At 43.8% G+C, this 144179-nt stretch overlaps 2 protein-coding genes across 9 annotated transcripts; both read left to right on the forward strand.

Moving 5' to 3' along the window:
- Positions 1-5384: 5384 nt before the first annotated feature.
- Positions 5385-77588, forward strand: LOC147608634 (histidinol dehydrogenase, chloroplastic-like). Of its 4 annotated transcripts, none has more exons than XM_086788907.1 (14): positions 5385-5733; positions 5830-5942; positions 40727-40779; positions 40975-41047; positions 41140-41244; positions 41338-41439; positions 41531-41602; positions 41726-41792; positions 41894-41931; positions 42020-42079; positions 76259-76369; positions 76442-76609; positions 76692-76782; positions 76866-77588. In XM_086788907.1, exons 1-14 carry the CDS (start codon positions 5505-5507, stop codon positions 77132-77134), a joined length of 1551 nt encoding a protein of 516 aa, XP_086645033.1. In that variant the 5' UTR covers positions 5385-5504; the 3' UTR covers positions 77135-77588. The 4 variants fall into 4 exon arrangements, with proteins under 4 accessions (XP_086645033.1, XP_086645030.1, XP_086645031.1 ...); XM_086788904.1 differs by having other exon boundaries at positions 5388-5733; positions 5818-5942; XM_086788905.1 differs by having other exon boundaries at positions 5388-5733; positions 5821-5942.
- Positions 77589-131986: 54398 nt separating this feature from the next.
- On the forward strand, positions 131987-136348 carry LOC147608635 (protein NARROW LEAF 1-like). 5 transcript variants are annotated; one of them, XM_086788909.1, is made up of 6 exons: positions 131987-132127; positions 133390-133957; positions 134392-134535; positions 134636-134876; positions 134972-135472; positions 135714-136348. In XM_086788909.1, the coding sequence occupies exons 2-6, from the start codon at positions 133415-133417 to the stop codon at positions 136115-136117; spliced, it is 1833 nt and encodes a 610-aa protein (XP_086645035.1). In that variant the 5' UTR covers positions 131987-132127; positions 133390-133414; the 3' UTR covers positions 136118-136348. The 5 variants fall into 5 exon arrangements, with proteins under 5 accessions (XP_086645035.1, XP_086645039.1, XP_086645038.1 ...); XM_086788913.1 differs by having other exon boundaries at positions 135720-136348; XM_086788912.1 differs by lacking the exon at positions 131987-132127 and adding an exon at positions 132168-133186 and having other exon boundaries at positions 135720-136348.
- The last annotated feature ends 7831 nt before the right edge of the window (positions 136349-144179 follow it).

Here is a 144179-nt window from a genome sequence, read left to right on the forward strand (position 1 = left end):
CAATTTTAGCGTAAAATATTATGAAACGGTGATAGTACCCAACATGGCCCATAAACTTGTGTACACTTGTGTAATTGGTGAGTGGGGAAATTCTAAGATTAGTTTGACCTTGCTCTCGTCCGTGGAAATACCATTCTTAGAGATAATGTGTCCCAAGATCACACCATGTTTGACCCAAAATTGGCATTTTAAAGGGTTTAAGGATATACGATACAATCGAGATCGCTCAAACACCTTCCTTTAAGGATATACAAGGATATACGATACAATCGAGATCGCTTAAACACCTTCCTTAAACAAGCAATATGGTTTGACCATCGTGAGTGTGCACATAGATCATCAATGAATACCTCCAACCACTTTTGCAAGTAGTCTTTGAAAGCTGTGCACATCAACCGTTGAAAAGTTACAGGGGAATTAGTGAGGCCAAAATGCATAACCTTGTAAGCGTATGTTCCCCCACATTGTATTGAAGGCCTTTTTATGTTGGTCTTCTGGTGCTATGGACACCTGATTGTAGCCTGAAAATCCATCTAAGAAGTTGTAGGCTTCTTCACCAGCTACCTATTCCAATACATGTTCAGTATATGGTAGTGGTAATGGTCCTTCCTAGTGGCTGCATTGACCTTTTTGAGATCGACGCAGACCCTTAGTTTCCCATTTTTCTTTGGCACTATCACAATTGGTGATAGCCAATCAATGTGCTCTATCTCGTAGATGAAATCTACAGCAATGAGTTTGTCAATTTCCTCCTTTACAATTGTTGCATATTTCATGATAGTCCAAGTGTGTGAGCTTGCATTTCTCGAGCGTTTGTGGGAAACATTCTCATCACATCTTTCAGAGGATATGTTCCATGATTTACAAGGTACAATGAAAATTATTAATGAAGGCTTTGTTACAAGTAGAATGCATTCTTCAACAGCATCATGGGTGAAGGTTTTCTGAGTTCTAAGGAATGCCTTTGATTGATAGATCAGGTAGGGCAAGAGTTGTGAATGGGTTGTTGCAAGAAGAGATAATGTTTGATCCTATGCGACAAGCAGAATGGCCAATTAGATGCAAATGACTCTCAACAATTATTACCAGGCTGCCTTTAATTAGATTCTTGATGCAATTGAGAGGAATGTTGGTGATGTATTCTTTCTTGATGGTCCTAGAGGATCTGGAAAGACCTTTCTCTACAATTTCTTGCTTTGTCAAGTACATGGAGATGGCCATGTTGCTCTTGTGTGTGCTTCATCTGGTATAGCTACCTTACTGTTAGCTAATGGGCGTACAAATCACTCTCGATTCAAGATACCATTATACCTAATTGCCTCTAGCAGTTGCAATATAAAGGTCAACAACCAACTTGCAAGGGTCTTAAGATTGGCTAGTCCAAGTGCAGGTCATCTTGGAATTAGGAAGGCCTATGCCTTAGTGAGAAGGCAATTCTATTGGCTTGGGCTTCACAGGGACGTCCAAGAATATGTTTTGCATTGTAAAAAATGCCAAGTCAATAAGGCTGAGTATCTTAAGATAGGCGGGCTATTACAACCATTAGAGATCCCTGTTGATGGTAAGTGGAAAAGCATCTCTATGGATTTTATTGTAGGTCTACCTACAACTAGAGCAGAGGTCATGATGCCATCTGGGTTGTAGTGGACAGGTTGACCAAGATGTCTTGGTTTATTCCGACTAAAACAATGGTGAAAATGCCAAAGTTAGTTCGGCTTTTCATTGAGAATATTTATCGACTTTATGGGCTGCCAGCCAATATAGTCAGTGATAGAGACCAAAAGTTTAATACTCACTTCTAGCGAGCAATGTTCAAAAGGTTGGACATAATGCTTAGTATCAACACAATTGACCACCCCCAAAGTAATGGTCAGACAGAAATGGTCAACCAAGTACTCGAAGATATGCTAAGAGCATATGTGAGGAAACGACAAACTAATTGGAAAGATTACCCAATTTTAGAATTTGCCTACAACAGTGCCAAGCATGTAGCTATAGGCTTTAGTCCTTTCATGCTTATGTATGGGTTTCAACCCCGATCTCCAGTAGATGTGGGGTTAGCTACTGAAAGAATTCAAAAGGTTAAAGATTTTATGCAAGATTATAACGATATGTTGAAAATCGCTAAGGAAAATGTTAAACGAGCCCAAGATCGTTACAAGCATTATGCGGACGAAGGCGGTAGAGTGGTCACATTTGAAGAAGGTGACCAAGTATTTCTCAAAGTTCCCTCGAGTGAACGACTAGGCGAAGATGCCAACGTGGTGGAAACAGGTGTTCTTGTAGATTTAATTGAGCCTCCGGTGTTACCACACGAACCAGAGCGCATCTTGGATTTTCAAGAGAAGCGAACTCTTCATAGAATTAGACAATAGTGTCTAGTTAAGTGGAAGGACAGACCAGAAGAAGGTTCAACTTGGGAGGACATTATTCCTCTTAAGACCCGATATCCTACCTTTGTTTTCGAGGACAAAAACTCTTCCAAAAGGGGGGAGTAGTGTTAGAACACTAGTAGGACTAGGCAGGGTGGTTCAGGGGAGTCCGAACATGTGTGGATGGCTAGGGCTATTTTAGTCGGCTAGGGTTCCTATACCCGGTGATTGGGTGGAGAGTTGTCCTATTCTCTTCTAGCAAGTTCATGGAGGTCCCATGGAAGCCTTTCACTTTGACATTAAATTGTGGGCCAATTTTGAAGTAAATACTTAGTTAGTTATCACTTGAGTACCGTGGCTCCAAGGTTGGCTACTCACAACCTTTGGAGACATGTTCAAGACTGCCTTCTAGGCATCCTCCTATAAAGCCTTCCATTTGATGCTCCACTACTCGAAGTTTCATTATGACTTTTGTTGCCACTTCTCAATCTACTATCATTGACTCCCCACTATACCTCACTATTTATGAAGAGGGTTTATATTAACCACATCAGTTTAACAGTGCTCCTAACATGTGGCCGTTCCTTTTTGCAACTTCTTTTTGTAACTGTGTAATGTGCCTCATGTTAACAATTTTGGGATATCACTGAGCGTACGACTTATATAATGTGGATTCATCACACTGATATACCAAGCTTATGATTGTGTGTAACACTTGGACATTATCTTTAATCGACTTATATAATGTCTATTGATCACTAATTTACTAAGCTTATAATTGTGTGTAACACTTGGACATTATCTTTATTAGCTTTTGCCCCTCCCCCAAGACATTCCATGGTGGTGGACGGTCGGGCATTGTGCTTTGTATATTAGAAAACATATAATCCCAATTGAGTCTAAGTTCTCTTGTGCTCTTGTCGTAATAGCTTGGTTGGAGCCTTACACAAGGGGAAGAAGTGAAGGAATGCAAGGGTCTATGCTAGTTTTCACCTTAGTCGTCCTTAGTTATCGAAGACTAGACAACCCTCGCTTGTGGAGACGCTAGGGTCCAATGGTGTCACCCCAATGAGGATAATGCAAATGTGTATGGACTAAAGAGGGAAAGAGCTATGGAAAGCTTAATCTTAGCCTCTATGCTTATGTTCATGCAAAGAGTGGGTGAGAGATGGAGATTGTGAAGGAGAAGGAGAGGAAGATGGAGAAGAAGAGAAGAAAGTAAACATTGCTCCAAGCATAAGCATGCAAAAATAAAAGAAGAAGCAAGCAAGTATGCAAGCTATTGCCACAAGAGCATAAGAGAACTTAGACTCGGTTGGGATTATATGTTTTCTAATATAGAAAGCATAAGAGAACTTGGACTCAGTTGGGATTATATGTTTTCTAATATAGAAAGCATAATGCCCATCCGTCCCAATGTTCACTATTTGGTGAACACAAAGCTTCTATTACGAAAAGGTGGCATAGTGCCTTACAAAATAGGATGAGACAAGGTCATGCTAACTAGAGTGGTTATAATAACTTCTTAATGTGATGAAGTCACAATTACAGAATTCATCGTTAACAATGTATGTATAAGGTTTGGGTGCCCTTATCAAATCAAGGTACACGTTTAACTAGAATTATGGAAAAGGAGTTGTTGAAGAACTTCAATGAAGCACATAGAAGGAGCCTCAAGCTAATAGACATATTGAAACTACCTTAAATTTGAGGACCACCTCAACTATATTCATTTTTCTCCCTATGATAAATTGTGCATTATAAGTAAAATATCCAATTTTTTATCCTCACAATAAAGGAAAGTAAAGTTGTAATCCATTTTTTGTAAGTGAACTTTTCACTTACGGATTCTTTTTAGCACTACAAGGGAATGCCACATATTATGGCGAGTATGAATGTTGCCATTAGGAAACAAGATGCATTGGCGAGTATGAATGTTGCCATTAGGAAACAAGATGCATTGGACACAAAGTCCACAAAATTTATTAAAGGACACATTTTCTTACCTTGCTATGGTCTTTATTGAATAACTTACTTTCAATTTTGTAAGGATAGAATATAGGTAGGGAGAATGTGGTGCGATAAACAATCTTACATATCTAAAAATTCTAGCCTCTCTCTTTATCTTGTTTATAATATTCTCAGAGTTCCTAGAACTCTCTCTCTCTCTCTCTCTCTCTCTCTCTCTGTGGTGCAATGGTTTACAAATTGGGCTCCTAATTGAGGCTGACTAAGGGTTCTAGTCCCATCCCTTACACTATGGTGTTGTCATATGTTGGCTTTGCTATGATGTTAAAGTCTCATCTCAATCTCAATCTTGGTTTTATTATGATGTTAAAGTCTCATCTCATCTTAATCTCGATTTTGTTACGATGTTAAAGTCTCATCTCATCTCAATCTTGGTGTCCTCATATGATCATCACATATCAATCTTTTTCTCCTCTTAAAAACTTTTCTTAGAAAGTAATGAGAACTTAGATTCCAAGGTTCTCTCTCAAACTTCCATCACAAACTTTTTGGCGCTCACCATGCATAATAGTTGAGAGGAGAGGGAAGATAGATGCACCACAACAACTAAGCCCACAACCCTTTGGCACCACACACCCAGGGAGCCAACAGAGAGAGGGCACAATCTTTCCAGAGAGCCGACGTCACGGCCCCCAGAGATCTAGATCCCCCACCCGAGATAGAAGCCATCCTTAGACGCTATAGAGATGTACGAGCATAGGAGGGGAGATTGTTGTGAGTATAGACTCTCTTTTTTGGTGTACTGGCTCAGCTCATGTAGTATGTGGTCCCATTTTATTTGGTACATCTTTGGTTTTTTCATGTTCTTGACATTATTCATGGACTACGGGTTTGCCTTTGTTTTCTACACACTTGCACACACAAGTAAATACAAATTTATACCAACAAATAATTAAGGAGGTTGTTTTTTTGTTAATTGAGTGCAAAAATGTAGTTTGATCAATGGAACATTCCTCTCTACCCAGCCAAGGTAGGGGAAACTCTACATTTGTTAGTTGAGTGCAAAAATGTAGTTTGATCAATGGAACATTCCTCTCTACCCAGCCAAGGTAGGGGAAACTCTACAAAGATCTCTTTCTATCCAGCCCAGGGAGCATTTAAGCTATGGTTTCTTTGCTGATGCTCTCAAATTACAGTACTGCTTGGTCGTCTTCTTCTTCTTCATCAGCATCTTTGTTTTGTACTCCATTACCTTCGGCGCAACCTCATTCATGCCATTCTTCAACGCCCTTCTCTCTTACCGACAAAAGCCCCCTCTTGTGGCATCTTCGTTCGAGCTTCTCTGCAGCCGAGCGGCGCCCAAATCGTCATTTCTTCTTCAACAGAACCATGGGTCTTTATCTCCACCCAAGTTCATTGAGAAATCAAAGAAATTAATCACTTTTTTTTCATAAAATTTACTCTTCCCCTGTTACAGCAGCCTGTGCAGGTAGCCTTCTCGACCCTGGCTTGAAGACCTACAAGCTTTCCGAACTTAGCGATGGCGAATTGAAGAGCCTCAGAGATCGTCCCCGGATCGACTTCTCTTCGATTTTTAAAATAGTAACCTCTTTTTTCCATTTATTTTCAAAGCTGTGAGAAATTGGAGAGAGAGAATGGACACACGCTCAAATTTCACGTCAAGAACGGGCACACCGATAAGGCGTATTATGCCATGGTCCCATCCGCTGCTTGCAGCCAGACTTATTTTGGAGGATGCAAACGCCAGCCGGTTTCTACAGAAGGTAGGACTCCTCAACTTTTGTAGATTGCCACCATGGGGCATGGACTACTTGAGGTGTTTCCAGGACACCACACCACCAAAGCTTTCCAAGTGGATCCCATTCAGGGCTAGGGAGTTATCCTTAGATTAACCATGGAGGCAGTGCAGAACTCCTTGAGATTGCCAAGAGTTGGTCCCATGGTACAACACAGAGAGGATGCACATGGTCATTTGGAAACCTTTGAGCAAGTATGTGAGACTTTGGAAGTGAATGACGACTCCACCAAGATCAAACTAGAGCACAAGGCTGCCAAATGGTTCAGAACTTTGGAACCACAAGGAAAAACAAAAGCAACTTATGAAGATTTGTAACAATCCTTTTTGATTGTGTATTCCAAGACTGGGGCCAAATGGAGTTCCGTTAATCAACTGAACACTCTTAAGCAAAAAGAAACTGAGACGATTAGGGAATACATTAACAGGGTCAAGTATCTCTGTAGTAAGTGGAACTTTTTTTTCCCGGGAAAAAGATCTTTCTATTAGTTAATGAAAAACAGCCACAAGGGGCTAAATACAACCACGAAGGGCTAGATACAAACCTGTATCATGTATAGGGCGGGGATCAAATAATCAAAAGGAGAAAGATGCACTTTCCCTTCGGCTGGCTGCTCTATGAGGAGAAGGCTATCTCATATGGGGGGGGGGGGGGGGGGGGGGGGGAATAACCAAACAGGTGGTCTGTAACGCCAAGTGGGATCACTACCTCTATCGGTGAGAAAAGGGCTAGGCCGCTAGAGCCTCAAGAAAGCTTCCCGCCGCTTTCGCATGCGGTTAGAGTCTCCCTGCAACTTCCTCCACTGACCGCGGAGGGTATGGATGATGTCAAGCCAAATGCTCCTGATGGATTCTGCAGGCGGAGTGTGGGTACCCTCGATGCCTTCATTGCATCTAGCTCGCCATGAGTGCCAGGCTGCGGTGCTACTGCAAATCTCCCATCCCTGACATTAGCCCGGTCGCCAGTGGTCCATAGATGTGGCTGTGACTAGTATTGCCGAAATGCGGAGGTGGGAGATTTGAAGGGCTAGCCGCCCACCATCCTCCTCGTATGCCTTGACCACCTCAGCCTCTGTGGCCCAAGCGACAGTGCCCCATGTAATGATCCAGGTTGAGGCCTTGTCCATTGTGAAGATGTGGAGAATCCTCAGCCAAATCTACTAAGCCTTCGAGCAATCCCAAAGACAATGTTGTTAGACTCCTGAGGGTGGCTGCACCTTTGGCAAGCTGCTGGCCGACCTCCAACTGCCAACCATGTGCCAACTGCCAAGCTTCTATGCGCCATCAACCAAAGAAAGAGGGTGATCCTTTGAGGCTGAAAACTGTCGTCCAAAAATCTGAGAGGAAACGCGGGGAGAGGCCTTGTGACTGCCAATGTGTTGTTGCTGCCGGGGTGCCATTGATCTCTGGCATCTGAATCCTGTGACCTAGCCGCGCTGTATATGCAAAAAAAGGGGGGCATCTAGATTCTCCTCCCGATCAACGGGATCATGCCAAGTTCACTCTCCTAGGTCCCACTGTAGGTGCATGAGAGGTTGGCTCTCCCATATCCATAGCCTCCAGAATCTCTCCCTAGCCACCTTGGCCGGCGGGGGGTCTATGTGCCACTCACGTGACTGAAATCCAATCACTCACCCTCTGTAAGATGCATCCACTGAGATCCTCCAAGGGGGGCTCGGATCTCTCTAATCTGCCTCGGGGACCAATAGAAAAAGTGTGCAAATCACTGTCCTCATTTGCCTTGTGGAGTGCGAGAAGAATATCATGCCGAGTAAACACTCCTAGCCAGAGTGGGGGGGGGGGGGGTCGGGTCTGGAATAGGTGTAAGCCACTCCTGAGGAATAGCAGAGTCGATATCGATGCTAAGCCTGTCTCGACCCTGGATCCTTGCTAGACCTCTCTCCTGAACCTCCGGGGGTAACTGCCTATGTGCAAGCCAATCTCCAAGGGACCTGGCAGGTCCTAAGCTCAATACTAAAAAATATACCTACTTCCCTCCCTCTTGGTGTGAGCTTTTGATCATCACCAAGTCTCTGAGGTTGGCCCCCCAACATATGGCCACTGGGTAAATGGATCAAGGGGTTCCAGATCAATGGTTGTCAAAGACGCTCCTCTCAAGCAATCGGAGCTAGCTGCCTAAGGGCCGGCCTGAGGTGATCCCAAGCTCGGAGTAAGTTGGCTGCAAATCTGTCCTCAAATTCAGGGGTAAATCCATAGGCCCACATCTTTGTGAAGATCCATCTAGTACTCTATGGCCAAGAGCCCCCTAGACTCGGGGTGCAGGCTGAAATCTGGGCCATGAGGAAGTCATTCCAAGGCTCACCACCGGGAAGGAATCCTCTAACAATCAACTTGCCCAACAGGGCGTGGATCTGAATAGCAGGGTCAATGATGCCTAGGTCCCCTCTATGTCGTGGCTGGATGATCACTCTCCAAGCCACGTTTGGCCTGGTAGGCCTCCCATCACATTGCCAGCCCATAAGAAGTTCCGGATCAACCGTTGCACCTGACCAATACATGCTTGGGAGAAAGCCCAATGTACCACATGGTGGCAAGAAGGACCTAGTTTGCCACCACCTCTCTATCAGCTGGGGAGAGCCTTGTGGAACTCCAGTACAAAAGCGTCTTCCGAATGCTTAGAAGAAGAGGGGCGAGTTGCTGCTCCGGAGAGATATTGATGCCCACCTGACATCCAAGATAGTGAACTGGAGTGCCCCTTGGGATCCACTGGAAAGCCTTAACTGGGCACCAAGTTGGGGCGGGTGCAGAGCCTACCCAGAAGTCACACGACTTGTGCTAGTTGATATGCGCTCTTGATGCGCGATAGAAGATCTCAATCGCCTTAGCGAATCTTTGAGATTCCCCACATCTCCAGACATGTAAGCTACTGTATCATTTGCAAACTCTGAGACTAGCAGCTCCTCTTGAGTACGGAGGGGGAGATGCAATCCCTGGAGCCTGGTCTCTTCAGCTGGGAGCAAAATGCTCATGGCCTCGACGACAAATAAGAAAAGATAAGGTGCCAGAGGATAGCCTTGGCGGACCGAACGGGAGGGGAAATTTGTCTCCGCGGATGAGAACCTGACTGTGAGAGGTTGAGTAAAGTCCTGAAACACCACAGATCCACTCCACAAGGAACCCCACCGGCTCATCTTGCCCTCCAAAAAGCTCCAATCTACCCTATCATAAGATTTCTCAAAGTCTAGGAGTAGCACTATGAGGTCCTGCTGCCGCATCCTAGTCGAAGCTGTTGCCTCCAAGAAAGTGAAGATGTTGTCTTGAATGCTTCGATCCTGAACAAAACCTGTCTGAGTGTCATGGATCAAGTCAGGGAGGAAAGGTTGAAGTCTCATGCTGATGGCCTTGGCCAAAATCTTGTAGGCGGTCCCAAGAAGGGTGATGGGTCTCCACTGCCGAATTTCCAATCTGTCACCACCCTCCTTAGGAATCAAGTGTATCAAATCCTCTGAAAGCCTCTCTGGCATGGCACCTGTGATCATAATCTCATTGAAGGTAGCCTAGAGGCCGCCCTCTATGAGGTCCGAGTGTCGAAGAAAGAAAGAGACTGGAAGCCCGTTTGCCTGCCCGCCCGCCCTCGGGCATTCTCCCCTAGGAAGAGCCGTCAATGCCTCCACCAGCTCCTTTGCAGTGAATGGAGTCAATAAGAAGGACCGAAGAGCGGGGCAGACCACTTCTCGTGTGCCACTAGACCCTCTCGCGCCGCGTCCATCACCTGTGGGGATAATGGGGCACTAGTGAGAGGAGATCGAAAAAAATATGTGGCGATGGCTCTTACATGGGGGGGATTAGAAACAATAGCTCCATCTTGGCCGCCATGCAACCTGCGAACGCCATTTCTCCTCCTGTGGGGGCTGGCTATCTCAAAGAAATCTCCTGTGACTCTATCGTCCGCTTGGGTCCAAAAGGCAGCTGTGGCATGGTACTTGTACTCCACCCTCCTCTTCTCGATGGATTTGATCTTCGTATGGGTGGCTGCAAACTGACTCTCAATCCAAGGGCTATTTGGGAACTCTCCTGAAGCCACTGAAGAGAAGCCAGACCCCTCCTCCAACTCCTCTCCTCATGAAATCCCTCCAATTTGCACTGGGCTGCCTCCTGCAGAAAGTTGTTGATCTCACCTAGGTCCGCATTCAAGGTGGAGCGGCAGAGCTTGAAATAAAATCTAGTCCCACCATATCTGCTCTATCCTGCTGTAGATCTCGGGGTCTTGTATGAGGCTGTCCAAAATCCTAGAGCTTGCGTGCTTGTCTTGCCTCCAGGGGTCCTCTAAGGACATAATAATCGGAGCGTGATCTGAAAAAGTTGTGCTGCCCACCAAGATACCGATCATGCCCCTACTGCTGCAAGCCCACTCATCCACATAGAACCTGTCAAGTCTAGAGAGGTTGGCGTTGGTGCTCCTCCTATCAGACCGCGAGAAGCACAGGCTCTCATGGCTGTGCCCAAACTCGGGAAGATGCCAAGAATCCTATCCCCTAAGTGCCAGTATTAACTCCTCCCATGCAAAGTACTCTGCGCCTGAGACTGTGGCCATGCCGTTGAGTCCGTCCTCTGCCACCTCAATCATGTTAAAGTCTCCACCCATGCACCAAAAGTCAGATTGAGGAAGGGTTTGCCGGACTGGGCTCCATAATATGGCTCTGCCTGTTGTGGTGTTTGGGGCATAAACATTAAGGAAGCCCACGTAATCCTCTCCAATCATAATGGTAACCCACTGTGCTCGCCTAGAGACTGACTCTTGAGCCTATCACTGTTGGTAAAAGCTGCTCACTGTCAGAAATACAGACTCCTTGCATCCCTGAGGGGCCGAAGGACGGAGACCAAAAAGTGTGACTCCTGCCTGGTAGAATCTTCCCGCAGCAGCGGGTATGCCCCTCGGAAAGAATGTCGCTGGGTCCCCCAATTGTAGCTCTGTGAATCTCTCCTCTGAGGATGCCTCCTCTTTGAAAGCACTGAGGCCCCCCTAAACCCTGAATGTTCCATGAGGCTATCCGCATATCAATATTTGTGGGAGGCGGAACTATTGGAACTGCCCTTCACTCGAAGAGTCTTGGGCGTGGGTTTAGATGGGGAATAATCACAATCCATCCTGGGGCGAAGGTGCGCCAAGTGGGTGCGGATCTTGTCCTCCGTGTGATGCCACTCTGTGCGAGTGCGAGAGTATTCATACTCCGAACTCCGTTGATCACAATGGAGATATCTATAAGAAGGGGGGAGAAGTACTGCGATTGAGATATGTAGGAACACAAAAAGCAGCACCTCTAGGCTGGAGGCCACCATCTCCCCGTCTTGGTCTCTATGGCGTGAGCCTCCAAGCTCCATCCTAGCCAAGGGCCATAGGTGGGTGAGTACATCGGTGATGCGAAGATCGTGAAGATGGTGTGAGACCTCAATTGCTTGTCCGTGGAAGGCGGTAGCCACCGACTCCGAGTCCCACTCCGTCCTCGGGGCTACACTCAAAGGAAAAGAGAAGATCATCGCCCCACTCTTTGGCGTAGAAGGTTTGGGAGCTAACTAAGCTTTTCATACAGTGTGCCTTGTCTTTCAACATACTACGCACTCATCGTTGGAATTGAGCCATGTGTGCAATCAGCCGAATTGGATACGAGTGGGAGGGGCCCAGCTATGAAACTATGCGCACAAAAGAGCTCCGTAGAGAGCGTGCACAAGTGCATCATGAAATTCAGCCATTGAGTCGTCAGAATATGCAGCGGAGATGAAGACAAAATCTGAAAACACAAGAGCAAGTTGCACTGCAGAAAAACACAGCAATAAAGCGGGAGAGAGAGGGGCGTGTAACTCTGCTATATACACAAGAAATCCTGAAATCTGGAATACAAACAGTGTGGGGGCTAGGGGCCATTATGGCCCCTAAGAGCCAGTCGGCGAGCCCAAAAGGCAGCCGACAGCAGCCTGGGGGTACCCGACCTGCTCAATCTCCAGTCGGCCAGCTATGTGCAGTCGGCCAGCTCTCAGGGTGAGTCGTGGAGAAGCAGGAGTAGTCGGCTATGACAACTAGGCCATCCAAGAGCCACATGACAGCCTCCCACACCAGAAAAAATAGGGAAAAATATGGAGAGTGGGAAAAAATGAGAGAACACCTAAATCGGGCGGGCACACCCACAACAGAGGCCCTGGTGTAAACACACAGACAGGAGATGACTGCTAACACCCCCTCTCAGCTCCTGGATGTGAAACCAACCGCAGGGAGCTGGAGTGCCGCTGGAGCAAAGCCTGAGATAGAGACTTCGTGAAGTGGTCCACCGCACTGTCCTCCGTCGAACAGAACTCTAGCAAGATGTTATCAGCCAACGATCTTTTCACGAACAAAATGCCTTTGGATGACCGTGGGTTCCACCAGTGGAAACCCAATCTTGCCAAGCAACCTCCGCAACCTCACCACCTCGCAAGCAACACCACAAGCAGCCCGGTACTGTGCCTCTGTCGATGACAAGGCAATAGATGGCTGCCTCTTACTGCTCCATAAAACTGCTCCTGAGCCAAGGGAAAAACTGTAGCCTGATGTCAAGGTCCTCGTGTTTGGCTCTCCTCCCCAATCTGAGTCACTCCGACCGTGGAGTCTGACTCCATCCATCAACCCCCCTCCTGTGTAAAAGAGTTCGAGATCCTTCGCATGCTGCAAAAACCACAAGATACGCAATCCTGCCTCCCAAAGAGTCCTCTGCAAACATGAGCTCAACAGCCGCATCAGGAAGCTCCTGTCCAATCTGGTATGCATCAACTAAATCAATGAACCATTCTGCTTCTGAGTCAAGGAGGCATCATCCTACTGTAACATGCGGAAGCTTCGGGGGAGATCGGTAACTTCAATGCTCAAAAATCAGCACACTTTTTGCGACGGAATTAACGCACAAACTGAATGAAGATGTGCAGAAAATAGAGAGAAAGAAAGAAAGAAAGCTGTATTAACGTCTACTAGATGCCGAACTCGACCTATGAGACAAATCAATGTACAACTGTCAATGTCTTCTGGATGTCCATTAAAAAAAAAGGACAATGAACATGAAATAAACTATGAAAGTATTGAGCTAGTGGGGGGGTGTGATGGATGGAGCACTACTACTAGAGGCTTAGTATGCAACCTATATGCGCAGGGTATACAAGAATGCAATGCAGATCTGTCTAGCTCCAACCAGTACCATAATGGGGGTGTAATATGTGATACATGGGCGATGGCGAGGCAAAAATACCTCGCATGATCTCCGGGTGTGAGTGTAAGTGAGCTAGCCGCTCTTGGATATGGTGCTGATGTCGAGCCCGTATCTCTGTGATCTCCCTTTGATGTAGTCTGGGAGTTTGGTAGCCTGGTGCTCTCGGTCTCCGTCTGGCTCGGAGGTCCGCAGCGCGCTGAAGTGTAACCCCCTCTTGTGTCAGGATAGGCACTGGGATAGATCTCTGGAAGAAATCAGTGAGCTGGAGCTGTCGCCCATCTCTCCCTGTGGTATGAGTCCGTAGCAGTCTCTTTGTGGCGCCGTGTCTCTAGCAAGAACTGGCCAAATTTGCGCTGGTCTGCGGACTCCATGATCTGGCGGAGTGAGGGATGTCCATTGAAGATGGTGGTGTATCTCTCTCTAATGACACTATATGCTTTGCATCTACATACATAATGTTCCTCACTCTCAACCTCCTCCTGGCATAGTCTGCATATCCTCTCTGCTCTGGGGATCCGTGCTGTCCTACCTACCTCAATCTCAAGCTGGTGTGATGACACTCTGAGCTGGCCAATCACCACTCGGGCACTGTGAGGCATGTACACATCCATGTATCCAGGTCTCTGTATGAATCCATCTGCTGAGATACGCATAAACTGATCTCTGTAGTATAGCATCTTTGGCGGTAGAGGCTGACTGGGTGTAATCCAAGTCTCTTGAGTGTATCGCTGCCATAAATCCTACCGAAGGACTCTGTTCCTCTCACTGTGAGAGAGCTGGATGTGTGGTGCATGTATACCATACTGGAAAGGTGGCAGGTGATCTATGTCAAGACCATGCTGAGTGAGCCACTGTATCATCTGTGAATACCATGATCTCCTATCTCCACTCTCTGTGAGCTGATTGGACGCCTCAAAAGCTCTATGTGAGAGTCGATCTGATGGCATATCTCTGATCCTCTGTATGAAGCAGATCGTCTGGAAGAGGGCCTATACTAGCATAGGCGGTGCAGCAAACTCCGTCCGGACAATGTCATGTGGGACGGAGGGTTTGCTGCGGATCATCCGTGAGAGCATGAGAATCTGAGGCCTCTCTATCTGAGACCATGTGGAGGTGGCGAGCCCAGGTGCCCATACTGCTGCAGCATACATCAAAGCAGGGGTGACTAGTGTGTCAAACAACCACCCCTTCGTGCGGGGCTCCTGGAAGTGTGCCTGGTGACACTGTCTCTCTAGCATGGCGAGAGCTGCATACCCTCGTGTGAGTCTATCCCTGGCTGCCTGTGCCATAGTAAATCTTCCTGGCGGAGTCGTAAATGTAATCCCTAGGAACACATTTGAGTCTACCACCTCTACCTGTCCTCCTGCTAGTGTGAAGATGGCCTGTCGTCAAACCGGCCCTGAGGTGTGGAAAATCATGGCCTTGGTTTTCCCAAGGTTCACTGTAAGCCCCCTCTGTGTGGAGAAGCCATCGAGTGCATGGCGATGGTGCTGTAGTCCCATCTGCGACTCAGAGACCAGAATAATGTCATCTGCATATAGCATAATGTGGACTGTGGTACCTGAGATGTCTACCCCGTCCCCACCACTGTGACCAATGAAGTCAGCCACCTCCTCGATGTATAGCCCAAATAGTGTAGGAGAGAGAGGGCATCCTTGCTTCACACCCATGGTGCTAGCAAAAAAATAAGACAGCCCCCCGGGGCATCGTATGCGCCCGAAGACCTGCTCATATAAAGCATAGATGCCCCAAGCCATCTCTGATGGGATCCCCAATGACTGTAGGCGCTGGAAGAGTCTCTCTTGTGGCACCGTGTCAAATGCTTTGCAGAAATCCACAAAGCAGCAGTATAATCTCTTCTCCCGCGCCCTAGCCTGGTCAATCAGACATCTCAGAGTGAATATATGGTCAATAGTGGAGAAAGCTTGTCGGAATCCAGCCTGCCCTGGTGCTCGCAATCCTTCCTTCTCTGCATATGAGCTCAACTCTGCCTCGAGCACTGCGCTATAAAGTTTGGCCAATGTATGACCAATCATGATAGTCCTGTAGTTGCTGGGGTCTAGCATGTCTCCCGCTTTGTGGAGAGGCACGATGGTGTGCATAGTCCACTCAGCTGGTAGGCCCTCCACTAGTGCCCTATTAAAGAGGTGAGCAACAAAGGGTCCCAGTGTGTCAGCTGCATAAATAAGATGCTCACTCTATATACCTGTGTGGTCAGCTGATCTCCCATGCTGTAACCGGCGGATAGCTCTCTCTACCATCGAGGCGGTAAAGAAAGTAGAGGTGGTAGGGCGGGATTCCTGTGGCTGTGGTATGGGCGGCTGCTGAGGGATATGGTAGAGGCTCTTTGCATATGTGTGCCATGTGTGTGGATCCTCAATCGGGGTACGAGGGCGAAGTTTTCTCATCCTGCGCCATGCAGTGGCTGCATCTCTGCTCATCAGTAGGTGGTATATATCCCAGTACTGTGCCTCCTCATATGCACGCCTCTTACGGCATGTGAGGATCCTCATCTGTCGGCTCGCTTGTCTCTATGTAATGGTCCCTAGTGCTCTCTGGGCACGGAGGTGTCTATATAGCTCTCTGCACTCATCATCATACCACCGATTCTGGGGCATGCTCCCAGATCTATCCGTGTGTGCAATGTGTGTATGATGGGGGAAGCTGCGGGTGGCGGTCGTATGTAGTAGAGATGACAGCTGGGTGGTGAGTGTGTCTAGAGGTGACGGGATCCATCTGGAATAACCCGTCATATACATGATGCTCATATATGGCTGCTAAGTCATGGGTGAAGTAGAAAGGAGAGGACACAGTATTGGGTCCTGAATACCCTTTGTAGGGCCCCCACCACGAATGGTGTATTTGCTTTATTAGAATGATGTAAATCTGAAAAGAAAATACAGAAATCTTGACCTTTCTTGGCTGAGAAATCTCTGCCCTTGACCTGCAGTCCTTCACCCCTTTGCGTTAGCAACTTCTTGGCTATCCTAGCCTTGTTTTGCTCGAGCACTTGGTGAATTGTGAGATCACACAATGGGTTGGGGCCTCGACTATTTATACTACCCATAAAGGGTAGTCGGCCAGCTATAAATCCAGGCGGCTGTCATAAATCAGCCCATGACCTATTATTCAGCATTAAATGCTAGATAAATTCCATAAATTGCTGCGCATCTCTTCCTTGATGGCTGGGCACTAGGCGCTTGATTCCTAACAGATCTGGGCACTGTCTGAATGCTGTTTGGAGCCTGGGCAGCCTGTATGGGCTGCCCCATACTTGCCCTTACAATCTCCTAGGGCTGGATAACCAGTTGGTTATCCTTGCAAGAGCGCTGGGGCTGTCCTAAAGCACTCCAATGGCCTTCCCATGGCTGGTGGGTACAGCCAGGGCCTTCCTGGCCCTCATGGGGGTGGTTTACCCTGTCCCCATGCCCACACAAGGACTTGGGGTAGCCCTATGGGCTGGCCCCTTTTCCTAAATGCAAACCCTAATTGTCTACTCAATGATATGGCATCTAGTACCATACCAGATACACAGAATCACTGACCATTCCAGAGGGAGACTCACAGCGCGGACTGGTACTGTTTCATGTGCAAGACAGTGCACACCTGACCTTGGACTCATGTGCAGGACAATGCACACCTGACCTCGGGATGGATCCCTGGCTGACTCGTTCCGGACTGGGCTCACATGGGACCAATTTACCATCCCAGGTCTTGCACCTTCTGTACAGATATGTCTATGTGGCATCCAAGTGCGGGATGCACGTGACATCCCCTTCTGCTTAACTTGACGGAAGCTACATAGCCTCCAAATAATCCGTCAATAACGTCGGATAGTCCTCAAAAAACTCTTTGTCAAGCCATACCGCTTCGTGGGTCCCTCGGTCCTGAGACTTCGTGAGGAACTGTCTTTGCCTTCGGTCGGAGCCATGCTTGAAACGGTGCAGAAGGATTTGTTTTGGAACCATAACTTCTGCTTCATCAATAATATCTGGTTCCGTCTCGTCTTTAACTTCTGAAGGGATCGGACCTGCATATGGCTTTAACCAACTGACGTCACAAACTCGGAGGTAGCTTTAACTGCATAGACACCTCATTAATCTTCTTTTGGATGGGAACAGGTTTGAAGCTCCTGAAAGACAACTTTGGGCATCGCTAGCCCACCTGCTTCAACCTTTGCTTCATAATCCGAAGATAAACCCAATTCCCTCCCGAAAACTTTATATCCCTTCTGTCTTTATTGGCCTGTCGAGTGTAGGCCTCCTGCGCTTTAGCCAATCTGTCTTTTAACTGATTCTAAAATCTCCTGGTAAGACTCCGTCACTCTGTTCGCTTTAGGTACTGAAGACGAGGTCCTGGTAAACAATGACTAGAAAGGTCTTCCAAACGTTGCCTCATATGGAGTCCTGCCAATAGCTGACGAAAAAGAATCATTCAAAACAGCTTGAACTAAAGGCAAATAAGATTCCCACTTACCTTGCTGATCGTGGACATAACACTTCAGCACATCAAAGGCCAACTGGTTGTATATCTCTGTCTGGCCGTCCGTCTGTGGGTGGAATGCACTGGAAAAATATAATTTAGTACCAAAGTTATCAAACAATGCCCTCCAAAAATGATTGGTAAACTTGGCATCTCGGTCTGACACTATTGTCCTAGGAATCCCGCCAATCGGGTACCAATGCCGAATGAACAACTGGGCAACATTCTCGGCGGTCACATTGGCCCTGCAAGGAATAAGCATAACAAATCTGCTAAATCTATCAACAATAGTTAAGCACTGCGTATTACGCTTACTCGGACTCGGAGGCAGATTCGACAAAGTCCATTGAAATATCTTGGAAAGGACCCTCAGGAATTAGCAAGGACTGTAACAACCCTATCTTCTTTCCACGAGGAGCTTTCACCTTTTGACAAATATCACAGCGTTGTACATATGTAAACACATCTCGCCTCATCTTTGGCCAATAATATTGCCGTTCCAATTTCTCTCGAGTCGAATTCATGTCCCTATGACCACCAGTAATGGCGTCATGGGCATCATGGAGAAGAGCTGCCCTGAACGACTTCATGACACACAGTCGGCCTTTGTAGAAAAGCCAACCATCACGTATCAAAAAGTGGCATGGTCCTGTGGCATCCAATGCCTGTTCCCACTGTGTACCGAATTCCTCGGAATCCGCGTACGTGTGCTTTATGTCATCTAGTCCTGTACCAACAAGATCAAGTCTAGTGGTTTGAATTGAAGTCACTTGTCCCTTCCTGTTCAAAGCATCGGCCACTGGATTGGTCTTTCCTGGAAGGTACTCAATCATACCACTGAATTGCTAGAATATCTGGCTCCAGCGGTGTTGTTGGTCACTCCACTGTGCACTTGGCATAGTCTGAATCCAGCATAATGCCTGATGGTCAGTGCGAACCTCAAAGTCACGGCCATAAAGAAAATGTGTCTAATGTTTCAAGGCCTGTATAACTGCTAGGAGTTCACGATCATAGACTGAGTAATTTTTCTTTGCGGGCAGTAACTTACGAGACATGTAAGCTACTGGATGACCATTCTGTTGTAACACACCTCCAATTGCGATGTTACTCGCATCGGTGATCACCTGAAATGGCTCGTCCCACGAAGCAAGTGCTAAACAAGGCGCTTCTGATAAAGCCACCTTGAGGTTCTTGAATGCCTCCAACGCTCGTGGAGTCATTCGAATCCGTTGCCTTCTTGTCTTCACACCCTTTAGTAGATCGGTGAGATCCGCCGAGAGGTCAGATGTCTATGTGGGTGGAGTATGCCTGGCATATACCCACAAAGGATCTGATGTCATATGCTGTCTGAGGTACTTCCCAATTGACAATCTCGGTCACTTTAGCCGGATCAAGTCGAATGCCTTCTGCACTAATTATGTATCCCAAGTAATGCACCTGGAACAAATAAAATTCCGACTTCTTTTCATTGACGTAGAGCTCGTTGCTTTCCAGCAATCTAAGGACTTTCTCCACATCAATGTCATGCTGCTCAACCGTAGCTGAAAATACCAGTATGTCGTCCAGAAATATGAACACACACTTTCCAATCAAATCCCGGAAAACACGCATCATCATGCGGTTAAATGTAGTTGGGGCGTTCGTCAAGCCAAATGGCATGACCACAAATCCATAGTGGGCTCGTTCCGTACGGAAGGCTGTCTTGGGGATGCCCCCCTCCACAATCCTCACTTGGTGGTACCCACTTTTTAAATCAAGTTTTGAGAATACCTTTACTCCATTCAGCCTCTCAAGAATATAATCTATTCGAGGCATCGGGAATCTACTCTTGATAGTCAGCTTATTGAGTGTACGATAATCGACATACAATCGAGAAGACCCATCTTTCTTCTTGACAAATAAGACCGGTGCTGCAAATGGCGACACGCTGGGGCGGATGAAGCCAGATTGCAACAATTCTTGGAGTTGGCGGTCCAACTCTGATTCCATTGCCTTGGAAAGGCGATATGGAAACTTGCTCGGGGTTCCGAGCCTGGGAGGAGGTTAATCTTGTGGTCCTCCGGTCTGGACGGGGGGAGTTGGGGAGGGAGACTGTCTCGAGAAGTATGTCCTTTTGTATGACAAAAGAAACATCTACCCTCCTCCTTGTATTGAGAAAGCTCCTCAGCACTCAACTTGCCACAAGTCTTGCGTGCCTCCGCTTTCTGGTCTGGAGTAAGCTTAGACGCTTTGTTCGAGATCTTGGAGCCAGAGGCTCCCGTGCTTTGTCCTGGGGAAGACCCCGTTTGGTTCTGGCCTTTTCCTCCCGAGGCGGTAGCCTTGGGAGTAACCGGCTGGGAAGTCTTGGGCTTGCCACCATTATGCTTCATTTTTGCACTCTGCGCAAGCGAGAGTGCGTCTTCAAAGGTGGCTGGCCTAAACATATGCACCTCTCACTGGATTTGCGTGTCAAGGCCATACAAAAATTGCCCTTTCTTGTCCGAATCAGATAAGCCTAATTGCAAACATAAAGTCAAAATTCTATTGGCAAACTGAAGGACTGGTTGCGCGTTCTGACGTGCTTCCCTGAACTCGTCTTCGAGTCGCTCAAGGTAGTTCGGCGGTAGAAACCGCTGCTTAAGGTCGCGGACAAACTCGTCCCACACATAAGCTGCCATACCTAATCTGGTGTGGGCATGAGCCCACTGAGTCCACCAAGGAATGGCCTCACCTTCCAAGTACCAACTGGCTAAGATCACTTTGTCAGTATCTGTCTTTCTAACTGCGGCAAAGTAAGCTTCAAACTGATGCAACCATGAATAAAGAGTTGTGGGGTCGAGTTTACCATTATACTTAATGAAGTTCATTTTCTCGGGAAAATGATTCGAGGGCACCACTGGTGTCAATCTGGCATCCAAAGTTTTACGATAACGCTCATGTTCCACGTGTCGCATGGCTTCGTCTTCTCGTTGTCGGATCTCCAATGCACGCATCTGCAACTCAAGCAAAGAGCTCGGCTGCGGTCGTGACCCCGCGAGAGGGTCCTTGTGTCCAGGATCTGGAATGTGGGATACGGAAGGAGAGGGAGGAGGAGATGGAAAACGGGACACTGGAGAACGAGTATGCCCTCCCAGAGCCAAAATCTGTGCCTTCTGCTCTTCCAACTTGGTTGTCTGGTCTGCGAATTGATCGCATCATTTGTTGGAACATTACTACCCATAAAGGGCAGTCGGCCAGCTATAAATGCAGGCGGCTGTCATAAATCAGCCCATGACCTATTATTCAGCATTAAATGCTAGATAAATTCCATAAATTGCTGCGCATCTCTTCCTTGATGGCTGGGCACTAGTCGCTTGATTCCTAACAGATCTGGGCACTGTCTGAATGCTGTTTGGAGCCTGGGCAGCCTGTATGGGCTGCCCCATACTTGCGCTTACAGTCTCCTAGGGCTGGATTACCAGTTGGTTATCCTTGCAAGAGCCCTGGGACTGTCCTAAAGCACTCCAATGGCCTTCCCATGGCTGGTGGGTACAGCCAGGGCCTTCTTGGCCCTCATGGGGGTGGTTTACCCTGTCCCCATGCCCACACAGGGACTTGGGGTAGCCCTATGGGCTGGCCCCTTTTCCTAAATGCCAACCCTAATTGTCTACTCAATGATCTGGCATCTAGTACCATACCAGATACACAGAATCACTGACATCATTCCAGAGGGAGACTCAGTGCGGACTGGCACTGTTTTATGTCTAGGGCAGTGCACACTTGACCTTGGACTCATGTGCAGGACAATGCACACATGACCTCGGACGACTGGGATGGATCCCTAGCTGACTCGTCCCGGACTGGGCTCACATGGGACCAGTTTACCATCCCAGGTCCTGCACCTTCTGTACAGATATGTCTACGTGGCATCCAAGTGCGGGATGCACGTGACAACTGCTCACAAGGATCATCACCTTTTACGGTGGGATGCCAAGTCCTGGAAACTTGCTGAAGACCACTCAAGGCCTTCGGAAACCTGTAACCAACCCCCTCTGAATCCGGAACCACAAAGCCGGGAGAATGTGCAACATCCACCTCCACCTGCAAGTAATCAACTGCCACCTGCCTGGCCTTCCAATAGGTCCTCGTGGAAAGAACTTCCTCATCTACAGGAGTTTCTTTGTCTTCCGAATGCTACAGACATCAGAGCATAGGTTACCTGTAAAGTTTCCTCTGATTGACGAACATAAGAACTACCAACATCTATATATATATAAGAGAATCAAAGTGCAGCTCGCTGAAGCTCCCGCCTTCACCCCTGCTCGCGCCGCTTGCTCGCCCCTCGCCTTCCCTCCCTCGCGCCCTTTCCCCTTATGCGCCCCCCCCCCTTCATCTCGCCATTGCGCCCCCCCCCTTCATCTCGCCTTCTCGCCCTCTCTCGCGCTGAAGCGCCCGCCCCCCTTTAGCTCGCCATCGCGTCCCCCTCACCTCTTCAGCGCCCCGTCCCCCCCGTCCCCCCCTCCGCCAGCCCTCTCTCTCCCCCCGCCTCTCCTTTCGTGCTGCTCCCCCCCCCCCCCCTTCTTGCTGGTTTTTCCGCCCCCTGGGGGTTCTTCCTTTTTTTTAAAAACCCTTCCGTCTTCCCTCTCTGCCCTTCGTGTGCAGCTCGGTTCTTGCAGGTATCGCATTTGCTCCTCCTTCGCCACAGCTTTTGACTCTGATGGAGGCTCCTCCCGCCCCACCTCAGAGGGACTCTTTTGCAGCCCCCTCGACCGCCCTTGAGGATACCCCCATCAGGCTTTCTCTTTCGCCAGAAGAGGAAGCGAGCCTCGCCGCAGAGGTGGAACGCCTCCAGGCACATTCCACCATCTGCCGTATAGTCGGCACTCACCCCAGCAGAGGGGAGATCTGGGATCTTCTTCAGGCCCGCCTTCTTGCAGACGTGGGCAAGATCCTGGACGTTCAGCTTTTGGGCCGTGGACACTACTAGATCGAGTTCGAGACTGCCCAGAGCGTGGCCCAGGTCCTTGCCATGAGTCCCCTTGACATTTGGGGCGCTTGGGCATTCTTCAAACCTTGGCAGCATGGCTTTGACGGTTGACCCCGCAGCGGCCGGCGCCTTTTCCATGTTACTGTTTGCTTCCCTGGACTCCGCCGCGAGTACCTTCCGCTCCTTTCGAGGCTAGGAGCACTGGTGGGCTCGGTGCTCGAGACTGGCCCCACTGCAGCCTCAGTGGTGGCTAGAGCAACTAGGCTACCTTCGGTCAGAGTCTTGGTTCCTGACATCTCTTCCCTTCCGAAGGTCATTCAGCTACCTAGGATAGGGGGGGGATGGATTGATCAGAGAGTGAAGTTTTCGGGGCTCTCGAACCAGTGCTTTATTTGCAGACAGGTCGGCCACCTGGCCAAGGCCTGCCCTCGCAGGAGACCCCGACCTGCACCACAGCAGCAGGCCCCTGATGGCCCGCCCACAGGCGGCTCGGCAGGCAGCCTCCGGGACACCTGCTCAACCCACAGAGACCTCGGAGTGGCAGCCTGGACAGGGGCGCCGTCGAGGGAGACAGCCCCAGCAGCATGCCCAGAGACCGATGCAGTAGCAGCCACAGACTCAGCATCACTGGGTTCCCGTGAGGAATAGCTTTGCTCCCCTCCAGGAGGAGACCCCAGCGCCGACTGAGGACCAGGAGTTGCCAGCACCCCCTCCTTCGCCCCCACCCCCCCCTCCCCCCTCCCCCGTTCCCCCCTCCCGCCTCGCTTCCTCCTTCGTCTCCCCCCGTCCCCGTTCCGGTTTCGGCCGCGGCTCCTTCCCCACCCCCTCCTCCCCCCCCTCCTCCCCCCCCCGCTCGCCTCAGCTCCTCGGGAGGCCCTGGCAGTCCCCTGGCATTCACCTGTAGTCCGCCGGAGGGCTCTGAGCACCGACCTTGCTCGAGCACCGCAGAGGAGACTTACCATGCCGATTCGGGCTTCACGGATATCCTCTATCCGCAGTCGGCTGAGTCGTCTCGACACTAGACAGCGCTCGGAGGCTTTTGATTACTCCTTCACACGGCTTTTTGGAGCAGAGGGCCCCCATGAGCCAGCACCCATCCGAGTTCATGTAGTGATACCTCCGGCCTGCGGGGAGGAGGCACTTGATTCAGCGGTGGCCTTCTCATTCCCTCTCTGTGGCCCTTGCGACCGGGAGTGGACCCTGGAGCTCGCTCTTAGCACTTTGAAGACTCAGGCAGTTGAGTTTTCTCACCATGTGAGCGATCTGGAGGTGACAGATGTGATAGGCCGACTATGGGAGTTGGTTCATTTTTTCATTGATCTCGGGAGTGTGGATGCCTCAGGGATTCGACATTTGGTCGTTCGCATTGTGGCAGACTTAGCACGCGACCCTGGATATGTATGCATACACGAGGGTGCTCTGTTTGAGCGGGAGGCAGTCGCCATGGGACACAGCCACTAGCGCCTGATCCGAGATTCTTGCAGTACACCGGGTGGGCAGATTCGTAGCCGCTCGGATGGGGACTATTCTCCATCCAAGCCGCTTGCGAAGGCCCGCCGTACGGCTGAGACAGCATTCACCTCAGCAGGTCATCCATGAGGATCATCTCATGGAATGTACAGTGCCTTGGCGGCGCACATTATAAACGTTATCATGGTTGCTTGAGGCAGGAGCTTCAGAGATGCCTGGTTGGGGACAGTATTGATATTCTGTTGATGCAGGAGCACCATTTGGGTGAGAGCAGGATCCGGAGATATGGTTCGGTGATGCCTGGTAGATGGGACACCTTTTGGTCTGCAGGACTTGGCCCTTTGGGTGGGTAGGGAGGAGTATGTATGGTCATTGCGGATGTATGGCGGCAGGCCATTGTGGATCGCGGGATCATTGTGCCTGGTAGAGCACAGTATGTCATTCTGAGGATGCATGATGAGCTCTTTGGCGTGCTCAATGTCTATGCGTCCAACCATGCTAGTGCCAGAGCAGAGTTCTGGACCCAGGTTACGGATGCATTGCCAGAGGCCGCACATTGGTGTGTCGGGGGAGACTTCAACATGCTTGAGGACCCGACCGATAGGGTGGGAGCAGTCATGTTACAGTGCACGGTACGGAGCTTGCAGCTTGGGAGCGATTTTGCATGGCACTGAGGATCACTGATGCATGGCAGCATGAGGCCTTCTCCTGCTCTCAGGACAGTCTTAGTTTCTCTCGGTCGGATCGCCGGCAGGGAGGGACTAATCTATCACGGATTGATTGCTTTTATGTGGGCGATAGGTTAGGGGAGCGAGGAGGCTCTGTTGGCATTCTCGCTGGCATCTCTTTCTCAGACCATGCGCCAGTTATTTTGACTCTAGAGGAGAGGACACGGGAGACCAGCTTGCAGTTGAGGATCCCAGAGAGGGTACTTACAGATCCTAGTCTCGCTAAGGACATTGAGAGGATATGGCATGATAGTCAGAGCTCTGACCAGGATGCAGCAGGCCAGTGTGCCCAGGGACTCATCGAGCTCAGCTCTTTTTTGCACGCTGCAGCCTTGACACGGCTGGGAGAGGCCCGCGAGAGGGAGCGTCGGTTGAGACGTAGCCTTGCTTTGCTTCAGCGCCTTCAGGAGCAGCAGCCTACATGTGAGCGGGTGGCGTCCCAGTTGAGCCAGGCACGCCAGGAGGTTAGAGAGGCAGAGGAGCAGAGACATGAGTTTTACTATCGTCGCCAGGCCTCTCAATGGACGCAGCTTGGTGATAGAGTGACTGGGGAGTTTTTTGAGATTACTGGGCCCCGCCATGCTCGAGCAGGAGTCCGCCAGCTTGGGAGGCCGGACGGATCGGTAGCTACTGAGCCCGAGGAGATCAGAGCCATAGCCACTGGGTTCTATAGAGACCTGCTTTCAGCGGAGCCAGCCATTGAGGCTCGGGATGCTTGCAGACAGACTGCGTGGGCCCATGTGCAGAGGAGGGTCACAGATCGTATGCGTACAGTTTTGGGTGAGCCTCTCTCAGAGGTTGAGCTTGCTGAGGCCTTGAGGGTCCTTCCGCGCCATAGTTGCCCAGGGGAGGACGGATTGACGCCTGCCTTTTTTATGCGCTATTGGGACCTTTTGGGGCCAGGCCTCCGCAGGGGCTTTCAGTATGTTTTGGACACTGGGGTGATGCCACAGAGGTTTACAGAGGGCTTGATCTTTCTTATCCCCAAGGGGGAGGGAGTATCAGATGATATTCGGCATTGGAGACCTATTACGATCCTCAATACTGTCTACAAGGTCTTGGCAAAGGCCTTGAGTTTGAGGATCCAGCCCTTCCTGGGGGAGTTGATTCATGCTACCCAGACAGGATTCGTCAAGGAGCGTAGCATCCTTGACAACATTTTCACCTTCTGGGAGGCGACGGCCCGAGCTAGATTTCTTGGTGAGGACTTGGTCGTGATGCTTCTCGATTTTGAGAAGGCATACGATAGAGTCGATTGGGATTTCTTAGAGGGCACTATGCTTCGCCTAGGCTTTGAGCCAGGTTGGATTCGAGGGGTGGCGGCTCTATATTCCACAGCTCGTAGCCAGGTGTTGATTGCAGGAGGAAGGGGGCCGAGTTTTGAGTTGACGAGATCAGTCCGTCAGGGGTGTCCTCTCGCCCCGTTTCTTTTTCTCTTCTTTGCGGAGGCTATGAGCATGTATCTGACGGCAGAGGAGGTTGGTTTGAGAGGACTCCAGTTCCCAGTCAGGGGGGAGGACCTGCTCGATGCTGAGTTTGCTGATGACACGGGTTTATTTTTGCATGGCCAGGAGGCCAATCTTTAGCGGGCAGAGCAGTCGCTCCAGGCTTTTAGTGCAGCTTCGGGAGCATTGATCAATTGGCGCAAGACAGTGGCCTTTTGGATCAGTAGCGCTCCCACTCCGGCATGGAGCCCAGACCCGGGTTTTAGATGCATTCCTCCTCGCACAGCAGTGTGATATTTGGGATGCCAGATTGGACTAGATTTGTCACCTGAGCAGCAGATTGCCCCGCTTCTTTTGAGCATTCGGAAGAAGCTTTTGTATTGGAGTACAGCTCGGCTATCCTTGGCTGGGAGGGTGGTGCATGTGCTTTTAGCAACCATGTGGTACATTACGTCTTGCTGGATCTTCTCAAGCTCTTGTATCAGCCAGGTACAGAGGCTGATGAGGAACTTTCTTTGGTGTGGGCGGGATGGTCAGCCAGCCAGGGCAAAGGTTGCTTGGGCAGTTATTACACTTCCGTTGGCCCAGGGAGGCTTGGGCATTATAGATCCAGTTGATCAGAGTAGAGCCTTATTGGGGAAGCTTATTGTTCGGGGGCTGCTTCCAGGTGCAGAGCCTTGGAAAGAGCTTCTTTTGCAGCGGCTGCAGGCTCGAGCTCCCCCAGCAGGGGGCACTTGGGCACCAGAGATACGATGGATCTTCATAGAGATGAGGAGGACAGGCCTTAGTAGAGGATGGGAGGACAGATTTGCCTTGAGCATCCTGAGAGCTTGGGAGTTGCTGAGACCGGGGCTCTCTCAGAGACCTCCTTCTTGTGATGAGGAGCGGGCCAGACAGCCGCTCATCTGGAGCCCAGCGGTTCGCACAGAGCAGGGTCATATGCTGGGTTCTCGGCCTCGTCTAGCCTGGGGACCATTGGCGGCAGGCCCAGCACGCAGTTTTGGAGACTGGCAGGCCTTCTGCAGTCTCCCAGAGGAGATCCAGGTGGAGAGGCTGGGTCACTTCAGAGGGGGGTTGATTATGAGGGATGACATTCAGGAGGCACTCACAGAGGAGTGGTTCACGCCTCTCGAGCCCGTGGCCCCACGTTGGATGGGAGCCTTTATTCAGTTGGAGATCCTGATTGCTGTCAGAGCTTGCACTGAGGATGGCAGATGCCTCTACTATGAGATCCAGGATGAGGGCAGACTTCAGAGAGTGGAGGTGGAGTCGCCTTTGGTTGCAGAGTGCATCTTTCAAAGGATACGGGTGGTGGCCGTCGCTTCTCGGAAGTGGCATATTGACCCAGACCCTGCAGATGTGGACTCTGATTGGCGTATATGGGCATATGCAGGGCGCCCCTTGGCCCGGCTTTAGTGGGACCCTGGCGAGTACGAGTGGCATGATCCTTATGCATCTTTCTAATGATTCATAATGTTTATTTAGATTAATGTTAATTTTTATGCTTAATTATATTTTTTTTCTTTAATTATGATTATAATTATGCTTTGTATGCATAAATATACTTTTATTTTAAAAGAGGAGTTCCTATCACATTTTCAATTATAAGTATTCATTGAAACTCTCCAGCTGCATCGGGGCACTGGCGGCTTCAGGGACTCTCACTGGAGTTCCTGGAGGACTTTTGGACCAGGCTCTGGGCTAGTCGACAGGCACGCAAGATCTGGACTTTCCAGTGGCTGGTCGCCCACAGGGGATCTCGGCATTGGAGACCTATTACGATCCTCAGTACTGTCTACAAGGTCTTGGCAAAGGCCTTGAGTTTGAGGATCCAGCCCTTCCTGGGGGAGTTGATTCATGCTACCCAGACAGGATTCGTCAAGGAGCGTAGTATCCTTGACAACATTTTCACCTTCTGGGAGGCGACGGCCCGTGTCACTATTTGGGCATTCTCTGCGCTTCAGGCCTATGGACGAGTTCTGTAGGATGGACTGGCATCTTATGGTTGGGGACTTATGTCTACACCGAGAGCCAGTAGGCTGGATATATGGGTTGGGATTGTGTATCTGCGCCCAAATCCAGAGTGTGGTACCACGGACTACAAGCTAAATGAATAGGGAGACTGTTCAATGCATCCTTGCATAACATGTTTGCAAGTTAAAAATCCTGTCTTTGCATGAACTATTTGATTGCATGCAAGATTTGTTTGTGTAGTTCACATGTAGGGGACGCCCTCTTGTGAACCGTGCGAGTGAAACTGTATTCTGACCTCGTTTGTGGGCTGTAGACAGGTGGTAAGTACACCACTTTACTCTTTTATGAGTTAAAGCAATGTATTCTTTGTTTTGCAGGTCCACACTTTAATAAGTGTGTCCGCCCAAGTTATAAGTGAGATTGGGCGTCCACACTTCATTAAAGCTCGGGCGGACAAACTATAAGTAAGAATAGACTAGAATTCCCTTCCGGTCGGCTAGGCGAGTGTCCAGGCACCCTTCCCACTAAATTTGTGTGGAAAAGGGATGGTTATGGACTGGGTGGCAGTATGAGGACCTGCCACCATGCTATTACTCATTTTGAAAATTACCTCTCTCTACACTCTCTCTCTAGAAATAGGCGCCCCCCTTCAAGAGAGCCTATTTTTGTTATTCTCTCTAACTTTTTGCTTGGTGAGAGTGCTGATTTTCATTCCCTCTTGCTCCCAACTCCAATGGAAAGCTTGAGGATTCTTCCTTTCACAGTTAAGCCTCCAGTTGCTCACCTTTTCACTCTATCTCTCTTTTCTAAATGAATATGGAGTCTCCTAACCATTCTACCGCCCCCAAATTCTGCTGAAACCCTAATTTTCAGAAACCCTAATTCTGCAGAAACCCTAATTTCAGAAACCCTAATTTTGGAGGAAACCATACCAAGCTGTGCCCCTTACTCATAGGCATCTAAAGAGCCCAAAATGCCCAATTTTGGACTCATATAACCTGCTTAAAACCCTAAAAATCAGAAACCCTAATTTCAGCCGGAAGTGGAAAACGGTCACATTCAAGCTGTAGTTCGTCCGCACGGAGGTGGAGCTCGACATTGATCGTCCAATACTTGGTAAGAGCATTTTGCAAGCAATTTTCAATTTGAGATTCGAATGCTTTGTCAATATGGTCTCCTATGTCTCGGTCCTGGCACACACATGTGTATGTGTATGGATGCCAGTGGAGCATAGCTGCGTTTGACAAGCTTCAAGGAATCAAGGAACGAAGCTACTCTCAAGTGAAGCTATGGATTCCATCGTCTACGACAAATTTGTTTGCAATGCTGTTTTCATGATCATGGATGCACTTGAACAGTTTGGCATGTGAATGCCCGTGAGGCTTGTAACAGTTTTCCTTGATAATAAAACCTATTACAAGGGGGGTCGGCCCTTTCCGGCCCTAGTGCAGTGTGCAAAATAAAAATTCAGCTTCTTACTCTATTGTGTTGCGCCATTTAAAATTGTTTAATTATGTTAATAGCTTAAGTGTTTGCCAAGATTGTGCTCAACCCCGACCGGGGGAATCTCATTGGTATCAGAGCCTAGGATCTTCCTCCTTTCTGTGTGGAAGGCGGTCCTAATCTAGCTTACACTAGCTGTTAGCATTCTTAAGCATTATGGCGAGCCAAACAGGTACTTCACGGGATGTAAATCCAAGGAAGAGTACATATGTGAAGCCAAGAGGAGACAATGTGCATGATGATACTCAAATGCATGAACAATACACTGCTGAAAATGTTTTTCTTGGGTCACATGATGGTATTGCACATGCCGGACAGCCATCTTATGTTAGAAGGGAAGGAAATGCAACTCATGTATATATGGGACAGCCATCCCGTGGTAAGGAGAAGGCTATACAGAGTGATGCACATGATGCTATGCAGGCTGAAATTGCAGACCTCAAAAGGCAATTATGTATGATGCAAAAACAACTCAAGGATATGCATGAAGACTCACAGTCAAGGCATGTATCTCGTGTGTCAAAGCATTCTCCTTTTGTGAATGATGCATTGGAAAATGTTGCCATGGAATTGGGGGTTCAACCAAGAGATATGGCTGCCTCTTACCTCATGGGACAAGGTGATGTAGTTACTCGAAAGGAAGGAGGGCTTAGGTTTAAAAAGCCTCCTCTTATGAATCAACATGCAGCTGAAACATCAAAGCTTAAATCTATTGTGCGACAGGAAAGAGAAGAGGCGTCTGCTACCTCTCATCATGCCTCTACCGCACATGTTTCTCCTCCCCACAGGTCATCTATTAAAGCTCATGAAAGCCTTCTCAAGGAACCGACTCATAAATCAGCCCCTCCTCATAATGGAATTGAGCGATATGTTCCTACTAATGAAGCAAATAAGCAACCACTCGAGAGAGATGAAGAGGAAACGCATCAACATAAGAAGAAGAAGACTAAAGAGTTTACTGCAGGTGACAAAACAGTTAAGTTTGAGTATTTTCATGGAGAATATGATTCTACCAAAGCTCTATCTTTTATCTCCCAATTTGAAATTGCTTTTCATGAGGGAGAATTTTCAGAATCATCAAAACTCAGACATGTGGGCATGTACATGAAAGGCACTGCTGCTCATTGGTGGTTGGCCGAGAAGCTTTCCGGCAACACCATTTCTACATGGGCTGAATTCAAACAAAAGTTTTATGATCAATTTTTGCCTCCAAATTTTACTCAGGATATATGCAGGAAGTGGGACAGGTTGGAGCAAAAAGAAGGGCAGTCCATTACCTCTTACGTCTCCAAATTTTGGGAGGTATTAATGGAAGTGTTACCCTTCATGACCGTTACTGAAGAAGAAAAGAAGAGGAAATTTGAGTCAGGATTGCAACCCATCTTCCAAAGAGGACTACAAATCTATCCAAACCAAACTCTTCGTCAACTCATAAACTCGGTCTTGGCTTCCGAAGAGCTTAATGTCAAATGGGTGCAATCTAGAATTGACCAAAGCTTGGGCAAGGGTAAGGAGAAAGCTGGTTTTAATGTGCAAAAGGGTGGACAGCCCTTTAGAAGAGATTTCAAAGCCATGCACAAAGCTGAAAATTCAGATTTGAAGGATGTAAAGCCCCCTCAAAGAGCTGAAAATGCAAAAGAAAAGAAACCGTGGCAGAAAAAGGGTGTTTATGGCTTGACTCCTCAACAAAGGGTACAATACATTCGTGAAGGCAAATGCTTTAGATGTGGTAGTAAAGATCACATCTCTCCACAATGCCCTAACAAGAATAAGAAGCCAGAAGAGCCTAAAGTGCATGTCAACATGGTATATGATGTACAGGGCAACACGGGACATGCAAACATGCATAGAATGGTATGCAAAGCATGGGGACAACTAAAAGACCAGCCAGCTTTATTCATGTTTGATGACTGCTCCACTGACAACTTCATCTCCACTGATATGGCTGCTGCCTTGGGGATTGAAGTAGGTGACATGGGACCCGAAATTCATGCATGTTCAGCTTTTCTGGAAAAAGATGTGAAGGTTACACCCCTTATTGGAAAGCTGCGAATGCATATCCAAGGATACCTCGACCACGAGAACTTTCTCGTTGCCCCTCTTAGTGGATGTGATGTATTACTGGGAAAACCTTGGCATGCACGCCTTGAGCCTACCAAGAATTACAAGACCAACAAAATCACTTTTATGTATAAAGGTAGAGAGCATCATTTAGATGCAGGTGTGTCGGGTGATACTATCCCCGTTGTATCTCATATACAAATCAATAAAGCAATGAAAAAGAGTGTTTCTTCGTACTTGGTTTTTGTACGTGATAATGTGGAACACAGTAATGTACATGTGGACACTCTTACTAAAGAGAGGCTGAAATTTTTAAGCGAATTCGGGGATTGTTTTGCTGACTCTTTACCTAATGTAATGCCTCCTTCACGGCCAGAAGATCACCGCATTGAATTAGTTCCAGGGAATTCACCTCCAAATAGGCCAGCATATCGTGTTAGTGCTTGCCAACAAGAAGAGATTATGAAACAAGTGGGTGAACTACTTGAGAAAGGCTTGGTGCGGCCTAGTTCTTCGCCATTTTGTTCACCCGTTCTTCTTGTACAAAAGAAAGACGGTTCATTCCGTATGTGTGTGGATTACAGGGCATTAAATAAGATTACCATCAAGAATCGGTTTCCCATACCGAGGATTGATGATATCTTGGACAAGCTGGATGGATCATCTTGTTTTAGTCGCATTGATCTTAAAAGCGGCTATCATCAAGTGCGAGTGATGCCACAGGATGTACATAAGACAGCATTTCGCACTTCTTTTGGTCTCTATGAGTATTTGGTCATGCCATTCGGTCTTACAAATGCCCCGGCTACTTTCAATCGCATGATGGACCGAATTTTCAGAAATCATAGAACTTTTACAGGTGTGTTCTTTGATGACATTCTTGTATTCTCCAAGAATGAGGAGGATCACAAAAAGCACTTAAGAGTGGTCTTTGAAGAACTAAGGCAGCATAAGCTTATGATCAACGCCAAAAAGAGTGAATTTTTCCTTTCAGAGATTCACTACTTGGGACACATAGTATCAAAGGATGGTGTACGAATGGATCCTGCAAAGATCCAAACCATCAAAGATTGGCCAGAACTTAAATCTATTCATGAAGTCCGAAGCTTTCTTGGTCTATGTTCATATTACAGGAGATTTATCTTTCACTTTGCAATGATTGCTTCGCCATTGCATGAACTCACCAAGAAACGTCCTATGTTTAAATGGACAGAGGTTGAGATTAATGCTTTCAATAAGCTCAAGAATGCCATTATCACAGGGCCAGTCTTAATCATTCCAGACTTGCAAAAGCCATTTGTGGTAGAATGTGATGCTTGTGGCAATTGCATTGGAGCCGTCTTAAATCAAGAAGGACATGCCATTGCATTTGAAAGCAGGAGATTGCAAAATGCTGAACTTACTCTTGATGTTTATCAGAAGGAATTATTGGCCGTCATTCATGCTCTCACAGTATGGAAACATTACTTATTGGGAGCTGAATTTGTTGTCAAAACTGATCACCAAAGTTTGCGGTACTTTCTTACGCAAACTAAACTCTCTGAGAAACAAATGAGAATGGCCAATTTTCTCTCAATGTTTCATTTTCAGATTTTGCATACTCCTGGCAAGAAAAATGTGGTAGCAGATGCATTGTCCAGAAAACCATATGTGGCTGCAATTTCGGTTGCTTCTCATCAAGACTTGTCTACTATGCGAGAAATGTACCATTTGGATGCTGATTTTTCAGATTTATGGGCTGATTTAATGACTGGTCATACACATGCTTCTTATGTGGTCAAAGATGGTTATATCATGAAGGATAACTGCTTATGTGTGGTTTCAAACATGAGACAAAAAGTTTTGGATGAATGTCATGCACCACCTTATGCAGGGCATAGAGGGATACTCCCTACTACTCAAATGATTGAGAGATACTTCTTTTGGCCAGGTATGAGGAAAGATATAGAAGCCTATGTACGTGCATGTGTCACCTGCCAAAAGGTAAAATTTGATAGGCAAAAGACTCCTGGTTTGCTTCAGCCTTTGCCTATTCCGGACCAGCCATGGGAAAGCATTGCAATGGATTTTATTATGGATTTGCCCCGCACCCCAAATGGCAATGATGCAATATGGACAATTGTGGACAGGTTTAGTAAACAAGCACATTTTCTACCTGTCAAAAAGACCATAAAACCAGAACATATGGTCAAAATTTTTGTGTCACAGGTATTTAAACACCATGGTATGCCCAAATCAATTGTGGGAGACAGGGATCCCCGAACAACAAGCCTCTTTTGGAGAGCTCTTTTTGATAACATGGGCACAAAGCTGAATTTTTCTTCAGCTTATCATCCTCAAACGGATGGACAAAGTGAAGCTGCAAATTCAGCTGTGTTGGATTTGCTTAAATGCTATGTGACAGATCAGAAATCTTCTTGGGAAAAGTATCTACCGCTTGTAGAATTTGCATACAATAATACGGTACATGCTTCTACAGGCAAGGCCCCATTTGAGATCATTTATGGCAAAGTGGTATTACCACCTATCTTACGCACAAAAGATGAGATATTTGCTGCTGATGACTTTGTCAGGGACCTTGATATTGCCTTTTCACAAGTTCGGACAGCCATTGCACGCTCTCAAGCAAAGCATAAGAAAGCTGCCGACAAGCATAGAAGGCAATTGGACATTAAAGAGAATGACTTGGTATTGCTAAAATTTGAGAAAGCTAGACTCAGGAAGAGGTCTGGCAAGGAGAGAGCATGCCCAAAACACTCTACCAGGTATTATGGACCCTTCAAGGTGATCAAGAAGATCAATGATGTGGCTTTTCGACTTGCTTTACCGGATCATTGGAAGATTCATAATGCATTCCATGTGAGCCTCTTGCGCAAATATGTGGGACCGGAACCTTTGGAACCGGTTATGGAAGATCCACCAGAGGTGGAAGAGCTGGAAGAGGTATTGCAGCCAGAGCAAATTGTGTTTCATAAGGAGCGAAAGTTTGCAGGTGGCAAACTCCAGAGGCGCTACCTGGTGAAATTCAAGAACTATTCTCCTATGGATGCAAAATGGATGGATGAAACATACTTCCAGGAGTATCCGCAGCTCCTCCAAGTATATTTGGAAGCATTTCAGTTGCGGTCAACTGTTTAGAAGCAGGGGAGGATGTCACTATTTGGGCATTCTCTGCGCTTCAGGCCTATGGACGAGTTCTGTAGGATGGACTGGCATCTTATGGTTGGGGACTTATGTCTACACCGAGAGCCAGTAGGCTGGATATATGGGTTGGGATTGTGTATCTGCGCCCAAATCCAGAGTGTGGTACCACGGACTACAAGCTAAATGAATAGGGAGACTGTTCAATGCATCCTTGCATAACATGTTTGCAAGTTAAAAATCCTGTCTTTGCATGAACTATTTGATTGCATGCAAGATTTGTTTGTGTAGTTCACATGTAGGGGACGCCCTCTTGTGAACCGTGCGAGTGAAACTGTATTCTGACCTCGTTTGTGGGCTGTAGACAGGTGGTAAGTACACCACTTTACTCTTTTATGAGTTAAAGCAATGTATTCTTTGTTTTGCAGGTCCACACTTTAATAAGTGTGTCCGCCCAAGTTATAAGTGAGATTGGGCGTCCACACTTCATTAAAGCTCGGGCGGACAAACTATAAGTAAGAATAGACTAGAATTCCCTTCCGGTCGGCTAGGCGAGTGTCCAGGCACCCTTCCCACTAAATTTGTGTGGAAAAGGGATGGTTATGGACTGGGTGGCAGTATGAGGACCTGCCACCATGCTATTACTCATTTTGAAAATTACCTCTCTCTACACTCTCTCTCTAGAAATAGGCGCCCCCCTTCAAGAGAGCCTATTTTTGTTATTCTCTCTAACTTTTTGCTTGGTGAGAGTGCTGATTTTCATTCCCTCTTGCTCCCAACTCCAATGGAAAGCTTGAGGATTCTTCCTTTCACAGTTAAGCCTCCAGTTGCTCACCTTTTCACTCTATCTCTCTTTTCTAAATGAATATGGAGTCTCCTAACCATTCTACCGCCCCCAAATTCTGCTGAAACCCTAATTTTCAGAAACCCTAATTCTGCAGAAACCCTAATTTCAGAAACCCTAATTTTGGAGGAAACCATACCAAGCTGTGCCCCTTACTCATAGGCATCTAAAGAGCCCAAAATGCCCAATTTTGGACTCATATAACCTGCTTAAAACCCTAAAAATCAGAAACCCTAATTTCAGCCGGAAGTGGAAAACGGTCACATTCAAGCTGTAGTTCGTCCGCACGGAGGTGGAGCTCGACATTGATCGTCCAATACTTGGTAAGAGCATTTTGCAAGCAATTTTCAATTTGAGATTCGAATGCTTTGTCAATATGGTCTCCTATGTCTCGGTCCTGGCACACACATGTGTATGTGTATGGATGCCAGTGGAGCATAGCTGCGTTTGACAAGCTTCAAGGAATCAAGGAACGAAGCTACTCTCAAGTGAAGCTATGGATTCCATCGTCTACGACAAATTTGTTTGCAATGCTGTTTTCATGATCATGGATGCACTTGAACAGTTTGGCATGTGAATGCCCGTGAGGCTTGTAACAGTTTTCCTTGATAATAAAACCTATTACAAGGGGGGTCGGCCCTTTCCGGCCCTAGTGCAGTGTGCAAAATAAAAATTCAGCTTCTTACTCTATTGTGTTGCGCCATTTAAAATTGTTTAATTATGTTAATAGCTTAAGTGTTTGCCAAGATTGTGCTCAACCCCGACCGGGGGAATCTCAGCCCGAGCTAGATTTCTTGGTGAGGACTTGGTCGTGATGCTTCTCGATTTTGAGAAGACATACGATAGAGTCGATTGGGGTTTCTTAGAGGGCACTATGCTTCGCCTGGGCTTTGAGCTAGGTTGGATTTGAGGGGTGGCGGCTCTATATTCCACAGCTCGTAGCCAGGTGTTGATTGCAGGAGGAAGGGGGCCGAGTTTTGAGTTGACGAGATCAGTCCGTCAGGGGTGTCCTCTCGCCCCGTTTCTTTTTCTCTTCTTTGCGGAGGCTATGAGCATGTATCTGACGGCAGAGGAGGTTGGTTTGAGAGGACTCCAGTTCCCAGTCAGGGGGGAGGACCTGCTCGATGCTGAGTTTGCTGATGACACGGGTTTATTTTTGCATGGCCAAGAGGCCAATCTTCAGCGGGCAGAGCAGTCGCTCCAGGTTTTTAGTGCAGCTTCGGGAGCATTGATCAATTGGCGCAAGACAGTGGCCTTTTGGATCAGTAGCGCTCCCACTCCGGCATGGAGCCCAGACCCGGGTTTTAGATGGATTCCTCCTGGCACAGCAGTGTGATATTTGGGATGCCAGATTGGACTAGATTTGTCACCTGAGCAGCAGATTGCCCCGCTTCTTCTGAGCATTCGGAAGAAGCTTTTGTATTGGAGTACAGCTCGGCTATCCTTGGCTGGGAGGGTGGTGCAGGTGCTTTTAGCAACCATGTGGTACATTACGTCTTGCTGGATCTTCTCGAGCTCTTGTATCAGCCAGGTACAGAGGCTGATGAGGAACTTTCTTTGGTGTGGGCGGGATGGTCAGCCAGCCAGGGCAAAGGTTGCTTGGGCAGTTATTACACTTCCGTTGGCCCAGGGAGGCTTGGGCATTATAGATCCAGTTGATCAGAGTAGAGCCTTATTGGGGAAGCTTATTGTTCGGGGGCTGCTTCCAGGTGCAGAGCCTTGGAAAGAGCTTCTTTTGCAGCGGCTGCAGGCTCGAGCTCCCCCAGCAGGGGGCACTTGGGCACCAGAGATACGATGGATCTTCATAGAGATGAGGAGGATAGGCCTTAGTAGAGGATGGGAGGACAGATTTGCCTTGAGCATCCTGAGAGCTTGGGAGTTGCTGAGACCGGGGCTCTCTCAGAGACCTCCTTCTTGTGATGAGGAGCGGGCCAGACAGCCGCTCATCTGGAACCCAGCGGTTCGCACAGAGCAGGGTCATATGCTGGGTTCTCGGCCTCGTCTAGCCTGGGGACCATTGGCGGCAGGCCCAGCACGTAGTTTTGGAGACTGGCAGGCCTTTTGCAGTCTCCCAGAGGAGATCCAGGTGGAGAGGCTGGGTCACTTCAGAGGGGGGTTGATTATGAGGGATGACATTCAGGAGGCACTCACAGAGGAGTGGTTCACGCCTCTCGAGCCCGTGGCCCCACGTTGGATGGGAGCCTTTACTCAGTTGGAGATCCTGATTGCTGTCAGAGCTTGCACTGAGGATGGCAGATGCCTCTACTATGAGATCCAGGATGAGGGCAGACTTCAGAGAGTGGAGGTGGAGTTGCCTTTGGTTGCAGAGTGCATCTTTCAAAGGATACGGGTGGTGGCCGTCGCTTCTCGGAAGTGGCATATTGACCCAGACCCTGCAGATGTGGACTCTGATTGGCGTATATGGGCATATGCAGCGCGCCCCTTGGCCCGGCTCCAGTGGGACCCTGGGGAGTACGAGTGGCATGATCCTTATGCATCCCTTGAGGCCACAGAGATCACCTTTTTCCAGTATACTGTTCAGTTGGGACGACATATTTTGACGGCGAGGAGGATGGTCTCTCCAGCTGCATCGGGGCACTGGCGGCTTCAGGGACTCTCACCGGAGTTCCTGGAGGACTTTTGGACTAGGCTCTGGGCTAGTCGACAGGCACGCAAGATCTCGACTTTCCAGTGGCTGGTCGCCCACAGGCTGTTCTCTGGTCTATTTTCTTATGAGCAGAGAGGATCTTTTGTAGCCCTACGGGCGTTTTTTATATAACTAATGAAAGGATCTTTTCTCGGAAAAAAAAAGAACTACCAACATCTATACTGGAAAGTTCTTGCCAACTGCTGTCATCATCTAGCAAGCCATCCACCATCTGGTCCGGGAAAGCCTGCACCTGCAACGTATCCACACTTAAGTGGCCATTACCAGACTGCCACTCATCACAAAACTGAGGACCTAGGAGAGAGAGTGCTGGAAGTTTGTAAACTCCATTCTCCACTCTGCCTTCCCAAACTACCTGCCCTGTTGCCTTGTCCCGGAGAGCAACAAAATGCTCATCAAACTCCACCCGTATGCCAGTCTTGCAAACCTGATGCACTGACAATAGATGAAAACCAAGTGATGGAACATACAACACTTGGGAGGAATACTTCCCCCCTCTGCCATCGGGAACTATCTCCAACCTGGTCTCACTATGAACTGGGATAGTGGATGTATCCCCAGTAAGGATGTGACCAGAATACCTGCAAACGGGAAGGAGTCATGTGTTTGGAAGCACGACTGTCTAGAATCCACTCTCGAGTATTCGTAGTGGAGAGTCCTCCAACCTCCTCTCGGCACGAAGAAAATGAAACATCAGTGTCCATCACCTCCAGTTGCACAAAAGCTGGAGTCTTCACGGTTGCTGTTGAGGATTCTGCACCCTTCTCGGTGCTCCGCTTGGGACACTGCCTCCAATAGTGGCCTTTCTCGCCACAATCATTACAGGTCCTCTTTGCCTTCAGTTTCTCGCGGTTTGCGTCGGACTTCTTCTCAGAAGACTTCTCCGGTGAAGCTTTCCCTTTGCCCTTGTTGTTACGGCCTTTCGACCGTTGGCCAGTTAAAACCTCCAAACCTTCGCCTTGTGGAGGGTTCGTGAATCTTTCCTCCTGGTCCAAGACCATGGGCAAGCTGGAGGGGAAAGAAAACGGGGGAGAAGCAGTGGAGGAGGGAGGGGTGGGGCAGGAACAGCAGCAGTAGCGCGGGGGATGGGTGCGTAGACGAATGCGAAGGGGGGGAGGTGCAGGCAGTGGGAACGCGCGGGGGGAGCTCACAGAATTACTCGCGTTTGGATGTAAGCAGTTGGGACTTGTTGGTCGAGGCCATCCCTGAGACCTAGCCAAACTCCATCGTCTCGTCGGTTGATTGCAGCTAGACTTATTTTGGGGGATGCAAACGCAGCTGGCTTCTACAAAAGGTAGAACTCCTCAACTTTTTTAGATTGCCACTATGGGGCATGGACTATCTGAGGTGTTTTCAGGACATGGGCACATACGACCTCACCACCAAAGCTTTCCAAGTGGATCCCATCTAGGGCAAGGGAGGACAGAGAGTTATCCTTCGATTAACCTTGGAGGCAGTGTAGAACTCCTTGTCCTTGAGATTGCCAAGAGTCGGTTCCATGGTCCTCTGGAGAGAGAACGAGACAGACGCAACTCTAGAGTCTGGAGTGTGTGTAAGGCAATGCAAAAGTTTAGTGGGATTGGTGATGCACATGGTCATTTGGAAACCTTCGAGCAAGTATGTGAAGCTTTGAAAGTGAATGACGACTTCACTAAGGTTGGACTAGAGCATGAGGTTGCCAAATGGTTTAGAACCTGAAAGAAGAGCAAAAACAACTTATGAAGATTTGTAACAATCCTTTCTGATTGCTTATTCTAAGACTAGGATCCGTAAATCAACTGAACACTCTTAAGCAAAAAGAAACTGAGACGATCAGGGAATACATTAACACGGTTAAGTATCTCCATAGGAGGTGTGAGACCTAGACAAACTCAATTGATCTCTCTTTTCTTGGAAGGCTCACAAAACGAGAAATTTCATGATGCACTTTATGCTTGAAGGCACAGAACCTTCAATGAATGTGCATTGGATGCCCCACACACACACACACACACACACACACACACACACACACACACACACATGGTAATATACCCCCAATTATTTTCAAATTATTTTGTTTTTGTTTTTTCATCTAATTAGATGTCTTCTTTTTTTATCTGCTAATGCAATGCAGGTAAGCCCCATAGTAGAGGATGTTCGCAATCATGGAGATTCTGCAGTAATTGAGTGAGTTGATTGCCCAATTGTATGTCAAAATGTGATTTTTATTATAAAAGATCAGATGTTGGCTCTCACACACACACACACACACACACACACACACACACACATGCACGCACGCACGTGTGTATTTGGTACATAAAACCAACAATTGATTTACTCTCTGCAAATCCCCCCCACCCCGTCTTTCACTTGATGTAGTTATACTGCCAAATTTGACGGAGTCAAGCTGGATGGTGTGCTCGAAAGAGTAGCAGAGCTACCAGATCCAGAGGTACTGCATCGTAATCATTATGCCGATTTTGTTTCTGTTCTTGTTTTGATGGTATCTGAGAAATTTGATCTCTTAATCATGCAATTGAGAAGCTTGAAGTAGATGTCAAGGCAGCGTTTGATGTGGCTTATGGTAACATTCATGCGTTCCATTCTGCCCAAAAGAAGACCCATGAGCTTCAAGTAGAAAACATGCCAGTAGGTCTTTCCATCTTTGCCTTACTCGAGTTGAATACAAGCTTTTTGTTTCTCTAGCTTTGCACTTATGGCTGTATTCTGTGTGGAAAATAGGGCGTAAAGTGCAGGAGAGTTGCACGTTCCATTAATGCTGTAGGTCTGTATGTACCTGGTGGAACAGCGGTCTTACCATCAACTGCCTTGATGCTTGCAGTGGTATGCATTTGCTTGATTATATACATAGGAGAATATTATTATGCAACTTTCTTAAGAATGTGGTGCTGAAGGTTGGTGGTTTCCTTTACAGCCTGCCCAGATTGCGGGTTGTAAAACTGTGGTCATTGCCACACCTCCAAGACGTGATGGGTCTATCTGTCCTGTAAGTCCTCAATTACTCTATACATGTATGTGTGCATGCACACATGCATGTGGTTATGTAAGTTTTCTTGAAAAATAGTGTATGTGGATGCATGTTTCAGTGACAAGTGCTAAGTTTATGCAGGAGGTTCTATATTGTGCAAAGAAGGCGGGTGTCACGTTTATCTTGAAAGCTGGAGGAGCTCAGGCAGGTTCTTAGATATCATCATGTTTCTGTCTGTGGTTAAGAGCAGCATTTTCATAGATGATCTTGAGCTTGTTACTCTGGTCTTATTGTGGATGCTGCAGGCAGTTGCTGCAATGGCTTGGGGAACAGAAAGTTGCCCAAAGGTGCAGTGTTTTCAAGCAACTGAACACACGCATACCTTGCATGCACGTACATACATACATGTGATTTATTTGATGTATTGGTGTGTAGGTTGACAAGATTTTGGGGCCAGGGAACCAGTATGTGACAGCTGCAAAGATGTTACTTCAGGTTTGTCCAGGAACATAAGTAATCCAAATGCCCAACAAACCAGAAGTTTAATACAAATTACAAGTAGATAAAATAAACATGGTGGTTGCTTATTTTGGCGCCTCTCTGTTATCAATTAGTTCATTCTCGGTTGGTGTGCAGTTGTTAACGAATATGGAGACATACCTGGGTTTTTACCAGCTCACATCTTAAAGATCCCAAATCAAAAGGAGAGTCAAATTTAAGCAGCCTGGATGCTTACGCAGTCAAATTCAAAAGGAGAGTCAAATTTAAGCAGCCTGGATGCTGGGGGATTCTGGTTTCTCACTAGGTAAAGGTCCAGTAAGCGGTATAATGGTGAGGTGGTTGAATAGTTGTGATTGTCCTGCATGGGTGGCACCAATTCTAGGGAGGGGGGGAATTTGTCTTGCCTCCGTTTCTGTGATCTGAGTCCAGGTGGAGTGCCAGGCTAGTGCAATCCACCTCGTAGGAGAAGAACAGGGCTCGATTATTCCATCACTTCCCATGAGATGAATTGAATGTTGCGGCTTATTTGTAGGATTCTCTTCCCAGAGGCAATGCAGTTGGACTCCCACTGTGTGCCGCATCTCATACTGTCTGAACTGAGTGCTTTGGAACAACTTGAGGTTTTAAGGTACCGCCTCCAAGTCCTAGTAGTTTGGGCAGGGCCAGAATAGAGTCTGCCTCAGGAGAAGTGAGATTGAGCCCCAACCACGTGGCTAGAAGGGAGGCGGAAGAGAGGGTTCATGGCATTGGGCTGGCGCTCTCGGTCCTCCTCAGTGGCCCACCCGGGGGGGGGGGGGGGGGGGGTTCTGGATCAATGCTGTGTGGAGGGCATGCCAACCCCAGAAGAGACTGGAAGCAAATCTGTCAGTGAAGGAGCTGCTGATCTCCTGTGGAAAAGAACCATTCACATTTGGAGTCTAGGGGCCACCCGGGGGAGCCAAGAGGAGATGTGGCATTTATGCCGCTGGTAGATCTCCTGTCTGCGACACTACCAAGGTGTATGCATGAATAGGTAGACTAAAGACCTACTTGATCGAATGGAAAGGACGGCCTGTGGTCAAGGCTACATGGAAGTCAGTGCGTAGTTTGGAGAGTTGCTTCCTTGGATTCATTGCTGAGGACATCAATGGTTCTTAAGGGGGGAAGTATGTTATGTCCCAATGCTTACACAAGCACCCTCCACTGAGGTGGGCATCACTAGAGCATAGATGTAAGAACTCCACATCCCCCTTTGAAAAATGACGTCGTCGGGCTGGTACAAGCCCAACCTGATTCTGATCCAAATGGATCAACCGCTTTACCTGACCAATGCATGCTCGGGAGAAGGCCCAACAAGAAGTAATGTACCACATGGTGGCAAGGATAGGTTTTCCACCACCACGCAGCAGGCTAAGGAGAGCCTTGCAGAACTCCAGTACAAAAGCTTCTTCCGAATGCTCAGAAGAAGAGGGGCGAGTTGCTGCTCCGGGGAGATATTGTGCCCCTCAGGATCCACTGGAAAGCCTCAGCTGGGTGCCAAGTCGGGGCAGGTGTAGAGCCTACCCAAAAACCACATGACTTGTGCTAGTTGATCTGCGCTCGTGATGCGTGACAAAAGATGTCATTCGCCTTTGTGAATCTCTAGAGATTCCCCACATCTCCGGATAGGTATGCTGTTGTGTCATCTACAAACTCTGAGTCTAGCAACTCCTCAGTACAGATGGGGAGACGCAATCCTTGGAGCCCCGTCTTCTGAGCTGAGAGAAAACTGCTCATGGCCTCGACGACAAATAGGAAGAGGTGAGGTGCGAGTGGACAGCCCTGCCGGACTGAGCGTGAAAGGGGGAATCTGTCACCTCGGGCTCCCTGAATGAGAATCTGACTATGAGAGGCTGAGTAAAGTCCTGAAATAGCACGGATCCACTCCACTGGGAACCCCATCCGGTACATCGTGCCCTCCGGAAAGCTCCAGTCAACTCTCCGACCACCACAAGACTTTCTCCCACCGGCCCAGCTTTACTACATTGGGTGCCATGTTGCAGCGTCCTATGTGGGATATTTTAGGGTGATATGAGAGCTGCACACTTTTTGTTTTGGGATCAGATCTGACATTTCAGCTCTTATTACTTTGTTTGATTTTTATTTTTAGTACCCATGATGATGTATTTCATGAACATGATGTAACCTTTTGGTCTCATAGGTCATTTTGGCCTTTTGGAGATGTTAAGACAACTTTCTTCTTTCTTTCTTGTTTCTCAAAGTCTAGGAGCAGCACAATGAGGTCCTGCTACTGCATCTTGGCCGAAGCTGTTGCCTCCGAGAAAGTGAAGATGTTGTCCAGAATGCCTGATCCTAAACAAAACCTGTCTGAGTGTCATGGATAAAGTTAGGGAGGAAAGGCTGTAGTCTCCGGTTGATGGCCCTAGCCAAAATCTTGTAGGTGGTCCCAAGGAGGGTGATGGGTCTCCGCTGCCGCGGATCTCCAATTTGTCACCACCCTCCTTAGGAATCAAGTGAATCAAACCCTCTAAAAGCCTCTCTGGCATGGCACCGGTAAGCATAATCTCATTTAAGGCAGCTCGAAGGCCACCTTCCATGAGATCCCAATGGCAAAGCAAGAAGGAAACTGGAAGCCCATCCATCGCCCCGGGCATTTTCCCCTAGGGAGAGCTGTCAATGCCTCCGCTAGCTCCTTTGTTGCGGCTCTTAGCCTTGGAAGTTGGCTGGTGGCCCTAGCGTGGGCCAATGATCTGCCACTCTTCAGCAGCAGAGTCGTCCACGGTCGAGTCCTGGTGCTAGGTTGCCTGAGAGCCTGCCTCTGTCCCTACCCCTTGATGATGATTTGAGTTGGACCGCGCGGGGGGGCAGGGGGGGATCATCGGAGGCGGTCTCCTGGATTGTCACCGAGGGCAGGCTCTGGCGAGGTGTCCCATCTGCCTGCAAATGAAGCATTGGCTTAGGAGGTGTGAGTACTCAACTCTCTGCAAGATGAGGTCTCCCCAAAGACAAGGGATATGACGTGAGACACTCTCTCCGGCGAGGCAATCTAGATGCGAAGGAATGGAATCCGAGCCGGCCGCGCTAGAGATGAAGCATGCAGTGGGGAGGGATTCCATCACTCTCCCAATGGCTCCACCAGCTCTGGCAAGGTGTCCCATCGGCCTGCAAATGAAGCATTGGCCTGGGAGGCGTGAGTACTCCACTCTTTGCAAGATGGGGTCTCCCGAAAGACAAGGAAGGGATATGACATGAGACACTCTCTGTGATGAGGCAATACAGATGGGAAGGGGTGGAATCCCGGCCGGCCGTGCTAGAGACGAAGCGGCAGTGGGGAGGGATTCCATCACTCTCCCAATGGCTCCACCAATCACCGGGAGAAGGGGAAGGTATTCTTTCCTGAGGCGTGGGAGGAAGATTGTCATGGGAAAGCCTGAAACGCCAGCTAGTGGGTCGGATGCAAGGTCGAAGCCGTGCTGTCACCTTGCAAAGAAGGCTTGGGCTGCACGCAATGGGACGGGGCTCAGCTGCATGCATAGTCACAAGAAATGTTTCGAGGTTTTGAAGGTTTTTTTTTGAAAGGTTTCATCCATCACTAGAAAAACCGAAGGGGCTGTGTGTGCGTGTGCGTGCGTGCACATGCGCATGTCTGTATGTATATGTAATATGTATATAAATAGAAATACATGTGTATTGTGAATTGTGATGAAAGGGAGGTGGTAGAAGGAGAAGAAGAGGGTAAAGGAGAGGAAGTGGGAGGAGGGAGGGAGGAGAAGAGGGGAAGGAAGGAGAGGAGAAGAAGAGGACATGGTAGAAGGAGAAGTGTAAAGCTTTTATAGCTTTATTAACATGATTAAGACTTAATTAACAAACATAAGACAAATGTTGATAGAAAGATTGAGTTGTTTGCATTGAGACAGGGGCCTTTCTTAAATAGAGGCCGAAAAGGTACAAGTGAAGAGACACATCCGTAGGAAGGGGTGTGGCTCTTGAGTCAACGGTTATGTCCTTTGGACTTAGGGGTGTGTCTTTTAATGAATAGACATGTCCTTTGATAGTGATCCATGTGTAAGGGTGTGACCCTTCACAAGTGTCCTTTCAGTTAATAAGGGATTAAGGAGTAATTAAGGAGAGATTAAGAGAGTTAGTCACAATTGTGACATTCCCTCCCACTTAAAATAAGACTCCGGCTAAGAAGAGATGGTTGTCTTTGAAAGAATTCCCGAAGAAGTTCTGGATATTCCTGTAAGTCTTCATCACTTTGCCAAGTAGAGTCGGAATCATCAAAATCTCTACATTTAACCAAAAATTCTGTAGTGAGTTTATGTCGTGTTTCTTTCTGTCTGACATCAAGAATTATCTCTGGAATTAAGAGTATGTGTTCATCTTCGATTTCTGGAACATAATCCAAATGATCTAAAATTGGAAAATCACCGTCCACAAACTTCTTGAGCCAAGAAATGTGGAAAGTTGGATGAATTCTACCCCAAGGAGGTGGTAACTCGAACTTATAACTGAGAGATGAGTTCTTCTTAATAATACGAAAGGGTCCATAATATCTTGGACGAAGCTTTGGGAAAACTGATTTCACTGTCTTGTATTGATGAGGGGCAATATATAATAATATCAAGTCTCCTTCTTGAAATTCAATGTGACGACGACGCTTATTAGCTGTGCGTTGATATTGCTCTTGGACGCTGATCATCTTATCCTTAATCTGTAATAGAATATCTTGCATTTCTTGAATGAGGTGGTCTGCTAAAGCCACTTTATGTTGAAGAACAAAGTTGGCAGGAATAAGGGGAGTATGGCCATAAGCTGCTTGAAAAGGTGTCATTCCAATAGCTGAATGATAAGAATTATTATAAGCAAATTTCACCAAAGGTAAATATTCTTCCCATGAAGCTAATCGAGACTGAACATAATGTTGCAGCATTTCTTCCAGAGTTTGATTAACTCGTTGCGTTTGTCCATCTGTCTGAGGATGATAAGCAGAGCTAAAGAGTAAATTTGTACCAAGAGACTTGAATATCGAAGTCCAAAAATGTCCTGTAAACTTTGGATCTCGATCCGAAACTATAGATTTTGGCAATCCATGAAGTTTGAAGATATACTGTATAAACAGTACTGCAATATCTGAAGCCTGGGCTGCTTTCTTGCACGGGATGAAATGTGCCATTTTAGAAAATCTATCAACCACCACAAGAATCTGTGTATTGCCTTTAGAAGAACGTGGCAATGAAGTGATAAAATCCAAACTAATACTTTCCCAGCGTTCATTGGGAACTGGAAGTGGTTGAAGAAGACCAGCTTGAACTTGTCTGCTAGCTTTCATACATTGGCATGAGAGACATGCTGTAACAAACTTAATAACATCTTGCTTCATTTGAGGCCAATAGTATGTAGCTGTCAAAAGACGATAAGTCTTGTTGATGCCTGGGTGTGCAGCATAAGTGACCTCGTGATGTTCTTTCACCAATACTCTTCGAACATGAGTATCATGAGGTACACAAATACGGTCCTGATAATATAATAAACCATCCACTATTGTATATGCTCCATAAATCTTTAAGTCGGAAGGAGTTGCATTCTGAGAATTGAGAATTCGAAATGCATTTCCAAAATCACGATCTTTTGAATAACGGTCCTTGAAACTTTGAGGTATATCCATTTCAACTGTAGAAATAGCCAAGACCGAAGCTGATAGTATACGACTGAGGGTATCCGCAACCACATTGGTAAGACCAGTAACATACTCAATTATCATATGAAAATTGGCTAAGAATTCGACCCAACGTGCTTGCCTAGCATTCATAACTGGCTGCGTGAAGATATATTTCAAAGAATGATGATCTGTTTTTACCACTGAATCCGCACCAAGGAGATAATGTTTCCATGCTCGATAGGCATGAACAATAGCTAAAAATTCCTTGTCATATACCGGGTATCTTCCCTGAATTGCAGAGTGCTTATGACTGTCAAACGCAATAGCATGTCCTTGTTGCATTAAGACGGTACCAGTGGCAATATCAGAAGCATCCGTGTAAACATCAAAGGGGAGAGTAGGGTCTGGAATAGCCATGACAGGAGTTGTTGTCAAAGCTGTCTTTAAATTTGCAAAAGCTTGTGTTGCGGCTTCAGTCCATTGGAATGCAGGAGCGGACTTTAAAAGTTCGGTGAGAGGAGCAGCTATTTCGGAAAATCGATGAACCTTTGTGTGATAGAAGTTGGCAAGTCCCAAAAAAGAACGAACATCATGGATGTTTGTGGGAGTTGGCCAATTGACAATAACCTGTATTTTCTTTGGATCCACGGAAATACCGTCTGCTGAAACAACATGTCCAAGGTATTCCAAGGATGTCTTGAAGAATTCACTTTTGCCTGGATTAATATAAAGAGCATTGTCTCGAAGCACGTGGAAAACGATCTTAAGATGTGCCTTGTGGTCTTCCATATTACGACTGAACATGAGGATGTCGTCAAGATAAATAATGACGAACTTGTCCAAAAAAGGACGAAAAAGATCATTCATTAGACTCATAAATGTTGCAGGGGCATTGGTTAACCCGAATGGCACGACCAGGTACTTGTAATGACCATATTTTGTGCGAAAAGCTGTCTTATATTCATCACCTTCGCGAATGCGAATTTGATGATATCCAGACTTAAGATCAATTTTGGAGAAGACCTTTGCATGGAGCAATTGATCAAACAATTCATCAATGTGTGGAAGAGGATACTTATTCTTGATAGTTAATTTATTAAGGGCACGATAGTCGATGCAAAGACGCATAGACTTATCCTTCTTTTTCACCAAAAGCACTGGAGCTCCAAAAGGGCTTTTACTTGGTCGAATATGTCCTTTCTCCAAAAGTTCAGTAAGTTGTCGCTGTATCTTCTGAGATTCCGTAAAAGAAACTCGATATGGAGCACGAGTAGGTGGAGCACTGCCAGGAAGAATATCAACTGGTCGACGAGGTGGGAGAACCGCAGGAAGCTCGTGAGGAAAAAGGTCCAAGTATGGAGCAAAGAAAGGTTGCCTGAGATACATCACCTTTGTATCTATGGACCATTAAAAGTGCTGAGGAACAACCACTCTTGCGGACCCACCGTTTCACTTGAAGAGCTGAAAGGGTTGGTGTAGAAGGTTGGTCTCTGATTCCTTCGAGAGCCACAAGCATACCATTTTGAGCAAATTGTATAGAATGGTTCCGGAAACTGATCAGGGGATCATATTGATACTGTCAGAATACGCAGCGGAGATGATGACCAAATCTGGGAACACGAGAGCAAAAACGCAGGCAGAAAAACAGCACAAGAGAGAGAGAGATGTAGGCGTGTAACTCTGCTCTATATACACAAGAAGATCCCGAGGAATGATACAAATGAGGTATGGGGGCTGGGGACCTATATATACCTCCCTAGAGGGCAGTCGGCCAGCATAAGGAAAAGCCCACGACTGATAAAAAGGTCCACGACTGCATAAATGCAGTTGGCCAGCAATCTGGTGCCCGAAACTGATCAAAACCAGTGGGCCAGCAGCAAGAGTGCCCACGACTGATAAACATCCAGTTGGCCAGCACTGTACTGCTCTTGGCACCCTCTGGCAGCCCTCCCAAGCCTCAGAAAAAATGGAAAAAATAGGGGAAAAATACGGAGAGTGGGGAAAAATGGGAAAACACCTCATAAGAGCGGGCACACCCACAACAAAGGCCCTGGTGTATAAATCTAGACAGGAGATGACTTCTAACACCCCCTCTCAGCTCCTGGCTGTGTAACCAACCACTGGGAGCTGGGGTGCCGCCTGAGCAAATCCTGAGAACGACTTCGTGAAGAGGTCCACCGTACTGTCCTCCGTCGAACAGAACTCTAGCAAGATGTCATCAGCAACGATCTGTTCACGAACAAAGTGCCTCTGGATGACCATGGGTTCCTCCAGTGGAAGCCCAAACCTGCAATGTAACCTCCTCCTGCTCCGTAAAACTGCTCCTGGGCCATAAGTAGATCCCCTCGTGTCCGGATCTCCTCCCCAAACTGAGTCACTCCAACCGTGGAGTCGGACTCCATCCAACAATCCCCCTCCTGTGTACAAGAGTCCATGATCCTTCGCATGCCGCAGAAACCACAGGAAACGCAATCCTGCCTCCCAAAGAGACATCTGCAACCATGAGCTCAACTGCCTCATCAGGAAGCTCCCGTCCAATCTGGTGTCCATCAACCAGATCAATGAACCATACAGCTTCTGAGTCAAAGAGACATCATACTGCTCACAAGGATCAACACCTGTTACGGTGCACAAGCAAGTCCTGGAAACCTGATGAAACCTGTCAACCACCCCCTCTGAATCCGGAACCACAAAGCCTGGAGAAACCACCTCCTTCTGCAAGTAAGCACCTGCCACCTGCCACCTTCCTGGCTTTCCGAAAGGTCTCCGTGGAAAGAACATCCTCAACTACTGGAAGTTCTATGTCCCGAACACTACGAGACATCAGAGCATAAGTGACCTGTTCAGCTTCTTCTGACTCACGAACACAAGAACTACCAACATCAGTACTGGAAAGTTCCTGCCAACTGCTGCCATCTACTGGCAGGCTATCCACCACCTGGTCTCGGAAAGCCGGCACCTGCAGCGTATCCACACTTGAGTAGCCATTACCAGACTGCCACTCATCACAATCCTGAGGACCTGGGAGAGAGAGTGCTGAAAGCCTGTAAACTCCATTCTCCACTCCACCTTCCCAAACCACTTGGCCTGTTGCTTTGTCCCGGAGAGCAACAAAATGCTCATCAAACTCCACCCGTACGCCAGTCTTGCAAACCTGATGCAGTGACAACAGATGAAAACCAAGTGCCGGAACATACAACACCTGGGAGGAATGCTTCCCCCCTCTGCCATCGGGAACTATCTCCATCCTGCCCTCACTGTGAACTGGGATAGTGGATGTATCACCAGTAAGAATATGACCAGAAAGCCTGCAGAGATCTTGTAAACCGGAACGGGAAGGAGTCATGTGCCTGGAAGCACCACTATCGAGAATCCACTCCCGAGTATCCGTTGCGGAGAGTCCTCCAATCTCCTCCCTGCCTGAAGAAAATGAAGCATCGGTGTCCATCACCTCCAGGTGCACAAAAGCCGGAGTCTTCATGATTGCTGAGGAGTCTTCACCCTTCTCGGTCTTCCGCTTGGGACACTGCCTCCAGTAGTGGCCTTTCTCGCCACAATCATTACAGGTCCTCTCTGCCTTCAGCTTCTCGCGGTCAACTTCGGACTTCTTCTCAGAAGACTTCTCCGATGAAGCCTTCCCTTTGCCCGAGTTACGGCCTTTCGACTGTTGGCCAGTTAAGGCCTCCGAACCTCCACCCTGAGGAGGGTTCGTGAATCGTTCCTCCTGGTCCAGGACCATGGGCACAAGCTCCTCCCACGTGATGGTGCTGAGCCTGCCACTGGTAATCAAAGAGGAGTAAAATGCTGAGTACGAAGAGGGCAAATGTGACAGCAACGTTATGGCCATGTCCTCTGACGATATCTCCTTCCCAGCTTGGAGAACTTCCTGCTGAAGAGCCTGCAGCTTGTTAATATGCTCCCGCATCGTCGACGACTTTGCATGGCTCATAACCCGCATCTGTACTTCCAAGGAAATCCTCTTCATGGGCGATACCCTGTTGTAAATGTTGGGTTACAGGCCTAAATGACCCCCTCTATGTACTCTTGTATATCTTTGTACATGGCCTTTTTTGAAGGCTTAAGATTTCTTTTTTAAAAGGTCCTTGGCCAAGTTCACATTGAACTTGGGCCAAAGACTAAGACCTTACTTTTAATAAAAGGGAACACAAGGGCAAAATGCCCTAACGATTTCCCCCAAATCGTACGATCTCTCTCTCTCTCCTTTTCGAACCTCCACGCCTCTCTCTCTCTGTGTGCTCACGCCTCTTTGCTGCAGCCCCCAGACCACACTATTGGACCTTGTGCATCACCTGCCACCTTCCCTGCTCCCTTTCAACTGGTATCAGAGCCTCTAGGGTTTCCCAAATTTCTGAGCAGGTGGCTGGACAGCAAGTAAAAAGGGTTTCTATCGCGACAAAATTGCTTTCCATCGCGAAGCCCCTTGTTTCCCGGGTCCCTACGGGTGCCGGCATTGACAAAACAGCCCAAAACAGGTTGTTTTTAGGTCAAAAACAGGTTATTACAGCGAAGTGCAGGTTTTATCTTGATGTATTAAGTTGTGGGAACACTTGTACATGGTCTCTACTACCCTACATCGGCCAAATTTGCTGAAAAACAGGTCAAAAACAGGGTTTTTACAGCAAATTACAGATTTGCGCAGGTTTATGCAAATGTACATGTGATGTATTTCGATTGGGGAATGTATTAATTGATGTAATTTGCGAGCATTAAGCAAGTTTTGGATGCGAAATGCCTATTTCGAGTCAATTTGCTGCACATTTATGCTAAAAATTGGGGCTTTTGCCTACATATGCTCCCAAAGGCTGTGCTTTTGCATTATGTACGCTTTGTGAGGTAGAAAACAACAATTTTTGTTGTTTTTGGGCAAAAATCAGCTTGCTGAATTTTCTGCGCAGAAAATTCAGAATTGATTATTCTTGCCTAAACTTGCATATTTTGGCTCGATTTGCTCCTGTGACCCTTTGGAGTTGCTGTGCACATTGCGGTGAGGCTATAGTTCGGTTTTGGTGCAGTTTGCCCAAAAAAATTTCAGCACTTAAGCCCTCTCGTTTGTGCAACTATGGCATCGACTTCCTCTGACGTCAAGAATCTCTTTGAGATCAAGCGGTTTGAGGGAACAGGTTTTGATCTTTGGAAGGATAGGATTCAAGGAATCCTCTTCCTTAAAGATTGTGACAGGGCACTTGAAGCAGAGAAGCCAGAAGATATGTCAGATGCAGCATGGCTTATATTGAACAAGAAAGCCATTACCTACATTAAAATGGCCGTCTCTGACGAGATCTTGGTAGACCTCAAGGGTCTTGTCAATGCGTTTGAGTTGTGGGAGAAATTGAAGGCAACGTATGAGAATACGACCCCAGTTAATCAGGTGCATTTGATGCGGAAACTTGTTGGCATGCAGTTAGATGAGTCCAAGAGCGCTGCAGAGCACTTGTCGTTGTTTACAGGTACTTTATCTCAGTTACAGGACTCAGGTTTGCCCCCTTTTGAAGATAAGCTCAAGGCTATCTTCTTGCTGATGACTCTACCTGATTCTTGGGAGACTTTGGTGGTCTCATTGTCAAACAATCCCAATTTGACCTTTGATGGTGTTAGGGGTTCTATATTGAACGAAGAAATCAGGAGGAAAGCAAGTGGAGAGGGTGGCAGTTCAGCCAACATGGTTAGAGGCAGGACAGAAAAGAAGACTGATTATGCACAAAGGAGTAAGAGTAAGAGTAAAGAAAGGGGAAATGCCAGCAAAGGCAAGGGTGATGTGACATGCTATCAATGTGGCAGGAAAGGTCACAAGAAACCCGAATGCAGGTACTACAAAGCAGAGTTGGAAAGGAAGAAGAGCGGTGGAGACAAAAAGAAAGAGAAGAAGGAAGTCAAGACAGACACACAGGACAGCTCAAAGGACAAAGAGAAGGCCAATGTGGCTTCTAGTGTTATTATTGAGGAGTTGTCAGATGTAGAGGACATCCTATGTGCCACTTTGTCAGCCGACGATGCTCATGAGTTTGATGTCTCTCTCAATGTTCATGCACAGGACATGCAGATCACCAAGAGTGATCTCATTGATGCTTTGTTGACTGTTAATGATGCATTATCTCAGACTTGGATAGTCGATTCCGGTGCTTCGTTTCATGTGACTCCTATCAAGGAGTGTTTCTCTACTTTTAATGCAGGCAGCCATGGTCATGTATACCTTGGAAACAATCATGCATGTTCCATTGAGGGTATTGGCACTGTGCATCTTTCCACAGATGGCACAAATGAGCTTGTCTTACATGATGTTAGATATGTGCCAGGAATCAAGAAGAGTCTGCTTTCTGTTGGACAGATGGATATGCATGGTTACAGCATTTTGTTTGAGAGAGGATCATGGAAAATGACTAAAGGCTCAAGGCTGATTGTGAAAGGTACAAAGAAAGGGACACTTTACTGCTTGCATGGAAAGGCCTTGTCGGGCAAATTTATTGCTTTGGCTGAAATTAACTCACATATGGAGTTGTGGCATAAGAGGCTTGGCCATATGAGCCACAAAGGCCTTACTAAGCTTTGTAATTTGAATAAGCTTGATGCTAAAGGCACAAAGCTTGACTTTTGTAATGAATGTCAATATGGCAAGCAAGTGAAGAGTTCTTATTACTCCGGTGTCTCTCGCAAATCTAATGTGCTTGATCTTGTACATTCTGATGTTTGTAGCATGCCTGCCAAATCTATGGGGGGTGCACACTACTTTGTTTCCTTTGTTGATGATCATTCTAGAAAAATTTGGGTTCATTTGCTCAGATCTAAGGATGAAGCCTTTGCTGCGTTTAAGAAGTTTCATGCATTTGTGACCACCCAAACAGGTAGAAAGCTGAAATGCTTGCGTACGGATAATGGGGGTGAGTTCACAAGTGGTGAATTTAATAAATTTTGTGAAAATTTGGGCATTAAGAGGGAGCTTACTGTTCCATACAGCCCCTCTTCTAATGGTGTGGCTGAAAGATATAATAGGACTCTATGTGAGAGGGTGAGATGCATGCTGTCCACAGCTAATCTCCCTCATGGATTTTGGGGAGAAGCTCTAAAAACTGCAGTGCATATATGTAATCGATCCCCTCACATGTCTTTGAAAGGTGACATCCCTGAGGAGGTTTGGTCTGGCAAACCTGCTTCATATGATCACTTACGCGTCTTTGGTTGCGAAGCGTTTGTGCATATAAGACCTGAGTTGAGGAGTAAGTTGGATGCAAAGTCCATTAAAGGCCTCTTCATGGGATATGGTGAAGAAGGTGAAATGGGCTACAGGATTTGGTTACCTCAACTCAAAAGGGTTGTGCGCAGCCGGGATGTTGTTTTTAATGAGGCAAGGCTGCTTAAAAACAATTGTGCCTCTAAGGATGACCATAAAAAGGTTAAATTTCAGCATGTACAGCCACCTGTTAGGCCTGATTTTGACCCTCAGGATGCACCACATATGACTGAAAATGTTGATGAACCAGTGGTGTTTGAGCCAGATGATGTTGGACAGCAAAATGAGGCTCCTGAAGGGCATTTGCAGCCACATAACAATGCTGAAAACGGGGCTGAAAATGATGTACAGCAGTCCCTTGTTGATGATTTGATTGTGCCACCTGATGTAGGCCCATTGCCAGAGAATGTGGATCATTGGGTAAGGCGGTCGACTCGTCCAAGGCGGAATGTAAGTAGATATGATCCCTCTTTGCATTATATTATGCTGACAGATGAGGGGGAGCCTCTTACTTATAAAGAGGCAAAGACATGTGAGCACAGTAAGAAGTGGGAGCTTGCTATGCAGGAAAATATAAAGCTTTGCATTCGAATGATACTTGGGACTTGGTGGAATTGCCCAAGGGAAGGAAAGCCATTCCTAACAAATGGGTGTATAAAATCAAGACAGTTGATGCAAAACCCAAGTATAAAGCAAGGCTGGTTGCAAAGGGGTATGCCCAAACGAAGGGCATAGACTTTCAGGAAGTGTTCTCTCCTGTAGTGAAGATGACCACTTTGCGTGTATTGTTTGCCATAGCAGCTGCCCTTGATTTGGAATTAGACCAAATGGATGTGCATACAGCTTTCTTGCATGGCGATGTTGATGAGGAACTTTACATGAAGCAGCCCGAGGGCTTTGTTATTCCTGGAAAGGAACATTTGGTATGTAGGCTTAAAAGAAGCTTGTATGGGCTGAAACAAGCCTCTAGACAATGGTACAAAAAGTTTGATGCTTTCATGCTCAAACATGGGTACAAAAGGAGCCATGCAGATCACTGTTTGTACACAAAATTTGATGAGGATGGCAGCCCTATCATTCTTGTGCTCTATGTAGATGATATGTTGATTGCTGGGAAGAAAAGAAGCACTGTTGATGCTCTTAAACAGCAGCTGAAATCTGTGTTTTCCATGAAAGACCTTGGGGCAGCTGAACATGTTCTTGGAGTAAGGATTAGAAGGCAAAGGGACCAGCGCATATTGTATTTGTCTCAAGAAAAATACATTGAAAAGGTGCTGGACAGGTTTAACATGGCTAATGCAAAGCCTCTTGGTGTGCCATTACAGCCATATGTTAAGTTCTCCAAGGATGATTGCCCCAAATCTGATCAGGCAACCAATGATATGCAAGGTGTTCCTTATGCATCAGCTTGTGGTTCACTTATGTATGCTATGGTTGCTACTAGGCCTGACATAGCCCATGCAGTGGGAGTTGTGAGCCGATTTATGGCTAATCCAGGCAAATTGCATTGGGATGCAGTAAAGTCCATTATGAGGTATTTAAAAGGGACCAAAAACAAATGCCTTTTTTATGGTAAGGGTCCTTTGGAATTGAAGGGATTTTGTGACTCTGACATGGCTGGTGATGTGGATACACGCAAATCCACAAGTGGTTATGTATATACTCTTGCAGGAGGTGCTGTCTCATGGTGCTCTAGACTACAAAAGATAGTTGCACTGTCTGTTAGAAGTCATCTCCTGTCTAGATTTATACACCAGGGCCTTTGTTGTGGGTGTGCCCGCCCTTATGAGGTGTTTTATCATTTTTCCCCACTCTCCGTATTTTTCCCCTATTTTTTCCCATTTTTCTGAGGCTTGGGAGGGCTGCCAGGTGATGCCAGGAGCACTCTGAAGCTGGCCGACTGCATCTGTAGCAGTCGTGGGCTGTCTGAGTGCTGGCCGACTTGTTCTGTGCAGACATGGGGCACCAGATGCTGGCCGACTGCTGTTTTTCAGCAGTCGTGGGTTTTGTCCAGTCGTGGGCCTCTTCCAGTGCTGGCCGACTGCCCTCTAGGGGAGTATATATAGCTCCTCAGCCCCCATACCTCATTTGTATCATATTCGGGATCTTCTTGTGTATATCAGAGCAGAGTTACACGCCTACATCTCTCTCTTTTTGTGCTGTTTTTTCTGCCTGCGTTTTTGCTCTTGTGTTCCCAGATTTGGTCATCATCTCCGCTGCATATTCTGACATGGTATCAGAGCCTAGGCTCTAGATAGGTCTTGGGATTTGTGTGAGCAAGAGGGGGCTGTTTTGTGGCTGATTGGTGGACTGTTTTGGACTGTTCGGGAAGAGGAGAAGCAAGAGGAAGGCGGGCTGATTTGCTGGACAGCCACTTGCAGGTATCAGTTCTTCTTTGTTCCCACCCACCCACCCTTTTCAGAGTACATCCCCGCTATGGCAGATCTGTTTGAGATGGCCGAGAGACATGTGAAGATCCCGACTCTCCCCACGTTCCCGGTGGACCGTCAGTTAGACGGGAGCAACTACGGCATATGGAAGGTGATGATGGAATCCGTTCTGGAGTCCTACGATCTCGCCGATTTCGTCGTTGTTGGTGTTCCACGGCCGGAAGTAGAGGAAGGGGAGTTACCGTTAACCCGAAAGGACCGGGAGGCCCAGACGCAGATGTGGGATCGCGTCAACGCCAGGGTCCGTTCGTTTATTTTCCTCAACTGCACACCACAGGTAATCAATCATGTAAAGCACATGACGCTGGCCAGAGGTATATGGCAGCATTTGGCCTCACTTTATAACAGGGTATCGCCCATGAAGAGGATTTCCTTGGAAGTACAGATGCGGGTTATGAGCCCTGCAAAGTCGTCGACGATGCGGGAGCATATTAACAAGCTGCAGGCTCTTCAGCAGGAAGTTCTCCAGGCTGGGAAGGAGATATCGTCAGAGGACATGGCCATAACGTTGCTGTCACATTTGCCCTCTTCGTACTCAGCATTCTACTCGTCGTTGATTACCAGTGGCAGGCTCAGCACCATCACATGGGAGGAGCTTGTGCCCATGGTCCTGGACCAGGAGGAACGATTCACGAACCCTCCTCAGGGTGGAGGTTCGGAGGCCTTTACTGGCCAACGGTCGAAAGGCCGTAACTCGGGCAAGGGGAAGGCTTCATCGGAGAAGTCTTCTGAGAAGATGTCCGACGCTGACCGCGAGAAACTAAAGGCAGAGAGGACCTGTAATGATTGTGGCGAGAAAGGCCACTACTGGAGGCAGTGTCCCAAGCGGAAGACCGAGAAGGGTGAAGACTCCTCAGCAATCATGAAGACTCCGGCTTTTGTGCACCTGGAGGTGATGGACACCGATGCTTCATTTTCTTCAGGCAGGGAGGAGATTGGAGGACTCTCCGCAACGGATACTCGGGAGTGGATTCTCGATAGTGGTGCTTCCAGGCACATGACTCCTTCCCGTTCCGGTTTACAGGATCTCTGCAGGTGTTCTGGTCATATTCTTACTGGGGATACGTCCACTATCCCAGTTCACAGTGAGGGCAGGATGGAGATAGTTCCCGATGGCAGAGGGGGGAAGCATTCCTCCCAAGTGTTGTATGTTCCGGCACTTGGTTTTCATCTGTTGTCAGTGCATCAGGTTTGCAAGACTGGCGTACGGGTGGAGTTTGATGAGCATTTTGTTGCTCTCCGGGACAAAGCAACAGGCCAAGTGGTTTGGGAAGGTGGAGTGGAGAATGGAGTTTACAGGCTTTCAGCACTCTCTCTCCCAGGTCCTCAGGATTGTGATGAGTGGCAGTTTGGTAATGGCTACTCAAGTGTGGATACGCTGCAGGTACAGGCTTTCCGAGACCAGGTGGTGGATAGCTTACCAGTGGATGGCAGCAGTTGGCAGGAACTTTCCAGTACTGAGGTTGGTAGTTCTTGTGTTCGTGAGTCAGAGGAAGCTGAACAGGTCACTTATGCTCTGATGTCTCGTCGTGTTCGGGACATAGAACTTCCAGTAGTTGAGGATGTTCTTTCCACGGGGACCTTTCGGAAAGCCAGGCAGGTGGCAGGCGCTTACTTGCAGAAGGAGGTGGTTTCTCCAGGCTTTGTGGTTCCGGATTCAGAGGGGGTGGTTGACAGGTTTCAGAAGGCCTTGCGTGGTCTTCAGAAGGTTTCCAGGACTTGCTTGTGCACCGTAACAGGTGTTGATCCTTGTGAGCAGTGTGATGTCTCTGTGATTCAGAAGCTGTATGGTTCATGGATCTGGTTGATGGACACCGGATTGGACGGGAGCTTCCTGATGAGGCAGTTGAGCTCTTGGTTGCGGATGTCTCTTTGGGAGGCAGGATTGCGTTTCCTGTGGTTTCTGCGGCATGCGAAGGATCATGGACTCTTGTACACAGGAGGGGGATTGTTGGATGGAGTCCGACTCCACGGTTGGAGTGACTCGGTTTGGGGAGGAGATCCGGACACGAGGAGATCTACTTATGCCCGAGGAGCAGTTTTACGGAGCATGAGGAGGTTACATTGCAGGCTTGGGCTTCCACAGGAGGAACCCATGGTCATCCAGAGGCACTTTGTTCGTGAACAGATTGTTGCTGATGACATCTTGCTGGAGTTCTGTTCGACGGAGGACAGTACAGTGGACCTCTTCACGAAGTCGCTCTCAGGATTTGCTCAGGCGGCACCCCAGCTCCCAGTGGTTGGTTACACAGCCAGGAGCTGAGAGGGGGTGTTAGAAGTCATCTCCTGTCTAGATTTATACACCAGGGCCTTTGTTGTGGGTGTGCCCGCCCTTATGAGGTGTTTTATCATTTTTCCCACTCTCCGTATTTTTCCCCTATTTTTTCCCATTTTTCTGAGGCTTGGGAGGGCTGCCAGGTGATGCCAGGAGCACTCTGAAGCTGGCCGACTGCATCTGTAGCAGTCGTGGGCTGTCTGAGTGCTGGCCGACTTGTTCTGTGCAGACATGGGGCACCAGATGCTGGCCGACTGCTGTTTTTCAGCAGTCGTGGGTTTTGTCCAGTCGTGGGCCTCTTCCAGTGCTGGCCGACTGCCCTCTAGGGGAGTATATATAGCTCCTCAGCCCCCATACCTCATTTGTATCATATTCGGGATCTTCTTGTGTATATCAGAGCAGAGTTACACGCCTACATCTCTCTCTTTTGTGCTGTTTTTTCTGCCTGCGTTTTTGCTCTTGTGTTCCCATATTTGGTCATCATCTCCGCTGCATATTCTGACACTGTCTACTACAGAGGCTGAATATATTTCAGCCACTAAGGCTTCCAAAGAAGCCATATGGTTGGCACGTTTATGCAGTGAGTTTGGTTTGCCTGACAAGGCACCTATGCTTGGTTGTGATAGCCAGAGTGCCATATGTCTGGCAAAGAATGCCATGTTCCATGCGCGCACAAAGCATATTGACGTGCGGTATCACTTCATTAGGGAAGTGCTTGAGGATGGCCTTATCACAGTTGTTAAGGTACATACGTCACAAAACCCTGCAGATGCTCTCACTAAGTGCTTACCCAAAGCACAACATCAGCTATGCATACAGATGGTGGGAGTGACTTAGCTTAAAGGCGCCATTTATGCCTTTAAGTGGGAGGTTGTTGGGTTACAGGCCTAAATGACCCCCTCTATGTACTCTTGTATATCTTTGTACATGGCCTTTTTTGAAGGCTTAAGATTTCTTTTTTAAAAGGTCCTTGGCCAAGTTCACATTGAACTTGGGCTAAAGACTAAGACCTTACTTTTAATAAAAGGGAACACAAGGGCAAAATGCCCTAACGATTTCCCCCAAATCGTACGATCTCTCTCTCTCTCCTTTTCGAACCTCCACGCCTCTCTCTCTGTGTGCTCACGCCTCTTTGCTGCAGCCCCCAGACCACACTATTGGACCTTGTGCATCACCTGCCACCTTCCTTGCTCCTTTCAGTAAAGTGAGGCCAAATGCTGCCATATACCTCTGGCCAGCGTCATGTGCTTTACATGATTGATTACCTGTGGTGTGCAGTTGAGGAAAAATAAACGAACGGACCCTGGCGTTGACACGATCCCACATCTATGTCTGGGCCTCTCAGTCCTTTCGGGTTGACGGTAACTCCCCTTCCTCTACTTCCGGTCGTGGAATACCAACAACGACGAAATCGGCGAGATCGTAGGACTCCAGAACGGATTCCATCATCACCTTCCATATGCCGTAGTTGCTTCCGTCCAACTGACGGTCCACCGGGAACGTGGGGAGTGTCGGGATCTTCACATGTCTCTCGGCCATCTCAAACAGATCTGCCATAGCGGGGATGTACTTTGAAAAGGGTGGGTGGGTGGGAACAAAGAAGAAATAAAACCTGCAAGTGGCTGTCCAGCAAATCAGCCCGCCTTCCTCTTGCTTCTCCTCTTCCCGATCAGCCCAAAACAGTCCACCAATCAGCCACAAAACAGCCCCCCTCTTGCTCACACAAATCCCAAGACCTATCTAGAGCCTAGGGCTCTGATACCATGTCAGAATACGCAGCGGAGATGATGACCAAATCTGGGAACACGAGCAAAAACGCAGGCAGAAAAACAGCACAAGAGAGAGAGAGATGTAGGCGTGTAACTCTGCTCTATATACACAAGAAGATCCCGAGGAATGATACAAATGAGGTATGGGGGCTGGGGACCTATATATACCTCCCTAGAGGGCAGTCGGCCAGCATAAGGAAAAGCCCACGACTGATAAAAAGGGTCCACGACTGCATAAATGCAGTCGGCCAGCAATCTGGTGCCCGAAACTGATCAAAACCAGTCGGCCAGCAGCAAGAGTGCCCACGACTGATAAACATCCAGCACTGTACTGCTCTTGGCACCCTCTGGCAGCCCTCCCAAGCCTCAGAAAAAATGGGAAAAATAGGGGAAAAATACGGAGAGTGGGGAAAAATGGGAAAACACCTCATAAGGGCGGGCACACCCACAACAAAGGCCCTGGTGTATAAATCTAGACAGGAGATGACTTCTAACAGATACAACCATTCTTGACCAAGGATCATATCATAATGTGCCAAATTCATGACTTGGAAATCCAATTTGTCACGATAGTGCTGAATTCGAAAGGAGAGGTGTTTGGCAATGGTGTTACACGAGGATGTGGAACCATCGGCAAGCTCTACTTCATAAACAACAGTACTTGGAGAAGTCCGAATCTTCAATCTCTGAGTCAAGGTGGTTCCCACAAAATTATGAGAACACCCACTGTCAATGAGCACGTGAATAGAGTGACTGGAAATAGAACCTTGAAGAACCAAAACGTGAGTAGACCGCTGAGGCAACGGTGAAGAGGCAGTTTGTGCTGTAGCAGTAGCGGTAATTACTGAAGCATGTGCAATAGCATGGTGATTAACTGCACGCTTTCCTTTGTCAGCAACCAGGGGTTTCTCCGCAGAAATGGGGGGTTTAGCATTAGAATTCTGTCGATGAGTTGGTCTTTTGGGGCACTCAAACCAACGATGAGGTCCATTACAAATTGTGCACAATCCTTTCTTTTGTTGATCCCGTCCAGAAGGAACAGTAGAAGGACGAGGATTGCGAGATTGGTCACGTCTTTGGTCCCGTCCACGATCCGAACTGTGTGGTTGGAAGGAGTTAGAATGTCGGAACCGAAAAGAGGACGATCCTTCTGATCGGCGAGGGTGTTAAGAATTATTCCATTGGGGATTAGACCGGGAGGTAGAAGAGCCAGTCGACTCTCTGCGACTATCTCGGCTCATACGAGATCCATTGGCTTTCTGAAAGTCATTAGCTCGACCGGAAGAGGAAGGATTTCGAGAATTAATGTCTGCAACGCGCTCGGCATATCGTATGGCATCGGCAAGATCGACAGGGTCTAATCTCCAGTATCAAGTTGGTGAACTGGGAGATATAAGAGGCCAAGGAACCAGTTTGGTCCAAATGGCGTAAGCGAGTACGGGCTTGGAAATCCGCATTGGCAGGTACGAACTGCTTACGAAGGACCCGCTCGAATTTTTCCCACGTTGTAACCGTTTTTCTAGCGTGCTGTCGTTGTTGCCACCATAATAAAGCAGTGTCTTTGAGGAGGGATACCACAAAAATCACCTTTTTGGAGTCAGAAAGGGTCATGGTTTCAAAGTATAACTGCAGTTTGTAGAGCCATTGGTCTAAGATGCGCTTATTGCGCTGACCACCATAAGAGTCAGGGGTTTAATTTCCAATTTCTTTGTTTTACTGGCTTGTAAAAGACGATAGAGTTTTAAGGTCGCCGCCTTCTACCTCGGAAGGAATGACATCTTGGTCTGCTGCTACTGTTGCTGAAACATTTGTTGCTGGTACGGAACTTGTGTAGGAGTGGCGATCCGTGTGGAGCTGCTGGATCTGAGAGGCCAAGGATGCCATAGACTCCTGGAATTGCTGTTGGAACTGCTGTTGAAGTTGCTGCAAAGCTGACTGCCATTCCGGAGGGGTTGGTATATCAACAGGTTCTGCCATGAGAGGAGATGTTGACGTAGAGGCTTCAGGGTGATGAGGCTTTGGGGGTTTTTGCTGTTGATGACGCCGCTGGGCTCTAGTAAGAACCATCGGCTGGAGGGTGCGGCATCTGGAAATCCCGAGAGGAGAGGCTACGTACTGGTGAAGCGGCTATAGACCATCCAATATAGTAAGGGCGATCCTCTGGGACTGGGCTCGCACGAGAGTCTGGTACTGGAGAAAAAGGTACAGGAGTAAGGGCAGCTACTGGTGTCAAGGGTGTATACTCCGGTGTAGAGGGGCGCACCGTGAAGGAAGATGGATGAATGTCCTCAGAATAAGTGCAATATTCATGAAAGATGATGCTACACTCGGGAGGATAGCGCCCACCAGATAAGGATGACGCCCGAGTATAAAGCCCGAGTATAAAACAATAATGATCCAAATCCTGTGCAGAAGTACGAACACGGATCACCCACACGTCGAATTCTCGGAGGTGAGAAGTCGGTGTGGCTATCTGAATGCGGTAATGAGTGGGCTGGAAAAAGGGGGGCACACTCACTGGAACAGGGGCTGAGACTGGTGGAGAAACACGGGTAGGAGAGGGCACTTGTCATGTGCACAGTGTGTATCTACCGTGTGCTATACGCATGCAAGACTAGTTTCGAGGCTTGGGGAAGCTTGGAACTAGGCAGGCTGATTGACGAGCTGAGTTAGGGAAATACTAACGGGCGGGCACCCAAGTATGGACGGGCGGGCGCCCAAGTGTGGACGCCCGATGATCGGCCAAGAGCCTATAAAAGGGTGGCCAAGGTTAGTTATTGTATTATAGAGAGTCTCGCGAGTTTGTGAGAGCTCTATGGTCTTGGAGCCTGGATCTTGTGCAGACGTGCACCTGCTTTGTGCAGCCGAGGCCGGCAGCAGTCTCGAGGCCCGCGAGGGCAGCTTCGTGGCGGTATGGGACGTCACGAGGAGGAGATTGGTCGGTACGTCAACCTACACTGTCAAATCTCCACGAATCCCCTCGCGATCGATCTTGGTTCGAAACTCGAATCCTGCAAACAAACGAACAAACAAACAAGCAAGGGGGTGCAGGCCTGACTCACCTCCCAACCATGACAGCCGTGGGCGAGCCCACAGTCTTGGCTGTCCCCATCGAGCCACGAGCTGAGCTAACTAGGATGACGTACCGACCAATCTCCTCCTCGCGACGTCCCATACCGCCACGAAGCTGCCCTCGCGGGCCTCGAGACTGCTGCCGGCCTCGGCTGCGTAAAGCAGGTGCACGTTTGCACTAGATCCAGGCTCCAAGACCATAGAGCTCTCACAAACTCGCGAGACTCTCTATGTCCCAATAACTAACCGTGGCCACCCTTTTATAGGCTCTTGGCCGGTCATCGGGCGTTGTCGTGCCATGGCACGTCTATGGTGTGAAACCATGCATGTGAGGCCATTAAATGCAAATCCAGATGCATGGGATTAAGTGCCACAGTGTACATGATATTCCGAGGGCTAGCAGAAGTCCCTGTGCCTGTGTACATATGGTGTGCGTGGTTTACGAATAAACTTTGCCATGAATGCCCTGGCAAATGTACAGAGTGGGTGGTTTTATGGTTTTTTTTTAACGAGCTGATGGTGATGCCTGCACGTGAAAGTGTGCCGGGAACTTCGAAGGTGATGATGGTTGGTCAATCTGGGGCTGATTGTGGATGCAGAGATGGCACTCCATTTTTAGCATGAATGTGGAGCTGGTTACCAAATGCAAGGCACTGACTGCAATGGTCGTGTCTTGGTAATAATGATGCTGATGATTCAAAGCAGATATTGCAGCTCTGGTTTTGGAAGGTCGTGGGTGAGGCGTGATGATCCGAAGCATAAGGAAGGAGGGGGTCTTTTAGCATTAGTTGTGGCCATTAGTGTGGCTTTTGGAAAAAATTAAAAATATATATACACTAAATAAAGGTGGCCAGCTTGAGGGGAGACGTGGAGGGTTTATACGTTGGCGAGCGCACCATCGAGAAGGCTGGCGAAGATGCGAAGGCGTCAACTGTTGGCTGCTGGTGGCGACTGGAGACGCCAACACGTTGGTAGCCGGCGGTGACTGACGAAAGCGAAGGAGAAGAGGGGATCACCTTGCAGAAGAGCTGGGGGGAGAGGCAGGCGCCCTGGTCATAGAGAGGCTCTTGGGTGAGCGTGCAGGCGCAAGGCGCAAGAGGGAGAGCTGCAGTTGGCTGCTTCGAGGGAGTAAGAGTCGGGGGGGGGGGGGGGGGGGGGGTCCAGAGGGAGGGAATGGACTTACTGAGGCGCTGCAGGTAACCAGAGGGAAGAAAAGGGCTGTGAAGGGAGCGCTGCGTAGGTCGAGCTGGTGAGCAGTAGAAGCGGAGGCGCTCGGGAGGCAGCAAGCGCAGAGGTGAGGCGAAGGCCTTGTAAAGTGGTGGCCGCCTCTGGACAAGAGTGAGTCTGGAGCGAACAGGCCCCTGGTGGGGGTGGTGAGCTGGCGCAGAGGGCACGAAAAAAGACGGCCGCCGGGTAGAGAAAAGGGGTTCGAATTGTGTGTGGAGGAAAACCCTTCTTTGCATCAAGCTCAGTTGCTCTTTATGTTTTTCTATACGCTGTCAACTATTTGGTGTTCGATCTGCGTAGCCTTTTTGTGGTGGTGCTGGTGCTACTTGTGATAGTCTGTGCTGAGGCTTTGGTGTGATCGTGGGGTGTGAAGAAGCTGTCGTAGCCTGAGAAAGATGGTGGAATGCTAGTGGTGGCCGCCTCTGGACAAGAGGGAGCTGGAGCGGACAGACGCGAGGGGAAGCTGGAGACCGCCTTGTTTGTTTGGGCTTTCAGGCGCAGCTGCAAGTACACACAGCCGGGGCCTCCCTTGTGAAGAGGAGAGTAGCCGGTCGGTGCTCGAAGACCGCTTGGAGTGTAGCTGCAGGCGAAGAAGGTTTGGTTTATATTCTTGTTGTTGGATTCAATAAGCAGGTTTTCAAGAGATCAAAATCTCATCTTCATATGATGAAGCTGGCAAAGAGTGAAGTATGTTATGTGAATGGTTACATGTATATGGGAATCTTTTGAAGATTGTGCTATGCCTACATGTGTTATGTATGAAGCACTTGGATAAAGGGTCAGGAGATCTATGCTTGGAACTGGTCATGCTCTTGACACATAACTTATGTGCATTCATCAAGTTGAATTTGGGGTTGTTTTGAAGTGAATTGGCACATGTACATGTCGACCAAAATTGAGATGTCATAATCCCCTTGAAGAGTTATATATTCTGTTTCCTTGCTGGGATTTGAAAACGACTCTCACAGCTAGAAGTCTCGCACTTGCCCAGCAATACCGCCCACGTCACGACAGCGTCCACACTTGGGTGCCCGCCCGTCCATACTTGGGTGCCGGCCCGTTAGTGTTTCCCTAACTCAGCTCGTCAATCAGCCTGCCTAGTTCCAAGCTTCCCCAAGCCTCGAAACTAGTCTCGCGTGCGTGTAGCACACGGTAGATACACACCGTGCACATGACATACTCCCCTTCCTCTAAGAGCTCACTAAAAAGCCAGGGTAATCTCTCTAAAGAGTAGTCAATGTCTCCCATGTAGCGTCCTCCTCAACACGATCCTTCCACTTGATCTTGTATTCTGTGATAAGCGTATTACGCAATCTTCTTTCACGAAATCCAAGAATCTTTTCAGGTTCGTACGGAACAAATGTCATGTCCTCGACATCTATAATTTCTTGAGTAACTAACTGATCTGCTCCACCTAGTACTTCCTTAAGTCTACTGACATGAAATACAGGATGAACTTTCACATGAGAAGGCAAATCCAATTCATATGCAACTAAACCAATCCGTCGTGTAACACGAAATGGTCCACAATATCTAGGGGATAATTTCGGAGATCTACCTGTCCGTAAAGTCTCGGAATCTTTCGGAACTCGCAAATACACTATTGTTCCTTCAGAGAACTCTCTAGGTGAACGATGTCTATTAGAATAAAACCTGTCTCGGTCTTGAGCACTTCTAATAGATTCCTTTGCAACTTGTAACATTTCCTGCATATCTTGCAAAAAATTACGTGCTGCATCATGCTGAAGTCTTGAGAATCCTACTGTAACAGGTGATCTAGGTTGAAAACCATACATAAGCATGAAAGGACTAAAACCTGTACTCGTATGCTTAGTACTGTTATATGCAAATTCTAACATAGGAAGATAATCTTCCCATGAACTCTGTCTTTTGGATACATAAGCTCGGAGGAGAAAAAAAAAAACAAGGAAAGCACGTTTTTTTAAAGCTTTCGTTTTCTTTTTGAGTTTAATTTTTTTTTTAAAAAAAAAAGTTTTAAAAGACCCCTCCTCCAAGGTTTCCAAGTGTTTATTTTTTTTAAAGAACTTAGCATATATATATATATATATATATATATATATATATATATATATATATATATATATATATATAAACAGAAAAGCAAAGCAAAAGCTAAGCCTAGCTTTCGGAGATTTTTTGACTTTTGGGAAACCTTTAGAAACCCCCTCAAGTGGGCTTCTTGCCACACATCTCTCAAGTTCTCAAGTTTTCAAGCTCTCAAGCTCTCAAGTTCGCCCGCACTTTCATTGTGCAAAGATTGAATTTTCTTTCACGTACCCTCTTCACGATGTCGACCCAAGAATCAGCGTTGGAGCCCCTCGTGGAACGCGAAGGCTTGCCGGCTACGGAAGGTACCGATGCCGATCTTTTTGACGATTTTGTGGCAAAATCCGATTTCCAAGAGTTCAAAGTAGCTCTCGAAGCTTCTTCGACGGAACGTCAGGCACAAATCGCAGCCCAGATGCAGGCTTTACAGAACTCCATCGCTCTCTTGACCACTACCCTCTCTACTTTCTCGGGTATGGATACCTTGGCTTCAGCTTTAGGCCCCAACATTACTCCGGAACCGTTCGGGGGCGAGCAAAAGTAGCGAACCAAGGAGATCGTGGACACTTGGCTACATAAGTGGCAAGTTCACTTTCAATTTCATCCATATGATGATGGAAAGAGGATCCAATTAGCAGCAGGTTTCCTGTCCAGCAAAGCTTTGCTTTGGTGGAAGGAACTCAACCCTAAGCCAACGACTTGGGCACAATTTGAAGACGTTTTCAAGAAAGAATTCCTCAAGAAAGAGGATGATTACGATGTTGTTGCCCGGTTTTCAGCTTTGACCATGACCTCGCAGCACCTCACTTATGAGGTCTACCTCCAGAAGTTTCGTGACTTGCAGATGAAAGCTACAAAGATGGATCCCACTACTCTTTTGGGGTTTTTCATAGCTGGTTTACCCGACTCGTACCGATTACAGGTCAAAAATAACAAATGTAAAACATTGGACGAGGCCATTCATTCAGCTCGTATTCAGTGCCCAAAGCAAAAGGGTACCAAGTCAAACGCAGGACCCAAGCCAAAGGCAGCTAACCAGTTGTCTTTGACAGGTACGTCAATAACTGAACCTTGTTCTGATTGTCTGTTCAATTCTAAGGTATTTGGCTTGCATGATCTTCTCCGAGTTTATGGAGAAGTGAATGGCCATAAATTCACATTCTTTTAGACCCTGGCAGTTCGCATAATTTTGTTAACTACAAACTTGTACAGAACTTGAGTCTTGATACGACACTCAGCGACCATACCTATGAGGTACGCCTACTTGCGGGAAGGCAAGTTTGGGATCGCAAGGTGGAGATGCTTCCAATCCAGATTCAAGACTACAAAGATACTCTGGAATGCTATGTTATGCATCTGGAAAATGTAGACTTGTTATTAGGGATTGAGTGGTTTACGACTCTTGACGTCTAGATAGATTGGTCTAGTCATATTTTTTCTTTTCAGCATAGGGACACCAAGTATAGTATTTTAGGTGATTGTATCCATCTCTCTCAGGGACCTCTTGTAAATACAATTGATTTTGGAAATATAATGAATTCTTCTTTGTATACCGCTTTCCATTGTGTATTGATTCCACTTTCTTCTTTTCTCATCCCTTCGTTGGATGTAAATGAATTAAGTGTGTTTGAAAGCAAAGAATTACAGAAGATACTTGATTCATTTCAAGATGTATTTCCTAAGGAACTGCCATCGGGTTTACCACCTGAACGGGCAGTAGATTATCGTATTGACTTGATCCCTGGTGCTCATCCTGTCAGTATTCCACCTTATAGGATGAGCCAAGCTGAGGAAGATGAGTTGGCTAAACAACTCGCAGATTATTTGAGGATGGGCCAGATCCGTCCAAGTAAATCACCTTGGGGTACACCTGTGTTGCTTAGGAGAAAGAAGGAGGAGAATGTGTATAGATTACAAGAGATTGAACAAGCTGACCATTAAGAACCGTTATCCTCTCCCTAGATCAGATGACCTGATTGACCGGTTAGCAGGAGCGAAATATTTCACGAAGATAGATTTACGTACTGGCTATCACCAGATACGTATTCATGAAAGGCATGTCGAAAGAACCGCCTTTCGGACTAAGTATTGCCATTACGAGTTTCTCGTATTACCTTTTGGGTTAACCAATGCTCCAGCCACTTTCCAGCAAATGATGAACGATCTTTTTCGTGAACATTTGGGAAAATTTGTGGTGGTGTTCCTGGATGATATTTTGATTTATAGTCGCACTCTTGAGGATCATGTCAGACACCTCACGATTTTCTTATCTATTTTAAGACAGAATCGACTATATGCTAAGTTAAGTAAATGTGAGTTCTTTATGACCGACATCATTTGCTTGGGACACAAGATCACTAGAGATGGATTGAGCATTGACTATGACAGAGTTCAGAAGGTTTTGGACTGGCCTATACCACGAACAGTGAAACAACTTCGTTCTTTTCTCGGTTTTGTTGTTTTTCTTCGGAAATCTGTACGGGAGTACTCTCAGCTCACACTACCGATGACCGACTTATTGAAAGGTCGTGGACATAAGTCAAATCAGCCTATCACTTGGAATAACGATTTGGATATGGCCTTCAGACTTTTGAAAGATAAAGTCAAGGAAGCACCTATCTTAGCATTACCTGATCCTAGTCGGCCTTATGTTCTTGAAACTGATACCAGTGACTATGCTATCGGGGCTGCTTTATTTCAAGATGGTAGACCGGTTGCTTTTGAAAGTAAAAAGCTAGACGATACTCAATCTCGTTGGCCAACCCTTGAGAAGGAGCTTTATGCTGTGATTCATGCTCTCAAGGTTTGGAGACATTATTTATATGGCTCCAAGTTTGTGGTATTGACTGATCATCAGTCAATTAAGTATGTGTGTGATGCGGATGATTTGAGAGACAAGAAAGCTCGTTGGGCAGAGTTAATGCAAGATTTTGATTTTGAGATCCGTTATCGGAAAGGGTCCATGAATAGTATTGCAGATGCGCTTAGTCGGATTAGAGAGGTGAATACTTAGGGCTTTGCAGGACTGATAGTTATTTTGGTCCATTTTGGCAGAAGATCCAGGACGGGAGCTCATTGATTGACCAAGACTCGGTGACTGAGCAGTCTACTATTCAGGCTGCAGGAGGCCAGTGGATGATTCGGAATGGTTTGCTATTCCGTAATGATAAAATTTGTGTACCACAGATCTCGGACATTAGGTCCAAGATTCTTAAGGAGTGTCACGACGCCCCTTTTGCTGGACACCCTGGGGTACACAAGACACTATCATTAGTGAAACACACTTTTTATTGGCCGAAGATGAAAGGGTATGTAGAAGATTATGTTCTCAAGTGTCAAATTTGTCAGGAAAATAAAGCTGAACGCTTTAGACAGGCTGGGTTGTTGCATCCTTTGCAAATCCCAGGTAATAAATGGGAAAGTATTTCCATGGATTTTATTACCGGATTGCCAAGAACACATCAAGGCCACGATTCTATTTGGGTTGTGGTAGATCGCTTGACAAAAATGGCTAGATTTTTACCGACTCGGAAGACTATTACAGCTACGCAATTAGCTCGGCAGTTTATCGAGCAATTGTTTAGACTGTACGGGTTACCGCAGGACATAGTTAGTGATAGGGACCCAGTTTACGAGTGATTTTTGGAAACTTGTTTTTGAGAAGTTGGAAACAACTTTGAATTTGAGTTCCTCAGATCATCCTCAATCTGATGGCCAGACTGAAAGAGTGAATCAGATTTTGGAGGATATGCTTCGGGCATATGTATCCAAAAGACAGAGTTCATGGGACGATTATCTTCCTATGTTAGAATTTGCATATAACAGTACTAAGCATACGAGTACAGGGTTTAGTCCTTTCATGCTTATGTATGGTTTTCAACCTAGATCACCTGTTACAGTAGGATTCTCAGGACTTCAGCATGATGCAGCACGTAATTTTTTGCAAGATATGCAGGAAATGTTACAAGTTGCAAAGGAATCTATTAGAAGTGCTCAAGACCGAGACAGGTTTTATTCTAATAGGCATCGTTCACCGAGAGAGTTCTCTGAAGGAACGATGGTGTATTTGCGAGTTCCGAAAGATTCCGAGACTTTACGGACTGGTAGATCTCCGAAATTATCCCCTAGATACTGTGGACCATTTCGTGTTACACGACGGATTGGTTCAGTTGCATATGAATTGGATTTGCCTTCTCATGTGAAAGTTCATCCTGTATTTCATGTCAGTAGACTTAAGGAAGTACTGGGTGGAGCAGATCAGTTAGTTACTCCTCAAGAAATTATAGATGTCGAGGACATGACATTTGTTCCGTACGAACCTGAAAAGATTCTTGGATTTCGTGAACAAAGATTGCGTAATACGCTTATCACGGAATACAAGATCAAGTGGAAGGATCGTGTTGAGGAGGACGCTACATGGGAGACATTGACTACTCTTCAGAGAGATTACCCTGGCTTTTTAGTGAGCTCAGGAGTGAGCTCTTAGAGGAAGGGGAGTATGTGATGTGCACAGTGTGTATCTACCGTGTGCTATACGCATGCAAGACTAGTTTCGAGGCTTGGGGAAAAGCTTGGAACTAGGCAGGCTGATTGACGAGCTGAGTTAGGGAAATACTAACGGGCGGGCACCCAAGTATGGACGGGCGGGCACCCAAGTGTGGACGCCCGATGACCGGCCAAGAGCCTATAAAAGGGTGGCCAAGGTTAGTTATTGTATTATAGAGAGTCTCGCGAGTTTGAGCTCTATGGTCTTGGAGCCTGGATCTAGTGCAGACGTGCACCTGCTTTACGCAGCCGAGGCCGGTAGCAGTCTCGAGGCCCGCGAGGGCAGCTTCGTGGCGGTATGGGACGTCGCGAGGAGGAGATCGGTCGGCACGTCATCCTAGTTAGCTCAGCTCGTGGCTCGGTGGGGACAGCCAAGATTGTGGGCTTGCCCACGGCTGTCATGGTTGGGAGGTGAGTCAGGCCTGCACCCCCTTGCTTGTTTGTTTGTTTGTTTGTTTGTTTGTTTGCAAGATTCGAGTTTCGAACCAAGATCGATCACGAGGGGATCCGTGGGGATTTGACAGCACTATGGACTGAGAGGGTGTATCCTGTAAATAACTGAAGTCATAGGTTTCCTCTGCCATAAGCCGTCGGAGAAGAGGGTAGTGTGTGTCCACGTGATCGGAGAGGTGCTTTTGAAAAAAGGGGTATTGGCCCCGGAGGAGTGGAGAGCCCGCAAAAGAATGAAATGGCGGGTTGCTGATATGTTAATACTCCACATTATGTGAAATGTGTATACTCAAGAAAATGGAAAGATCACACCTGAAGGAGGTTGCCATATTAAATAGTATTGCTAGAGAAGAAGCACCAAGGTAGTAACCGTCAAGCCACGGAGAACACCAACTACACGTGGTTGGTCCAAACGCCAACATAGACCGCAGGAGCCTAGCAATGAAGGAGGCTGCTTTCGAGGAAGGGAGGCGGCAGCAAGTTGGCGCGTAGAAGACCAAGGCAGGCGCCGTTTCGTAGGAACCCGTAAGGTAATTTGAAGTTAAAAAAATAAAATAAAAATAAATTTAGCTTAGTGCTGGTCGCTGGCCGTTGGGTTCTCCTTTTTGTGTGTGTGTGTGTGTGTGTGTGTGTGTAAAGGTGACGGCCTGGATCGCGTAGCCGTCTAGAGGGAAAAGGTGCGCCGCTTCGTAGGGGCGCCGCTAGCAAAGCGAAGAGGTGGCGGGCAGTCACTATTCGGCGGCGAGGAGCTCTGCGGGGCAGCTGCATGAATCAAACGAGGGGCTCACAGCCTGCAGCGCACGAAGCGAGGAGGGGGGAGCAGTCGATACTCAGCAGCTAGGGGCGCTCAGGGCCGGCAGTTGCACATTGCGAGGAGGGGGCACATAGCCTGTAGTGAACAAAGCAAGGAGGGGGGTGTTACGCCAGATCTGCCATTGCTCCATAACTCCCATACAACACACGTGTGGGTTGTCGAGGGGGGAGAACGCCGAGTGAAGAGGCTAAGTGGCCCGCAAAACCCATGGGGGAAAAAGAAATAAATATTTTACATCACCATGGGCAAAGCTTTACGCCAAGTCCACCTTCGCTCCGCTGCTTCCATACAACACCGAGAAGAGGGGTGGACGAGGGAGTGCCGCGGAGAGGGTGAGGGCTTCACAACCCACGGGTAGGAAAAAATTTTGCTCTGATACCACTGTAAAGCTTTTATAGCTTTATTAACATGATTAAGACTTAATTAACAAACATAAGATAAATGCTGATAGAAAGATTGAGTTGTTTGCATTGAGACAGGGGCCTTTCTTAAATAGAGGCCGAAAAGGTACAAGTGAAGAGACACATCCCTGGGAAGGGGTGTGGCTCTTGAGTCAACGGTTATGTCCTTTGGACTTAGGGGTGTGTCTTTTAATGAATAGACATGTCCTTTGATAGTGACCCATGTGTAAGGGTGTGACCCTTCACAAGTGTCCTTTCAGTTAATAAGGGATTAAGGAGTAATTAAGGAGAGATTAAGAGAGTTAGTCACAATCGTGACAAGAAGAAGAGAAAAGGGGAGGAGGCGAAAAAAAAGGAGAAGTGGAAGAAGAAGATTGGAAGGAAGGAGAAGAAGAGGAGAAGAAAGTAGAAGAGGAGGAGATGGAGAAGAAGAGACAACAACGGAGGATGGAAGAGGAGACAAGAAGGAAGAGAGGAGATGGAAGCAAAACAACAAAAAAAAAAACCAAAAAAAGAAAAACGAAACTTGAAATTTGAGGTTTTGAGGTTTTTTAGAGAAAGGAGGAGAGGAGTTGCAAAGTGATGAGGAGGAAATGAAAGAAAACTTTAAAAAACAAAAAAAATTTGACGAAACCTGGCTTGACAAAAGTTTCGATGGTTTCGTAGAAATGTTTCGCCACCACGAAACATTTCAGAGGTTTCGTTTGGACGAAACACGTTTTTTTGTGACTATGGCTGCATGTCTGACGCTGCTGGCAAGTCAAACTGAATCAGGTATTAGCAGCGCCCCAAAGGATGTATGTCTATGATCTTTGCCGGCACTCCAAGGAGGCTAGCCTGTAGAAGATCTCTATACTAATTAATTACTGCGGTATGTATATTTGAGTAGGTTATCCATCTGCCAATGGTGCATGACATTAAATGGTGGTACGTCATCCCTATTGCACCACGTTCCAAAGTGATGTATAATACATTCACTGATATGGAGCATATGGAGGATGTAACAAGCCGCAATGAAGATGATGTCAAACATGCCAATGAAGATGTTGTGAACGATGATCAAGAAATAAGAGATGATCATGATAATGAGGATGAGCATGCCATTTCTCATGATCATGAGATTTCTCATGATCATGAGAATGACCCTACCATTGAGGATGATGGTGATGTTGATGAGGATGATCAGGGCATCGATAGCATTATCAATGGACAGAATATCGATAGTGGAATAAATTTAATCGTAGCCTTACAAATTGATGTTGATCGTTTGACAAGGATGGATCTTATTGAAGATGAGATCGAACCCTAACCAGTTGTCTGCAAGCCGGGCGGCTACCAACAATCTTGCACACCAGAGTGGAGGCCCTAGAGATGCAACTGTCATAGCGAGGAGCTGGAGGCCCACTTCTGAGAAGGATAGGCAAGGGACAGCGGCCTCGGTCGGGGATGACGGAGTGGCTGCCATGGAGTCCTCATGAGGGGTGAAGACTAGAAGAGTCCGAGGCTTGCTGGATGAGAATTACCCAAGAACAAAGAAAACTGCCTGAAGGAATGAGGGACAGCCAAAGGGGGGGGGGGGGGGGGGGGGGGGTGCAGGCGGGGGCTGAATGCAAAAGCGAGGGGGGTGATGGCGGGGGGCAGTACAGTTTGAGGCTCGCAGCTCGCAGCTCGACGCTATTCTTGCTGCTGGTCCCAAACTTAAAAATCTATGTTACTATGAGAATCCAATTACAGAAATCAAACGCATAGATCTATGGTACTATGCCCAGTACTAAAGTGCTCAAATCAAAGTTCCAAAAACGGGTATTCATTATATTTCTTGATATTTATATAAGATGAGACATCTTTCAAAATTGAAGGCAAGTTCCTGAAAACCCTTCTCTTATTTTGTGGAGTTTATGCTTTTCTGAATAAATTTTGAATATCTGAACTTCAAGTGTACGCTCAAAGAATGGGGCTGGGAATGTCGGTGGCTGGCCATGGGCCTAGAGCTTTTCATGCGATAGATGTGAGTAGATGCTAGAAATTGTTTCCACGTGAATTATTTCCTGCCATATGTTTGATGTCAGTTTTTTGACATGTTTGCTATGCTTTTCATGCCATTTTGTTTGCTGATTTAGCTTACACATTTATCAAGCACGAGGAGAGTAAATTTGAGGAGTTAATATCTTTATGATTCGTTGAATTGATTGGCCTTTGTTCTACTTTTGATGCAGAATAGTGAAGCCATGATCTCTATTGATATGCCTGCTGGTCCTTCTGAAGTATTGGTAATAGCAAATAAATCTTCTAACCCACGTCACATAGCTGCCGACCTGCTTTCACAGGTAATCATTCAAGATATGTAGTGTTTTCCTTTGATTTGTTTGAAGTGTTGATGTTTTCTCACTTGTTATCAGGCTGAACATGGACCGGATAGTCAAGTGGTGCTTGTAGGGGTTGGAGAAATAAACTTGGCATTGATTGAAGATGAGCTTAGGAGACAGTGCGAGGAGTTACCACGTGGAGAAATAGCTGCCAAAGCCCTTGCTCATAGTTATACTCTTCTTGTGTCTGACATGGCAGAGGTACATCTATATCATAGCAACAGGATTTATTTGTGTATATCACAGGGAACTGCCTAAGGAATTGTTTGTTGTTTGAGAGCAGGCTTGTGCCTTTTCCAATTTTTATGCTCCAGAGCATTTGATCGTTAATGTTGATGATGCTGAAGAGTGGCTGGGCCACATTGAAAATGCTGGTGAGTCATTCATTGCCTTCCACTAATAATTCTCTTAATAACCCTTTAGGACCTTTAACTCATTGGTATGTGGAAATTATCAGGCTCAGTTTTCTTAGGGAGGTGGACACCTGAGAGCGTCGGTGATTATGCTAGTGGCACAAACCATGTGCTGCCAACATACGGCTATGCACGGATGTATGGGGGAGTCTCACTAGACTCCTTCACGAAGCAGATGACTGTCCAGTCCTTGACACAGGAAGGCCTTCAAGCTCTTGGCCCTTCTGTAGCAAAAATGGCAGAAGTTGAAGGGCTTGATGCACATAAGCGGGCAGTAACCTTGAGATTACAAGAACTTAGGGTGAACGTGTAGTTGTTTGAGGGATATCTAAAATCTGGTGCCATTTATGACATTGCACTTGAAAGTGTGAGCTAAACAATGCTATTTTTCCCAAGCATTGTTTCTATCATATAGCTTAGGAGGCAACACACCTCTAGAGGGCGTTCACACCTAAAGAAAAGTTCTCCCCAATAAGTCTGAACTTCTAGCACAATTTAGTTTGTGTAAGGCTGAATCATTTGTTTTTCTATGTTGATCCTAACATGTACTTCTCATGATCAAGGTGGCATCATGTAGATTGCTGAAGGTTGTCCTTTTAAGTGGCTACCATACTCCACTTCTAGCACAATTGTCAATGTTTTATTCCCTGATATGATTGTTCATGAGGGCTTTTTCATGGCACCTTGGTCAACAAAGCAGAAATGGAATTTTACATGGGCAGCATCACAACAATTTTAGAAAGCTACAAAGCAGGTTTTTTCATGTGGCATCAAATTTTCCATTTAAAGAATCATATGAAATTTGCATTACCATTAAAAAAAACTAAAAATAGTATTTTTATATTCCTTATCTTTTCATAACCAAAGATTTAGCACAGCAAGGTAATCTAATTTTGCAGCGTAGCTATTTTTCATGTAGCAGAAAATATGGAGTAATAAAAGAGTGTCTTTAGGTGCAATATGTCTTTTGAGGATCAATGAGTAAAGGCTTTGCAGAGCAGCCCAATTTCATAGCACAGTCGTGGGCTAGCCCGTGCAGGATGCGCAGGAAAGGTTATTGGCCACTGAGGAGTTCAAGGTGGCAATGTTGAATGGAGAGGGATAGAGTCGATCGTGGTTTTCTCATTGCTGGTTTGATCAACATGGCCTCTCCATGTTTTTGAATTTGTCTCAGTAAGAGATCTATTGTTGACCAGGCTTCACACGAGCTAGACAATGGTATTCCCATCCGAGCATCAATGAAATTCTAGTTCTATATACAACACTTCTTGAGAGTCTTAAGAGGTTGGATTCATTGAGAGCCTTGGATGCCTTCACATGCATATGTCACATGCCATGTGGAGAGTTTCCAAGGATGGATTCATTGGGAGTCTCAGATACGTGTACAATCATGTTACATGCCATGCGGAATCACCTAGCTCACAGTCCATCTCATTGTCTTGCGATTGAGTGGCAAGGCGTAGGGCATCCCATATGCAAGGTGTGCATGGTTGGACATGTTGAGACATCGGAGCACTATTTGCTTAAATGTCCCCGCTTGACTATGAGATCCATGTGGCATTTCGTTGCCTTCTTTGCGATGTATTTGGCTCTCCTACAAGTTATGTAATACGAGTATTAGAGATGTCTCAGCATGTATCTATTGGAGCTCTATTGCCATCAAAAGAGGTCTTGCTAAAATAGTACCCAAGGAGTTGGAGCTAGTGAAATTGCCTCTCAAACCTCCATCAGATGTCTTTGGAGTACATTTGATGACCATAGAAAAAAAGAAAGATATATTAAAAATCTACTAAAGACTCAATGGGCCTATGAGACAAAAGTGATATAATAATATCCATGGCATATCTCATCATGGAACGTAAAATAAAATAGAACAAATTAAAACTATCTCACTCGCCCAAGAATGTTACTTGTTCACACAATCGTATGAGCGGTGTAAAGAGAATGTGGAGGTGAGGGAGAGCATGAGTTCTTTGCAAGTAAACACACATACACAAGAGAGCACAAGACACAAGAGAGAGATGGATAGTTGAATTTTCTTCCATCTTTTCTCTACAACAATAAACTAAAGAGATAAGAGTACATACAATGATCGGTCCATAGTGTGAGCCCGATTATATGAGCTAGCGTTATAACTATGCCATACTCTAGTAATACAAATATGGTTGTCACACAACCTGTTGCCCGTTGGCGGCATATCAACCATACTCTCACCAATTGTGTCAGTGGAATAAATGCGGAAACTATCACCCAAGCGGGTCATCAATGTCCACAATACTAGTTGAGCTTGGTATCTCAATACTCTTCCTCGAGTCCCACTCCACACATTGTACTCCAAGAAAGCTTCTAAACCTCTAGAGCTTCTCTATATCAATTGCCTTCGTGATGAGGATGTCAGCCACTTGATACTCTGTGCTAACATATATCAGATCTACTTCACCTGCTAGAACTTTCTCTCTCACAAAGTGATAATGGACCTCAATGTACTTCATTCTAGCATGGTATACTGGGTTACTAACCAAACGTATGCTACTCATGTTGTCACAATAAATAACAACATTCCTATCCACGAGCTCACCCATATCACTAAGTAGCTTTTGAGACCAAACTACCTCACAAGCTACCATAGGAGCATCTCTCTACTCTGTCTCTGTACTTGACAAGGCAACTGCCAGTTATTTCTTGCTATTCTAACTCACAACAACACTCCCAAAAGTAAACATAAAGCTATTGGTAGATCTCCTATCTACAACACTATCAGGTCCAATCAATATTTGTGTGGCCATGTAGTTGTGTCTCTATGCCAACCTCATAGAAAAGTTAATAGTGTGGACTTTATGTACCTAAGAATTTGTCTAGTTACATCCAAGTGTGGCTTCTTGGGATCCTACATAAATTGGCTCACAAGTCCAACAACATAGCTTAAATTTGGCCTAGTAATGGTCATGTAGATTAAACAACCTACTATGCGTCTCTACATAGTGGGGTCCTCAAAATGCTTTGTGTTCTCTCCAATGGAATTAGAATAGGCTTACAACTTATCATACCATACTTAGACATGTCCAAGTCATAATGTCTCTGTAAACAACAAAATGCCATGAGGTGATCTCACTATCTCTATACCCACTTCGACCTACCCAACCTTAGGTCCCAATAATAACTAGCACTCAACAAAGTGCTTCTTTGTTAAGAAGGTAAAACTCTTTCAAATCCACTTCTATCTAAGAGCGTTGCGAAGAAATGAGCCAAAAAAACGTAGACGTGAGTGAAGGAACAACGTAATATCTGGATACAAGAGCTGGCACGGTTCTCTAAGCCCTAGATTCATCAATTGGCTTTGTACATAACGCCATAAACTTCATGAAAAGGGCACTAAATCTTTGGGCGAAGCTCAAGTGTAGGAGAAGAAGAAAGACCAAGAACCTCAAGGTTTTCTCCTTCAGGAAGTGGTCAAACCATGTCTGACGCCACAATGTTTTAAATATTTGGTGTCGATCCTAAGTTGGGATTATTCCAAGCTAGCCATGATCGTAAGCAGCTCAATAAAAACATACACGGTAATCAAGACATGCCTCCTTTGATGTATCATTAGGGATAAGTGTTCCTCTCAAAACACATAGCAGCAAGCACACACACTGCAAGCACGATTTTCACTTTCCACATGAGCTCATTGTAGAAGCGTCTTCACCAACAGAACCAAGTTCCATATCTTCTCTATTTGGATTGTTGTTTAGACGAGGAACAAGGAACACATGGAAGGGTAAAGAGAAAAAGTTCGAGACTACCTCAAACCAAAGGGATCTACAAGGGCATGCACATAATGTGTCCTTGGTCCAGAGTGAGCCCATAATCTCAAAGGTAGACTCGCCAGCATAGAGCACATTAGGCGAATTTTGGACTCAACTTTGGGCCTTTTTTCTCTAGAGAGAGAAAGGCTTTCGACCAATAGGAAGAGAGCCCGTAACGGAACTTTTGATAATTAGACATTTTTCATATATTCTTTATATGAATATATTGTTATTAAAGAAATACGAAATGCATTTGACCACACTTTATAATGTCATTTCTTTAATATATATGAAAAATAGAGTATTGTCAGCTCATTTAATAAATCTCAGCTCATTTAATGAATAGTTTTCAATCTAAAAATTTTTCTCGTTCAGCTCATTTAATAAAAGTGCTTTTTTCCTCTAAAAATTTAAAATGTTCTCTTCGAAGTTCCTAAGTCATTTAATGAATGGATTTCTCTCTAAAAATTTTGCACGTTTTGGAGGTTATCTCTTCTGCGATCTCATCTTCTTCCATCTTCTTACATATGCTTTTATTTTCTATTTGCTTCATGGAAACCAAACATTCTAGGCGTCCCTGCTCCTCTACTAGAGCTATTATAGTATACAACAGTTTTGATATGGATAATCAAAGGTGGATTCCTACCACAATCTCTATTGGTAGTTGGATTATGTTGCAGACTAGGAAGCCAAAAAAAACAAAGAATGAGTTCATCGACACTTACAAAGGCAGAGTTCAAGACTTCAATTTCTCTGACATAGGTAGGAGCATTAAGGAAGTCCTTATACAACATGCCTACATGCACTTAGAACTGTGTCTGCAACGTTTGCCTGATGGAATCCCACTCCATAGACAAAACTGTAAGTAAATGTTTTTATATTATGTTTATGTAATGTGTTTCATTTCTATACTTATGCTTCTCTTATATTCGTCTGTATAGATATATATCCTTCAAACTTGGTTGACTGGTAGCCTATAGATAGTATTGTGGGAATCTTCGATGTTTTTCATGCATCTATTGGTGAGCAGCTATTCAAAGAAAAAATCCAGCAGGTCTTTGACAGAGAGAGGAGTTTTCTTTTATAATGAATTTTACACGGCACCTCATAGTGTTACAGGTTATGTATCTTTGAAAGCATTACCACTGTCTTCATTCGATAGTCCAGAATGGCCCATACCAACAGTAGAAACAAGTGAGTGCTTTAGATTAAAGATATACCAAGACGTACAAAGGTGTATAAGACCAAATGTAGCAAATCGTCAGGTGAAAATCGGTCTTTATGCCATTCCATGTTTTTGTCGACTTCTTTTATGACGAGGAGGTTAAAAAAACATTGTCAATGTTTATCTGTAAATCAAAGAAATGTTTGGATTTCTTAGGTCAAAATTGGGATGTGAAAGAATTAAATGGGGTTACCTGCAAAATCCATAGGAAATCTATTGTCTATAAATATATGATTGGCTCCCAGAATTTTATTTTGGCCTTTCATTATATGAGATGGCATTATGTCAATGGAAAACTTGTAACAATTGATCAGGACTTGGAGGATAACATTGAAAATCCATTGATGTTATTAGAAGTATGGTTTGAACATGAGATCTTGACAGTACTCAATATAAGGTCAAAAATCTCACTACGTCAAGTGAGAACAGACTTGGCAAATGAGGATGACCTACAAGTGCCTGATGATTATGTGTTCAAGTGCAACGGCCATCATGTATGTTATTCAATCTAACCTCGAAAAAGTATTCATTCCAAAACTACGCCATAATCATTACTACTTATATACATTACTTTGATTTTTGGAAATAGGTACCAAGGAGAAAAGAAAGGAACGTTCAATGTAAAGACATTACAAGGAAGTAAGTTTTCATGGTGCAAACAACCATCACATAGAGATAAATGGAGATAAATGTATTTTTGACAACATATAGTTACATCAATCATGAGACAACATTTTGTATTTCTTAGAGCAATAGAAACTAAGACAAATATTCTACATTTTCTTATTGGATGTTTAAAACATTGATAGCATGTTCTCATTTTTTTCTACGAAGCATGCTATTGTGTGTGGGATGATTCTTGTTGTTGGGGCGGTGAGGCTTGTCGTTGAGGGGGTGCTTGCTCTTCGGGACGCTCTTGGGGTGGTTACTCTTTTGGAACTGAAGCTTGTTGTCGTTGCGAGGTTGAAGCTTCCAAATTGACGTCTTTAGATTCATCAGATTCTGGAAGCTCGACAACAAACCTATCGACTTGTGTTCGGGGGTACTGTCGTGGCGGTGGTCCTGGTCACGACCGTGGTGGAGGGGGCACAAATGCAACAGGGATATTAGGTGGCATGCTATGAATGTTGACAATAATATGCTCAATGGCCTCTTCCCTGAACAGCCCTAAATCCACATCAGAGTATTTTGATAATCGTGGATTCCACAAAAAGCCAAAAAAATAGACATGTGCCGTCAAAGAATGAGGAAGGAAAGTAACATATCATTAAAAAAAAGGAGCATGCCTACATTTTCTGCGGGTAATGAGAGAACTAAATGTAGCAGCAACTTTGCGTTGTAGCACACCCTCCAACCACAACTATGGCCATCCCGTTGCTGCGGGACTCTACATCTATATGGGGCCAGCAGGATGCCAACAAGCCTCTTATCGCTTGGTACTGACCCCATGAGCAAAATGACGCAAGGGGTTAGTACCAAGCAAAATGGGGCCTAAAGGATGCCAACGAGACTTGCGTCGCTTGGTACTGACCCGTGAGAAAAATGACCCTAAAAGGGGGTTAGTACCAAGCAATATGGGGCCTTTAGGATGCCAATGAGACTCTTGTCACTTGGTACTGACCCCCTGAGAGCAACATGTCCCAAGGGAAGTCAGTACCAACAAGCGATATGTGGCCAGTGCGATGCCCATGAGCCACCTATTGCTTGGTACTGACCCCGTCAGAAAAGTGACTGCTAGGGGGACAATACCAAGCAAAATGGTGCCTGAAAATGAGACTCTCGTCGCTTGGTAGTGAACTTGTGAGAAAAATGACCGCAAAAGGGGGTCAGTACTACTTACCAAGCGATATGGGGCATGCAGGATGCCAACAGGACTCATGTTGCTTGTTGGTACTAACCCCATGAGCAATGTATCCCAAGGGGAGTCAGTATACCAAGCGATATGGGGCTAGCACACGATGCCCACAAACCTCCTATCGCTTGGTAAGTACCGACCCCTTGAGAAAAATAATCTCAAAAGGGGGTCAGTATTAAGGATGCCAACGAGACTCGTGTCGCTTAGTACTGACCCCGTGAGCAACATGACCCTAAGGGGGTTTGGTACCAAGCGATATGCACTAGTAGGCTACCAATGAGCCTCTTATCGCTTGGTGCAAGCCATGTTAGCAACATTACCCTAACATACCGCAATACGTTAAGAAAAGGTCATTACTTGGTGATGAGTTTGTGGAGTGCCTGTGAGCCCCTTATTGCACGGTATTGACCTAAAAACAAACACTTATGTTTAGGTCAAAAAATCTCAAAATACCTGTAGATGCGATGGATGTAGATACAATGGAGTTGTTTGAGTTTAGGGGGGTCGATGAGGAGGTAGATGCAATTGTGAGGCAAAGGCAATAGGGCACCGTGATAACGTTTCCTAAAATAAATCAAACACATGCAGGAAAGGAGAGGAGTGAGAGAACCTAGCATATTGACGTGTCATTCTTGCGTCAGACCTTATAAATGCCACTTATGATCATCAGTACACACCACGGGAGTGGTGCTAAGACCATGTGGTACAGGACCACATTAGTCTTTAACGGTCCGTATCTCCCTCGAGAGCTTCATTCATTCACATCGCGTTCCCTCCAATCTCCCTTTGCATCGCCATTGCCCCTTTTTCTTCTTCTTTCAAATCGCGAGGCATGCTTTTCTCTCTATCTCTCTCTCTAATTAAACGCTCACAATATTCATTCTGAACACACACACACACACACACACACACACACACACACACACACAACCTTACAAAAAGAAAAACATTTTGCTCCGTCTCCAACAACCTTACAGAAATGAAAAATCTACAGGCAAGAAAATTGAGGCTTTTAATCAAATCTACAGGCATGCTTTTCTCTCTATCTCTCTCTCTAATTAAACGCTCATAATATTCATTCTGAACACACACACACACACAACCTTACAGAAAGAAAAAAATTCTGCTCCATCTCCAACAACCTTGCAAAAATAAAAAGTTATATGATGTTTTAATGAACCATAGCCTACTAAACTATGATGCATTCTCATTTTTGAAGACATGGGATGAAACTTTTATTTGAAGGGTTAATTCTATTATGCCGTTTTTTCCTAGGAATTACAAGGGGATTTTGAAAAATTCACCCTTCAATTTTTTGGTGGCCTTATATATTAATGGTAAAATGGCTTATAAATGTGTGAGACCTTATAATACCACTTATGAATAGGACACACCACACGCATGGTTTTAAGACCACCACATGCGTCTAAAATGGCCCGAATCTCCTTGTGGACATCGAGCTTTCTGCCCATCCTAAACCCTTGGTGTTGAGCTCTCTGCCCTTTGTGTCATCCCTTTGCATTTCCATCGCCTAACTTGTGCCTTGCCATTGCCATGATGTTGATCTTCTCTTTGGCCATCGCCAAAGTAAGTATCCATGTAGTGCCTCATAGCTTGTTCTTATTGACCCCCTTTTCTTTAATTTTGTTATATGGGTCAGTACGAAGCGGGGGCTCATGGACATCGCGTAAGCCCCCTACCACTTGGTAATGACACCATGATCCATATGGCCTCATATTTATCCCCATGTCTCTCCTTTCATACACAAGGGGTCAGTACCAAGCGGTAGGGAGCTCGCAGGCATCGTGTAAGCCCCTAATTGCTTAATATTGACCCCCTTTTGTTTTCTTTTGTTTTGGGGTCTTTCATCTTGTTATCTAGGTCACTACAAAGCAATAAGGGGCTAGCGGACATCGCGTAAGCCCCCTATCGCTTGAAACTGACCCCATGATCCATATGGCCTCATCTTGACCAACATGTCTCTCCTTTTATACACAAGGGGTTAGTACCAAGCGGTAGGGAACTCGCAGGCATCGTGTAAGCCCATAAACGCTTGATACTGAACCCCTTTTGTTTTTTTTGTTTTGGGGTCTTCCATTTTGTTATCTGGGTTAGTACAAAGCGACAAGGGGCTTGCGGACATCATGTAATCCACCTACCACTTAGTATTGACCCCATGATCCATATAGCCTTGTGTTTACCCCCATGTCTATCCTTTTATATAGAAGGGGTCAGTACCAAGCGGTAGGGAGCTCGCACGCATTGTATAAGCCCCTAATCGCTTGATACTAACCTGTTTTGTATCCTTTTGTTTTGTGGACGATACCAAGCGATAGGGTGCTCGCATGCATCGCCTAATACCCTTATCGATTGGTACTGACCCCTTGTATATTAAGCGTGCTTGTCCTAATCAACTAAAATGTTTCTTTGGGCATGTCGACTCCTGAGTTGGACATTCTCTTGGAATGTGGGACGAGGCAGAAGAGTCTTGCACAGAAAAGTAGTATATATTCCTATACAATGCACATGCCCACCGCTGTGCTTCTGATGTCTGTAATGTTCAATGCAAATTTTTCTTTTTTTGAGAACATTATCAAGATTTCTAGGATTGTTCTCGGTGATCAGGAGAAGGATTATGACATATAGTTTCTGGCAACATCGTGACATCCGATGGTGAACGATATGTTCATCCATCTGATTTTGCAACAGACAAAGTGATGAAAAGAAGGATCAATCGTTGTCTTGAAAAGATCCCCAACTGTAGCAGTAGAGTCGAGGAGAAATTCCCATTACACTCAAAGAAGTGTCACCTTCTCCAATACAGTTATGGATTTCTTTACTCCGAGCCCCAGATAACGGATTCACCAAGGAGTCAAGTGCCAATTGAGGATGATGGGGTTGAAGAAGAGGTGGAGAGGATAGGGCAGAGGCCGAAAAGGAAACGTTTCCCACTAGTACATCCCTTGACAATGTCGATGCAGTATCAGCCATGAGTATAATCCCATTGGAAGCCAGTCCACCTAATGAGAATGAATAGGGGGACTTGTCACTTCCTTCTTTGCCTAGATTTACTATGGCAGACCAATATGATTATGTATTATTAGCAGACATTATGCATAATTTTAATATTCGTGAAGACTATTTCTTGGCTGCTTTAGCAAATTATAGTGAAGCAGACATGGGGTGGGTAGAGCAAGGAGTTGACACACACCTCCTAGTTGATTCTGCAGCCCAGGACTCCGAGTATCTACTTGGCAAGGAGATATTAAGGGACATGTTCAATGAAGCTAGGACATATGAAATCCAATTTCCTTTCGAGGAGGATGCTGTGGTAATTGCAAACCGTCTTGATTTGGCAGATATAGGAAAATATATAGCAGCTATCGTACATGAAGAGAGTAAGTCTATGATCCCTTTGTGGAGGACAAGAAAAATGCTTGAGGGTGATGAAAATCAATAGGTAATGGTACCGAAAATTTCTTAAGCTATTAGTATTCGTTTTACGTGTATTTTGTCGATTAAACTTATTACATTGCTTGTAAGTTTTTGTATATGATGATGATTTCTTGAAGAGAACAGGAGGCTCAAGATCTTCCGGTGCTAGCAGTTTAAATCAACAGGTCATCGAAAGGATGCCAGTCTCGCTGAATATATAAGACATTTGAATCATCAAAAGGTATGTACACTTTATGACACTTGCTTATGATTGATAGTAAGTTGACTTGAACAGATCATTAAAATTTCCTTTATTCACATTGAAAGTACTCTCCAAGTTTTGTGGTGGATATGATGTGCCATTGAATGCTAAGAAAGTGGTGTTGGTGGGAGAAGCAGTTTGTATTGTGGGTGTTTAGTCAAGGGCATAGATGTCAAGCGCTAAGATGCCCCTACTACCTATTAGACACAGCCCAGGCTCTTGCGACAGGAATAAATGAACCAGACACATTGCCTCCTTATGGAAAAAGATATCTAATGAGAACAAGAAAGAGTCGGTGTGTTCCTCCAGAACTGTTGCCTCTAGAGGTGCAACTGCCAAGAATAGATCTCCCAATAGATGAAGTTCAACAAGAAGGTGAAGAAGAAGGAAGACCACCGAAGAAGATGAAGCCCACCTCCTCATCAAGCCCACTTCCTCCCAACGTAGATCAATTGTAAAGTACGGTATATGATTATACACCGTACTTTACAATATATGCTGCAATCAAAAAACAGAACAAAACCAGTATATGCTGCAATCAAAAAACAGAACAAAACCAAATGTGTGTATAAATTAGACTCGAAGTATTGAGATTCTTTTAAGTATTCTTCTTCTTTTTTGTGCATCATTTCTACTACTGTTATTGAGTACTTGAGTGTCTCCATGTGTCGACTGGAATCCCCAATTTAGGATTTATGTTCTCATTTACAAAGCAAGTGTTCTCTGTTGCCATTTTTAAGAATAACGAGTTGAAAAGGGAATTAGCACGATTAGTAAGGATGTTTTTTTTAAAACAAACCCCCACGGGCGCGAAATTCTTTTTGGCAAATGAATCATTAAAGTGTCCATACATGTGAGATTCCTCCTCAGCCTGAATAACAAATAAGCCTCTACTTCAATCCCTTGTAATCATTCTATGTTTCTGAATACAAGAAAATATTATTTTTCCTTGTTTGGCCTAGTGAGATAAAAATTCCAAAGAATAAAAGAAAATACCCAAAAATGAGTAAATGCCCACATAAGATGAAGAGTTGACTAAGTACTAGATTTATTAGTTAAAATTTATGAAGTATTAATAAAAAAATGAGATATTTTGGAGTAATCATTCATTTTGACACATTGGTAAGGAGAAGGGGACCCCTTCAAGGATGCGCCTATTTCACATGTGTGGATGAGTTTTAAACTAAAAAATAATGGGATATTTTTATCTCTCCTCTCTCTTGGATCAAACCAAATAAAAAAGGGAGCCAAACTGGTCTAAATCTTGTTCAAATTCAGCCAAACTGAAGCTGGAAAATTCTAGAACTCAGTTGGACTCAGCTAGTGGCCTCCCTCACCTATAAATAGACCCTCATACTTTTGTATTCTCATCTGTGAACTAAACTATGCCGGTATTACTCTAAGATAAGCTTATTTTCTATTATCCTCTACAAATTGAAGAGATTGGAGCTTCTCTCTCTCTTCAATCTTCCTTGGAGTCTTCATCAACATACCAATTGATTGGTTGAGGGCCTCTACTTTGATTAAAGAATCAAGTAATCTAGGAGGTAAAGTATGGTTTATGGTCTTTTTTTTAAAAAATCTCCAAATGTTTCTCTCTTCTCAACCCCTCTCAAGCTTGAGAAGCATTCAATTGAGTGGCTTTTAATACAATTGAAGTTCTTTAATGAATTGTAGTGATAAAACACATAAATTTCCATTTATGCTTAAATTATAATGTTTTTTTTAAAGCATTTCTCTCTCTCTCTCCTCCAAAGAATGGTCATTCCTATGACCTATTCTATATTCAAATAAAGCTTCTCATGAAGCAATTCTCTAATCTAAAAGTAATTTCTATGCTTGTCAAATTGAGGCCAAATAAGTGGCTTTTTAATGCTTTTATGATGCTATTTAATTCATGGAAAAATTAGGAAACAAGTCCATAATTGGATATTGATCCAATTAATGGTTATTCTATCATATGATATTACTAGACTTTATGTTTTTAAAATTATTAAGAATTATCAATAATAGCAGCGGTAAAATTTCTAAAAAATTAACACATAAATCATTTTCATTCATAATATGAAAAGAGGACTTCCTACCATATTCTAGGATTAATCATCCTAGATTAACTAAATGATTCTCATTATAATCATGAAAAATTTAATTTTTATGTTTATGCATAAATAGTTAATTAGGAAAAAGAGAAATTTCTAGTAATCCATGTTTATGTTAAAAGAGTAATCCCGATGACAATGGAAATCCATGTATTCCAATGAAGTAAGAGAAAAATTTTGATGCTAAAATAATGTATATTTTATTTAAACATTAAAGAAATATTTTAGTTAAATTTATCTTTTTGCATAGATAAATTTAAATGATGAAAGTGGAATTCCCACCATATTGGAATTCAAATAATTAAATGAGGAAAGTGTAATTCCTAGTGTAAAGGAATTAATGGAGATTTTTATTTAAATTTTAAGAGAAAATTTAGTTAAATTTATCTTTTTGCATAGATAAGTTTAAATGATGAAAGAGGAAATCCCACCATATTGGAATTCAAATAATTAAATAAGGAAAGTGTAATCCTGTGTAAAGGAATTAATGGAGATTTTTATTTAAATTTTAAGAGAAAATTTAGTTAAATTTATCTTTTTGCATAGATAAGTTTAAATGATGAAAGAGGAATTTCCACCATATTGGAATTCAAATATTTAAATGAGAAAAGTGGAATTTTTAGCTTAATGGAATTAATGGATATTTTTATGTAATTTTTAAGAAGAATTTTAAATAGATTTAATTTATGGTCCCATGATAATTGGATTACACTCAATAAAATGAGAAAAAGAGGGATATCAAGTTTATTCAAAAAAAAGGTATAATATTTAGTTAAAAAGAAGAATTTTTATGATAATTAAGAAAAGATGGATTTGAATTAAATTTTTCTACCTAATGAATTAAGGTTGAGAAATTATGTGATAGAAGGAATATCTTTGGATATTTTAATTGGTAAAATCACTAAATGGATATTTACCCAAAACTAGATGTTTATCTAAAGGGAATCCTTGTAGAACTAAACCGAATGAATTTGGTTAGACTACGAGAGGGAAGGATAGTAAACCTACTTATCCATCTCTCGATCTGAATCAAGTAAAAACTTCGTGAACCAATTCCAGTTTCTAATCAAAGAATAGACTATCGGAACGAAACTGGTTTTCCTGACTGAACTCACCAAGAATCTAGTTGGACAATCAGACTGAATGATGGGTAGATTACCCTGATGAGAGATCAAGGATCCTCATTATGAAACTCGGAATTATGGAAAAAGGGTTTTTGGAACCAATCTGAAATTGGAATTTTACTTGCATTGGAACCTCTGTTTTCTTTTTATTCAAAGGACTGTTTTATGCCAGAATGCTGGAGGAAGCATTTGGCTTATGCTTTTCTAAGAGGAGGTTCGTCGGAACAGCTGGCAGGGAGTCGTCAAGGGACGTCGCTCGCGGCAAAGCCTGCCGAGGTCTTGACCAGCCTCGATACGATTAAAATGGTGCGTTTTTGGTACGATGGGCGGGGACCGACGAAGCGGTCCCTAAGTGAAGTGCTAGGACACCTAAGGAGAGGATCCTAGAGGGTTTTGACTAGGCGATGCATGGGCTCGCGGTTGCTAGGACACCCATGCATACGTCGAGGAAGATTTCGGATGGACTAAAAGGAAAGATTTTTGGAAACCAAATTTTGATACTGGATCTCGTTGGTTGGCCAACTGGTCTTCAATGGAGAGTCCAGAGGATATTATTGTAATACAATGGACTCGGAATTTTAGAAAATGATGATCAAAAATATTATGATTTCTATTGAAGGATTGTTTTAAAGCTAGTCGAATCTGTTATAAATGGTAATTTCATATTGGGTGTGTACGTGGTATGCCTACCTTAATTTTTGCATGAATCGTCGACTAGGGGGCCTGGGAACTCTTTTCCTTGGTACTCGGGAAAAAACACAACCAAATCTTTATAAAGAAATCCCACCAATACAGTGGTCGGGTGGGCTAACCCATGGGCCGGATGGGTGGATCGAAGGATTCCTGAGAGAAACAACTAGATACGATTAGTTACGTTAATTAGTTTAAATCCTGTGAGAAGACTTGTTTTGTGGGAGAGGATCAGCGGTTGTGCCTCGTAAATGAGAAAAAAAGCGGTGATTCCATGGACCAAGTGTAAGTCTCTTCTTGATTTGACTATGTGACTTCAGGTTTGGTCAGATTAGTCAGATCAGTTTATCTAGTTAAGACTTTGACTCGTTAGAGTAATTCCTCCGTTAGAAGATTTTTCCCATGGTGGAATCACCCGTGCCTTCCGAGCGAGGGGAGTCTTCTGAGCCCAGTCTCTCGGAGAGACCGCCCGGGCTACCCTCTCGTCCTCTGGACATTTACGGGTGAGGCCCCAAGTGCAGATCCCTGCCCCCCGCGCGCGGGAGGCCAACGCCGCTTCCGCCGCCCGACAGGGCACCGCGGAGGGGGGCAGGGACCTCACAACTGGTATCAAAGATTTGTTGAAAGCTAATAAGGATAAACGAATTCTTAGTAGAAATTGATAATAAAAAACTCAGAAAAAGCATTTTTCATAATGTATTTTCATTCCGCAAGTCTCATTAATAAAGAATTTTTAATCAAAGAAATTGTTTTTTAAAGATGGAAGTTCCATACTTATATGGTGTTCCCAACCTCACCCAGTCACAAAACATGACTGCGTTCGCCTTTCGAGCATCTCATCTCTTCCGCTGCAACTCGAACAAGCCGAGTCAGACTCACACGCCATTTCGAGGATTTATATTTTCCTGACCCAGGAGAGAGACGACATAATAAGTGGTTTGCAGAGGAGGGCAGTATGTCCACGCCTCTTGCGACCAGCGTGCAATGCTAAGGCAGAACCTCTCATTGGCCATGATTCTGATGAAGCTGAAAGTGGTACATGGTGTCATTCTATGCCTTGGAATTTAAGACTTTCCTATTAAGGAGAAGATAATAGCCCCTTGGCAGTAAGAGAACATTTGTATCAGGGCATGGCTATGGCCCACCAGTATCGCTGTCTTATGTGTCTCCCGAGGAGATTTTGATTTCTGGAGCCGAGCTGCTCTATGTACATATTGCAACTTTTATATAAATAAAGAAATATTTTTTGGAGAAAAATTCCATGTTGTATAAGTGATTGTTTATGGGGACGAACTCAGAAAGAAAAATCTGTTACCGGACATATGTCATAGATCTCATAAGATCATTTATCTTGTTTAAGAAATTATTTTTCGAATCCATTAAGTCTTAGGATCTCGTGGATGATATCAAAATAAAAATTTAATAATATATCATTTTTGGTAGAATCATGAGATGAGGAAAGCATGGCCGTCAGCCAGGACCCTCTCTCTAAAGATGATGAGCTTGACCCCGACGTTCGCAAGGCTCTTCATAGAACTCAGCCCCAGAACCCTTCAAAGGCGAAGGGGAGAACCTGGGCGAGGCTATGGAGAAATGGGTGGAAGCTATGGAAGAATATTTTGACGTCATAGGCTACAATGAGCGAAGCAAAAATGGCTCTTGCCAGGCTAAAAATAGTGGAAACAGCCAGGGTAGCATGGAGGAACCATTGTGACACCAACCGTCTAGACAAGAATACTCAGTCCTGGAATGACCTTAAAACCTATTTGAGGAAGAGATTTTGTCCCCTTGGGTTTTTGAAAACCAAAATGAACGAATTCTTAGAGCTAAAGCAGGGGAGCAAAACCATCAAGGAATATCACCAGGCCTTCGCTCTTCTACTCAAATATTCACCACCTCTAGATGAAGAGCAACTCATGGCCAGGTTCATTCGGGGAATGAACGAACCTTTGGACACACTGGTCAAGAATGCCAAGCCAGTGTCCATGGCAGAAGCTATCAAAATGGCGAAGGACTTTGCCAAAGCCTTCATCGTGAAAGCCCCACCAAAGCCAGCTCCCTCATCCTTTAAAAGATTTCAGACACCGGGAAGTTCTTGCAACTTTTCGCCTCCAAAGAGACACCACGGTCCTAACAAGAATGTGAATGATGAAAGAGGAACTCCCACCATATTGGATTTCAAATAATTAAATGAGGAAAGTGTAATTCCTAGTGTAAAGAAATTAATGGAGATTTTTATTTAAATTTTAAGAGAAAATTTAGTTAAATTTATCTTTTTGCATAGATAAGTTTAAATGATGAAAGAGGAATTCCCACCATATTGAAATTCAAATAATTAAATGAGGAAAGTGTAATCCCTAGTGTAAAGGAATTAATGGAGATTTTTATTTAAATTTTAAGAGAAAATTTAGTTAAATTTATCTTTTTGCAAAGATAAGTTTAAATGATGAAAGAGGAATTCCCACCATATTGGAATTCAAATATTTAAATGAGAAAAGTAGAATTTTTAGCTTAATGGAATTAATGGATATTTTTATGTAATTTTTAAGAAGAATTTTAAATAGATTTAATTTATGGTAAAAGAGGAATTCCCATGATAATTGAATTACACTCAATAAAATGAGAAAAAGAATGTCAAGTTTCTTTTAAAAAAAAGGTATGATATTTAGTTAAAAAGAAGAATTTTTATGAGAAATAAGAAAGGTTGGATTTGAATTAAATTTTAGTGTCAAAAGATGAAATTTCCACCATAATTCTACCTAATGAATTAAGGTTGAGAAATTATGTGATAGAAGGAATATCTTTGGATATTTTAATTGGTAAAATCACTAAATGGATATTTACCCAAAACTAGATGTTTATCTGAAGGGAATCCTTGTAGAACTGAACCTAATGAATTTGGTTAGACTAGGAGAGGGAAGAACAATAAACCTACTTATCCATCTCTCGATCTGAATCAAGTAAAAACTTCGTGACCAATTCCAGTTTTTAATCAAAGAATAGACTACCGGAACTAAATTAGTTTTCCTGACCGAACTCACCAAGAATCTAGTTGGACAATCAGACTGAATGATGGGTAGATTACCCTGATAAGAGATCAAGGATCCTCATTATGAAACTGGGAATTATGGAAAAAGGGTTTTTAGAACCAATCTGAAATTGGAATTTTACTTGCATTGGAACCTCTGTTTTTTTTAATTCAAAGGACTGTTTTACGCCAGAATGCTAGAGGAAGCATTTGGCTTATGTTTTTCTAAGAGGAGGTTCGTTGTTGGAACAGCTAGCGGGGAGTCGTCAAGGGACGTCACTCTCGCGGCAAAGCCTCGGTACGGTTAAAATGGTGCGCTTCCGGTACGATGGGAAGGACCGATAAAGCGGTCCCTCGGTGAAGTGCTAGGACACCTAAGGAGGATCCTAGAGGGTTCTGACCAGGCGATGCACGGGCTCGCGGTTGCTAGGACACCTATGCATACATCGAGGAAGATTTTGGATGGACTAAAAGGAAAGATTTTTGGGAACCAAATTTTGATACTGGATCTCGTTGGTTGGCCAGCTGGTCTTCAACGGAGAGTCCAGAGGATATTATTGTAATACAATGGACTCGAAATTTTGGAAAATGATGATCAGAAATATTATGATTTCTATTGAAGGATTGTTTTAAAGCCAGTCGAATCTGTTATAAATGGTAATTTCATATTGGGTGTGTACGTGGTATGCCTACCTTATGCACAAACCCAAGGATTGGATTATGATGAGACGTTTAGCCCAGTGGCTAAGATGGGCACAGTGAGAGCAGTCATTGCTATGGCTGCAGCTAATGGCTGGGAAATGCATCAGATGGATGTTAAGAATGCATTTCTGAATGGAGATCTACAAGAGGAAGTATACATGGCACAGCCAGAAGGGTATGTACACCCTAGATATCCCACTCACGTATGCAGGTTGAAAAAGGCATTGTATGGTCTGAAGCAAGCACCTCGTGCTTGGAGTGATAAGATGAGTAGATATCTTATCTCACTTGGTTTTCAGACTTCTACAGCAGATTCTTCACTGTATGTGAAGAAGACACAGCATGGGATTGTTTTACTAGTCATCTATGTGGATGACTTGATTATTACAGGTGATCATAGTGCAGATGTGATGCATGTCAAGAAAGCTTTGAGTGGGCAATTTGACATGAAAGATCTTGGTGAGTTGAGATACTTCCTTGGAATTGAAGTGGTGAAAGATCATGGAGGTACTTGGTTAGTACAACGCCAATATGCATTGGATATGTTGGCAAAGTATGGCATGACAGGGTGTAAGCCTATGAGTACACCATTGGAGCAAAATGTGAAGTTGCGGGCTGATTATGGCGAGGAATTGGATGATCCTTCTATGTACAGGAAGATGGTTGGTAGTCTCATATACATGACTATCACACGCCCGGACTTGAGTTATGCGGTGGGGCTAGTGAGCCAGTTTATGCAGAGCCCCAGGAAACCACATTTGGATGCAGTGAGACGCATCATGAGATATGTGAAGACCACAGCACATTATGGTCTATTTTATGAGAGTGGTAAAAGCTTGGACATACATGGCTACACAGATGCTGATTGGGCAGGTAGCGCATATGACAGGAGGTCTACTAGTGGATATGCTTTTACACTTGGAAGTGCCGTGGTGAGTTGGAGTAGCAAAAAGCAACCTACAGTTGCTTTATCCAGTACAGAGGCTGAGTACAGAGGTGCAGCCATTGCTACTTGTGAGGCTATATGGTTAAAGAGTCTCTTGGCAGATTTATGTGAGCCTCTTGATGGCAAAGTTGTCATACATTGTGACAACATGAGCAGTATGCAGTTGGCAAAGAATCCAGTATTTCATGCGAGGACCAAACACATAGAGGTCCATTATCACTTTGTCAGAGAAAAGGTGCTGGATGGTACAGTTGATCTTCACTATGTGAAGACTGATGAGCAGGTGGCTGATATCTTCACGAAGCCACTTAGCAGGGAGAAGTTTGAGTACTTCCGGACTATGTTGGGAGTACATGGGATGAGCTTGAGGGGGAGTGTTGAGAGTGTTGATATCCCAAGCTCATCTACATCTTCATCGGCAGTACATCATGAGCTTGAGAGGGGCTGTTGAGATTCAAGCTCGATGTCAGTGTGAGCCAGCTATGCTATGTGCTGGCAGATTAGGTAGGAATATGTGTGAGACATAAATGACTGCGTGTCCAGCTGGTCATAGTGTGTGGACATTAGCTAGGGTTAGTAGAGTGTGGACACAACTCATTGTGTGTTGTGTGGATTATGGATTAGTGCATTATGCTTTGTGTGAGAGTGGACATGGCTTCCCTCTATGGTTAGGGTTTGCAATCTACATTAGGGTTTGCTCCTGTGTGTGTGTCTCCTCCTCCTCTATCGTTCTTTCAACATGCGGGTCATCCTGGGATTCAAAAGACCTATGCACTAGTAAAAAGACAGTTTTATTGGCCTAGTTTGTTTAAGAACGTCCAGACTTATGTGCTGAAATGCAGTAAGTGCCAGGTCAATAAACATGAACGTCTTAAGGTTGGAGGACTACTCCATCCGCTGGAGATTCCTCAAGGGAAATGGGAAAGCATTTCCATGGATTTCATTACCAGTTTACCCAAGACGAGTTAAGGGAATGACTCGGTGTGGGTGGTAGTGGACAGGTTAACTAAAATGGCAAAGTTTATTGCCACGAACAAAACTGTAAAAACGCCAGAGTTGGCAAAACTCTTTATTGAACATCTCTACAAGCTATATGGCCTGCCCGCAGATAGAGTGTCAGATAGAGATAGAAAGTTCAACAGCCACTTTTGGAGGGAAGTCTTCAAAAAGATGGATACTACTCTGAGTATGAGTACGGCGGACCATCCGGAGTCTGATGGTCAAACAGAAAGGGTTAACCAAATTCTAGAGGATATGTTGTGTTCTTATGTAAGTAAGAAACAATCAAATTGGGAAGAATATTTGCCCATATTGGAGTTTGCTTATACATCTCCAAACACTCAGCGACTGGATTTACACCATTCATGTTAATGTATGGATTCCAGCCGAGATCTCCGATGGCTGTAGGCCTAGAAAAGGAGAAGATTCAATCTGTCAAGGATTTCCTTGAAGATATGAATGATATGCTCAGAGCCGCACGAGAGAGCATTCGTAGCGCTCAGGATCGCGCTAAAACTTATGCGGATAAAGGACGAAGAAAGGTGACCTTTGCAGAAGGTGACTTTGTATTCCTCAAGGTTCCTGCGCATTCAGAAACCATGAAAACGGGAAAGTGTGAAACTTTCTCCGAGATATTGTGGTCCTTTTAAAATCCTTAAGAAGATTGGGGACGTAGCATATAAACTTGAGTTACCGGAGAGTTCTCAAGCCCATCCTGTCTTCCATGTCAGTAAACTGAAGAAATCAGTTCACGGGTTAGAGAATGCAGTTTCTCCAGGATTTTGGTGGACTTGCTAGAGCCACCAAAGATACCACATGAACCTGAAAAGATTCTAGAGTATCGTGACAGACAAACCCGACATAAAGTGTACCAGGAGGTACTTGTTAAATGGATAGATAGGGATGAGGAAGTGGCAACCTAGGAACGCCGTAGTGCAATTTCCAAAAGGTTTCCCCAGTTTGTTTTTGAGGACGAAAACTCTTCTTAAGGGGGGGGTAATGTCACGTAGGCTGTAATGCCTGTGGTGACCGAGGACGGCAGACCGGATGGCCATGTCCGGGGTTCAGTGGGAGAGGACGCCCATGCGGAGTCATGGGCGGCCAGGCTAGTGTGGACGGCAGGCCACACACTATATAGCCTGGGGGATGAGGGGCAATCCTCATTCTTCCTCTATGGTTGGGTGGTGAGCCAGAGGCCGTCCCCTCTTGTGGTAATGCCCGTAGTAGCGGCGTTACGGATATATAACAATTCCCATGCACGACAGCTGTAATATACACGATGTGTTGGAGTTTTCACTAAAAGGAGCTTCTACACGGGCCCACCTTTTGCCCAATGCCTATGCATGACACTTGTAATATACACACCAACTCGGAATCATCTAGTAGACACATCAAAAGGCACTGATACCTCAAGCACTTGCATTAAGCCTCATCGGACAACTGTCCAAGTATGTTTCTGGATGGGGGGGGCATGGCGAATGCGATGATCCATCACCTGGACCTTCCTCAAGTCACTTAAGAACCTTTTGTGGCCTCTTCTTCAGCCCCATTGTGGTTGTCAAGTATGTTTTTGTATGGGGGGGGACCATAGCAAATGCAAGTTTGGTCCATGGTATGATCCATCGCCTGGACCTTCCTCAAGTCACTTAAGAACCTTATGTGGCCCCTTCTTTGGCCCCACTGCCCATTGATCCACATTGCCTTCATCCCCAATTCTCTTGCCTAAATGCCAAATCCCTTGAGCTAGAGAGGATTCCCAGCTCCATTGCAGCTATGGGCAAAGCTAGCTGCCATGCATCTAGCAATCTACTCAAGAGGATGTTAGGGAAAATGTCCAAGAAATCAGCAAAGAGAGTCAAAGAAAGCAGTTGAGTTGGAGAAATCTTCAAGATAGAGGATTACACACATGGGCACACCTTCTACTCACTACCCATACACATGTTACCTGCATATTTCACTATACAGGCACATCACATTTTTTTTCATATCTCGCATCTCATGGCACACACAAACACATGGACCTATAACTAACCTCGTCAACATTGACCCTCCAAGTATATTTCTATATGGGGGGACCATGGCTATCCCATGGTACGATCCATCACCTGGAGAAGCTTTTACCTTGCACCACATACCTCCAACAAGCTTTAATTCATGGAACCTCCACTCTTTGACTCCAATTCAACACCAACAAAACCTCACCCTAGCCGAAGTATTCACCACAAAAAATCGCAATCTCTAGGCACAATGTCATACCGTGCCAAGAAGGTCCAGACTTACCATCCCATACAAATCATTCCATGGTGATCTTGGCACTCATTTTACCAATCATAGAGGGCGCAAAATGCTTCTACCAACTACCTCATTTTAAAGAGTCCCAACCACCATTTCCACAACAAGAGGAGGCCTTGCATAAAGACCCTCTACATTGCATCACTTTCCATGCCACCTTGTAAGCTTCCTACTACCACACCAAGGCTATCCAACCAAAACTTATCACCAATATGCCATGCATCTAGTTGCGGATTAGTTTCAAACCATAACACTTAACCTTGCATGCCAACTTCATAGTATATCCTGGACCATCTACACCTTTCCACCCCAGTAGCAACTTCACCACCAACTTGGGTGACATGAGGATGCGGTCTCACCATTAAGGAGGGTATGTTAACCGCTCTATAGTTTAACATAGTTTCACCTACCTTTAGGCCATCTATGCCTTTCCACCCTAGTAGCAAATTTACCACACCGGTTACCATTAGGAAGGAGGGTATGTGTGAAATAGTCCATAGGTTAACATGGTTTCACCTACCCAACCTACTGTAAGGCATCTTATCCCCTCAAAAGGGCACTTATCATTTGGCACTTGAACATATAATGCGGCCTTACCTTATGCTTAATGTCAAATAAGAAAAGTCTTACTTCATATACATGGTTAAGACTAGTAATAGAGGCCAAACCATTTTTAGGTTTGGCTGGCCTAGTAATATATAAGTCATTTTTTACAAGAAATACACAGTAATTTCCTTGCAATAGTTTACTTGTGAGCTCTCCTCTTCCCACTTCTTACTTTCTTGTATGCTAGTGAATCTTGCTTGATGGATGCATGCTAGATAGGTTTAGTTGTAGGTTATCTTCTTGCTTTAGTTTCCCCTTCATTCCTTGCCTTTTTGAAAGAGAATCATCGTAAAGGACTATCTCTTGTTACCTCCATCTACACATGCAGAGCTCTCCCTTCACCCCTTTGGAAAAGGAGCATTTGGATGTGACAATGGATTGAGGATACGATGGATGAACTAGCACACCCACATAGGGAAGTTGCAATATATGTGGCTTGAAGGCACATGCTTCGGCAAAGATAAGCTCTTGAACACTTTTTCTTCTTCTTCCCTCTAAACAAGTCCTAACCTCACGAATTGAAGGGTCACAAGCGTATCATGTTGTGATTAGGTGCACCTACACCACTCTATTGCTCGCACACTACTTGCTTATGTTATTTGCAAGTGCAGTTCAAGTGTAGATCTCACACAATGTTGCTCAATCTCTTGCGCCTCTTAAAGTGATGAGAGCTCTTGCTAATGGTTCAAATGATGCCTTCGCATGCTCCCATTGTGGCTTTTACGTACTTCAAATCGATCTTTATTAATCTCTCAACTCCTTGCTCTATATTCCATATTGCAACAAAGTTGATGCCCATTCATGGCTATTGATGAGATAGTTGTTAAAACAACACGGATCTAGAGCTCTCCTAATTTTTTAAACTGACAAAACACAACTACTTAATTAATGCTAATGTTACACTACTGATATTACTAATCTATGGTGGAAATGAAGAAGACTCATTGTGAGTGCGTGTGAATTAAGATTAGACTCAAGTTCAGTTAGGTTACAAGATGGAAACTTGTACTCATAAAAAGACTTAATATGTTGTGCTTGTTCTACAACTTTTAGACTAAGGTGGTGAGGCTTGTTGATTTAGCTTCTTGTGGGCTGCTTCTCGACTCTTGGTCTTTTCTCTTTGGCTTAACTCTTTGCACTTTGACAGCTCTTTTGATGTGGACTAAATACACTTTTCCATTTATGTTTGCACATATACGCTCGTATACTCATGTGGTTGTGGCATTTTTACAAAGGTTGTACTCCTTTTCACCCACACTAGCATGTTCATTTGGCCACTTTTACAATCTTTTTCACACTTGAGAGAATTTTGCCTGCTCATATTGGCGGCATGTACAATGGTTGTGTAAGTTTTTGTGATATTGAGGATGATTTTGTTGTGAGTTTGAATAAAGGCCTTCTTGATGACAATCCAATCAATGAAGCTATCATGGTTACTGGAAGCCCAAAACATAGTAGCACATAAAGAAGATTTATAAAGGCTCAAATACACACATTCCATGTGAAATAAGCCTCTTTTACACCTAAAATGTTGAAATCTCAAGGCCTTAGACTTTGGTTTTTTTCTTTTTTGAAAACCTTATCACAACTCTGTGTGCATGCGTCGTGAGGACATCTGTGAGCTTGATGGGAGCTACTGCGTCTGCACCCTACGCTTCTTTTTGCCTGCTACATTTGTTCCTTTCGCCCTTGGGAGCTATTTCTCATGCCACCATCTTCTAGCTTTTGCACACTCTTCTGTGCTAAGATGTTTTTCTTTTGCTCCTATGTGCTGCTATATTTTGATATGCTTTGCTTGCTCACCTGCTGCTGCTGCTGCTGATTCGTGGTTGGGCTTACTCTGTGCTACACACTGCTCAGATTGTGTTGTGCTATTTGGTTTTGTGGTGTATGGCCTCTCTTACTTCTTTTGCCATGACTCACACTGCTATTCTTACATCTTGGATTGCCACCTATACATGTGCTTCTACCTCTATTAATGAAGCTACTCATGCTGGTTACTACTACTCTACTCGAGGTTGTTTAGCAAAAGAGTAGAACTTGTGTTGGCTCTTAGTGTGCTTAGGTTTCCAACGATTGTGGAACTCTAAGCTTCAACTTTGTTATTGAGCCTGAATCAAGGCTTACACAAAATCTCTTGAACTTGTGAAACACTAATCTTAATAGCCCTAATAAGAAAAGCCACTCCCCATGCAAAGAAGGCTAGAAGAGAGAATTCAGAACCTCCTAATGATCAAGAAGGAAAATGCTTAATAAACTTAATCTCTTCCTAAGCTGAGAGAGCAAGAACTAAGCTTTATTACCATGTTTAAACATGGATCTAGAGTTCTCCTAATTTGCTAAACTGACAAAATATAACTATTTAATTAACACACTAATCTTACACTAATAATATTACTAATCTACACTCGATAGAAATGAAGAAGACTCATTGTGTGTGTGCGTGAATTAAGATTAGAATCAAGTTAAGTTAGGTTCCATGATGGAATCTTGTATCCATAAAAAGACTTAAGATGTTGTGCTTATGTTATGGTTCACCCTAACCCTCCTTGAAACACATCCAAAAAGAGATTACCTGGTGAACCGCAAGTGTCGTGAGGATCTTTCCAATGGCGGAGCTCGTAACCCTTGAGGTCTCCAATCTCTACAACTCCTTGAGAAGCAATTCCACTGCATCTCCCGCGAGCGTTGTCACACTGCCACGTTGCACTACGGGTCCTCGTCCTTCCTCTCACCTCACTTCACTCACACACACTCACTAGCATGCATTAGGGAGAGAGATTTGCAAGAGGATTAGCAAGAGCAAGAATCAATTGCAAAATGGGAGAGTATGTTGTATTATGAGAGAAATTCACTTATATACATGGCCATAAGTGTTCACACTCACTTAAACTATGGCCGGCCAGGCACTTTAGGCTCATAAGAGGCCTAATGCTATTACAATGACTACTCTCATAATATATCCATGAAGGACTTCATCCTAACTTGCTGCCACACGCTCTTGAAGCGAGAATCACTATAAATACTCCGTCCAAGTTGTAGCTTTGGACACTATTGCTTCATATCTTGAATGTATGACCCTTTGGTGTATCTACCATGACTCCTTCATGTAAGATAATGGCGGTAGCTCTTGTTAATCCTAGAATTGGATTAACATTCCCCCCTTCCCGATGGCGATCGCGTCCACATGATCGCGTTGAAGACCTTTGTGTGGGGAGAATGAACAAGCTTTGGCGATGACTTTGATGTTGAATGACATTCAATGGTCTTTGTTCCTCCGGAAGAAATAAGAAAAGCTAGTTAATGAGATGACGAGGTTAGTGGTTTATTGGAAATTCCTAAGGGGGTGGTGGGTGGGATTTTTTTGCGAATGATTGCAGTTTTACATTTGTGTGAGTCTCCCTTTTTTTGGGGGGGGGGGCTCAATTTGTTTTTGGTAATCATCGGCAAGGTTACGTGTGATTTTTGTTAGTGGGGACACTAAGAGATGTTAATAATGGGAGAGAAGAGAGGGAAAGATCCGGAGGAACATAGACTTAATCATCAGAACGAGATGGTGATTCTCAGTTCCTCATTTGATTTTTGAGAAGCGACATTCATCATTTGAAGTAATTGGCTTTTGATGATGTCCCTTTGTGTGGCAGGATTCTTGTCAAATGTTGTTGAGAAGGACCTGTTCCTACTTTCTTTTGCCCATGTGCTTTTTATTTTTTATGTATATTTAAGTGCTCTTATGAAGCAGATTTACACGAAGTACAAGAATTGAGTCATATAGACTCTTATTGAACTGCTCTGTGTTGAAGTCGCCACTTGTTGGTGAGGATTGAAAAAATTATGTCGACTTGCGAGGCTAATATAGATAGCTTCAGTAAGGATTGAAGATCATTGATTTGTGAAGATGGTGGCGTCGTTTGGAGAGGTTTGTAATTCGAAGGAAAATTCCATGCGATGGGTTGTACCATTGACCAGGCTTTCGCCCACCATGGCCCCCCATCCAGAGATGTACCTGGAAGTTGTCGATGGTGAGGCTTAAGTACAAATGTTCTCTAGTTCATGAGTATGGATATGTACTCGTGGAGCAACAGCTACATTAATTTAGCCAAAAGAATAGTAAGCAATAATCTTAACAAATATATAGTGGCTATTGCGTGATATGTCTTAATCCGTGATGGGGCTTAAATCGTGAAAGTGCAGGTTCTTAAGCCGATGAAATTCCATGAATTTGCTGGTTTTGACCTCAAGGGTTTTTATTATTATTTTATTTTATGGGTCATCTAGATCATGATTTGCAAGCAACAGATTCTTGTGCACTCATTTCTCACTTCCAGAGGGGTGACAAGAGCATTGTTATTTTGTTCTTGATGTGCTCCTAAGTCTCCATATTTGTTCTTGAATTTGTTCCTGAAATGATGTCGAGGCAGTAGGGAAGACTGCTGATTGTTTTCTTGAACAGACAAGTTCTTGTGTTGGTGTTGAATGCACGAGAGTGGTTGAGTGATTTGCTTGCTGTTGTTGCTTGGGCTTCCATTCTTGTCGAACTTTAGGTGAAGTTAATGGGGTTGAAGTCAGTGGTGGTGAGGTTTTCTTCACAATGTTCAAATTTGGCAACCATATGATGGAATTACCATCATAGTATCCTTGTTGTTGAAGTACATACACATGCACCCATCTTTGACGAACATTGTAATTTAGTGGCCGATGTGCTTGGTGTTGAGGCTTTCTTCTTTGTGCAAGCTTAGGGACTTTGTGATGCGCTTGGGGACCCAAGCTTTGGTAATTCTTTGGTAGTACCCTTGTGGTTGCAGCACTATTTTTGGTACCCACACTTGTTGTATTAGTGGAGTTCTTTGAGGAACTCTCCACCATAGGCTTTTGTGGACGGTGTTGTGGAGTACTCTTCTTCTTGCTTGGCTTTCGAGTGCTACATTGAGGAAGAAGTTTTGACTGTCAAGGCACCCAAATTTTATTGGCACCTGCATAGTAGCCTTGAGCTACAAGTAGCTGCTTCTCCATCCACATTTTGATACTATTAAGATATCGTGATTGTGCGAGTCTTGGTGGAGTTTTCTTTAGGGTTGATGTGGAAGGTTTGGGGCCCTCCTTAACTTTGGCTGGTGCTGAGGCTACAGGTTTGAGACTCGTGTTGATGATGATGAGGTTAGAGTCTTTTGTGGAGTGGTTGTCGATGGACGAGGCCTTTGAGCATGTGGTTGTCTCCTTTGATGAGGTTTGTTGATGAAGATGCATAGGATCCGGTGCCTTTCCTTTGAGTTCCCTATTAGAGATAGATGGTTGGGCTCTGGGAAATTCTTCAAGAATAGCTACTGATTGCAAGATTTTGGCATCGAACTTCCTAGGTGAGGATGGGGTTGAAGGAGTAGATGCTTTATCGGAGTCGATCATTGATGTAGATGGTAGGTCATTGTGTAGAGGGGCTTTTATGGAAGAGGCTTGTATCCTTTTGCGTTTAGCATCATAGATATCCATTAAATTTGGATCCTCTTCCTGACAGTATGGTATTGTCAACTTTTTGTCGTTGACCATCATGATGACTCTATCGCTAGCAAAGCACAGTGGTGCTTGGGCAGCAATAGTCCATTTATGCCCCAAGATTAAATCTTCTTCCAACACATACTCAACCACAAAAAACTTGCAAGTAAGGGGGTTAGTTTCAATATGCATTGTATGTTCAAAGTACCCCATACATGGCATGTTCAAGTCTTGTGTAAAGGCAATCCTTTCAAGATGTGCCATGAGTGTTGGTTGACCTAACAAATCCCATAGCTCGAGAGTCATGAGATTATGTTCTCGTGTTGGATAAAGCTGTGCTTGAGCTGTGGTGATTTTATTTGAAATTTCCAATCCCACCAAAATCCTAGGGATTTTTTCAGTAAGATATGTTGGAAGTTCCGGCTCCTGCAGGGTTTCTTCCTCTCGTTAATAGCAATTATACATTGCCTACAGGAGTGTTCAAGGTGATTGTTTGCATGGATTCATCTAGTGAATACAATGATTCGCCTATCCAAGTTTTGCCAAGGATGACATCATACTCAAGGGAATCTAGGGTAACATGAAATGTAAATTCCATATCGCCACCCATCGATTGTTTGAGTAGTGTTTCTAAAGTAACTTGAAACTTCAATGTTTTGTCCATTGGCTCCTCTTGCAAGACTACTGCTTGCAGGGATGAGTTTAGGTTGTCCCAATGACACCCAAGTGTCTATTGTCACAATGTTATGACTTGCTTGAGGGCTAATGAATGTGCGTTTGCGCTTAACATCATTGCATGTAGAGAAATCCAACCATGCCATGATAGAATCTTCCAACCATGGGTGTTTCGATTATTGTTTCCGCTTTAGATCCTATGTCTATTTCATATTCCCATTCACTTTCATCCTCTGTTTGGGTCTCAGCTTTTTCAAGAGTGCTCAATGCGTACACTAGCACACTTGGCCCTCTGACAATTCTTAATGAGGGCTGTTTGGAAACTTGCGAATCCTCACAGTCTTGTTTTATGGAGTTTGTTATATCCTTGTATAACTCAGGTTGAGCCATTAAAGGTGCAAGTGCTGATGTGATGCTGGCTTTATCACATGAGAGAAGAGCATTCCTCCGAATGAGGTTTTGAGAGACTGTTTCAATCTTATAAAGGGAATTATCAAATTCCTTACGTGCTTTCACAAGCCTATAGTTCGTACAGTTTGTTTCAGATAGTCTGTTTCAAATGACCCTTCTATAGAGAGTATGTCTTGAAAGGGAAAATGATACTCCTCTAGGCTTTGTATCTTGGTTGTTGTTTTTAGGTTTGGTATTATGAGGTTCGATCACAACCGGTAACCCTGTAAGACATTCAACCAAGCTAAGCATGCTCTCTTGAGCTTGCTTTTTGCGTTCTGCATATGTCATGTGATTATTATTATCCATTTGGGGTGGTTGGTGGGTTCTAGTTTCTTGATTGGTCTATGTGGTGCATTGAGCAAAGAGTAAGAACTTGTTTCGACCTTGCTACGCGAGACTTCCTCCAATGACTTTCTGTCAACTATTGCAACTTTATCAAAGTAGGTCTCCACGACCTCATTCACAAGACGATCAAAATGCTTCTCTAGCATTCTTGACACATAAAACAATCATTTAAAAACAGTTCAAAAATACGGTTTCTATAACAAACTCTCGTCTTTCCACATTGCTCCACATCAAACCACATTAATTAATTCCACAACCATTTCATAAGTATTCCTATTCTCATCCAATCACATCATTTTCATCTCATCCAATCACATCCAATCACATCATTTTCATCTCATCACATCTTTCCTCAATTTATCCTCATCAGATCTCATCCACTCATATCTACTCATATCCACATCTCATCACATCACATTAATTCACATCTCATCCATTCAAACCACATCACATTCACTCACATCTCATCCATATTCAGACCACATCACATTCACTCACATCACATCTCATTCATTTTACCTCACATCTCATTCATTCACCTCTATCCCGATTCACATCCCATCACATCACATTCATTCATATCCATCACATTCACTTTCATTCTCATCACCATTATATCACATCACTTCTATCCACATCATATCTCATTCATACACATCTCATCTCATTCATCCACATCCATCCAATCGTTCACATGTACGACTACTCGCATCTATCCATACATTCATATCTATCACTTCACATCCACATATATTCATGTCACATTTCATCTCTTTACACATCACATCACATTCTTTCACATACACATCTATATCCATTCTTTCACATACATCCACATCTATATCCATTCTTTCACATACACATCTATATCCATTCTTTCACATACATCCACATCCATTCTTTCACAAACTCATTCACATCTATTCTTCTCATAAACTCATTCACATCTATTCTTCTCATACACATCCTTATCCATTCTTTCACATACTCATTCACATCCATTCTTCACATACACATTCACTCACATCTCATATCACATTTACATTCTGATTCACATGACATCACATCTCATCCATTCATTCACATTTATTTGATTCACATCACATCTCATCCATTCATTCACATTTATCTGATTCACATCACATCTCATCACATCTATTTACCTCACATCTCATCACCTCTATTCACATCACATCCATCCATCCATTCACATCTATCTAATTCACATCACATCTATCTGATTCATCCAATCATCATCTATCTGATTCACATCATCTTTCTAATTCACATCACATCTATCCATCCAATCATCATCTATCTGATTCACATCTTATCTCATCACATCTATTCACCTCATATTCTCATCACCTCTATTCACACCACATCCATCCATCCATTCTTCTCATCTATCTCATTCCCATCACATCTATTCACCTCATATTCTCATCACTTCTATTCACAGAATTTATACATAGAATTTAAGAGAATTCTAATTTTTAATATAAAGATTCTTTATGCATAATTCAATTTTAAGAAAAATAACACTTGAAATAAAATTAAATCCTTTATGCATCTTCTTATGCATAAATTCAATTTTAATGAGAATAACTCTTTTGAAATAAAAATAAATCTTTTATGCATCTTCCTATGCATAAATTCAATTTTAATGAGAATGACACTTTTGAAATAAAAATAATTCTTTTATGCATCTTCCTATGCATAAATTCAATTTTAATGAGAATGACACTTTTGAAATAAAAATAAATCTTTTATGCATCTTCCTATGCATAAATTCAATTTTAATGAGAATGACACTTTTGAAATAAAAATAATTCTTTTATGCATCTTTCTATGCATAAATTCAATTTTAATGAGAATGACACTTTTGAAATAAAAATAAATCTTTTATGCATAAATTCAATTTTAATGAGAATGACATTTTTGAAATAAAAATAAATCTTTTATGCATCTTCCTATGCATAAATTCAATTTTAATGAGGGCGGAACTTTTGATATAAAAATAAATCTTTTAGAATGCACAAACGGAGGGAATTACTCTTTTAAAATAACCTAATGATAAACTTTAGTTCCACAAAATTTAAGAAAATTTTGCCATAACCTCCTTTGTATGGCTGACCATTTCTCAATTTTATCATTCAATTTATGACTTGAATTAATCCAATTTGAATTCTAATATCTCTAATCTACTCCATTTTCCAAAAATCAAGAGAGTAAACAATGAAAAGAGTTTAATCAATCTTTTAATTAAACTTTCTAGGATTGAGAAGGGCTGAATTGTAAAGAAGAGAAGGGGGTGGCCTTTTCATCAAGGCATAGCATCAGATTTTAATTCAACATTTACAAAGCATAAAATTTGAGAAAACCATAGATTTAAAAATTCATAACAATAAGTAAGAATTAAGCTTACATGGAGCTTGCTTTCCTTTGGCTTGAGGGATTGAGGATTCTACTCTTGTTTGCAACAAGAGTGGCCACCAATTTCACTTGGAGAGGATTAGGCCAAAAAATAATTGAATTATCAAGAAATTCAATGTTAAATGGCTCAGGACGACAGGCTCAAGACAGAAGTAGAGTAACAGTGCATAAATACCATTAAGCTTTTACAAAGAGGGAGGCCTCTATTTATAGGAAAAAGTGAGCCTCTAACCAAGCAAACTGATTCTAGAATTTTTCAGATCAGCACATTGGTTATGTGAATATACAATAGCGGGGCTGAAGTTTATGCATTCCCAAAATATTGTTGCAAGTTTACTGAAGTTTAAAGTTGATGGTATGCACAAAGTATGTGAAGCATGTTAGCTTAGTAAATAGGCCAAACATGCTTTTCTACATAAAAAGCACATTAGTGTGCAAGGCCATTAGATTTATACATTTGGATGTATGGGGACCGACCAAGGCTATAACAATTGTAGGTTGCAAGTTTTAGGTTAAAGATTTAAAGCCTTGGATGAGAAGGAAAAAGGAATGCAAATAAAACGTTTGAGATTAGATGGTGGGGGAGAGTATTTCTCCAACGAGTTCAATGATTTCTGGAGAAAGTTGGGAATCAAGAGACACTTCGCATGTAGGTACACTCCACAACAGAATGGTGTTACAAAAAGAAAAAATAGGTACATTGTAGAGGTGGCACGTGCCTTAATGTATGAAAAGAATATGTCAGATTATTTTTGGACAGAAGTAGCAGCACAACTACTATTTACATTATGAATAGGATCCCCATTACATGTTCATGGTGTGACATGTTAACAGAAGTTTATAAGCATAAAACTAGACATGTCTCACTTAAAACTATTTGGTTGTATTGCATATGTGCATCTTCCCAATAAAGTGATAAAAATTTAGATCCAAAGATAGAGAAATGCATCTTCATTGGTTATGCTTTGGAGTAAAAAGGTTATAGAAGTTATAACCCTACCACTCATGATATGTGAGTAAGCAGAGATGTCTTTGATGAGATCAGTAGTTAGTATGCATAGGTGAAGGCAGCAAAAGATACATATATAATAAGTAATGATGATGCTTCTCCACATGTAGAGTACCAATCATCATAGGTGCTTAGTGAACTTGGTAGTGGATCCAATGTTAGTAGGTAGGTTGAGAATGGATGTAGGTACACATGTATCATGCAAAGGAAAGGAAAAGGTAGATTAATCTTTTGTGCTTGATCTATCATAGAGCAAGTCACTCATATGTTAGTGGCTCCGAGCAGAGCCTGGATGAGGAGCTTGGCATTCTGTCAATGGTTACTCCTGGTGCAAGGAGAACTAGGGTTGTTTTGAGGACACTTGGTAGTGATCCAGTTGTAATAGGCAACAGGTCTATGAGAGTTAGATACCTTGTTGTTGATAGGTTAAGATATGATGGATATACAACCCATCATCACGTGTAGGAATGTGCATTCACATGTAGGAACATACATTTGCATGTAGGAACATTCATTCACATGTAGGAATGTGCATTCACATGTGCCACATGGAATTTTTAGAGTTGTGCACAGATTTGAACCCAAGTGTAAAAAATGAGTGCCCTTGTATGCACAATTGGGCTATGTGAGTGAGAAGCACGAGTATGGACATCCCCAACAATATCCCTCCACACAATAGGCTGTACTATCATGGACATCCCCATCAATGTCTCTCCACATGATAGGCTGTACCATCATGGGCCAAGCTAAAAAGGAATCAGGGCCCCCCATCTAGACATGTACCTATGGAAGGTTTTGAAGGAGTGGTGAATGAGAGACATTAGTACCATATTGTCCACAAGGAGGACACTCTTGCTCAATCTCCTTCCCTTTTGATTTCATCTATTTGTGCTTTCCTCAAATATTCATGCACTTCTTCTTACTTCAAGTCTCTTTTTGTTGCTTTCTTTGACATTTTCCCTCAGTCCCTTTTCAGGGGGGTTTAAGGTCATTAAGGTTCAAGGCACCCCACTTTAGTGGATGAGAGTTTTATACCTATTTCTTGCCCATAAATATGAATGCCACAAGAGTCAAATATGGGACTTTGTATAGCTACGCTTGTAGAGAGCTATCTAAATGTAAGAAGGCCATCACATGTAAGTGGATTTTCAAGCCAAAATACAATAGAGAGAATGATTGGTGGAAGGTTGGTTATAAGAGGTTATGTAAAGACACATAGAGTGGTTTATGTGAAGAAGAATTATAAAGAAACTTATGGACCAATTGTAAAGATGGATACAATCATGTTTATTTTATCCTTGGTAAGAATTAATGGCTAGAATGTTTATCGATATGATGCCTCAAAAGCACTTTTAAATGGTTACCCTAAAGAGAAGGTGTACATACACCACATGAATATGTAGCAAAAGGAAGATAAAATCTTGCTTAGAGTTTGAAGACAATAATTTATGGCTTGAAATAGGAACCTTTTGTGTTTGAGGGGGGATAACATTATTTTATTAGAGACACAAGGAAGAAACTATGAAGTCAAGATGAGGCAACCATGGATAGCTCTTTAAGATAAGTGGATCACCATCATCTCTCCAGGTTGTGTTTGAGTTCTTTTTTTAATAATAATAATAAAATCAATAAAATGGCAAAAGGGAAAAAGGGAAAATAAAATAAAAGAAAAAAGGACAAAAAATAAAATTAAAAACAACATGAAAAAGAGGAAAAGAAAAAAGAAAAAAGGGGGAGCTTATTCAGAAAGAGAAACTAAAAGGAAATATAATTAAAAACATAAAAATTTTAAAATTTTAAAAAAAAAGGAAAAATAAAAGAAAATAAAAACTACATTAAAAACAGGAAAAGAAAAAAAGAAAAAAGGGGGAGCTTATGCAGAAAGAGAAACTAAAAGAAAATATAATAATATAATATAATTAAAAACATAAAAAATAAAAAATAAAAGAAGAAAAAGGGGGACTTTTTTTAATAAAAACAAAAACATAAACATAATAGAAAAGGAAGGAGCAAAAAATTAAAGGGACACAGGGGTTTTAATCTTTAGAGAGGGGGAGGGGTGTTGTTTATGCGAGGATGTGAGAGTGCGCTTGGTGCTTGGGCATGCGCACAAGTGGATGGTGTGTGAAAGTGTGTGAGTGATTATGGGTGTACAAGCATGGGCATGTGTATGTGCATGTGCGACGTGCAGGTCAAGGTCAAGGTCAAGGTCAAGGTCATGCTAATGGGTAAGGGTGTATGCAACCATGCAAAGGTGAGAGCATGTGTACATGTGTAGATATGGTCCAAGTGAGTGTAGTGCATGTGTGCGTGAAGTGCACATGTGTGTGTGCAAAGTTGAATGCATGAACAATGATGTGTGCATGTGCATGCAGGGTAGTGTACACGCACATGAAGTGCACGTGCATGTGCAAATGTAAATGCATGTGCAGAGGTGAATGCATGAATAATGGGATGTGTACATGCATGCAGGGTAAGTGGTAGGGGTGCATGTGCACATGGCATAGGTGTGTATAAATATGGGAATGTGAGTGTGCACATGCATGTGTGAAAGTGGGGTGCACGTGTGAATGGGAACTATGTGTATAGGTGCAAAGGGTCAAATGTGTGTGCACGCATGCACGTGTACATGCAAGTGTATGGGGTGCACGTGTGAATGTGCATGTGTGAAAATGCATGGGGAGGGTGGGGGTGAATGAGAGCGTGCAAATGTATAAGGGTGTATGCACAGGCAGAAGGGGGAGTGTGATGTGCTCATATATGGGTGAATGTGCTCATATGTGGGTGAATGTGCACATGCAAGTGAAGTGCACATACACGTGTAGAATTGAGTGCACATGTGTAATGTGTATATACACACATGTGTGCATGATCATGGGTGTATGCACATGCAGAAGGGGGAGTGTGATTTGCTCATATATGGGTGAATGTGCTCATATGTGGGTGAATGTGCACATGCAAGTGAAGTGTACATACATGTGTGAAAGCGGGTGCACGTGTAGAGTTGAGTGCACATGTGCAATGTGTATATACGCACATGTGTGCATGATCATGGGTGCACGAGGGTGACTATGAGTGCGCATGTGCATGCATGTGTAGGTGGGAATGTAGATGCAATGTGACATGCATGTGTGAAAATGTGTATGTTTTTAAGAGTGGTTGCATGTACATGTAAATATGCATGCACATGGTGCAAATGTGCATGTTTTTAGTTATTTTTGACATTTCTTGATATGTTTTTGGGTTTTTGTGTTTTTATCATTCCTGGTGAAGGTAGTAACTATACAATTACATGGGGAGGGCTACGTTACTTGATGTGTGCCCTTTGTTTTTCATTGTTGGCCTCTTGATTCTCCTCTTTTTTCTTATAGATTTAGAAGAGCATGTCTTGGATGAGAGGTCCATAGTAGCATTTCATCTTGCTACAAAATTGAAGTATCCTTCCATTTCAATCCCATCTAGGGTCGCTATCTTTAGTATGCCTTGAGGAGCAACCTCTGTCACTCGGTAGGGACCTTGGCCCCTATACTCAAGTTCTCATTTGTTATTCTTGACATTGTACACTAGCACCATGTCTCCTACCTCCATACACTTATCCTAGCATTAGTCACATCAAACCACTGCTTGTGCCTCATTTTTTCAACCATCAGTCTTAGATCACAGTCTTTACTTACTAAGTTTCCCTAAGGCAACTAACCTCTCCATGTGAGAGGGTTTCCCTTGAAGTTATGTCTGGAAACCAAGCAATTCAAAGGCTTGGAATCAAAACCAAATGTGACTTGGAAAGATGTGTTGTTGATAGCCACCTTGTATGTCGTACGATAGGCCCACACACCAAAGTGTAATTTGTGCTCCCAAATCACTCCTTGATGCTTCAACCATCTTGGTGAGAATAGTACACAAAGTCCTATTTATGCTTTCAACCTAGTCGTTTTCTAAGGTGTCGACTTTTTGTGCACCACAAGGAATTTTTTGAGCAAGAACTCTACCACTTCATTAATAAAATGTCTACCATGATCACTCACTATTTCTATTGGGCAACCAAAACAAGCAATCACATTCATATAGAGGAACTTGGTGGTAGCCCTCGTGTCTACTTTAGCCTTGGCCCATTTTGTGGGTAGTAAGGTGTCGACTTTTTCTATGCACCATAAGGAATTCCTTGAGCAAGAAATCTACCACTTCATTGATAAAATGTGTATCATGATCACTCGCTGTTTCTAGTGGGGGCAATCATAAATGACAGGCAATCACATTCTCATAGAGGAATTTGGCAGTTTCCCTCGCGTTCACTATTTACAATGCTTTGGCCTCGTACCATTTTGTGAAATAGTATGTGACGATGATAATAAAACGGGCATGGGTCTAACGGGACCAACAAAATCTAAACCCCATTTTTCAAAGGGTTGTTTTGAAACTACTGGGGTCAGGGGAATTCAGTGGTTGTTTTGAAACTACTGAGATCAGGGGAATTCATCGCTCCTTCGCATGGACTATGGTGAACCTTTGACATTGGTTCGCAACAGTGCTTGACAAACTCAACTACATCTCCAAAGAGTGTAGGCCACCGAAGTCTGGCCTAGAGGACCTTGCGAGTAGTCGTGTCCTTAACAAAGTGTCCTCCACTAAGCCAAAATGGGCTTGGTCAAGAACAATGTTAAATTCATCTTCATGGATGCACCTTCTCATGATGTCGTCTTGACTCTTCTTGTTGTTAGGCGATGGAGATGGAGACCCTCTCTCTAATAGATATGATGAGATGAAAGAACGTGAGAGTCTATTTCTATTAATGAAATAATTATATATATATATATAGGCATGAAAGCCTTGCTTTTCCTAAAATTAGGAAACCCTAACTTGAGCCCCACACTACAACTAAATTAGGACTCATTTACATGCATGTATAGATTGCACAATACCCAACAATCCCCCCTCAAGCTAAACATGCACAACTTTTGATAGTGAACATGACAAAACCACCTGATACAATGAGTAAGAGTCCCCCCTTAACAACAACATAGGGTATTGTACTCTTCTCTACAAACAATCAGGATGGATAGACAAGTGAGTATAGACAACAAGGTTGGGCCACAATTTTTAGACAAGACCCACCTAACAACTAGTCTTTCCCACAACAAAAGCTTAACCAAGAAACTTGACAATTTATGGGAGCATTGGATTGTGTTGTTGAAGAACATTGCTCCTCCATCCACCATAGTATTGTTGATGAAGAACTCGGTGAAGAAGCTTTCTTTGATCTTCAATTTGTAGCAGTACAGGAGCATAGATACTTCTTTAGCTTTGGGGCTCTCTTCCAAGCATTCAGTTGTGCAAACAACTGCAAAGTCTTGAAACCACACAACTGCACTTTCTCACTTTTCAATCTTCAGCATTTGAAGCACACACACATCACACTTTCATGATTCAGACCAACAACAGGATTGCTGCATACATCAAATGCTTAGGCCCGTAGCTTCAACATTTAGAATTCATGCAATGTGACTGAACAGCGGCCTTCCCAACATCAAGATGCTCCACGTACAACTTTTATAGATTTCCTCTTCTCGTCTATGATTAGAGCGCAGCAGATATATCATGCACCTTGCTTGACAATCATGTTGTAGCAAAACTCTATGACATGGATTGGCAGGGGCAAAAGCTGGTTGAGCAGATCATGCAGTACGCTTTGATGGCGGCAACAGTGGTGGCTTGCCTGGTGGGCTACATAGCGGGCTCCTTTCCAGCTTATGCTTATAGTGTATGGGGTCCTGGTGCTGGCCATCTTACTGGTGGTGGTGCCAGACTGGGGCTGCTTCAAACGGCACCCTTTGGAGTGGTTGGACCCCAAGCTCGCCGAACCGAGCAGCAACACCCACCACGCTTCAACTCTGCCCTTTGCCTCCCACATGAAGCTCTACTGGCTCAAAACATGAAGAATCTCTGCAGGCTGCTCTCTTGCAGCGGCGGGCAGATCGATCAATTCTGCTCTGCTACCACTGTTAGGCGATGAAGATGGAGACCCTCTCTCTAATATACATGATGAGATGAAAGAACATGAGAGTCTATTTCTCTTAATGAAATAATTACATATATATAGGCATGAAAGCCTTGCTTTTCCTAAAATTAGGAAACCCTAACTTGAGCCCCACACTACAACTAAATTAGGACTCATTTACATGCATGTATAGATTGCACAATACCCAACACTTGTAAAGTATTTTTGCTACCAATTAATAGGGGGTTGCATTCCTAATGAGGCATCTAGCTTTATTCTTTTTAATGGGATGGTCAATGGGAAATCCATGGGCCAAGAAGTGGGAGATGTCTTCACTCCATTCTAATATGTGGTCAATGTGGAACATTGGAGTGTCAAGAAGATCATCTTCCATCCCTAGAGGGGGTTCTGCATTTGGAATTCTAGAAAGGTGGTCTAGTATGGACATGCACAAACCCCCTTTTGCATAGTGATGGTGGAATCAAACTCCAAAAGACTAAGCAACCATCTGACGATGCAAGGCTTATTCACCAAATACAATAAAGAACACAAATTTAGTAGTAGTAGCTGGCAGATAATGCATGCACTTCTTCATGGAATACACTATGGATCTAGCCCCTCTCTTTTAGTGGTTGTGTAGCTATGCTCAGTGTTATTAAGTTGACAACTAGCAATGATCATAGGGAAGTCCATGTTGTGCTCCGTTGGCTATGCTAGCACAAACTGTGGAAGCATTAACCATTTTTGAGGTTAATACACACTCTAAGCTTTGTCTATCTCTTCTTTGACCATTTGACTATGCTTGGGATTCATGTAACAAGCTCTTTATTTTGATGGTTTCATGCCTCATGCAAAGGAATGGTGTGTTTCACCACTTCTATAGGGATTCCCTTCATGTTCATGTATTTCTAGGAGAAAAATTCCCTTCATGTCCATGTATTTCTAGGCGAACTTGGGATTCATGTAATAGGCTCTTTGTTTTGATGGTTTCATGTGTGTTTCACCACTTCTAGACAAATTCCCTTCATGTCCATGTATTTCTAGAGAACACATCCTAAAGATGTGAGATCCCTGCCCTCTCTGCGCATTGAGAACTCTGGAGTGCTAGTAGCGGAAGTAGCAACCTTACGCGCAGGGCAGAGCTTCCCACTCGGGGCCTCGCCCACAAATGTCCAGGCAAGGGACTAGTCCGGCGGCTCTTCCAAAATCGAACCTGGGAAAAATTTTCCTCGCCCAGAAAGCATAGGCAATTCCTCCAGGAAAATCTTCTAACGTAGTCAAGGGCCTTAACTATCCTTTGTATTCCGACCGAACCCGCGGATCACATGGCCGGATCAAAGGAGGAACTTGCACTTGGTTCATAGAGACCAACACTTTTTTCCCCATTAAAAGAGGCACAGCCGTTGATTCTTTTCCATAGAACAAGGATTATCCTCTGACTTACTTCAACTATCGTAACTTGAACAGAATTGAATTTTATTATAGGAATCCATCGATTCACTATTTCCAAACAGAATTGCAATAAAACCACAGTGTTTCCACCATAATCCTCAGTATTCCATTTCTAGGGTCCAATTTCCAACTTTTCCACTTAGGTCCCCACGACCTCATTCCAAATCCAATTTCCAGTCATTCCTTCCTCATCGTACCTATGGCATCATCGGCAACCAGAACGCTCACCAACTAGTCAGTCCCTCTAGGCTCACCTACTAGTTCTTCACTTATAGGGACTTTTCAATAGTTCCTAGCTCATAGTACCCAGGAGTATAATCAAGATTTTTACATAAAATCCATATGGACTCTCTGTTGAAGATTAGCTAGATTAACCAACAAGATCCATTTATCAAAAGAGCCATGAACTCATCCGTGAAGACCAGCAAGGCCAATCAACCAGATCCATGCTCGTGTTCAGAAAACAACTCCAACTCATTTTCTTCCTCGACGCACGCGTGGGTATCTTGGCGACCCACAACCCAAGCACCGTGTATGGTCAGCACCCTCTAGTCTCCCTCATCGTCGCAGGTGACCTAGTGCTTCACTCATAGGCCGCTTCCTTGGCCCCTCATCCACCGTACTGGAAGCTCACCATTTTAACCGAATTAAAGCTGGCCGACCTTGCCACGCGAGACGTCCTTCTTTGACTCTCTGTCACAGCTGTTGCAACATTTCCCACTTAGGTCCCCATGACCTCATTCCATAAGATAGTCTAAATATTTTCCCAGCATTCTTGACGTAAAACAATCTTTAAAAAATAGGTTTTGCATGCAAATACAGTCTCCAAGTAAAATTCCCATCTTTCCATATCATTCCATCATTTCACATCATTCCGCATCATTTCTCATTATTTCACATCATTCCTCATCATTTCTTACCATCCTTATCATTTGACATTATCAATCCACACATCACTCCACATCAATCCATATCAATCCACACATCCCACACATCAATCCACACATTCCACATCTTTTCACACATCACTCCAATTTCTACAAACAAGATGGTCTCTTTTCGCTTTGAGCGAATCAGGTTTGATTATCATCTTTCCTTGATCTAGTTATCAAATTTTTTTGTTTCACAATCAACCAGGTTAAAAGTACAGTTACTCTACTTTTTATATTGACAAAACTTTCTAAGTCTCGGCCATTACTTGGCTTAGTCAAAGGTAACTTTTTCTCGACTCAATTCAATTAAGTCTAAATTTCCATTCACTTTTGGATCCTCGATCCCTTTCAAGAATTCCAGATTCCTTTTCCAAGAAATCTATGCATAAGTCAGTCACACAAGTATTTACATTCATCCAACTAAACGTGTTTCTGATCTTTTTCTGGGAAATCCTTTTCCCGTTTCAGAATGTACTCAAGATTCTTCTCGAGAATCTAGACGTATACTTCATAATTCCAAAATTTAATTATGTTCGTGATTCCTCTTTCTGATTAAAAATTTATCCTTTTTTTCTCGACGCAACCCTTTATGTAAATGTATTTCTGTAAATTTACCTTAAAATGTTGAATTAAAAAAACCCTTCATTTGAACTCACATGGTATACTTACATATTTTTAAGTGAACCCCCTGCCGAGGAGAGGAGGAGTAGATAGCATGAGGGTAGAAAAGTTACAGAAGAGTGGATTAGTTAGAAAGAATGTATTTATCCATTGTGTTCTTTCTTGTGTAGATTGGAGAAGGAGCATACACAAGTATGCATAACCCTTACGGGAGAAGGAGACAAGAGAGTTGGCCTCTAGTTAGAAAGAATGTATATGTCCATTGTGTTCTTTCTTGTGTAGCTTGGGGGATAAGGAGCATACACAAGTATGCATAACCCTTGTGGGAGAAGGAGATAAGAGAGTCAAGTAGGCCACAACATCTTAAAATGACTATTTCACTTCACATTTAGGTGCATGCCATATCATTACTTTCATGTTCACATCATTCACTCAAGTTGCAAAGCTAGGAAGTTAGTTGCTTCATGCTCACATCCATGTTCACACCACTCACATCATTCACTGAAGTTGCAAGTTGGGAGTACAATTAAACTTACAAATATCACTTAGATTCTTCAAGGGATAGTGAGCACTTATGTAGAAAGACTATAAGGATGCACACCATCAATTAGAGTACATAGGTGAGGGAGAGTGGACGTGCACAAATGTAGAGGAAGGAGTAGGTAGACTCATGGTGTTATCACCGATCCATTAGTCAAGTGCTAGCTCTTCAGGTGAAGAGGGAGGAATGGGTTGGCTACCTTAGGCCACCATAATTGTACTTGGAACTAGTGATTACAAACTTTGAAAAGGGCATTCGGCACCCATTATAATGAGGTTAACACTCACCTATTACAATGAGGTTAACATCCACCTATTACAATGAGGTTAACATCCACCTATTACAATGAGGTTAACTAGAATGAGGTACCTATTACAATGAGGTACCTATTATAATGAGGTACCTATTACAATGAGGTTAACTAGAATGAGGTACCTATTATAATGAGGACATCCACCTATTACAACGAGGTTAACACCCACCTATTACAATGAGGTATTACAACGAGGTTAACACCCACCTATTACAACGAGGTTAACACCCACCTAATGCTCAAAGGATTAATAATAAAGCAATAATTAAAGTGTACCTGTAATTATTTAGGGTACTTGGTAGCTAGTAAATTACCTAATTGACATGTACTTGGCAGCTAGTAAATTAATCTAGGGTGAATAATATGTTTTAGTAAAGTCTTTAATTTTATTCTTTTTTATATAGATCATTTTTTATAATGACTATTTTATATTATTACATATTTATTTTCAATGTTTTGTTAATTTTTTAAAATAATAATCTAATTAAACTGATATGATATTTTTAAAATTATGTAACAAATTAATTATTTGATTAAACTAATAATGGGACAAAAGAATCAATTAGTTATCATATCATTTTTAAAACTAACTTGCTATTAAATAATAAGCTTATGAAAACTAGCCCATTTACTTAGCCAACTTGAAAAACAAGCACATTTACTTAGCCAACTCGACAAACTAGTGGATAAATCATCATTTAGTTTTAAATAAAGATTTAATATATTTATTTAAAATATTTTAAAAACTTTAGCTATTTCAAATACTTATTTACTTTTTAATAGCTAGTAAATTAATCTAGCGTGAATAATTTATTTTAGTAAAGTCTTTAATTATATTCCGTATTGTGACCTTACAATTGATAGAAAATCACATGATAAAATTAACCTCACCACCCATCCAGTTTCCATGTTAAGATTAATAGACGAGCATTGGTGGGTCTTTGCACAACAAGGTAATTTTCAATCACAAAAAAAGGCCCTACTACACGTGTGTGCACATAAGTCCACGTGTATGCTTGTGTGTGTGTGTGTATGTGTGTGTGTATGCATGTAGTTTGTGTGTGTGTGCATGCATGTGCGGACATACTTGTGCATGTCCATGCATGTATACACGTGCACGTGCGCGTGTGTGTGTGCACACGCATGCACATGCATTTGTGTATGTGCATTCGAGAAGCATAAACATGTTGCTATGTACACCATCTACTTGTTGGATAGCCTAGTGGTGATGGCATTTGACTTCCATAAGAAAGACAAAAACCCTGGTAGCTAGGTCGCTCAACATGATAGTTGTCTAATCTCCACAAACAAAAAGTTTTCTACATTTACCATTGCTATGCATGGCCAATAAAGCATGCCTCATTGACTCATAGAGAAATAAAATCTTTACTCTATGAATGCTTTTAATAAGTTACTAGTAGGCCAATCCAAGGAAGTTAAGCTCTTACTAAGTTACCCACAAAATGGTAAGTTATAAGTTTAAAGAATTTAGTCCTACCAAGAGCAAGACTATGGGAAAAGATGTGCAAAAAAATACCACTTTTGATCTTAGTAAGACTATGGGGAGAGTTGTGTAAAGCGTAATGCCGGTGCATGTTAGTGACAATCACCTTAGGACCATGGCTATTTTGTAATACTCAAAGAAAACATCTTTTTGGGTAAGGATGTTGTTCTATGTGAATTTACCTTTGTTTTGGTTAATATAGGCATGAAAATGGTTAAGGGTTATGAATAGAGAAACATGCCTATTTCTTCAAGCCCCCACATGTTGCTAATGCTATTCTTGGAATAATCCATGCCAATCTTGATAGAAGAAGTTTTGCTTATAGATTTATAAGACTTTAATTTTATTGAGGTTCTTTATTGTTGGAAATTGGGTGGGGGGCCAAGTCTGGAGAGGTCACCCATCCCAATTGTGTTCACGCCAATGCGTGGTTATGTGGAGGTTTCCACAAATCGGTCTAGCCATCCAGATCCCAAAACCTTAAGGTGATGGAGGACCTCCGGTCTATCCATTTTTTGGAAATCTCCTAGTGCTACGCTTTGGCACCACTTTTCTTAACACTCCCCCTTGGTGCTAACTTGTCCGATTTTTCTTAGCTTAGAGGTTGAACTTGTCCATGTTTTCTTAGATTAGAGAATAAACTCGGCTTCTCTAGTGGCTCAGTGGGTTACAATTCAACCCGTGGCTCTGATACCATGCTGGAAATTGGGTGGGGGTTGAAGTCCTGGGAGGTCACCCATCCTAGTTATGTTCATGCCAATGAGTGCTTATCAAACCCCAAAACCTTAAGGTGATGGAGGACCTCCGGTCTATCCATTTCGTGGAAATCTCCTAGTGCTACACTTTGGCATCACTTTTCTCAACATTTATCTGGTACTATTTTTACAAGGTAGGAAAAAAGAGGCTACTTTATTTAATTCTCATTTTAGAGGGTAGTCCCACACATCATAACCATGTGCAAGAACCATATGAGAGTGTTAAGATTGTTAACTTTAGTATACTAGGTATTTGTTGACTCGCATTCAAGTACCCAAAGAAAGCAACCTCATTCTCACCCTCAATGTTCTATTTTCACTTTTTTTTCAACAAAAGTATCCACTTTAATAATTAAAAAGACTTGTCAACTGGTGCTATACACCATGGAGGAAACTAGAAAACAATTATTGATGATCCCCCCATTTACGTGCGCGCGCACACACACACGTGCCCATATGTATTTAGTTAAATTGTAACTAAGAAGCACTTCTTTGGTCCATCCTATGTTCAATATGAAATATAGTCATCAAAACTCAAAGTTCCTTTTATTAGTTTTTTTGTCAAGTATGGCATACTTACTCTTGAAATGAAGTACTTGCCATTTTTTTGAAACATTCTTTAGATGTAAGACACTAAACAACTCATTTATTAAAGCACTTCTATTTGCATTTAAAAGCTTAGACTAACATGTTAAAAGACATGGTACCTTACTTGAATGGTGTAAGATGGTTTTCAAAGCTTAGACTAACATTTTAAAGATGTGGTACCATACTTGAATGGTGTAAGATGGTTTTTTCAATAGGGTCCACTTAAAAAGCATGTACATGTATTCATAATTGAACTTATTACAAGTGTAAATAAATTTTTTTGGAACCATACTTGAATGGTGTGAGATGTTTTTTTTAACAAGGTCCACTCAAAAAGCATGTACATGTATGTATTCACATTTGAACTGCAAATAAATATTTATGGAAACAGATAGAGTAGAGATGATTATCAATGTCAGTTTTATAAGTTCCTTCTAAGAGTAATAATGATAAAGATCATTTGATTCAAATGTACTTTGCTTTCTAGAGGGTGATACTTACAAATATGGTACATAGCACATGCAATCAAGTACTTATTAAAAAAAATCCATAATGATTTAGCTACTTTCAATAAAAGTTTTATGTTTCTTATTAGGAACATATGTATATATAAAAATGTGCTTTTTGACAAGAGCATTCAATCGTAGTAAAGAAAATTTCATATAGCCTCTTGCTTAGGTCAAAGCACACTATTGTTACCACAATTTGCATGTGTAAGGTGCATTGAAAGGAGAGGCACATGTGTGTTTTGAGGAAAAAGGACACATCAAAAAGGGAGGGGATTTGATTATGATAGTTGAAAAAGTGCACAATGGAGTTCTACACTCAAGGTTCTATCATCTAAAGAAGACCCCTTGTAGCCAAAAAACCACTTTACGTTTTAGGGTCAAAGACTGAGATCACCACACTATCATGTTGTTCAAACAATTATCTTTAAAAAGTAAAAGTAATTTGAAATAGCTAAAGTTTTAAAAGTAAAAAACTATTTGAAATAGCTAAAGTTTTAAGAATATTTTAATACATATTTTTTATTTAAAATAATTATATAAAATATTTATTTAAATCTAAATAATGATTTATCCACCTAGTTTTCCGAGTTAGCTAAGTAAATGGGCTTGTTCTGACTTCACCAACTTGTAGAGCATGCTTGAAAACCCCTGGAGCTATGAGGAATTAGAGCAATATTGATTCCCAAAATGTGAGATTTTTCCCAAATGACCTATGGTCCAATTTTGTGAGTGCAGAACCTTCAATATAGTATGCCTAGTGGCCAAATAGTTTGGAGATCACACACACACACACACAAGCATACACGTGGACTTATGTGCACACACGTGTAGTAGGGCCTTTTTTGTGATTGAAAATTACCTTGTTGTGCAAAGACCCACCAATGCTCGTCTATTAATCTTAACATGGAAACTGGATGGGTGGTGAGGTTAATTTTATCATGTGATTTTCTATCAATTGTAAGGTCACAATACGCTAAGTAGCATGGTCCAATTTTGTGAGTGCAGAACCTTCAATATAGTATGCCTAGTGGCCAAATAGTTTGGAGATCACACACACGTTATTTGTGTATTTTATTCCATCAAAAATGCTAGAAATTTGGCCACACGACAACACCAATGGGCATGCATGCATGAGCATGTTCTAAGACAATTAAGGTTGTTCATTTATATTTGTACATCCCTATTCAACATGCATCTTTACCTAATTGTTATGCTTTTTAGGGACACACAAGGGCTTGGATCGCATGTTCACAACAAGGATTGGAGTCCATCCTCAATGAGGTTGATACATTAGCTTTAGAACTTGAGGCTCAATTCATAAGAGTTAGCGAGACAAGCCTGGGCTTGGGGTAGTTAATTGTAGACCGTAGTCAAAGGTTATGATGCATGTAGGTGGCAACCTTCATTTTTGCAATTGGGGTCATTTTATTTCTAGGAAGGGATACAATGTTGGAAACTTGACCTTCTTAAAAAAGGGTAATTGTTAGGGAAAAGTTTGCCTTCCAAGGAATATATTACAAAAAATAAGATACCTCATAGTTGTCTAACAAGCATAAATATAATCCTTTTTTTAAAATATAGTTGTGCAACAAAAAATAAAAAATATAGTTGTCCAACAAGCATAAGTATAATCCATTTTTTTAAATAAGGTTTGAAATCTAAAACAAGAACCATCCATAGATTAAAACCCTTCAATTTCAAGCATAAACAACTTGAATAAATTAATGAAATGAATTTTTATTTTTTTATCATACAAGTCCCTTGGTGTGAAAGTTTGCTTTGTTTTGGCCCTTGAATGTGAAGTGCAAACCTTTTCAACATCACACGTCTTTCGCAAGGTTTGGTTTTTTCCCTACTTCTCTAGCAGGCCCAAATAACTCTAGAAGGGCTTAACAACCTTCAGAAACAAACCTTAGTAGATTAGTTCCCTACAACATGCATAAGTGTCAAAATGCAAAAGCGAGAAACCCCTATCTTGCTTAAGAGGAGTAGAAGCACATCGAGACACCAATTGCTAACTGTCGATTGTGAGGGAGTTCACTGAGATTGAATTTACCATATGTTGGTTCAACCAGAGGCTAGTTTTGAACATGAATTCACCATCTCTTGGTTCAACCCACCATAATAAATCAACCTAGTCAACATCCACGTCATGCCCAAGATTGCCAATTTTGGCTGGACATTTTGATGGTGGGCGGGGAGGGGAGAGAGATGTGCCCATTGTTTAACTACGTGTGTAATGACTCCACCTACGATATAGTACTTGGCCAGCATCGTCTACAATACCCCACCCAATGGCACCCATCGCCTCTTCTACATAAGGATTTGTGCTATGGGTGTGTGTAATCAGTCACATTTATATGAGCTTGCGAGCGCACATGCCTGCGTGATAGAAGCCAGAAGCCATCGTCTTTCAGGTGTGAGGCCAAATAAATACCATCTGGACAGTGTAGGAAGACAGCCTCACATCTCAAGCATAGATGTTGCATGAAGCATTTTCACTTCCCACATCGGATAGAAATGTCGAATGTAGGTGCCAACTTTCTACATGTACGCAACAATGTTCACAGAAAACCTACAAATACAATGCATTCATAACACTTTTGTTTTCACTCATGAACTTTATTTTCTTAACTTTGCAAAATCTATAAATTTTAAAGCAATTTGATTAAATTGTAGCTCAGAAATCTGCAAATTCTCTACAAAAACCTTTTAAGGGTGCAAGTTTTGTGATTTGTTTAATGCAAAAGAGGTTATTATAAGAGTATCAATGAAAGATACAACACCCAAAGGTTAGACTTTAAGCTTTAACAGCTTCCTGAGGACTGTTTTGGCTGCTTCTCTCCTAATGGATCCTCCATTGTTGATGGCCAACTTACAAGCTTGGACAATAAGGTCCTTGATTCAATCTGGGGTGAGAGAAGGGCCTTTACTAATACCATAGTGTGCTACTGCATTCCTACAACTCCACAATTCAAAGATGATGAGAGCTCTGATTGAGTGCCATACTTTATAGACTGTTGGGTTCATCTTGCCTTTGCATCCAATTCGGGCCTATCTCCAGTTGATGTCGTCAATCACACCACATTTTACTTAGCAAGTTGCTTATTTTTTTCTAGATGGGTTGAACTGCCCTACATTCCCACATTGCATAATACATTGACTCTCTCTTACTTCTGCACATAGGGCACCAAGGGTTGCCATCCCCCCATTTGGCAATGACTTCCCTTACTGGGAGCTTCAAGTGGAGCACTCTCCAGAGCATTAAGTCCAATCTTCTAGACCCTGAGGACTTCCATACCTTGGCTAACCTTTTCCTGTGCAGTATTTTGGTGTCAGTTGGATGCCCTTTTTGTTCCAGCTCCTTGCTAGCTTCTCAGTCCACTTGTTAGTTCTTACTGTATGTTTGATCTTCTTGTCAAGCCTGACCCCCTTAGCCTCCCACTTTGTGATACACTACTCCATAGAGAGAAACCTAGTAGTAGGCCAAGAGTCTTTGATTATGTTGTGATCAAGTCTACCAAGACTCTAACTGCTCTTCCCTTGTCAGGCTCTCTGCCAAGTGTTAGTTGGTATTTCCCACTGTTGGGCATTGCTACTCCACAGGTCTTTGAAGATTTTTAGGCCTTTGTTGTGTAGCTTCTTAGCAAGTTTCTTGTTCCTAAGTACAGGTGGGACACCATCCTTAAATGCATGCTTGCAAAGCCAGATGTTCTACAATAGAGAGGAGTCCCCTCTTGCAGAACCATTCCATTCAGCAATTGATAAGATTTCTTTCCAACTTTGAGTTAACATCTGAATGTGTTCAGAACCTTTAACTTTGATGCAGCCATCAGCTTGTCCATCTAGTGGGTTGGAGTCCATTTTTGCCCCAGAATATCAGCTTCATATAGCTTTTCCCTTTTAATGAGTGCCCATGGTTGATCTGACTCCACCCTTGTGATCCACTTGGCCAGCAGCCCACTTGCCTGCTTGACTATGTTTGGGATTCCCCATCCCCCATCCTCTTTCCTGGAACACACTTGTTCCCATGAGATAAAGCTCTAGGTTTTGGTATCTGCAAAAGACCACAAAAACTCCTTGAACTTTTTGCATAATCTGCCCCGGTTAGTCTTTGAGAACTTATTTAATGTGGCAACATAGACTGGTAAGGCCAGTAGGATATGCTTCAGAGCTATCATGCCAAGCTCAATCTCAGCCTTGCTCTAGTCTTAACCTTTTGGACTATCCTTTGATACAGCCACTCAAAGCATTGGTATGCTATAATACCTTGACCAATTGGGCAGCCTAGGTACCTGATGACCTTGCTAGGTCCAGTATCCTCTAGCTGAAATTCCTCCAGAATATGCTGACTTTGTATATGATTCAGCACCATGCATTCAGTCTGCTATTTTTGAGCCAGACACTTCACAAACGCTGTCATACACAATCATGAGATACCAATGCTTTGCCTGTCACATTTGATGACATTGCAATTGTCATCAGCCCAAGCATTTGGTAAACAAAGGGTCTGCCTTGTGGGAGCAGCAGAGATCTGAGTGAGGCTTTCTAGACCAGCAAGTCCAAGTTTCTCAAGAGGGGGTCAATGGTAATGGAAAAAAGGAGGGGGGCAAGGGGGCAGCCTTGCCTCACAGACCTTTTAAACTGAACTCCACCTAAGGCATATACATTAATTTGAACTGTGGCATAAGCATTTGAGAAAAGTGTCATGACCATGTTGTAGAACAACTGTCCAAAGCCCATCTTCTTTATCACTGCTAGTATAAATTCGTAGCTCACCCTATCATAAGCCTTTTCAAAATCCATATTGATCATAACATAGTCATCCTCCTATTCAGCAGCCCAGTCTATGATTGATATAACATTCAAGATGGCTTCATGGATACTACTACCATGCACAAAGCCATATTGTCTGAGGTGAATTTTTTGGCTAACCAATGTCCTGATTATGAGGGCAAGTGCTTTGGCCATAATTTTGTACTCCGTATTCAACATTGTCAAGGGTCTGTAGTTCTTTACTTCCATTATGTCCCCTCCCTTATGGATAAGCTTGATGACCCTTGTGTTAATTACTTCAGGCATAGCCATGTCCCTTCTGAGTAGGTTGCATAAGTCCTGAGTAGCATAGCTACTCATTGTTTGTAGCACCTCAGCTTGCATGCCATTAGGGCCAGGTGCTTTCTCTCTCTTAAAAGAATTAATGACATATTCTATTTCTTCAACTGATAAGGGTCTGCCAATCATCATTCTCTTCTCCTTTGAGATGGAGTTGTCCACAGGTTCCAAGAATCTCTGGAGTTGACTCTCATATTCATCACCAACTACTGGTGGGCTACCAACTATGCTTGAGAGACTGCCCACAAAAGACTCTCTAATCTCCTCTTCAAAAGTTGTCAAACTGCCATCTATAGTTCTGACTGCTCCTATATAATCTAGGTCTTTCTTTGTTCTTAGGGCTCTCAAGAAAATCTTGCTAGGGGTATCACCTACTTTGAGCCAGTATAGCCCAGTTTGCACCCTAGCTGACTCAGCCTTTTGAGATTCAATTCTTCTAATGTATTCCTCCTGCTCCTTCATAACCTGCAGCATTATGCAGTCCTGCTTGATCTCAGAGCAGAGCTGTCCATTAGGTGAAATATGGACTCTCATTTTTGCCCCTTAAGGATTTCTACACCTCCTCTCTCTAGAAAAATGGGCTCATGGTGAAATTGTTTGGATTCTGGGCTCATAGTGAAATTTTTGCAAATCAACTCAAAAGTGAGCGGAGTTTGGATTCTGGGCTCATAGTGAAATTTTTGCAAATCAACTCCGCTCACTTTTGAGTTGATTTGCAAAAATTTCACCATGAGCCCATTTTTCTAGAGAGAGGAGGTGTGGAAATCCTTAAGGGAAAAAAATAAGAGTCCATATTTCACCTAATGTAAGACATTTCAGTGCATATTCTACCCTGTTTTCTGCATACCTTTTGGCCTTAGCCCTCCTCTTGCCTTCTTGCTTAGCTAATGAAGTGATTGCCGAGAGTGCCAAACCTTGCATTGAGCCAAGCCTCTTTCATCTTCTCACAAAAAGCCTTATCCTATAGGAAGGAAACATTGAACTTGAAGGGTGGGGGTCCTTTGGCAAGTTCTCCTCACTACTTGGGAATTGGTATGAGACAACATGACCATACATTATTTCCCCTTCTGTGTCATGGTGGCCAAGCCAAGAGCCCTGGTCTAACACATAGACTCTGTCCAACCTTTTGGATACAAATTTTGCATTGAACTTCTTGTTGCTCCATGTGTGGTTCTGGAGCTCCTTGCATCCTTCACAATCAGCTAGATCTATAGCATCGCACTTAATTTTCCATGCATTCCATTGAGCTGTACTTGCTAAGACAGTTTTGGGGGTCATTTGCTGCATTACTGCAGTTCCAGTCACCACCAAATAGCAAGGGGGTGTCAGATTCCAAAGCCGCAATATCTTCCCAGAGCAGTCTTCTCTCACCTTCTGTGTTTGGGGCATATATGCAGACCAAGCCAAGCTGAGTGCTATCAACATTAATTTGGCACTTGATCAATTTGCCTAAGGCATTCTTGTATATGTCATGAGCCTTGAATTTGTTTCTAACCAGCAGCATGCAGCCACCAATACCCCTAGTGGCAATGCTAGTAATGCAGTCAAATGGTCCTTCCCCCATCTTGGTCTCATGGAGCATCAGAATGTCTAATCCTTCCTTCCTAACAAAATTCCTTACATAGCTCTGCCTGCTATGAGAGCAGAGTCCTCTTACATTCTATGAGGCCATCTTGATGACCTGTTAGAAGGCATCAGTTGTTCCCATTCAAAATGTTGATAATCTCTTGACTTCCTCCCTCCAACAGGACAACAAACTCCTTAGCCCTATTTCTAGCATCCCTTTTAATGTTGTTGAAATCACAACTCTGCAAGAATATACATCTCCCTTATGCACCCCTTCCACTATATCCCATGCATGTGCCCTGTTTGTTGTTGGTGATTTCCTGTAGAGGGTTTCTTTGGAGCTTGCTCCTACCTTTCTCATTCTTCTTCTGAGTGGTTGTTCTCCAACCATCATTTTCTTTGTCCTTTTGTTTAAAAGCCTTGCTTGTACCCTCTCCAGCTCCATCAGCCTTAGCTTTCTCTGCCTGAGCATCAAAACCCTTCTATGAGATGTTGTCCTTACTAGGGTTTTGCTCAGTGTTTTGACCAGGGGTCTGGATGTTAGAGTTAGGGTCACCTCCCATGGATTTCTTAGTCTGCTGCTTAGTCTCAGAGCAGTCAACATGACAGTCTTTTCCAAAATGCCCAAGAGCCCTACACTTGTAACATGTGTCAGGGAAAGGGTGGAAATGGACCTCAACAATGACCACAGGGCAGCCATGCAAATCAAACTCCACAAATTTTGTAATTTCTTGTCTCCTGTCCCAGAGGATGCATGCTTTCCTGGAGGCTCTACCTTCATGTATACCATATTTAGGTCCTACAATGTCCATGGTTTAATCCCAAAAGAAGTATGGCAAATCAAACTCCAAGAATTCTGGAATTTCCTGTCTCCTGTCCCAGAGGATGTATGCTTTCCTGGAGGCTCTACCTTCATGTATACCATATTTAGGTACCTGGAGTACCCTCCCCAGACTCCTACAATGTCCCTAGTTTGATCCCAGAAGAAGTACGGCAAACTTGGAAAATCAACCCAAACTGGGCATTGGAATTGTAGGACCTCCTCTAGCTTAAAGGTTGGGGTTCAAGGGAGGGCAAACACCACATTTCCTTTGAATGCAGCCACTGTGTTGATAATGTAGTCCCTCTAATGTTCTGAGTCAACCATGGCTTGGAAGAAACCTTTGCCTGCAAAGTAATACCTAGCCAGTTTGGCCTTGGCTCCATACACCTCCTGAAACCATTTGAGGAAGGTCTCTTCAGACGGAGGTTTTCCCATGAAGTAAAAGAAGAGCCCCCAGGTGAGGGCTTTGTCCATGTCGAAGAGAGTTTTCCCCAAAGAGAGCTCTCTACCAGTTTTGAAAACCTTTTTCCCTTCTGTAATTTTGGATGCCATCCTGCCCACCTCTTGGTAAACCTCCTTTTGAATGCTTCCTTGGGTTGTAGTGTCAACATAAGACTTCTTGTTCCCGCCTTCCATGTCGACTGTGAGGGGACAATCAACATCAATTGCAGCACGTTCAACGACAAGAGGCCCAGAGGGTACCTGCTAACCCTAATGTCTGCTGCAGCATGTTTTCCCGCCCAGCTAAGTTCGAAAAAGCTCCTCTCTTCGTTCCCTCGCTCCTCGAGTCCTCTGTCAAGTTTTGTGATTTGTTGAGAAAAATGCTTTATGGGAACATCCTTAGGGCTGGGGCCACGTAATAGGGGTGGATGTGAGCTGTACATTTGAATGCTTTGCCACGTCATGGTCAAATAGACGGTGTGTTGACTGCTGGCTCTTCTAAGTTCTAATGAAACTACTCTCCTCTCTCTTTCTTCCCTGTGGGCCTGCAAGGTGTACCACTTTTCGCCTGTCCTTGTAGTGTAGTCATTTAAAGCTTTTTGGGCCCTGGGGCGAGCTTTTGGGCTTTTCGAAGCTTTCTCCTGAGAGTCCTCCTACGTCTCTGCACCTTACTCTGCTAAAAAAAACACAGTGTAAGTCTCATAGACTCTTGTACTGCCCAGTGCCCCCCAAAAAAAACCTTCTGGGAATGTGCAGCACACATCTTCTGTTTGTTTGCTTTTTTTAATTCGTCAATTTAATCCCCCTTTTTTCCTTTTTTCAAGTTTCTGTGCCCTTGGCTTGTCAGGCCATGGGCTTCTATGATTTCTCTCCGAGGTCCTTGGCTGGCCCAGTCACTCTCACTAGTCACCTCCTCTCTCTCTCTCTCTCTCTCTCTCACACACACACACACACACACCCCAGAAGAAACACCCAAAAAAATTGCTTTGGGCTTGAGTCCAACCCTAACCATGCTAGTAGTCTAGCACATTGTATCCTTTTTCTTGCGGGACCACGTTACGAGTCCAAGGGATAGACCTGTCTGTGTGTGTGTTTTGGGCTGTGCCATGATCATTGATCATGGCATTCAGTGAATTGCCCACATGAGGCGCCTTTATGTTCATGCATTTTACTCCATGCTGAGAGAGAGAAAAATAAAGATAGTATAACAAAAGATCCAATGGGGCTAGAGAGAGAGAGAGTGTGTCTTGGGTACAAGGAACCCGCCCATCGTAGGAGAAGCCATCATGGCCCTGTGAGAGGCTACATCATGGCTTCCCTCTGCATATTGGGGTCTTTTACCAGGTGCCATCTCTTCAAACAAGCTGGCGGGAGACAGGGAGGCCAGGGGGTGGTGGGGTTGTGGACTTGGTTGCAGTGTAAGCTCTCTGACCGCCACTATTGAAGGCCCCTTATAGCCTGGATTCTATGCAAAGGCCAAGCCCTATTGTATGTCATATACTTTAGTTTCAACGCTGGTTATTGCAGAGGTTTTATGGGGTCATGCATGCATGCACATTGCCTTGGTTTGCAAGTGACAAAACAGAGTGATCTGCCATTTTGCCGCCCTTGAAGAAAACCACAAGAAAACTTGCATTATCCCAGTGGCTCAGACATGGGTCTATGGGTTGATAGGCTGTTGCTACAGTGTTTGCCTGCATTTAATGACATGCATCCCCAACGGATATCAAAAATAGGGGCAGCTCTTGAGGGTATTTTCTGCCATGTATACCTCTGTTCTTTTCAGCATTATATAATTGATCTGCTTGAGTAGGGCACAACACATTTATGCATTAAAGGGCATCTCTATCTCTATACCATCAATGCAAGAGTGTTTTTATTCATATTCTATGTTCTGCTTCTCAAGCCGACATAAATGTAAATGAACATGCCTATTTTTGCTTTTTCTTTGCAGGTGCTGATTAGTATGAACAGTCTAGATGTTGACAATAGAAGGCTTGTGCTGTAGGCCCAGCAAGGAGATGGGCATCAACCATAGCGAGGGACGGAAATCATCTCCTCTTTTGTCAGACGAATCAGCTCTTGATCATGATGCCCTCCCCTTTTCTTCAGAAGAAAAACATAAGAAACAGCAGTGGCCAGAGAGTTCTTCCATGCAAGCGATTGCATCAAGTGGCCAACATGAGGAGAGGAGTGCGGCTTACTTTCGGTGGCCTCCGTTGTCGCGTGCTCATGGAACTGCAGAAGAGAGAGCGGCTTACTTTGGTGGCCTACAGAAGGAATTAGTGTCCGAGGCAAACGAGAGGGTACCGACTGGACAGCGGGCCACTACCCTTTTGGATCTTATGACCATAAGGGCTTTTCATAGCAAGGACTTGCGGAGATACAGCCTCGGAACAGCGCTAGGATTCCGGACGAGGGGTGGGGTAGTCACTGACATTCCGGCCATTATTGTCTTCGTAGCTCGGAAAATCCACAAGCAATGGCTTCATCATCTTCAAAGGCTTCCTCCTGCTCTTGAGGTGCAACTTCTCACACCACACACTGAATTTATCAACATAAGGCAAAGCAAAGCAGTTGGAGACATGTTCTGAGCCCATGCCCTTGAAGTGCTTCGGGTCTGAGCATGGGATGGAGTTCACACACACGATATGCATAGTGGTGTTTGTGGGGGAATGCAAGTAATACTTTGTGATATGAAAGTTGTTCTGTATCTTCTTTTCGATGGTCTTGCGAAGCAATTGGCTTTTCCATGTGTCCACTTAGACTTCCATCATATAGTCTCCCCTTTCCGCCCCCCCTCCCTCTCTTCCCCCACCTCTTTTTTTCTCTCTCTCTCTCTCTCAATCTAGAATTGGTAGTGTGCTTTCTCTCAAAACAAAAAGCTACTTTGGATGTAGCGGTCTTATATCGTACCATTTGCATACTAAACATTTTCGAATCAAAAGCTTTGCAGGGACCAGGAGGTATCTGGTGCGATGTGGATGTTGTAGAGTTCTCCTATTATGGGGCTCCAGCAGTTACCCCAAAGGAGCAAGTCTACACTGAGTTGGTGGAGGGTTTACGGGGGAGCGATCCTCATATAGGTCCAGGCTCTCAGGTATGTTGTTCTGTGCTTGTCAGAGTGATCTCTCAAGCAGATTGGCTCACATGCAATCCAGGTGGGTTTAAACATAAGCCACTGAAATTTGTTCTACTAGGTTGCAAGTCAAGAGACTTACGGGACACTTGGAGCTATTGTTCGAAGTAAAACTGGGCCGCGTCAAGTTGGATTCCTGACGAACCGACATGTTGCTGTGGACCTGGATTACCCAAACCAGAAGATGTTCCATCCATTGCCACCAATCCTTGGCCCGGGCGTATATTTGGGTGCTGTGGAAAGGGCCACCTCATTCATCACAGATGACTTGTGGTATAACATCTTTGCAAGCATGAACCCAGGTTTGAAGTCTTTCCTAGATGTGTTGGTTTTTCTGGTAAGCTTTCAGTTACCATGTTGGGTTGTCTCACGCCTAGACTCGTTCGGAAATCGACAGAGACATTCGTGCGGGCGGATGGCGCCTTCATTCCCTTTGGAGACTGCTTTGATATGTCAAGGGTGAACACCACTGTAAAAGGGGTGGGTGAGATGGGAGAAGTAATGGTTTTAGATCTCCAAGCGCCCATAGGAGGCATCGTAGGCAAGCAAGTGATCAAAGTGGGACGGAGCTCAGGCCTAACAAAGGGAAGCATCATGGCTTATGCTCTTGAGTATAACGATGAGAAAGGCATATGCTTCTTTACGGATTTTCTCATTATAGGAGAAAACGGGCAGGCATTTGATTTAGAGGGTGATAGTGGAAGTCTCATACTCATCATGGGTGAAGATGGTGGGAGACCTAGGCCGGTGGGCATTATATGGGGAGGAACTGCGAATCGGGGTCGCCTAAAGCTTCGGAATGGGTGCGGACCGGAAAACTGGACAAGTGGAGTTGATCTGGGTCGTCTTCTAGACCTGCTCCAGCTATCCGTGATCACAAGCAGTGAGGGACTTGCAGGTACTTCTCTCTTAAAATACTTGGACCATTCAATCATTTTTCGAGGGGGAGTGTTGAGATATCGAGCTCGTCTAGTGAGGCGGTGGACATTGATGACCGCCTCGGGGCTGTTGTCCTCCCGAGTCTGTGTGCCCAATGGCATGCCGCCTAGTGGGGGCTCCAACAGCATGCATTTGATTTGTAAAGCCTATCTTTCTTCATAGTAGTTACTAATCTCCTCGTTTCACCAATATGACATTAGCTGCAGTTGAGGAACAAAGGCAGTGGACAGCGGGATTAGTGATGGGATCAACTGTGGAAGAGATGTCAGCCGGCGGTTGTGGAGGTAGGGAACCAGACAGAGGGGAAACGAGCCAGCCTGCAGGTTATGAAGAACTCTCAACTGTTGATCTGCAAGCCCAGAGCCAACAGCAACATGCAGGCAATGATGAACAGATGGGTGGGGCTGATGATGAGCGACCACTGGCTGCTGCTACATCCACTGTGGAGCTTGAGCTCTTGGATTTCGGGTTTGCTCAAAGTGATCTGCAGCCCAAGCATAATGTTGTTGCTGCGAACAATGACGGTGGCAATAGCGAAGACCTCTCCTTTGGCCTTCATCTGTTTGATAGACATGGAAAAAAGAGGAGATCATCAGAGGGCTGAATGAGCCAGAGGTGTTTTTGGATGTCTGAGGGAGTGATTGGACAGAATACGGCTCAAAACTTGAAAGTCAGCTGATCAAGTGTCCAAGCTCCATGCTTTTGCTCATGGAGTTGGTCTATGTTTTTGGGGTAGGGTATTCCATGCCTTAACTACACCATAGCAGCTCTTTTTACTTGAGCTGAATGTGCCTTTTATAGAACCTTAAATTTAATATAAGCAGGCTGATTTTGATTATACTAGGAGACTCATGATGCATTTTCATTTTGCCATCTCAATATTTAATTTTTGTATTTGGCCTATCGCTCTTTAAAATTGGCAAAATTTTGCCAAAGTCTACAGGAACTCCCAAAACAACTAGGAGTCTAGAGCTAGAGTAACAAGTGAGTCCACTGGGCTCTCATTCTCATTGGACTCAATCAATCTGGCCTTTGGTGAAGTGACAATGGTTCAGGATTGGGGCTTCTTGTGTTACATGAGGAAGCTTTGGGATTCTTCTTTCAGTCCTAAACACCAACTGGGAACATGCTGATGCAAAACGCAAGCAGAAGAGAGAGAGAGAGAGAGAGAGAGAGAGAGAGAGATATGCCTGTGTATGTCTTGCACATGACATCTTGCAAGCATGATGAAGACTGCTTCTCAATCGGTAAGGCTCGTAATGACCCTGTATTTCTCTATTTGGCATGAAAATGCCTTTTTTTTTTTTTAACATAAATATGTTTCTAGGAGTGAATGTCCCTGGCGTGCCTTTTTAGGCTAATTAGAAAGCATAGAGGGAGTAGATTAGGATAGGTAAGTTTCAAAAATCTTGTGAAAAAAGCGATTAAGAACAAACAAACAAAAAAAAAATTTAAGCATGTACCCAGCCTTTGAAAGACCACTAGTCATTAAACATCAACTATAATTAATTGCAAAGTGATAGGAGCATGTTCAAGGTGAAATGGTAGCTACATAAGCTACCCAATAAGAAACTACCACATGTAATCTCCACGTACGTGGAACAATCTCCCTTGGCCATTCATCAACTGCCACATGTCATCTCCACGTACGTGGAACAATCTCCCTGGTCCATTCATCTCTTAGAAGCTACTCAAACCACATTTCCACGCCATTGTCACTCCAATATCTCATTCCATTGGGTGTGGAGCAATGCACATAGAAGCTATGTGGACACATCCTACTTGCACTACCTTGCTTGCTTATGAGAGAGAAATAAGAAGAGAGTAGAGAAGAAGAAGAAGAGGAGCATTCTTATCCAAGGTAACAAGCCGTTCCCTCTCTTAACTCATACATACTACCCCAATAGTAAGAGCTTGAGAGTTACAATCATAAGAGTACATTAGAATAGATTCAAGCCTGTATAGTATGAAATGTCCTTACAAGACTGAAAGGGTAAGATATCAGAGGTTAGATGGTGTTGTACTATTGGTGGTGCAACTATGATAACAAAAGTTCTTATTTAGTATGTATATATGCAAAAAAAAAAAAAAAAACTGATTGCATCCTAACAACAACCAAATTCTAAGACACGAGCCAAATTGTGAGTATATTTTAAGAAGAAATTAGTTGTTTTTAAATTTTGATTATGAAGCATGTTATGTTTAATAACTTTGTATCCCTCTGCTTTGTAAGAGTAAGTCTATGGTGTGTTTAAGTGGAAAGGCCATTGTTCTCTATATTGACATTGGTGCATTGTTATATGACAACAAGAATGCAAGTTGTTTCACTATCCAAAAAATCTATTTTTATGATTTGTTATATGTTTTGCTTGCAAGAGGAGCTAATCTTGGTAATTTATAGTAGATACCACTCCTTTTCTTCTCTAGACTTAAATGGCCATTTCCCACCTTAGAGCTGATTCAAGCTTACAGGCAAAATCTTGTAAATGATGTGCAAGTTGCAATGAAACTTGCCACTAGCTCTAAAGATATTCACTTGAGTTGGTTTTTACCTTTTGGTTGTTTTATGTATTTTTTACATCATGTGAAATAATGAAGAAAGCCAAAATCACCTATGCTTTCAAAAGTTTAAATAATGGATGGATGACCCATTTTTTTGGTGATCGATGGGATACAAAGAGAACTTGTCATCTTGATACAATTGAGTGCCGAGTTACAAAGTCGGATGTTACCTTCAAGTGAGAATTGGTATGATTGAAAAAGCATAGTTTTCTTCATATTGTTTGTTTTGATGATTAGCCCCAAGGGATATGCACATCAAGTTTAGTTTGATTCTAAGAAAAAGCATTTTCTTGCTATTTTTTAACTTAGTGTTATCTTGACATATGCATGTATATGTACTTACATATTGATTCTCATGTGGTTGCAGTATGTCATGTAACTTGATGAATTCTCATCTAGGTAGGCCGCTAGATCTAGATGTCAAGGAAAAGTTCAAAGACTCAGCCTTGAAGGAGTGACATCATCATATTCCACAAGACATGTTACATGTTCCTTGATTGGCTTCAACAATTTTTTGAAGCTAAAGGCTTTGACAAAGGTTTCTTCTTTCAAGGCCATCCCCATGACATCTAACTTGGAGAAGGTCATGCTAGTGCGATGCTCCAAGCTTATGTTTCTCTTCTCAAAGCAGTGGGAGGTGCACTACAATCCTAGAGGTAGTTGGCCTATAAGATACCTCACGTACCCTTCCTTCTTTCGAGGTAGAGAGGAATCTCACTGGTAAGTAACACCCCAAGCTTACTATGAAGATCACCCAATCGGGAGCCAATTCTTAACTACTTGCCGATATATGAATACATTCATGGTCTTGGGAAGGATCATTGAAGCAAATATCAACAAGGAGAAATCAACTCATCCAAAAATGGCAAGATTTGCATCTTTTAAGAAATGTGCCTGATCATAACGTTCCCATTGAAGCTAGCTTATCCTTACAAGGCAAAGCTTGTAAGTGGTTTGGATGAGTTTATAAGCTTATACGAAATTTAAATCTCACTCAATATAGATAGCTTGCTATAGAGAAATTGTCTTAAAGCTTAAGGTATAGACAATTTTCAAAAAGTAAGAGGCTTTATTAGAGGCCTAAAAAGGGAGTACAAGAAGGAAGTTCGCGCTCCATAGGGCCAAAAAACTTAAATGAGGCTATAAGATTTACAAGAAATTTTGACGATACCATGGGTAATGGTAATGGTAAAGAAAAAAGCTTTTAAAAAAATTAAATAAACATCATAGAGAAAATTTTGACTGTAAAAAAAGAAAGGGTTTTTTCTTTAAAAAGAAAGAACCTTCAAAAAAGCAAAAATCCAATCCTAGTAAGTTTCTAAAAAATCAAGATTTTGAGAGAGTGGTTAAAGAAAAACTTTGTTTCTCTTATCTTAAGCCGAGACATGATAAAAAGCATTGTCCTAAGTACCTAGAACAAGAACTTACTCGGAATGGTAATAATAAACCTAAAGGAAAATCAATGCACATTTTTCAAGTGTTGACACTTAACGATTCTCCTAAATATAAATCGGTCGAGGTTTGTTATTCTGATGAAAACATTGTTGTATGGTAGAAAAATCTATGTGGGAACCATCATTTGAACCACATGATTTGGTTTGAGTGTATGGAAATATTAAAGATAAAAAAGTTAGAATCCTCATAGATGATACAGACACATACAAGTTTTTAAATTACAACTTGGTTAAGAAACTTAAGTTACCTCAAGTTTCAAGTTCTCATAAGTATATAGTATCATTAGCTAATGGCTATGATACAGATGAGTGGAATACTATGGTAAACCAAGTTGAGATAAATATTCAAGAGTATGAAGCACTTTTGGTGATGCGTCTATCGACCATCGCTGCAGATGTAATTCTTGGGAGAGAATGGTTATTTTCATTGAGGGAAATACTTTCAAGAAGCTATTTGCAGAATACATTAACATTTGAGCATAAAGGATAATTTATTATATTGCAAGGAGAGCATAATGTACCATATATGTAATATTGAGCTCCAAAAGCTTTATCAAGATAATGAAATAGAACAAATATTTTTGTGTTATGCAATGCCTCAATTTAAAAACCATTGTGAAAACTTTGATTCAAGTATTTGTGAAGTAGTTAATTCTTCTTTGAACAATTTATTAGAAGAATTTAAAGATCATTTTTCAAAAACATTGCCAAAAGGTTTACCTCTCCCGATAGAGGGATAAATCATCCCATAGAAGTTTTAAAGGATTCAAAGCCAATTAGTAAGCCACCCTATAGAGTAAGTTTGATTGAAAGATAAGAAGTTGAAAAAAGTTAGGTGAATATTTAGAACAAAGCCTTATTAGCCCAATTAAGTCTCCTTGGGCTTCACCAATATTATTGGTGAAGAAAAAAGATGGATCTATGCACTTGTGCTGCATAGATTATCGCGGATTAAATGCAATCACAATAAAAAACAAATTTCCTATTCCCATGATAGATGAGTTGTTTTATTAACTCAAAGGTGCTAAATATTTTAGTAAGATAGATTTAAGGTCTTGATATCATCAAGTAAGAATTAGAATTGATGATATGTCAAAAACAACATTCAGAAACACACTAAGTTTTTAGTTATGCCTTTTAGTCTAACTAATGCTCTTGCTACTTTTATGACTATAATGAACACTATACTTCATCCTTATTTAGGAAATTTTTTGGTGGTTTTTATTGATTATATACTAGTCTTTAGTCAAAATGAACAAGAACATATTGAGTACCTTAGAAAAATATTTCAGTTATTGAGGAAAAATAAATTATTTGCTAGAAAATCTAAATGTAACTTTTTCAAAAAAGAAGTGCAATATCTTGGACACAGTGTGTCCGAGGAAGGGATTTGTATGGATCCTAATAAAGTTGAAGCTATATAGAGATGGAAGGCCTCGTCCAATATAGATGAATTATAAACCTTTTTAGGACTTGCAGGGTTCTGTCAAAAGTTTATAAGGAATTATGCTAAGATAGCTGTTCCATAACACGAACCAACTTAAAGGAAAAGAAACCAATTTAGTTGGACTAATGATCAACAAAATAGTTTTGAAAATTTGAAAGTAGCAATAGCTTCTACTTCTATTTTGTAAATAGTGGATCCAAATGAACCATTTGTATTGGAAATGGATGCTAGTAATTTTGTTGTAGAATTAGTATTATTGAAGAAGGAAACGCCAATTGTACTTGAAAGCAAAAAGTTGGACAAAGTTTAAAGTAACTATTCAACTGATGAAAAAGAACTATTTCTAATTGTGCATGCTCTTAAAAAATGGCATCATTATTTGTATGGTGCCAATTTGAAAGTATTGTATGACCATGAAAGTCTTAAATACTCAAAAGGATTTAAGAGGTAGGAAGGCTAGATGGGCTGAAACCCTACGAGAGTTTGATTTTCAAATCACATATAGAAAAGAAAATTTTAATGTCGTGGGTAGATGCTCAAAGTCGCGCACCCATGATAAAGGAGTTAAGTTTTACTCAACTAGAAAGTGAGTTGTTGGCTTACTTAAAAGGAAAATATGCTAATGACCCTAGCCAATTAGTTTGGAATTACTTAATTTAAAAAGATAGCTCTCAAATAGAGAGTAAAGAAAATGCAGCTACCTAGTGATGTAAGGATGTCACTTAAAAAAGATAGTGGTTCAAAGGAATCACTTAAAGAAGGGTCAATACGTGAAAAATATTGTTGGAAATTTTTTTCCATCGATATAATTGATACTTGTTATATAAAGGTCGCATTTGTGTACCTAAAGAAGACAATATTTGTGAGAATATTTTACTAGAATGTCATGACAATCCAAGTGTAGGACACCCAGGAATTTCTAAGACCTATGCACTTGTTAAAAGACAGTTTTATCGGGTAGGTTTAAAGAAGGACGTCTAGAATTATGTTATAAAATGTCCTAAGTGCCAAGTCAATAAAAGCTGAGCCCCTAAAAGTAGGTGGAATATTACAACCACTACAAATACCTAAGGGTAATTTCTATGGATTTCATAGTGGAACTACCCTCCTGAACAGTAAGGGCATGATTAAGTGTGGATAGGCTAACCAAGTTAGTACAATTTATACCAACTAAAAAAGAAGTAAAAACACCAGAATTGGCTAGAATGTTTATCCATCATCTATACATATTGTATGGATTGCCAGCAGATATAGTAAGTGACCGAGATACAAAGTTTACAAGCCATTTTTAGAAAGAAGTGTTTAAAAAATTAGACACTGTTGCCATATATATAGGCAGTGATGTGTGTGAACACACTTAGGACCGCCGGGGCACTTTTTCCCTCTTTAGGAGGTTTTTTCCCCCGGCTTGTATATACGCCCATTATTCTAGGGCTATCTTATCTTTTTGTACATTGACACAATCTAATACATTGTGTGTTGTGTGCATTCTTGCTTCTTCTTCTCCAAGCATTGTGTGCTTTCCTACAACCCTTATGACTCTCATTTGGTATCAGAGCAGGCATCGACTCCCAGGGCTACGTCGCTAGCACCCTTCGACTCACATTCTCCGATTGAGGTGATCTTTCACGAGCGCTTGCAGGTCTCTATACTCTGCAGACAAGCCCGTAGGGCTTGGCGTTCTCAGAAATTGCATCTGAGGTCGTTTCAGGTTCCGTTTTTGCATTACAAGTTCTGTACAGGTGTTTTCGTCACTTTGTGCAGAAATTTCGACAGTGCAGTTTTCTGCAAAACAGGCATACGTATTCTATTGTGGACCATGCTACATAGCACGAGTTGTTTTCTGTTTAGTCTTTGTGTTAACCCATGGTGGCGGACATTGAGACGTACTATATTTTACGTCATTAATTTAAATATTTTGAGTCATGGGCCGGGCTTGTCGGCACCATATGTTAAGGATAAAGGGATTGGGTGATCGCCGATGAGAGGCGCACCTTGGATATCAGTAGGGTTAGGGTTAGGATCGGCCGGCCATGTATGGGCGCCCAAGTGTGAACGGCCAAGTCACCTATAAGAGTCAAATGTAACCCTAAAATCCTCATTCTCATGTGTTGTGAATACAAGAGTGCTCTTGCCTTATCTCTTTGGTTCCCTTCTCCTGCGTGTGTGTGTGAGAGAGAGAGAGAGAGAGAGAGAGAGAGCGATCGAGCACTGTGTAGCGGCACGGCGCGGCGGCGGAGAGGCGGTAGAGCGGCGACGGCGGCTCCTCCTTCACGACTGCGACGCGGGAATCCTTCAAGGCAGCAGTTAAGCGGTGAGTGACACACCTTTTGCATTCTGTTTTGAGCTTCCTTCCCTGGTTGTATGCTTGTAGCCATTCGTGGCTCGCAATACGGTGTCTGGCAAGTCCCCAGCTACGACCTGTGCGGCAAAAGCGCACATTTTTGGCGCCGCTGCCGGGGAGTTGCCCTGCACCAAGCTCCAGTTTGCAGCTCGGCTACTGCGTGAAGTTTAATCTACACTGTAGGAAAGCGACTGTGTGTTTTTTTGTTAAGGTGTTTCTGCAATTTGTCTGCTGCATTTCTGTTTCTTCTGTTATTTTTTCGCTCCGCGTGTGGGCGTGCATTCTGTTATCTGGTTTCTGCGTGTGAGAGGGATTTCTGAATCCCCAGATCCGTACTGTGTGTACGAACTGCGCCGCGGCCAAGACTGAACCATAAGAAAACCGTAGAAAACTTATCTCACAAAAAAAAACAGAAAATAAAAAATTAAAAAAATTAAAAAAATAAAAAAGAAAAAATTAAATTTTATTTTCAAAGAAAGAACCAAACGTGTGGAGAGGAAAGCTTTTCTAATTGGAGAAAAAAATTTTGAAAAGAAAGAACCCCAATTGACCCACGACCACGACCACGACCCCGGCCCCGGCCCCGGCCTCGGTCTCGGTCTCGGTCTTTTGATATATATATATAGGAGAGTGAGCCTCCATAGCTTTCTCTCAAGTGAGAGCTTATGGGAAGTCGTGCCCTATATGTAGCCCACTCCCCAAGGAGTAAAGTGAGCATGTGGGATAAAGCTCTCACCCTTTCCTCCACAAGCAAATAGGCTTTTGCCCCTTCCCCCCAAAGGAAACGGACTATTTTGAGGACTACAGGAGCTCTAGATAGGCGAACACGGTGCTGTAAAGCACACTAGGACCCTTTAAA

Source organism: Cibotium barometz, chromosome 53, assembly GCF_041138505.1.
Source record: "Cibotium barometz isolate CiBa-2024 chromosome 53, ASM4113850v1, whole genome shotgun sequence".
NCBI lineage: Eukaryota > Viridiplantae > Streptophyta > Polypodiopsida > Cyatheales > Cibotiaceae > Cibotium > Cibotium barometz.

Bases quoted from the DNA above. Each gene is read 5' to 3' on its own strand.
- LOC147608635 (XM_086788909.1), top strand. From the start codon at position 133,415: ATGTTGACAATAGAAGGCTTGTGCTGTAGGCCCAGCAAGGAGATGGGC. The intron at 133,958-134,391 runs GTGCAACTTCTC...AAAGCTTTGCAG, and splicing joins GGCTTCCTCCTGCTCTTGAG to GGACCAGGAGGTATCTGGTG. The intron at 134,877-134,971 runs GTTTGAAGTCTT...GGAAATCGACAG, and splicing joins CTTTGCAAGCATGAACCCAG to AGACATTCGTGCGGGCGGAT.
- LOC147608634 (XM_086788904.1), top strand. From the start codon at position 5,505: ATGGTTTCTTTGCTGATGCTCTCAAATTACAGTACTGCTTGGTCGTCT. The intron at 76,370-76,441 runs GTAATCATTCAA...ACTTGTTATCAG, and splicing joins CTGCCGACCTGCTTTCACAG to GCTGAACATGGACCGGATAG. The intron at 76,783-76,865 runs GTGAGTCATTCA...GGAAATTATCAG, and splicing joins GGGCCACATTGAAAATGCTG to GCTCAGTTTTCTTAGGGAGG.